The sequence below is a fragment of the Equus caballus genome, chromosome 5 (genome assembly GCF_041296265.1).
Source record: "Equus caballus isolate H_3958 breed thoroughbred chromosome 5, TB-T2T, whole genome shotgun sequence".
NCBI lineage: Eukaryota > Metazoa > Chordata > Mammalia > Perissodactyla > Equidae > Equus > Equus caballus.
This window is the reverse complement of record NC_091688.1, coordinates 93728604-93872782: the sequence shown is the minus strand read 5'-3', so window position 1 is coordinate 93872782 and position 144179 is coordinate 93728604.

The window sequence follows — 144179 nt, the reverse complement described above, 5'->3', positions numbered from 1 at the left end:
AGTAAATACATAATAAATATTAGCTATTATTATTGGTTCTGGTCAAAATTAAAAAAAATAAATAAAAGGGGTTGTAGTACTCTGACAGGAAAACTCAAAGTTCTCAAATTTCATATACAGGAGAACATGGAAGAGCCACACTTCGAATAAGTAAATGAAAATCACTTTACTATTAAGGTTTCAGCACTCTATTCTACAACTAAGCTAACTATGGAAACCAAGGAGACTAAATATGGTTATATGCTGCTAATCAACCTCTCTTCACATTTCCCAGCCTTGAAGCCATAATATTCCTCCCGAGCTTGCTTTGTTGCCTCCTGCTTAAAGGGAAATTCAAAATTCAAAATTATCCTGGATCCAACTCTGGAACAGAAAAGGACATTAATGGAAGAATTGATGAAATCTAAATAAAGTCTCAAGCTTAGTTCATAGTAATATACCAATGTTGGGTTCTTAGTTTTGACAAATATATCACAGAAATGTCAGCTGAAACTGGGTTCAAGGTATACAGAAATTCTTTGTATAATCTTTGCAACTTTTCTGTGAATTAAACATTATTGTAAAATTTAAAGTTTATTTAAAAAAAATGACAAATCATTTAATGCCAGCACGCTTTTAACTGAAGCAGTTCAGGATGAGTTACAGGGGAAGCCTGACAGAGATGCCATCAGGCTAACACTGAAAGCATTCTGGCTGCCTTTCCCAGTCCCCTTTTCAACTCAGTCTGAAAACGAATTGAGAAAATGTGTACAGTCAGCAAATATTTATTGAGTACCTGCTCTGTACTGTGAGCTGGAAGATAGACTCATGAACTAAATATGCATAGATCATTCATTAGCAGGAGCTACAAATATGTACATAAATAATTATGACTCAGAGTTATGCTTACCACTGTCACTAGAATTTATAGGTGAGAAAATATCTTCTCAAATAAAAGATCAAGGAAAGTTGTAAGAAGGAATTGTCATTTGAGTGGACCTTGAGTGATCACTTGTTTTTGGACACATACTTATTAGGGAAAGGATATAAGGAAAGAATATACTACATAAAGTCACCAGTATATACAGAGTTTAGGGGATATAAAATGTAATAGTGGCTATTTTTCAAGTTCTGCATGTAAGGAGTTTGGAGGTTGCCACTCCATCCTAACGAATAAAGAGCTGAACAGACAGAAAGATCAACAACTCTTCTTGGATTCGTACGAGGAGGAGGACTCAGTGGGAAATACTGACCCCAAGAATAGAGAGAGACAGACGGTTGAACAAAGAGAATCACAGTTCACCACAGCAGAGACTCAGGAGCAGAAACCACCGTGGCGACCAGTGCCGAGCTAGGAAAACCTGAACCGAAATTAACAAGTTACTGGAGGTTTGGCATAGACAACTCTGAGAATCAAAAATCCAGGGAGATCCAGTCATAAAGAAGACCCACAGTTTTGGGAGATTTACTCCTGGAGCTCAACCAGGTTCCCATGGTAGATATCTGAGAAAACTCCCCTCCTGCTTCAGGCAGAAGTCGCGGAGGAGAAAATGGGAAGGAATCACTTTAAAATGCGCCAGAGCTAACCACATTCTACTTAACAAAACCTGCCCTCCAGGGAACTTAGTTAACCAGAGCCTAACTTGCTGGGTTATAAGAACCTAATTTACTGAGAGGGAGGGAAAATATCAGACTCTAGCCAGCTCTAACCTTCCACATGGGACAAAGAAAAAACTCAACTCCAGCCCACTCTAGCCATCCTGTTGCACCCCAGGGGGGAGAAAAAAATGGGAAAAACTGTCTTGAAGTTCACATTCCAGAGGCATAGGCTGACTTAAAGACTCAGATCTATTCATAGGACTATAGAATGCATGTGGATATTTATAGCAGCTGTATTCATAATTGCCAATACTTGGGGCAATCGACATCTTTCAGTAGGTGAATGGATAAACTGTGGTACATCCAGACAATAGAATATTATTCAATGGTGAAAATAAATGAATTATCAAGCTATGAAAGACATGGAGGAAACAAGTGCATATTACTAAGTGAAAGAAGCCCATCTGAAGAGGCTACATACTGTATGATTCCAACTATATGGCATTCTGGAATGGCATAACTGTGGAGACAGTGAAAAAACATCAGTGATTGCCAGAGGATGGGAAAGGGGACGTTAATAGCAGGAGCACAGAAAAATTTAGGGCTAGGAAAATACTCTGTATGATACCATAATGATGGATACGTGTCATTTTACATTTGTCCAAACTCAGAAAATGTACAACAGCGAGAGTGAACCCTAATGCAAATTATGGACTTTAGGTGATAACAATGTATCTATGAAGGTTTATCAACGTTAACAACTGAACCACTGTGGTACTTGATGCAGGCTCAGTGAGCTGAGGAGTCGAAAGAAAGATTTCTTGGACTCTCAAGGTCTGGCAGTAGTGCTCTTTTATTTAGAGAATAGTATGGAATAGCATGGGGACAGGACCCATGGGCAGGAAGAGTTGCTGCAAACATGGGTTGAGGGTAGGGCTAAATTTAAGGCATAGGTATGTGAGTTATCTCTTTACAAGACAAAGGAAAGAATATGTAAAAAAAGTTGTTAAAATGGTGTCAGTGCAGGTGGGGTCTGGTTATTGGGTGGTCCTATAACTTTTAGATAAGAATCAAACAGGATTAAGTAAATGGCTGAAGCCACCACCTTAAATACTACCTTCAGCTAAAGACAAAGGCAGATGTGGCCTGGGGGGTGGGGGTGGGGGGGTCAGTTACATGAGGTTACCAGACAGTAAACAACTGAAGTCCTTGCCTTCCCCATTAAGAGTTTCTAGAGATAAGGTCATCCCCTCTTCCTCCAGGTGCAGAGAGGGAGACACCCCTACAGATGGAGATCTCCCTTTCAAATGCAAATGTTTCCCGACAAAGGGCAAGCAAATTCCACTCCTCAAAGCCTACTTCCTGTCTGGAGTTTTTAAAAGTAACCAGCCCAAAATAATCCTCATCAGTACTGGATGTTGATACTGGGGGAAGCCATGCACATGTGTGGCAAGGGCCATATAGGAAATCTCTGTACATTCCCCTCAATTTTGTTGTGAACCTTAAACTGCTCTGAAAAAATAAAGTCTAGATAACAAAGAACTTTTAAAAAATAAATGGAAACTAAAGATAGGTTAGTTTCCAGCATTTTGCAGAGCACATTAATGATTAGGTTGTTGTGTTTTACTCAATTCTGCAGGGTTTTGACTTAGGAAGTAATTTGTCAAGACGTTAATTACAAAATATTGCATTCTTCTAGAAGTAGTGTCTTATTTTAATACAGATTCAGAGAAGGTTTTAATAAATTTCTCACTTGGTAGGCTGAATTAGAACCCTCCAGGAGACAGATCCTGGGGAACAGAGCAAGCCAGCAGCTGGGAAAGTTCAGTGTGAAAGCAGAACATTTCATCAAAAGTAAGTGTTGACATATAACACATAGTGACATGGGAAAGTAGTTATTCCAAAGGACAGAAAGTAGCAGATTTCCCTACAGGACAACAGCGTGAGGATGTAGAAATCAGGACAGGAAAATTGTGTAGAAAACCATATGGTCAGCATAAGGAAAACCCTTATCTAAATCCAAGCTACTGTGGTTGTATTTAGGACAGGACTCCAAATTCACAAAGAAAAGGGATTGATAGGACCATTGTCTGGAGAGGATGAAGTTGAAAGTTGATTGTTATAATCGGATTCCTAGCCCCTTCCACATCTATAGACCACCTTATTTGCCCTGCCAATATTAAAGGTGCCTTTACTCCACCCACGACTGTAAGAAATCCACAGGATGACAGGAAACACTTATGCTATTGAAAAGGGCTGTTGAAGAATGAGCCATCCTCAGCTGAAGACAGAGATTCAATAGGAATTACATATAGATCACCAAGGAGGAGGGCCAGGGCCTTGTACTAAGAGATGTTGGATAGTACCAAAAGGTAACAACAAGACCCCAAGGATGGCCAAAAATAGACATGTTCAGTCTGCTTAAACCAGACCACACAATGATGCCCACACGCCTCAGAAAGCATACTAGATGCAGGAGAGTTAGGTGATCAGATTCTGTTATTTCTGCTTCTGTTCTCCTCAACTTGGACAAATTAAACATTTTGCCAGGTATGTGCAAGCTGGGTTAAATGCACCTTCTTCCACCCATCAACTGCTGGTTCAAATGGAAAGGCCGTCACAAATCCCTGAACACCAGCCCGTCTGGTTCTGAGTCATTTTAAATCCTGTGACCCACGGGGCGGCCACAGATGCAGGAGCCACTGCTGCTGCAACAGTTAACAATACAGAGACAGGCGCATTAGGAATATCTCAGGTTCTGCTTACCAAAACCAAGTTATCAGTTGGACACTGAGCTCTAGAACAAGTTTTCCATTTCCATGTTTCTATTTTTCACACTTTTTCAGGTCTAATATGACAAAATAATGCCTAAACAGTCTAACATAGGAAATAAAATGTGCGATAGTTTATTTAGCATGACTGACCATATCGATAGTATTTCCATACCTTATAATCTGAGGCAGAATCGGTCATATGTGAAAGCCTTTATAGGTAACATCTGTGCTCATACAATTGCACATTCTCTGTAAAGCTAATTGAGCTCAGATCTATTGAACCCCAAAGGAAAGGAAACTAAGAAATGTTAACTGGCAATGATGTAACAAATAATATTCTTGCTGTTTTACACACATTAATTATGCTGTGGAAACAGTAGCAAAATTATATATACCTTATATCATGTATGTGAATGCTAGCATATTTTAATTTACATTATCTATTAGATCAAGATGAACAAATAAGCTTATTGGTAAGTTATATTTATTTTCTAAGATAATATTTTCTAGAAATAAATCCATATAAATAAGAAAAAGAGGGACTTTGATGATTAGACAAGCTATATTTTAAATGCATATATTATAATATAATATATAATATGTATGTAGTCTGTAATATATAATATAAAATACACATTAGTTTTTTAAGCAGGATGTGATTTATTCACCTCTTTAAAAATCACCTTTTGTCTTCATATAAACTGAATACTCTCTCCTGACACTTTAATACACTCATATCTCCAGCCTCCTTGAACATTCTGCATACACTTCTAGGTCAGATGTTTTCATCTTCAAAGCATTTATTCTGCCATCATTTAATATGAAAGTAAAAGAGTTTTTAGTTACTTATCTTCAATAATATTCATACTGATCATTTACAGTGAAATACAGCTTAAAATTAATGAACAAGTGAGTAAGTTAGAAAGAATGACAAGACAAAACTGAGATGAACATTTCTGCTTTAATTTTCCAGAAATCAACAAAACTATTTTGACAAGGCTATAAATAACTTGAAGCACTGGATGCAATGTAAAATTATAAAAATAATGTAAATATTAGTTTTTCTTGGGAAAAAACCTTTATTTTTCTGAATGGGCTATCATAAGGAAAAGGTGGTATTTTTCATTTGATGCAGCAAAGGACATTTTAGCTGGAGTGTACACATTTTTCCAGCTTGATTTTTGTGGCAGACTCTTAAATGGCCTGGAAATTTGTGTGGGCCCTTTAACATTATCTTATTAGGAAAGTTTTCTGAGAAGAAGCCAAGAAAACGTTCTTCATTTAGAGAAAATAAATGGCTTATGTTATTATAATGCCATTCTTAATTATCTCAATGTGCAATACAAAAATAAAATATTTGAGGTTAAAAAAAGTAATACTTTAGTTATTGTTTGTTTTACATGCTAAGAGATATAGGTATTTTCAATGCTGGTGTTTCAAATTAAAATTATATCAGATAAAAAAGAAATCCCTTCAGAAGAATAAATGTAGGGCAGAGACTATAAGGGCTGTGAACTGGGAGACTCACACAGAACTAGGAATAGGCTGTAATAGGTTTAATTTAGAAAGTATCCATTCTGCTTTCCTATTTCTCCATTATTTTATAGTCCAACTTTTTCCCTACCAAAGAAAAAAATACAACCATTGAATTTCAATTTTTAATTTTTTAGAGCTGATTCTCATTAGTTATGGGGCTTGAAGCTATGATTTCAAATGTGAGGATAAGGGTACCTGCCCTGAAGAGATTACAGACTAACAAAAGAACCTGAGACTCAAAATTAATTACAAGTCACTGTCATTTACATCGAACAGTATAAAATTCCCACTGCAGACGGTCCCCACCTTGCAATGCTTTGACTTAGGATTTTTCTGCTTTACAATGGTGTGAAAGCAATATGCATTCAGTGGAAATCGTACTTTGAATTTTGATCTTTCCCCGGGCTGGTGGTATGCAGTACCATACTCTCGTGATGCGGGGAGAACAGGTGGCAACAGCTTCCAGGCAGCCCATGATCACGAGGTTAAACAACCCACACACTTACAGCCACTCTGTCCCCATACAGCCATTCTGTTTTTCAATTTCAGTACAATATTTAATAAATTACATGAGATATTTAACACTTTATTATAAAATAGGCTTTGTGTTAGATGATTTTGTCCACCTACATGGAATGTAATAATGACATATTGGAGTTTCAATAAATATCTGGCCATGTGTTTACTCTTTATCTCATCTGTTCATAGTTCTTTTCTTTTTTCAAATTTATTGAAGACTATTTCTATAATCTTTTCCTTTTCTTCTAGTAGGTCTTTTCATGATTGCTACAGAAGTTAAAACGCATCCTTTACTTATAAAAATTTGGAGTTGATTGGTAATTTTTTTCTCCTCTCTGACTATGCAAGCAAGGAACTTATATCTCTGACTCCACTTACTTCCTTTCTACCTTATGCTCTTGCATTATGTAGTTTATTTCTCTACGTACATTAAACCCTGCGAGACATTATGGCTATCGTTGTGCACAGTCAATAGTCATTCAGTTTAACCTGCATACTTACCGCTTTTATTCTTCTCTTTTTTTCTTTCATGTTTCTTAGACTTTTCATCTGGGGTAGGTCATTTTCCTTCTGACTGAAAGCCATTTAAGAGTTTTCTGTTTTGGGAGTCTGCTGGCAGTAAACTCTCAGTTTTGTTATTCTAAAAAATGTCTTCATTTTATGTTCATGTTGAGGGATGTCTGTGCTGATTGTGGACTTTTAAGTTTATATTTATTTTCTTTCCATGTGTAAAGGATAATTTTCCTCTAGCTTCTGGTTTCCTTTTTGACGTTGAATAACCAGTCAGTTGCTCGTTTTTTTCTAACTGCATTTTAGATTTTTCTCTTTGTTTTGGGTATTCTGAACTTTCACCATTATTTGGATGGATGTGAATTTCATTGTACTTTCTCTGCTAGGAATTTCTTGGGCTTCCTAAGTCTACAATCAATCCTGGAAATTTCTTAGCCATTGTTTCCTTCATTATGGCTTCTTCATTTTTCCTCTCTTCTCAGCTGGAACTTCAATCAAACCTATGCTAGATTTGGTGTGAGATCTTCTTCTTTGTATAATTCCATCTTTATCTGTGTCTGTGGTTCATTTAGATAGACTCCCCCCCCCCCCCCCCGATCTATCTTTTTGGTCAGCTTAGTCCAATAGAACTATCCTCACTGATTGAAATGCTCTATATTTGCGTTGTGTCATACAGTAGCTGCTAAACACGTATGGCTTTGGAGCACTTGAAATGTTGCTAATGCAACAGAAGAACTGAAATTTTTGTTTTAGATAGTTTTACAAATTTTTCATTTTGAAATAATTTTAGATTTGCAGAAGACTTTCAAAGACAGTACAGAGAATTCCTATGTACCTTTCAGCCAATTTCCGCTAATGTTAACCATGATACATTTATCAACACTAAGAGGTTAAATAGTGGTAAAGTGCTATCAACTAAACTGCAGTCTTTACTTGGATTTCACCAGTTTTTCCACTAATGCCCTTTTTTCATTCCAGGATTCATCTAGGATACCTGTTGTATTTAGTCATAATGTCTCCAGTCTGTGAGTTTCTTGCATTTCTTTGTCTTTCATGACCTTGACACTTTTAAAGAGAACTGGTGAGGTATCTTGTGAAATGTTCCTCAATTTTGATTTATATGGTGATGTTTTTCATAATTGGACTGTGGGTATGGATTTTGGGGAAAAATATCACAAAGGAGATGCACCCTTCACACCCCATCATATAAAGGAGTGTACGTCATTACTGATCTCATAGCTAAGATGGTATTTGCCATGTTTCTCCACAGCAACGTTACTACATTTTCCTTACCATACTCTATGCGTTAGAATCCAGCCAAATGCAAGGGGAAGAGAATCAAGTCCTACTTCTTGGAGGAAGGACTGTCAAAGAATTTATGGACATTTGTTAAAATCAACACAGTAATTAATAAATTTGGGGAGGAGGTAGCTACTTTGAGGGTATGCAACGATCCTATTTCTCCTTCAAGTTTCAACCACTAACTTTAGTATTCATCAATGGTTCTTGCCTGCTTTAATTATTACTACAGTGTAATTTAAATTTCCTTCTTTTAAATTTCCTTCTTCCTTCTACATTTATTAACCGAAATTCTTCTGTAAGAAAGATTTGTCCCTTTCCCCTATTTAATCATTCATTCGCTCATTCATTCAATCATCTATCTGTAACAGAATGTACTCATGGATATATACTTTATTTCTTTTTCTGCTACATCATTATTTATTTTGTTGTGTAAATTTTTCTAGCTTTGATCATTAAGAACTTTTACAGATTAGCTCCTATGTCCTTTTGCTGTGTCTCATCTTTGTGTATGTATGTTTGCGTGTGTGTTTGTGTGTTTGTGTGTGTATGTGAGTGAGAGAGACAGAGACAGAGACACAGAGAGAGAAGACGTCTTCTTACTTTTCAGCACCACAGTATACTCTTGACTCATCTTGTTTTGTTTGATTTTCCTGCCTCAGCCCTAGGATCAGCCATTTCTTTAAGGATCCCTAATTCCTTTTAATAGAGAATAGTATTTAGGGACAAGATCTGGGCAGTAGGTATAATTTTATCTAATTATAATAAACAAAATTTTTATTTGAAATAGCCACATGTCATTAGTGGCTACCATATTAGACAATGTAGTGCAAAATCATTAATTCTTTCCACAGTTTTCCTTAGTTAAAAACAATGATCATTCCCAACTCCTATCATTACCAAGTAACTGCAGCTCTCCATATGTCAATGTTTTGTATCATATTCTGACCATCATTTTTGTTTCCCCATGTCATTCCTTCTAGTACCATGACTCCAACTACCCTTTATCCGCTTGAATCTATTAATCCTAATACTTATTCATCATCTTATATTTCATGGTCAGTCAGTGATCATAATTACTGCCTTGGGTCCCTTATTCCTCTCTCCATCGTACTATGAACGTGTGTCCAGCTCTCTGCCTTCCTAGCATCCCTTCCCTGAATTTAAATGTAGAAGTGGAAAAGATATCACCACAGTGACCAGTCTCTCTTTGAATACATAGCCACAAACCACAGTGATGCCAGGAAAACATTCTATATACTGCTAGTCCATTTACTCTTTCATTCTTTTAAATGACTGTTTACAGCCTTTTTTTCTCTTCTCCAATATTTCCTCTCCCATTTTCACTCAGATAAGGATTTTGCTTCCAATTTCACTAGGAAGTTTGAGCAATGAGAAAAGAAGTTCTTCAGATGCACGCTACCACGTAAATCACCTACCAGCATCCTCACCCATTTACTCTGCCTCCTCACCTGAGACCACAAATAGGACCAGACTCCTGGGAAAGAGATTTCCTTCATTTTTGCACCATATCCTATCATCTTTCATCTCATCTTCTCTTGTTTCTGAATGAGAAAGAAGATAGAAAGGGAGCTAATTAGCAAAATAGAGGCAGAGGCTATTGATCCTTAGAAAATAAAGATTCCCTAAGACTAGAAAGAAAATATATTTTGAGAGTTAGAATTCCTACATAGTGATTACCAGCATAAGTCCTTAGAGAACTTTAAAGAAGTAATGTAACTTCAGGGAGAAATTTCTGCGTAGTGGTTGTACCAAGGCTCCAAATTACTCAAGAATATCCATATTCAAGATTGGCATGTACATTTTGAGGTTTTCTCCTTCAAATGTATTGTATGGGCTTAGAAAATAAGCATCTCAAAAACAGCTATGAGGAACTGAAAACTAGTGGGTTTTCTCTCATTTTCTGGTTATCTTCTACGCTTTTTTGATTCTTATACAACCCTGGGTAAAGGAAGGACCACTCCAAATTCACATTTGAAATTCTCACCTCCCTAACAGGAAGAATTTGACAGTCAGATTTAATCTGATTTAGAAAAAAATTAAACCAATGCGACATTTCTTGAACTCAGATGTGGTTACTGAAATTTTATACCTGGTACAGATATGGAACAATTTCCAGGATTGTTGAACATTTTCATGCACCACATAATGACATCTCATACAGAATAAGAACCTTAGAATTGGAGCTAACTGATTTAAAATGACAACCATGATCTGACATCTACTGCATAAAGGTTAGTTGAACTCTCAAAAGTCACTGGTGATTTGATGAATGTAGTAGATTGTAACCAGCCCTGGTGGTCTAGTGGTTAATACTCAGCCATATCACTGCAGCAGACCCAATTCGTTTTCAGTCAGAGAACCACATCACTTATCTGTATGTTGTCATACTGTAGCAGCTGAGTGTTGCTGTGATGCTGAAAGCTGTCCCACCAGTTTCAAATACAGCAGGGTCACTATGGTGGACAGGTTTTGGTGGAGCTTCCAGACTAAGACAGACTAGGAAGAAGGACCTGGCCATAGAAACCCTATGAATAGCAGTGGAGCCTTGTCCAATATAGCACCAGAAGATGAGAGGATGGAGCAAAAAGACTGGGCAGGTTTCCTCTGCTGTACACAGAGTTACTAGGAGTCAGAGTTGACTCTACAGCACTAACAACAAAGTATACTGTAACGAGTGTGAGTTTGCAAAAATATGCCAAAATGCTTTTAGATCCTTGAGAAGACACACGATGACAGTTTCAAAAAGGAAAAGAGTGTGAATGGTTTCTTGTTACAGCTATTTGGCAACATTAATTTCGGTGCAATTCTCTGTAAAGCAAGGAGCTTAAAAGTGATCTTTTTCCCTACTGTTTCGCACTATGGATCTAAACAACTTGAATCTTCCCCCAGCTTTATTAGAGGAGCACACAGCACTTAGTCTCAACTCATTTTAATGAAAAGATCACCCTTGTTTCCATAAGTCTGGACTTAACACCAAGTTTTGGATAGGTGGTTGGGAAAGTTGTTTTGCCTATCAAAAAACGTCACTAATTACCTAAAACAAAGATATATTTTAAGAATGAAATAACTGCCATAGAAGAAGAGAAATTAAACATTAATGCAATGGCTTTGCTGTAGCATTAGTGACTCTCTGGGGCTAGGAAATGATGACAACTGATAGAAAGTCTAATTTTCCCAGACTTTGTGGCCATTTGTAGTCACAGAACTAACAATACTTCATTGATTCTGGCTGAACAGCAGAGTATATTGGAATAGGTTCCTGGAATTGGGAAAAAGTATCTCAGTTATATAGCAAGTCAAATGTTCAATGCAATGGTGTTTCCCTGAAGAACTTCAGACTCAAAGAGTACGTACCTTTGCTGCATTAAGATCAATAGGTGGGCAGGGCAAGCGGAATGCCATGCTCTGCTCTCAGCTCATTCAGACTACACTCCATCTTGCTCCCAACTACTAAAACTGTTAAAAAAAAAAAACAGGAGGAAGAAGGAGAGGAGAAGTGATGGATTGCCTCCACAATGAGGCCAATCATACATACATAGATCACTTTCAGTGGAACCAGCCCAAGCTTTGCCACCTGAACTCTTATTATAACAGTTCAAAGTCTTAATTACTTGTCAGGCTTTCGAGAAACCAGGTGAGAGCATATTTCTACGTACCTCCTAAAACGCTGCTGCTCAAAGTGTCGCCCATTGATCAGGAGCATTAACGTTGCTGGGAGATTGCTAGAAATTCAGAATTTATAAGAGTACTCTACATATATTGAATTGGAATCTGAATATTAACAAGCTCTCCAGTTAATTCATATGCACATTAAAGTTTGAGAAGCAATGCCCTAAAATCTGCCTTCCAGAGTAAGAGAACCTTCATCTCATCCTAAATATTAAAGTCTTGCAATAATCTATGGATTTGCCTGTCTGGTGCTCAAGTGACTTGGAGTGAGAGAATAAACTACGTAATAACACTGCCGAATGCAAAGAGAGAATGCCAGCACTTGCCAGGGTAGCACAAGACTATGTCATGGTAATAGACGAAATCAGAAATCTCACTGGTTTAATGTAATAGTAGTTTTGTTTTTGGATTATTTTTTTCTCACACGTTGTGGCTCAATATATATCTGGCAATCTTCCTCCACTTTATAGCGTTGCCATCTGGAATAAGTGGTCTCCAAGGTCACTGTGGCAAGAAAAGACCAAGATGAAAGTGACTCACCACCTCTTCATTGCCTTAGCCTAGAAATGACAAATATATTCCTGTTTATAATCCATTGGCCAGCACTGGTTGAATAGTAGAGCACTACATGAATATTTAGTGAGTTCTGCCTCAATTTCCCTATGTGCACTCATAACCATCATTTCTTAAATTTGATGCATATTTTTATATTTCTTCTATACTATCTCAGATTTATTAGAGGCCACCTGTTTTGAATTTTATGCTGATTCATCCTCTCTCTGGCTCCTGGATTCCTACCAGAATGTGTATTTTCCTTTATCTGCTTATTGGAGCTCAAGTCCAGCATCTGGGGTACCTTAAGTAAGGGGTCTCCAATGAATTATGGAAGTGCAAATGTCTCTACTCTTGTCAGATGGCAAGTATAAGGCATCAAGATACCAGTCTCCAGTCACCACCAAGAAGAAGGCTTTCTGTTCCTCCCAGGCCCCCTGACTCAGAAGAAAATTGAACTCAGCCCATCTTTTCAACCTCTCCTTAATTCTTCAGGAACGAAAGGACCATAATCACAAACACATTAATGTCAACCACTCATCACTACCCCCAGATAATCTGAGATCTCTGTAGACCAGAATATCTGCACAGAATCTTCCATGTATCGATGCTCACTGCTAGGATTCATGGATGCTACCCTCCCAGGCTCTTCTTCCATGGGGAAATAAACCTCTCGCTAGGTCTTTTGATCCACAGTGAGACAGATACTGGTTTCACTAGCATTACCTGCCCACAATCCTCACTGCCAGATGCTCAGCAACATGAAGGTACCTAGGAATACAGTGGATCTAGGAAGCATCTACCATTTATCCAGAATTTTTGCTCCACTCACTTGACAGAAGAGAAAATTCAGCTTAAGATATTTTATATTCTTTCCGCTAAGTCAATTAGGCAGTAAAACGCAGAGCAGGGATCAGAATCAAAGTTAGCTGGCTCCAGCTTCCAAACAACTTGTGTTTAACAGCCTTTGTTGACTCATATAAGCTTCAGTATCATGGACAGGAAGGTGGAGGAGGGTAGATGTTGAGATCTTTTGTGATCTTTTGTCAAAAAAGGATCACACCTGTAGATATGGTTGCCATAGGGTCAAAGATAGAGGAGGAAGATTTGTGAAGAGTGAAGGGAGGTCCTACCACACAGATAACCTGAGACCTGGCTGTGGTTTCACCTTTGCCTTGACCTGTTTCCTGTCCCCAACCTTAACTGGAGGGGTTAGATGAGAGGGGGTCAGAATTTCTCCTCCTGCATTGCTGGAAGGGCTAATTGAAAGCATCAAGCGGCCCTGCAGGAGTGTAGATCCAGAAGATCTGGAGAACAGAAGACTTGATCTAACTCTAAGCCTGCCTGGGTCTCCTCTTATACACAAACACCTCTATCCAGGCCATGATTATCCTAAAGCTTCATTCTAACCATAAGAACAGGATTTCAGCCAGATATCAAGAGGAATGTAAAAGAAACTTTGATATGGTCAATAATTGAATCAGTCCAGAAAGACTGACCAGGCTAATAATCTCTACAGATAGACTCAGAAATCCATTCATACTGTGGCTTCAGACACACAGTTTAGCAAGGACACACTGACAATCTCAGACTTATTCAAGTCCAAAAGAGACCAACCGTTCTGGTTACCATGATGGCATAGATACTCAGGATGTTCCAGAACACCGACCAGCTCAACAAATCTTAATGCACACACATAGGACAGTTTGGAGTCACTAATCACCCCAGCTATCCTGCCATCTAAGAGCAGGGCCCCAAGACATACTGACAAAATAAACTGCCTTATACCACCATCTGGGACCTGCTGACCCCCGCTTGTTTTCTCAATCCCTCCTCTAGCACCCAGGAAACCATCTGTTCATACTGCCGTGGCTGCCTTTGTGGGTTAGTAGAGCCCAGAGAAGGCTGGGATTATTCAGAGATCTTCGTTCAGGGCCAACCTTTCCCTAAATTTCAGTTTGGTGTGGTTTTTCTATAAACACGTATTTTCCAAACAAAAACAAATGCATCTTTGAAAATTATTCTAAATCTTGAGAAGGAAACGTGGTAAGAAAGTTGTAACTATTTTTGAGATTTTATGCACTATTTAGGGTTGTACATACCTCTGAGACTCCCACAGGGACGGATTTTAGACCAAATCTTCGTAGACATTCTCTGACTTGTTTTCATCTACATCAAATATATGCTGTTCTCTCAAGAATGTTATGATACTCATTCAGTGTTAGAACTTAAAATTTTTAAAAACCATAGAAAATGAACAAAATGTGCTAATATTTTAGCTATAACTATTACATATGCTCAATTTGCATATATTATACTGTGTAAAGATCATTCAAGCTACAACCTGAAGGATGAGAGGCTAAGAGAAAAGTAAGAAAGAAATCTTGGAAGCAGCTTAAGCGAACAAATGAAGATGCATTTTTGAGGGCTAAATGCCCTTGCAGAAAGCAGTGAGGCTAACAGTTGAGCATTTCATTCATTAACTTCTTCATTCATAAATTTTCTCATCCTATATTAAATAACTACTTATAAATTTCCTTTTGTTCGCTCATGCTAAGTTAAGCCTGGGGAAGGTAATGATGAATACCGTAGTAAGATGACCTATTTTGAGAAGAATATAAAACAGGGTGAGTCAGAAAGATACAGCAGTGCTGCAGAGCTTGGTGAACGCTAGGTTGAAGAGCTGAACTGCTGTTTTGAGCTCTTAAATGGTGTTTAATAGATAATATCCATTTGATTATCTGCCTAGAAAACTAACAGTGGAGGATTATGGGAGGACATTAATAAGGAAGGATATGAGGAGAACAAAACGAAAAAGTAAAAGCCTCTATTTTGTCAGCGTTTTAATTACAGAGGATATTACAAAAATGAGAGAATAAAATTCTAAACATGGGAGAATATGAATAAATTCTTAATAGTGTTTCAGATAAAAATATATTCCTAAAGTTGCATCTCTTTAGAACTGTTATAAACAGGCAACTAAATAAATCATCTCATGTTTAACAAATAAGCATCTTTCAAAATACAGATTTTATTTTTAACTTGGCAAAGCAGTTTTGCAGCTGTCAATGAATAACTCAGGAAAGTCTCACCAATAAAAGAGCCACTACATGGAAAAGAGAAATTCCAGAGGAATAATGGAAGGCTTACTCAGGGAAAAAATGATAATTTTCACTACATTTAAGTCCATGCTTTGATTTCTCAGCTGCACTTCTTCTCTGTGTAAATGAAATGACTGGTTTAAAGATTCCTAAAGAGTTTCTATAGACTCTTAATATTAAATAAGTAAAATGTAAACACCTTTGCTGCTGTTCTCAATGAGCAAAGGAAGCCAAGACAACCAATTGGCAATCTCTTCCAATCTACTCTAACATACGAGAAGTGACATTTTCCAAGACTGTGCTTACGTCTGATCATCATAATTTACTAAATTGTAAGATCTTTGGGAAGAGTAACCATATTTTTTTTTCCTTATTCTATGAAAGACTCCATAGCTTAGTTGTTATTACCAGACTCTGCAGCAGTTTGCTTGGGTTCAAATTCTAGTGCTGCCACTTACTGGCTTTATGACCTAGTTTTCTTTGCCTCAGTTTCTCATCCTTAAAATGGGAAGGCTAACCATAGTACCCATGTTGTATAGTTTTGGGAAGGAGTAAATGTCAATATTCCTAGCATGGTGCCCAGCAGTGTTAGAGGTTACTACAGATGACCAACTTATACATGGCCCCACTCTTGGGAGGGCATTGATGATCATTAAAATAACAATAATAACTGAAGAAGTGGAAATTCAAACATAAAGGAGACAAAGAAGAGGGGAGCAGATGAGGGAAAGGGAGAAAATGTAGAAAGGAAAAAAGAAAATAATGAAGGTGGACTTTATGTTTAAGTATCTGAAGTAAGGAAAAGAGAGAAAAAAAGATAATGTCCTTTCTAGGGAAGAAAAAAATGATGGCAACATCAATGACATATCACAGTCATCCTGTTCTCCAGTGCTTTCCGTTATAATTTATATGGGCAGATCATGACTAGCTAGCATTTTAAATACAAAGTTCTAATTAAGCCAAAATTCAGTATAGTTATTGAACTAAAGGCATAGTGCAATGAATTGTGTAACTGACCACTAATACTCAAAGTGTGCGATAAATCATTCCTTTCCTCAGCAGTCGGGGGGATATTTAATGGTAATTGCTAGACATAAGATTTGCCAACAATCAATATAAAGGACAGCTATTGTTTCTGAACTCTTTCACACATTTTGAAGAATTGCTCATTTATTTTCTTCTTTCATCCTGCTCAAGTAGTGGTTAGAAATCAATTCATGCCATAAAAGTCCACAGTGGGAAAAAGCCAGCTCGTGGGGGTCTATAGCCAGAGGTCATGAGTGACAGCTGAAGCACCCAAAGAAAAATCATAAGGTAGAGATACTACTGAAATTGGAAGCAAAAATTAGGGCCGATTGGGCTATGTCATTTTCAAGTTCCACGGTGTGATAAGTCTGCTCTCGATATTTGTGCTTTTACTAGTACTGAGATTTATCAGACGTGGTGAAGGATGACTAGAAGCTTCAGTTCATGATCTGTTAATTCTTTTGACAAATTTCAAGCATCAATCGATAATTCCAGGTAATTCCAAATTAAGTCCTGAGTGCCTTTTCATTGTGTAAAGTGGAGTACTGTCTATTTATTACCTCGGTCTCTATGGTTTCTAGTCCAAAGAAGGAAAAGCATTCAAGCATCCATCCTTCTTAACATTAGCACAAACCCGGTTCTTCAGATAACATCATCTTCTGGATCATTGTAAAAAATGAAAAATATCTAAGTACAAAACACAAATATATGCAAACTTTCAAATACTGCAAAAAGAACAAACTTTTATAACAATCGTGTAAGTGATCTTGTAGCAACTGCTGGAATCAGAGGCAGAGCCACAGACATATGAAGATCAGGCTGATTTAAACCAGGAAACAATTGAAGAAGAGAAAATCAACAAGGTGCTTCAAACGATGATGCTTTGAATTTTAAAGCCTAAAAGGTGGCTCTTGGAAAAAATGGTGGCACTCTTATATTTTGTAAAATTGATCCTTTTTATGATGTTGCCACAAAATTCAATTTTAAAATATCATGTGGTGCTATCATACTATTGTTTCATCTGAATGTAAAAAAAAAATAATGCTTAGGCAATTCTCTATTTAAGCATTCATTAATTTAAATTTTTGCCCAGATTATGCCAAATGTAGATACAATTATCTGTATTGCTAGTTTTATTTTTCAGGATAAAGCCTCAATCACATCCCTGCCCCCAGCACTATTATGAAATTTTGGCCCTATTTTAGGAGATTCACTTCTGTCTATTATTTTGTGCAAAGTTTTCTTGTTTAAAAAGGACCACATATATATATGTATTATGCTAAGAATTCTGGTTATGGTCCTGACTTTGGCTCCCTGAAAACTTGTTACATTTAATTCTGAATGCAAGAGGATTTTTCTGCAAGATGCTAGAAGGATTCAGAAATTCAGCCAACTAGAGATTATCTAGGATTCACCATTCCATAGAAGACAGTAATGATTTAAAAGAGGAAAACACAAAGAAAGCTTATGCATCTCATATCAGAACAAAGAGCTGTTCTGTATTAAAGAAATGTGTGTTTCTAAAGCATGATCTTACTGACCTAAGCCGCCTAATGTGTGATGAGTGTCAAGAAACAAATAAAAGCAAGTAGTGTCACTAGCTTTATTACCCAATTTGCCAACGATAAGGTGAATTTTGGAGTTAGTGGAGAAGAGACGGCAATTCCTGAGACTTAGAGTACTAACATTAGTCTGTTTAAATAATAACTAGTCAAGCATACTCACGGAAATCACGCATATATATGGTTGCCTAAATCCTTGTTATTCATGCTCAAGTGTGAATCCAAGACTACTGAGGCGTTCTGAGTGAGCGACTGTTGCTAAAAGGAAAGCGTTTTAATAATAATTTTTTCTATACCCTTTCCACTTATGTTCTAGGATTCCGTTTGCAATTGGAAGCTCTTTTGATCTCTGATGTAATGATATATTCTGATTTTTTTTTAAGAAGATCCGCTATTTTTCAAATTATTTAAAGTTGCTCCTCAGTGCATCAGCATCTCACTTTTTGGGAGTAGAGTCTCCTCATTTCAGTGTACCATGTTTGGACAGTCTGTTCAGAGGCTTGCTACCATTTTGAGCCCATCTTTTCATGTAATACTATTTGTCCAATGGCAACAAGAATAAAATGGGCTCAAAGTATCTAACAGTTTAAGGTCACACAGTCAACTCTGCCGCCTCTTTAGAGAACTCCTTGTTGTCTTTAGGCTCGGCTTAAATACTTTAATAATTTATCAGAACTCACAAAGTGATGGAGGGTTAATAAACATTTAGGATGGCTCAAGGAGTTCTGTGCTAAGCACTTCGCAGCCTATATAGTTACAAGAGAGAAACAAATAGACAATCAGCCTGGATGAATTGTATGGCAAGATGATTAATAGAAAATAAATTGTATCTATTCTTTCTATCCAGTGTAAGAATTAGTTTCAACACAAACCCCAAAAAAATTTGATATACTCTTCTTTCCAAAAATAGCAGTAGGGTCAGAACAAAAAGAGAACACAGAGACAAGGACAGATAAACATAAAAATAGAAAGAGAACTTTGTTGGGTACATTTGTGACCTACGTAATTGTAGGTAAAATGTGGGGGAATAATTAAATTGTCTTCTTATATCAGTTAGAAGCTTTAACAGGCAACTGAAACCAGTGCTGGTTAAAGACGTTTGGAGGATGGATATGGGATACAACATAGAGGTAAAGGAATGATTTTTTAAAACCAACTCAAACAGTTTAGGAAAAGCAGCTACAGGAATCTGGCATCAAGAACTAATGAAAAGTTTCTTTGGGGCACCACCAACAGGATCACTCAGCTCCAACCATGTTTATTTTTTTGGTTCTCAGTTTAGGAATCAAATTCTAAGGAAAGAAAATCTAGCTGACTTGGATCATGGGCCCTTTGCCTGGAGAAGGGCAGGCCCCTTGATTAATAGTACCATTGAATCATACCCAATAGGATAAGTCCCCCAAAGCAAAATCACTGTCCTCTTATCAGTAGGAAGAAAATGGATGTTGAAAATGCAAATCAACAAGTGTCCACAACATACTTCTGTAGAAATTGAGACAGGCAGAAAAAAATAAGCAAAATTTGGATAATTTAAGAAATCTGGTATAAACTGGAGCAGAATAATCCTCTTGGTCAAGGCAGGGGAGAATAACTTCACTAATTCTTTAGATTGAAAAAATTAGAAATTCATTCTCAAACAATTCTTACTAACTCTGCAAAAGAGGATGGTAAAGGATCTTCTCCAGGCATGTTTATACTTCTGGACTTGGTATATATCATCGATTATTGCAATAAAAATGCTGATACCCAACGCTGATAAACCAGATAAATAAGATCACTTATAGTGTCTTTCTATGTGTCAACTTCTTTCTGCCTGGCTTGGTTTTCTCTAGTTCGTTCAACTGTGATCATAGCAGCACTGTGACCTAAAAAAGATGAAAAGATGCTCCCATTACTCAGCACCTATGGGGAGAACTAGTGCATGGACCCTTATGTTTTCTGTTTCCAAGTTCAATTGTCACACTCAAAGAAAAAGGCCTCCTCCATCACTCAGGTAGAAGAAAGTTACATGACCATAGAATAAACACCAATGGAGGAATTCCGTTGGAAACTTCCACTGGCAAAGGGAAAAAGCAAGCAGAGGATGTGCTTGACAACCAGAAGAGGAAATCCAAAGGAGAGCCCCAGCACAACCACTCTGATGTTTGCTATTTGAATCCTAGCAACAACATTCTGTTAACTACATGTTAATTATACAATTTGTGAGACCGCCAAAGAAGACATGTCTTAGAGAGTATTGTTGAAAGGGTAGGTTGATCATATTAAATTGCTTTTCAAATATAACCCTAATTTCAGTTTTCTATAAAACTTGCTATTTTCCCTCTTACATTTAAAATTTCAAGATTTTGACTACATTAAACAACATTCTAGGTTTTACCATTCCCAGAAACCAACAATCTACTCCTAGCAGAGTTTTCTCAGTGCTGAACCCTATTTCCATCTTCACGCTAACAAGAGAACACTGGCCAGGAGCCAAGGAGGTACAAGGAAATAGCACATTGTTCCCAATCGAACACATAGCTCTAAAAATTAGAACTCAAAAGGGGTTTGTGTTACTGTTAAAAGAAATGTCAAGTTTCTTTTCACCAAAGGGTTTATTAAGGTTTTTTTATGAAGACCATATTTTAAAATTAATATAGGGCACAGATTCACAAAAAGTGTTTGTTTGAGTCACAGGGGCCTGGCTTACTGACCATCAGGAAACACTCTCTCTGGGAGAGCGTGGTCTCTGGGCCCAGATGAATGGGCTTGCAACCCAGCCATACCCATTCCTACTCACTGTGACTCTGAGCACGCCACTTGATTTCCCTCAGCCTCAGTTTCCTCTTAAATAATATGGGAACAATAGGGGGATGTATATGATAAAATATTTTATGCTTATAAAATGCTTAGAGCAGTGTCTGAAACATATTGAGCATTCACAGAATATTAGTTATTATTTTGTGCATTGCTGAACCTATCTCAGGGGTGATTATTTGATTGATAAATCAGATAAAACAGGAATAATAAATGGTAAAAAAAATAACGGGAAAAAGAGAAAAGAATGAAAACATAGGAAAATATCCTAACAGTTATGCTCTACTCTTATAGGCACATGTGGTAGACCAGATAGCCCTAGGGCGACCCACCCACCCCCCCCCCCGCCCCCACCACCACCCACGATCCATGCCTTTATCTAATCCTCCCCCTTTGAGTGTAGATAGGCTGTGAGTCATTTCTAACCAATAAAATATGGCAAAGGTGATGTCACTCCTATCATTATATTATGCTTCTATATATACGTATATATTATAACATCTATAAGTATAAAATTATAAAAAGAAATATAATATAAATTATATAAAATTGTATGTTAAATTATAAATATTTATTTGTTGTACTACAGAAACTGTGAAATAACAATTCTGTCTTGATTTAAGCTACTAATTTGGTGGTAATTTATCACACAGCAATAGAAAACTATTACAGCTCTGGTCTATTGCAGCTTAGCCTAGTAACCCTCATAAATTTTCCCTGAAGTGCCAGGACAGAGCCAGATACTTCCACAATAAAAGCCTAGGTCCATCAGTATTAACTATTCAATTTGGGGCAAGTTTCTTAATCTTTCTGAGCCTCAGTTTTCTCATATGTAAAGATGGCAATGATAACAACTACCTTGCAGGTTTGGTGAGAAGATTAGAAATAATAAATATAAGATGCATGACACAAAATAGGCATTCAAGAAATGGTATGTCAAAAATTAGTGGAAACCTGACCTGTTACTTTGGGCCGTGAGAGCCAGAACATATTTTACTCCACAGATTTACTTTCAAAGAGGATGCCATTGTCCTCTACACCTGATGGTGAACACTGAGAGCCACTGTCAGCATTCTCTCACTCAGGCCAGTGACTTTACTGACTACATGGGCAAGAGGCAGCTTGAGTTGGGAAGTAAAATTTGGGCCATGGAACAGAGACATTCTTTGTAGACTGCAAAGATTCAAACGTATATTCTGTGTTTAATCTGATCCTGCCCTAACCCACAGAGTAACTGTCACATACAGAAAAAAGAAATTGAGTAGCCAGCCAGTAAATATCTTTTTCCACAAGTATGACAAAAATTACAATCACTCGAAGGCTTAAAGTTCTTAGTTTAGTCAAGTAAAGTCACTTAGCATATTTCAGTACTAATTGTAAGTAATTTAGTCTCTCCAATATTAGTAAGTTTCTGGGAAACTTTAACCAAATGAGAGTAAGCCTATACAAATATTTCAGTTTTACTGTTTGTATCTTTCTTCAGTTCATTGTATATATTTCCATTTGGTTTAGTTCAAGAATAGCTGGGTTTTAGCCACTAGAGTGAGCACTCATTTTTGGTAAAAGTCGAAAGAGGATTACTCTACAATAATAAATGTCATAAAGAACAGGCTATTCCCTGGAGAAAATTTCTCCATGTGGAACTAATAAAATCACAATTCGTCATCAGCTGGAATTGTACAGTAATAAGGGCAGGATGGTACAAATATCAAAGTTCCAATTCAGAGGGGAAAAAATCATTTCTTAATACCCACATAAGAGAATAGAAGTAGAAGTTTAATACACTGTAATTTCAGCCAATGTTTTATATATATGTTTGATTTGCTTGGATTGATACCATACAGTAACACACCACAGCATATTACTAGAGGACAGAACCTTCTATTCTATCTCACTAGTTCGAGTTTTCTGCTCTAAATACACGACGAACACTTTCACCAGTAGAAACAGTCTCTTCGGGCCGAAGAAGTTATGAGCTCTATGTGCTATTCCCTTCGTGGACACTTAGTAATTCTGAAAACTACATGGCAGCTAGGATAACCGGAGAGAACTTGAAACACATATTTAGTTTTACATCAGAAAGTGAAAATATTATTGGGCTGCGAAGAATTGTTTATCAACTGATACCAATGTAAATATTAACATTCCGAATTTTTAAGACCTCAGTCCCACTATGAAAACAATGAAAATGTTCTTGGTTGCTCTTCTTCCTGAGATTTATTGCGGGTCAAGTGCTTTGTATATTTTCAATGAAAACTTATTTTGCAAATGTTCTGAAAGTTAATGAGATTAAGTGAGTATGAGGAATTTAAAATATATGTCAATGGAGTCACTGGTATATGTATTTTATTGGCTAAACCTGGAGTTCACATTTCTAGCTATCCTCCCATAATTATAAATGACAGAGCCACACATTTCAATGTACCTCATAATTAAAACCGTAGTAACCCACCAAACAAAAAATTGTAAGTATAAGCGTGATAAATATCAATATACACATGAAGAGCTTTAGAATAAAGTCAGGAATTCTGTTCATCTTTCATAGCTTAGAAAAATATTAAATATATTAAAATATTAGCTACTTTAGACAGATGATAAAGATTTCTGAAATTAATATTTTGACATATATATTCAAGTTAATTTATATCATTCATGTTTACAAAAAAAATTTCAAAGTCTACTTCGCTTCACCATAGCAAATTCATAAGGACTTCAATGAATATTGGAAAACAATTGATAATGGTTTCTGAAAGCTATCTATATTTTTAGCAGGCATCTTGGATTTCTCTCAAACATTTCTCACAACATTCTCCAAAAGTATCAATCAAGACTAGAATGTAGTGAGAGGTTTATACCTAAAAAAGACATTCTGCTACTATTACACTCACCTTTATGTCAAAACAAGGATTTCTAAAGTCAGAGACTCAAAATGCCCAGAGTACCTGTTCATTAAGAAAAGAATATTATCACATTCCTTCAATGTAACCTGCACTTATCTGCCTCTGGCTTTCATCCCTGCCCTTCCTCAGCCTAGAATATTTCTCAAATACACTATTTTCTTGCATCCCTATCTGGCCTTTGTAAATGCAGCTCATTCTTCAAAACATAGCAAAAACGATATTTCCCCTCTGAAGTCCTCAGACACCACAAGCAAGAATTCATCACGCCTTCCTTGGGGCTCCCTAGCCTTGTGTTTATACTTAACTTTTGACACCTGTCACTTCATGCGTTTAGTTATGGTAATTTTGGAACACGTTTTTCTTCCCCACTAGATTGTAAAATCATTTAGGTCAGGGATAACACCGTAGTAAACTTTGGCTGAATTTAATTTAATTCTAATGTTCTGCATGAAATGCACAGGAAAAAATTAAAATACTTGGACTTTTATTATTAAAATATATTCCTCCCCAACTTCACAATTATTCCCAGCAATCAATGAACTCTGAGGTACTGTTCATGAACATGAGTGCTTAATAAACATTTGCTGATGAGCTTTCCTTTAATTTGAGATTGCCTACAAGGGACACAAAAACTCTGCAGCAAATTCTTTTTCTTTTTTTTCCTGGAGTCCACATATAAAGTCACAGTAAATTGTTTCCTTTGCTACCCCTCAATTAAATTGTTAAGCAGATTAAAGTTTTTATAACCAAGTCCAGACCAGTGGTTATCAACTTTCTGGCAAATAGGGACCTCCTTTCAAACCAAAAATTTCAAGAATCTCCACATCATCGTTCTGTCTGCTGCTGTATTCCCAGCACTTAGAACGATGCCCAGCTCATTGCTGTTATTCTAGCTCATTCTCTCTAGTCCCCTATTCCCACATTTCATAGACCCCAGGGTAATCTTTAATTCATTGACACACCACGTTTTCACTGTCCTTCCCCTCCACACCTCCATGCTCTCATTTCCCTCCTCATTCAGCTTTGATTCGATGATTCATCATTATATTTCTCCCTTCTATACATCCTCAATTCACTCCATCTTACAAGCCGGGCTATATCTCAACCCTGATTAAACCCAGCTCTCCTCATATGCTGTACCCTGCCTCTGAGCAGGTCAAAGTGGCTGCAGAAAAACACTCGTCTGTTCTGAATTCCTTCATTTTAAACCATTTGTTAGGATGAATCGTTAGTGGTGCCGTAGAGCCTCAGTACATCATCCGGCTCTGTTATTCTCAATGGATGAGCTGGTTTCATATTTCTCTGAAATTTTGCACTTGCCCACCCTAAATTTACCAAATAACCTTCATCTTTAATCTTATCCTGATGTTCCCCGATACACTGAGTGAACTCTTTGTACCCCTAACTATGGCCTGTAACATAAGAAAAATCAGACTTAGAAAGGTGTAGGAACTTGTCCATGTGAAGGGGCTAGCTATTTGAATTTAGGCATTCTGATGCTCATAAACTCCCAAAATAGATGCTGATTTGCTTGGATGGCAGAACGATACATGGCATTAGGAGAAAAACTAGTTAGACGAGCTTGGGTTCAAATTATGATGATACCATTTACTAGTTGCCTGACCTTTGTCATATTGTCTAAGTTCTTAAGGTCTACATTTTCTCCTCTGTAAAATGGGCATAATAATACCCAAGCTAGAAATAATTGTTAGGACATTATTGAACATTTGGTCGGTACCCACAAATGTCACTGTCTTCCTCTTCCACTTATGTAAAGGTTGAGTCTTAGTTTCATACTGCTTTATATTTGCCACAGAATAAAACGTATGGCAGAACTTCCATAACTATACGCTGTGCATCAGAAAACAAAAAATAGAGAAATGATGACTAAGACATGCATATTTGTGTTCACTTCATTGCATTTTAAATTTTAAGTTAATTTTATTGAGAATTACGATCTTATCCCCAAACTGAGATATGAGCATCAACCGTAAACCAGTTAATTTTATGGAACAAGATAGGTCAGGAATAGTGCTCCAACTACCCCATTATAGGGATCCTGGAGTTTCTTCTCATCATTGCCTGTCGTTGCTCCAAATGCCAAGACCAGCTTACAGGAGTGTGTGCCTGCTGTTTATCTCACTGTTCTTACTTAACTGAGTAGTCATATTGTTTGCAAAGCAGCCTATGCCTCCCTTCCCAGACAGTAATTGCTATGGATGGCTCCTTCAAGTCGTGGCAAAGATAAAAGATAGGCACAAAGACCCCCCACAGTGACACTTGAAAAGTTCGCCACTTAGAAATGTTGTCAATGAGGGGATTTTGAAACCATCTTTCAAATCCTGATGCCGAGTGTTACCATATTGTGACAGGCAACTTTAAAAGAGAGAATAAATCTTCCAAGCTACTATTCTTTCTGCAAGTTGCGGATTTATTTCCTTCTCAAATTATAGCCTTCACTCTTGCTTAATTTTCATTGTCCTAATAATTCATCACAGTAGACTTCATCTCAATGTGACAGCAAAAAATGGAACCTTTGCTCGTGCTCAACAAATTCATATTTGAGGGAAGAATTTATTCAGAATAAATGTTAATAAAATGCAAGCCTAGATTGCCAGATAATATTAACATACAGCTATATATAGATAATCAAAGAAGTCTGGTTCGGATAAAATCCTATATTGTCTATGATTAGTATTTAATTTTTCAATTCCAGATAATTTACCATTACTAAAATGGCTTTGATTGAAACTGACTTCAGTGTCCCTCTTACTTCACTAAGAGCACAAATAAATATATAATTGAAAATACCAAATATCTTAGTGATAGAAGTTGAAAGTTAAAGGTTAAACAACAGTGAGTGATACTACCCTTTTATAAATTTAGCATATCTAGTTTGTACTCTTCTGATAAATAAGGGAGTGAAGGCTAGGAACTATGAAAGAAAATTTGGAATACTAATTTCAGTTCAGCTTTCATTGATACATCTTCTTCTTCCAGCCCAAAGAAATAAATTTTGCATACACAGACAAATGAAAATAAAACTGTTAAAGAAGTCAAGGAGGAGAAGTACAAGACCAAAAACCCGTGTTCACTTCCTCTGGCATCTGTCAGACCTTCTAAGTGCCTTTGTAAACAACTCTTAAGTGTAGACATGTCCCCGAAATAATCTTTGCTGTATCAGGGTGGAGAAACCTTGAAAGCTGTGCATTTATTATTTTAATTGATGATCATTATAAACAACATATAAGCTTTGGTTTCCATTTGTCTACTGAATGGGTAACAAACTCAAATAACTTCAGGTGCCAAACAGAAAATGTAAATTTAGGATTCAGAACAATGGACACTGTTAGGAAAAGAAGTGGGCATGACCTTTGAAAAGTATTCAAATTAAAAAATATATTAAACATTCTAATAGATAAATCTCCTTTAGTCAACAGTTTCTGACCTCTGGTCTACATTATTGTAGTTTTATTCTCTGCCATGAAATTACAGACTGAGTATAACATTCAGGAACAATTACAACTGGCAAAGAAAGTGAAAGGTCAACGATAGCTGTTGGGATTTTCTACTGGTCATTTCCTAAGGTTGAGCAAGCATTATGATGCATAAGCAAAGGCAGAGTTGCCAAATGGTAATGAAAACACAGATCAGTAAAGACATGAGGTACTTAAATGGAATGATGGCATTCTCACACCAGCCTCTGAATAATAGGTGTGGCAGTCATATTTTCCTAATTCTCACTGAGTTCCAGCGGATTACTTCTGTGGCCTTGGGAGATCCTGGAGTTTATAGCTTCACTAAGATGGGTGCTCCAGGAATACCTGAGAGTCCACCAGAACTAATAAACAAATCCTAGCTAAACTCACTTTGGATAAACATGGTATACCACACCTGGGCATTCAAATAGAAAACTTGCTTGCACAATTCACAATTGTTGAGGCAGGCTGCTTTAACATTTCCAGCAGCACGTAAAATTCATGACTTTCATAGTTGTAAAGTGATCTCTCAGTGTAAGTCAATTCCTATACTTCCAAGTTCTTTTCCAAGAGGTTGAAATCTGCCTAGCTTGTCCCTTGATTTGTGCAAGTTTCCTTATTGTTCTTGTTCATAAATTATCCAACAGCTGGGAAGAGGCTGTAGAACTTGGCACAGCAAGTTAAGTTCTCATAACTGGTTAGGTAAGATTAAAGAAGTAATTTCTTCTCAAGGCTTCCAATAGGATAAATTGAATTTTAACAGAATAATTCTTGTTTAGGATTTCATTTCAACTCTGTGCTTTCTTAACATGTAAACAGGTGCTTGCTTTACCCATATGAGCTTGCCATGCTCAATTGTGACACACAGAGTTTTGACTAATTTAGGATTTCTTCATAGCTCTAAAGATGGGCAAATCCCACCCAAAACAGTCCTTTCGTAAAGCACAAACTTTGGAAATAAAAAATAAGAACCAATCTCTGTGTTTACTGTGAACATGACCAAAAATAAACATCCATGTGTTTACAGGCTGCTTCTTCATTTTTGGCCAGCTCAACTCAAGATAAAATGAAGTGGCATAGAATCAATTTTTGAAAAAAATGTATGCTCCAGGAGTTTAAATAAGAATTAAGAATTTCTCCCTAAAAGGAGAAAAATAGTAAGAAAACATTATATATTCAATATGAAAACAAGACAGAGTGATAGACTTTTGGTATTATCCCAAATGATTCAATTAAAATTGTCTAAACCCATCTGTGGCATCATAGGAAGATATTTGGTTTTTGTCCCTCACTCCTGACACAGAGTTCCTAAAACTCTTGGAATTTCATGAGTGACAAAAATGAAAAGAGTGCCTTTGTTCTCTTTTGTTCAAACGAGATGACTTTTGGCAGGGTCTCTAAATAGCTTCAGGATGAAGCATGTTCTCCAGAAAGAACAACCCTTGGTTAGAAGTTTAGAACTTTCAGCCCCACTCCTTAACCTCCAGGTTGGTGAAGTGGGGCTGAAGGGCGCACCCATAGAAGTGCTGGGAGGATGGTTCTCCTGGAAGGGGCATGAAAGCTCTGTGTCTCGACATCCTCCATACATTGGCTATGTATCTCTTCTGTTTGGCTGTTCCTGACAGAGGTGTGGGAACCCCCAACCTATAGTCTGTCAGTCAGAAGTACAGGACTTGTAATTGGGCATTTGAGTGGGGGCAATCTTGTAACACTGAGCTCTCCATGTTTGTGCCAATTTGGGGTATATATTATCAGAATTGAATTGAATTGTTTGACACCCAGTTGGTGTCAGAGAGTTGGAGAAGTGGTGTTGGAAAAGACACATGTATTTGGTGTCAGGAGGAGAAAGAAAATCTCTCATTTGGTATATCAGGCATGGTGTGAGTAGAAACAGATGAGCCTAGCAAAGTGTTTCAATTTGTAGTGCTCTGTCCCTTTTCACCAAAGATAGTAAAAGAAGACTATAAGTTCCAGAAACCTTACTGTTTCCCTTTCACTTCCATAAAGTATGTTCACATAAAATAAACCCCTTTCTTCTTATTGAAAGCAAAGCCCATCACCACCATCCCATATCTCTCTGCTACATTGGCTCTACCACCAAGATAGCTGGCATATTTATTAAGCTAATTCTGTGGTAAAAATATATTTATAGAATTATGTATTCTAACAGTCTTATAATAAACTTGGAAAAAATAAACAAGGATGATCTTTCTTATCCTATTGTATGGAAGTTTTATTTGTTTCTTAACCCTGGTCTCTTTTTAAGGCCCCCTTTTGATGTTATTTTTACATTTATTGTAGTTCTTTTTGGTATCATTGTTCAAATTCTTATTGTTTTTAATAATTAAGATATTCGATTGTTTAAATGGTGTTTGTCAGGGATAAATGAAAGTGATTTTAAAGGAAGTAATCAAATGGAAAGGGAAAGCCATTTAAAATTTGTCTAGAGTTGAACTGAGTCAGGGGTGAAGTACTTTACACACATTGCAGAATGCCACCAAAATTCGAGGTGGAGACTTACCATTTTTTAAGCTAATTTTTATTGAGATTATAGTTTACAACCTTGTGAGATTTCAGTTGTACATTATTATTTGTCAGTCGTGTTATAGGTGCACTCCTTCATCCTTTGTGCCCACCACCACACCCCCTTTCCCCTGGTAGTCACTAATCTGTTCTGTGAGTCTACATGTTTAGATTCCTCATATGAGTGGAGTCATATGGAGATTGTCCTTCTCTATCTGGTTTATTTCACTTAACTAATTCCCTCAAGGTCCATCCATGTTTTTGTGAATGGGACGATTTTATTCTTTTTTATGGCTGATCAGTATTCCATTGTATATGTATACCATATCTTCTTTATCCAGTCATCAGTTGATGGGCACTTAGGTTGCTTCCACGTCTTGGCTATTGTAAATAATGCTGCAATGAACACAGGGTGCATGGGACTTTTGGAATTGCTGACTTCAAGCTCTTTGGATAGATACCCAGTAGTGGGATGGCTGGGTCATATGGTATTTCTATTTTTAATTTTTTGAGAAATATCCATACTGTTTTCCAGAGTGGCTGCACCAGTTTGCATTCCCACCAGTGGCGTATGAGGGTTCCTTTTTCTCCACAACCTCTCCAACATTTGTTACTTTCTGTTTTGGTTATTTTTGCCATTCTAATGGGTGTAAGGTGATATCTTAGTGTAGTTTTGATTTGCATTTCCCTGATGATCAGTGATGATGAACATTTTTTCATGTGCCTATTGGCCATCTGTATATCTTCTTTGGAGAAATGTCTGTTCATGTCTCCTGCCCATGTTTTGATTGGGTTGTTTGATATTTTTGTTGTTGAGTTGTGTGAGTTCTTTATATATTATGGAGATTAACCCTTTGTCGGATACATGACTTTCAAATAATTTTTCCCATTTAGTGGGTTGTTTTTTGGTTTCAATCTGTTTTCCTTTGCCTTGAAGAAGCTCTTTAGTCTGATGAAGTCCCATTTGTTTATCCTTTCTATTGTTTCCCTTGTCTGAGAAGACATGATGTCTGAAAAGATTCTTTTAATACTGATGCCAAAGAGTGTACAGCCTACATTTTCTTCTAGAAGCCTTATGGTTTCAGGTCTTACCTTTAGGTCTTTAATCCATTTTGGGTTTATTTTTGTGAATGGTGAAAAAGAATGGCCAATTTTCATTCTTTTACATGTGGCTTTCCAGTTTTACCAGCATCATTTGTTGAAAAGACTTTCTTTTCTCCACTGTATGCCCTCAGCTCCTTTGTTGAAGATTAGCTGTCCATAGATGTGTGGTTTTATTTCTGGGCTTTCAATTCTGTTCCATTGATCTTTGCACCTGTTTTTGTAACAGTACCATGCTATTTTGATTACTGTAGCTTTGTAGTATGTTTTGAAGTCAGGGATTGTGATGCTTCCAGCTTTTTTCTTTTTTCTCAGGATTGCTTTAACAATTCGGGGTCTTTTGTTGCCCCATATGAATTTTAGGATTCTTTGTTCTATTTCTGTAAATAATGTCATTGGGATTGTTTGGAATCTGTAGATTGCTTTAGTTAGAATGGACATTTTAGCTATGTTTATTCTTCCAATCCATGTACATGGGATGTCTTTCTTTCCATCTCTTTGTGTCATCATCCATTTCTTTCAGGAAAGCCTTGTAGTTTTCATTGTATAGGTCTTTCACTTCCTTAGTTAAATTTTCCCCAAGGTATTTTATTCTTTCTGTTGTGATTGTCAATGGTATTGTGTTCTTGAGTTCTTTTTCTGTTACTTCATTATTAGAGTATAGAAATGCTACTGATTTATGTAAGTTGATTTTATACCCTGCAACTTTGCTGTAGTTGTTGATTATTTCTAAAAATTTTCCAATGGATTCCTTGGTGTTTTCTATATATAAGATCATGTCATCTGCAAACAGTGAGAGTTTCACTTCTTCCCTCCCTATTTGGATTCCTTTTTCTTGCCTAATTGCTCTGGCCAAAACCTCCAGTACCATGTTGAATAAGAATGGTGATAGAGGGCATCCTTGTCTCATTCCTGTTTTCAGGGGGATGATGCTCAGTTTTTTACCATTGAGGATGATGTTGGCTGTGGGTTTGTCATATATGGCCTTTATTATGTTGAGGTAATTTTCTTCTATCCCCATTTTGTTCAGAGTTTTTATCATAAATGGCTGTTGGATCTTGTCAAATGCTTTCTCTGCATCTATTGAGATGATCATGTGGTTTTTATTCCTCAGTTTGTCGATGTGGTGTATCACGTTGATTGATTTGTGGATGTTGAACCATCCCTGTGTCCATGGTATGAATCCCACTTGATCATGATGTATGATCCTTTGATGAATTGCTGAATTAGGGTTGCCAAAATTTTGTTGAGAATTTTTGCATCTATGTTCATCAGTGATGTTGGCCTGTAGTTCTCCTTTTTCATGATGTCCTTGTCGAGCTTTGGTATCAGTGTGATGTTGGACTCATAGAATGTGTTAGGAAGTGTTCTATCCTCCCTAATTTTTTGAAATAGCTTGAAAAGTATAAGTATTAAATCCTCTCTGAAAGTTTGGTAGAATTCCCCAGGAAAGCCATCTGGTCCTGGGGTTTTATTCTTAGGGATGATTTTGATTGCTGTTTCAATCTCTTTCCTTGTGATTGATCTGTTCAGATTGTCTGCTTCTTCTTGACTTAGCTTTGGGAGATTGTAAGAGTCTAAGAATTTATCCATTTCCTCTAGGTTATCCATTTTGTTGGCATAGAGTTTTTTACAGTATTCTCATATAATCCGTTGTATTTCTGTGGAGTCTGTTGTTATTTCTCCTCTTTCATTTCTGATTTTGTTTATTTGAGCTTTCTCTCTTTTTTTCTTTGTCAGTCTTGCTAGGGGCTTATCAATTTTATTTACCTTCTCAAAGAACCAGCTCTTTTTTTCATTGATCCTTTCTACTGCCTTTTTTCTTTCAATAGCATTTATTTCTGCTCTGATTTTTTATTATTTCTCTCCTTCAGCTGACTTTGGGCTTTGTTTGTTCTTCTTTCTCTAATTCAGTTGGGTGTAGTTTGACATTGCTTATTTGGGATTTTTCTGGTTTCTTAAGCTGTGCCTGTATTGTGATGAATTTCCCTCAGTACAGCTTTTGCTGTATCCCATATGAGTTGGTACGGCATGCTATCATTTTCATTTGTCTCCAGATATTTTTTGATTTCCTCTTTAATTTCTTCAATGATCCATTGCTTGTTTAATATCATATTGTCTAGTCTCCACATCTTTGTCCCTTTCTCAGCTTTTTCCTTGTGATTAATTTCTAGCATTATAGTATGATGATCAGAGAAGATGCTTGTTATTATTTCATTTTGTTAAAATTTATAGAGGCTTGCTTTGTTTCCCAACATATGGTCTATCCTTGAGAATGATCCATGTGTACTTGAGAAGAATGTGTATTCTGCTGTTTTGGGATGAAGTGTTCCATATATGTCTATTAAGTCCATCTGTTTTAGCTTTTTGTTTAATTCCACTGTTTCCTTGTTAATTTTCTGTCTGGATGATCTGTCCAGTGATGTGAGTGGGATGTTTAAGTCCCCTACTATTATTGTGTTATTTTTGATACCTTCTTTTAGGTTTGTTAATGGCTGCTTTATGAACTTTGGTGCTCCTGTGTTGGGTGCATATACATGTATAAGTGGTATTTATTCTTGTTGTAATGTCCCTTTGATCATTATATCTTGACCCTCTATGTCTCTCTTTACCTGCCTTATCTTGAAATCTACTTTGTGTGATATAAGTATTGTGACACCTGCTTTCTTATGTTTGCCATTAGCTTGGAGTATCATCTTCTACCCCTTCACTCTGAGCCTGTGTTTTTCATTGGAGCTGAGGTGTGTTTCCTGGAGGCAACAAATTGTTGGATCTTGTTCTTTAATCCATCTTGCCACCATGTGTCTTTTTATTGGAGAGTTCAATCCATTTACATTAAGGGTGACTATTGATGCATGAGGGCTTAATGCTGTCATTCTGTCACTCTTTTTCTGGTTTTCTCGTCCTGTGTGTTTGGCCTACCCATTAACTTACACAGTTTCTTATGCTTGGTTTCTTAGCTTTTTCCTATTTATTTTTTGTGTCTCTGTTCTATTTTTTAGTTTAGTGGCTACCCTGAAGTTTATATTCAGAATCTCGTGCATAACATAGCCCATTTTCTGATGGCCTCTTATTTCCTTAACCTAAACTGATTCAGTCCCTTTCCTCCTATTATTTTCATCTCTTGTTCTAACTTGTGTTGTGAGTCTATGGTTAAAGAGATGATTGTCTTTGTTTTTGGTGTTTTCCTTTCCTTTATCGTAATGCTACAGTTGAATATTTGGTATCCTATTCTGCTTCTATCTATTTGTCTCCTTACTCTGTGTTTTGTGACCCTATACCTTTTTGTCTTTTTTCAGGTATGAGGGCCTTCTTGAGGATTTCTTGTAGGAGAGGTCTTGTGGCTACGAAGTCCCTTAGCTTTTGTTTGTCTGGGAAAGATTCAATGTCTCCCTCATATCTGAAGGATATTTTTGCTGGGTAGAGAATTCTTGGCTCAAGATTTTTATCTTTTAAATTTTGAATGCATCATTCCAATCTCTTCTAGTTTATAAGCTTTCTGCAGAGAAATCCACTGGAAGTCTGATAGGGATTCTTTTGTAGGTTATTTTCTTCTGCCTTACTGTCCTGAGTATACTTTCTTTGTCATTCATTTTTGCCAGTTTTACTAGTATATGACTTGCAGTAGGTTTTTTTACATTGACATATCTAGAAGATCTGAAAGTTTCCTCCACACACATTTCTCTCTCATTCCCTAGATTTGGGATGTTCTCTGCTATTATTTCTTTGAGCATACTTTCTGCTCCGTTCTCCTTTTCTTTGCTTTTGGGTATACCTATAATTCTTATGTGGCATTTCCTCATTGAGTGGGCTATTTCTAGGAGATTTTCTTCATTTCTTTTTAGTCTTAGTGCTCTCTCTTCCTCTGTCTGGAGACATTCAATCTCTCTTCGATTATGCTAATTTGCTCCTCTATGGTGTCCACATGAGCATTCAAGGAATCCATATTCTGTTTTATGTGATCCATTGTATTTTTCATCTCTAGCGTTTCTGATTGATTCTTCTTTATAGTTTCAATTTCTTTTGTGAAGTAACTCCAGAACTCATTGACTTGTTTTCCGAGATTTTCCTTTACCTCATTGATCTTTTTGACAATAGCTATTCTGAATTCATTGTTGTTTACTTATTTCCAAGTCCTCAGGACATAATTCTATGTTTCTATTGTTTTCCTTCTGGTCTGGAGCTTTTATGAATTGTTTGATGCTATAACTATTTTTCCCATAGTGATATTATTCGGTTGCAGTTACAGTCTGTCACCACTAGATGGGGGTCGAAAGCTGCATATTCTGAGCCCTCTGCCTTCAGCTGAGATGGCGTGGTTTGGGGGGGGGCACTTTCTCTTGCTTGCAGACCCGGGTTTCCTGATCAGTTCTGGTTATCTGGTCTCCTGGGATCTTGGCTTGATGAGGTCACCCCACGCGAAAGCTTTCACACTGTTAGAGGGCCTCCCTCTAGGTTACAAGGGCCCTAGGGAGTCTTGGGTGATCCTGCAGAGGTGCGACCCCTCCCCCACTCCTTCCCTGATGGAGCCTCCTGTAGCAACAACCACAGTCTTTAGGGGAGGGAGTGAAGTTCTCTCTTACGCCTTCCAGCTCCTCTGAGGGGGGCTCCAGCCTCTCCGCCCTCTGTCATTTGACTGCTGTCGGTCTCCGAGGATTCCTGTGCTATTAGGATATTTTTTTGTTGGAATATTGTTGCTCCTTTTTGTTGTACGTTGGAGGGGAGTGAGTCCTGGGCAAGCTCACTCTGCCATGATGCTGACGTCACTTGAGACTTACCATTTTGACAATGACAACCTGAAGATGATCCACTTTAACTCATCTCCCCACTCTCCATTCCAAACCTCTCTCACAGGCCTCTCTATTTGCCCTGTTGGCTTCATCTCTAAAACCCTTTAAGAATAACGATGAGCTAATTCAAACTCCTAGGGTTCTCTACTTCCACCTCGACCCACAACAATGTAGGTCTGTGTAGTCCAAGAGTATAACTTGGGCAATGCTCCTTTTTTATTTACAACACTTCTCCAAAAAGGCCTGGTAATTAATAACCTCATAAATTATTCAGAAATAATTTTTAATTGGCCCCTAATTTAAAAACACTACCCATAGCTACATAGTAAGGCAAGAACTAACAAAGTGTTAGATTTCTGCTGAAATTTTATTTTAAAAATTTTGGAAAGGAAGGTATGCTCTTAAAACCATAACTACAAGTGATTTTTGTATAAAAACAAAAGGAAAACATATATTTTCAAGCTTTATCCACAGATTATGTCCTAATGGCTTCTTGAATCCATTGAATCCTGAATCTGTCAACCAAGTAGAAGTAGCTGAAGAAACAAGATAGAAAGAAGAACCATAGAGTGTTTCAACTGCATATAACTTTATTGAGGTCCTAGATTCTATGTCAGGATATAAAAGGCATAAATATTGAAAAATACATGAAATAAGTATCCACAAATCCACACATAAATGATTGCATAAATAAATAAATGAGAGCTATGGGAAAAAAATCTCCCATGCAAAATTCCAAATTATTTATGTATATCTTCTGCCCTCAAGGGAGTGGAACATAACTCCTCACACCTTTAGCATGAAGTACACACAGTGACTTCTCTCCAAAGAGTGCAGTACGGAAAGGGGAAAAAGAGAATAAATGTACAGTGGAGAAACCTGGCAGGCATTGTCTCAGCCTGCTGATCAAGGTCAATATCAATGGCAAAAAGTCATGTTGACAGTATATGCTTTTAATATTTTGAAATGAAAATGGTACTTTACCTCTGTGGTCTTCTTCCCAAGAATGCACAACAGTCTAATTATGAGAAAAACATAAGACAAATCCCAGTGAGGGACATCCTACAATATACCTGACCTGTATTCCTCAAATCTGTCAAAGGCATCAAAAATGAGGAAAGTCTGAGAAACTGTCACACCTGTGACAGCTTTAATCAATAACCACGTATCAATATTTTTTCACCAATTGTTACAAATGTACCACACTAATGTTAGATGTTAAGGTAAACTAGTGTGGGATATATGGAAACTCTGTACCATCCTCACAATTTTTCTGCAAATCTAAAATTATTCTAAAGTAAAAAAAACTTTATTTAAAAAATAATACTTGACCTTTGCTTCCAAGTATATAATGAGAAGGAATGGAGACATTGGAAAGAAATATTTCTTGGTTGTCCAGAGAAAGCTAGTTCCATCATGGTTATAATTATGAAGGACATAATCTTATAGTGCAGCCAACAGATATTTAAAAACTTAACAAAGCTGCTCATCTGATTTGGTACCATGTGAGGCCTCTGCTTATCCCAGTGGTAGACATTGATTTAAATTCTGAATTGTTCTTATGTCACTTACTGAAGACTTACTCTTTAAAAGATTAATTGTAACTCCTCCTCTTCCCAAGATTTGATCTCAATTAAGACAATGGAAACTTAATACACCATAATTTATTTTGGGTGGTTGCATCATATCTTGAAGTTTGCTCTTGGGATTTTCTGGTCATGAACATTGAAAAAGATGACTCTCCATATATATCCATTCACTTGAGCTGTCATAAACAAAGAACAGCCTCAGATACAAAATGAGAAGAGAAAAATAAGGCATTTGGAAACCTATCGCTCTCCTCTCCATTCATTTTCCTAAATTGGATTTAAGTATCAACAAATTCAGTGACATAATGTTTCTTATAAAAGGAATAGGAGATTTCTACAATTAAAAAAGGCTTTTATTGCAGTCTGGGTGACTTGTCAATGATGCTGAAATTTTATTCTTTAAATTCATTCCTGCAACTTTTCTCTTTAATCGTTTACATGTTTCCTATTTCATTTTTAGTTCTGAGTCACACTAGAATTTATTCTTGGTCTTTGTAATGGTAAATCGGATGTGAGCTACATGAAATGCATTGATTTGTGTTATCTGTTGCTATCTGACAAATTACCCTAAAATTTAGCAACTTAAATCAAGGAACATTTATTATGTCGTAGTTCCTGTGGGTCAGCAATTCAGTAACAGTGCAGCTGCATAGTTCTGGCTCGGAGTCTCTCGTAAGGCTATGATCAAGTATTCACCCAGGGCTGCATTCTGTCTTAAGGCCTGACTGGGGAAGGATCTGCCTCCAAGCTCACTCACATGGCTATTGGCAGGACTCAGGAGTCCATTTCCAAGCCCCCTCATGTGGGACTCTTCACAGTGCTACTTTACAAGAAGGCAAGCTGCCTTCCCAAATGTGAGTGACCAGAGTAAGAGAGAGAGAGATCTTGGAAGTGGAAATCCATCATTTCTGCAGTATTCTCTTTATTAGAAGCAAGACAGTAAGTCCAGCTCACACTGAAGTGGAGGGTATTATATAAGGGCATGAATACCAAGAGGAAGAGAGCATTAGGGACCACCTTAGAGCTGCCTACCACAACTGGCAACTAGCACCTTCCTTTTCTTCTGAAAATGTAATAGAAACAATAGATCACAAATAAAATAGAACCAGATAAAACAATATAACTTCCATTTTCTGTGAAACAGGGAGATAATAATGCATACATTACAAAGTAACCATCAGGGCTACCAAAATTAGCGGTGAGCCTCGAAAAACTACAAGGAGGTAGAGAGAAGTGAAGAAAGGCATAGGGAATGTAGAGATTGCAGCAATAATTAAGATGACCATATAATTTCTCTCTCAGACCAGAAAAAATTTGGTGTAAGTAAAAAATTACTTAGTGGGAAATTCATATTTAAAGTGAATGAGAGACCATTATTCATATTTTCCATATTGGCAAAATTATCTACATTTGATAACTAGCATTTTCATACATCATTGGTGAGAGTTCAAATGAACACAATTTCTATAAGTATAATATTTGAATATCTATCAAAATTCTAAATATGTGTACTCTCTAAATCATTAATTCCACATCTAGAAATTTACTTATGGTTATCCTACACACATATCATGTTATTTATTGCAGCATTATTTGTAAAACAAACTATATTAATATCCATCAATAGATAGCTAGTCAAATAAAGTAAGTTAGATACCAAAAATGAAATCCTATGAAGCTTAAATAAGAAAAAAATATATAGAATGAACATGCTGTCTATGTACTGATATGGGAAGATCTCCAAGATATATTTTTAAGTGAAAAAAGCAAGGTCTGGATCAATATTTATAGTATGTTATGTTTGTACTAGAAAAGGAGATGCATTAGTTTTCTATTGTTGCTATAAGAAATTAACACAAATGTAGCCTTTTAAAGCCACACAAATTTATTATCTTGTGGTGTTGTAGGTCACATCTGACACAGTTCTCACTAGAATAAAATCGAGGTGTCAGCAGGCTCGGTTCCTCTCTGGAGGACCCAGAGGAGAGGGTGCTTTCTTGCTCAACCAGGTTGTTGGCAGAATTTACTGCCTTGCATATATAGGACTGTTTCCTTGCCAGCTGTCCTCTGAAAGCCACTCTCAGATTTTAGAGGCTCTTGGGTTCCTTGGCTCATGATCTACTTCCTCCATAATCACAGCCAGCAATGGCAGGTCAAGTCCCTGTCACGCTTTGAATCTCCACTACCCCTTCTTCCTTGGTTGAATCTCTTTGATGGCTCTTCTGCCTTCCTCTTCTGTTTCTAAAGACTCATGTAGTTATACTGGGCCCATCAGGATAATCCAAGATGCTCTTCCTATTTTAAAGTGTGTAGCCTTAATTCTATCCTCAAAGTCCCTTTGGCCTGGCTGTATAAGACAATATTCTCATAGAGCCCAGGGCTTAGGGTGTGGACATCTTTGAGGGTCATAGGAAATATATAATCAAATTTGTTATCTGCACAACAAAACTGTGTAAAGATACTTAGGAAGCCAAGAACAGTGGTAACATGTGAGAAGCTGTTGGGAACAGGGCCAATGGGATAAAAAGAGAAAAGTGATGGGAGAATCTACATTTCTTTTCACGTATTTTTAGAACTATGTGACTATATTACCCCTTTAAAAATTAAAGAAAGAAAAATTAAATAAAGGTCTAATAAAATGGTGAAAACTCTAAACATACACTTAAAGTTAGAGTTTTCACCCGCTATTCCTGAGTCTCCGTGATCAAAATCTCATTCTAGGCCCACAATGCTGAGCATTCTGATTTCTAGTTTGCTTTAGAGATACTGGCAAGAATCTCAGTGTGATCTGCGTTCTTCCTTCCTGTGTTGTCACAAAGGGACAGCCTCCTCTTTTTACACAGTATATCTTATTTTCCTTTTACATTGATTTTTATTTTATTCAAACTGGTTATCTTTTTAAAAAATTCCACTGGTTTATTTTCTTTGGTTATCCGGAAAAATATTCTATCACTAAACTTTGTTAGTGAATTTAAGTTACCAACCTCTTAAATTCAGGTAAAATGTGAACAGTGTAAGGAATTAATACTCATCTTACAATTTGCCTTTGATCTGAACCTCTTTAAATTGATTTCCTTTGCAATGTGACATTGTGATTTAGATTCCTCTTGATTGCTATATCCATAACCATCTGGGTTCAAACATTTTAGTTGCTATAAAACTGTTAGTTACTGAAACACTCTTTTAAGCCTATCGTACAGCGTAATATTTTAAAATGCACTTTCTTCTTCAAAAAACCCAAATTTTCTCTAATGTGATTCTTACAGTCTTTCTGCTGACCAATTCCATCCTCCTTCAGTTTGATCCATTCCAGCAATGCTGTATGTAAAAATCTGAAAGTGCCGTGAGTCTGCCCTCCAATTCATCGAGTGAGTGTTCTGAATAGACTGGAGGCTGGGGTGGTCTTGAGAGTCACAAAACTGAAGCATTTACATACACAAATCACTTTACAATTCTCCCACTCAAGAGGAATGGATCATATATACTGTGAATTTGATGGTAATTTTATTACGCTATTGAATTGAGTGAGGATGGAATAGTTCTATCTCACTTTTATGCTGCCATTCCCACAACACCCTGACAAATGCTTTACTACACCTTAAGGATATAAACACCTAGCACAATACACAATAACTAAACAGCAACCAATGCAAACACACACACACAGCTTCAAGTAGAAATTGTGCCTAATGGGGCTTTTAGCAAAGTTATCAGTTTTGTATTTAAGCCACTAAAGACAAAACGCAGACAACGGTATGCATAAATTGAAAGGCTGTTACACAATGCACTTGAAATGTTATATTTACACAGCAACTAGCTTATTATATTTACATGAACATCTGGCACAGGTTCAGTAAAATCTTAAAAACAGATGGACATGAAGAAAGAACTAGTAATTAACAAAGCTATATGTTGATTAAGTCTGCATGTGGTTAATTTTAATGATTGCTGATCTTTATTAAGGATGGTGAGACTTTTCAAAAATCAAATCTCTTTAACTGACATGTCAGTTGACCAAGTAGGCAGTGGTAACTACTCTGGTCATTAACATGCTATTTCAGTATTATTACCACAAAACCCTGACTGCACGAGGCATAGTCATAGAAATAAAATTCAAAAACTAAGGTTCTATTTCCTCTGAAGTTTTCTGGTTCTGATTACATCGACAGAGGGGAGCCGAGCAGTAGCATTATTATCATTTGGGAATAATCACATACAGAGATGCATATTATTTGAATATTGTTTCCATGCTCTGAATCATTTCAGTCGACTCGGTGCCTCCTGCTGCCCTTCATCCATCCTGAAGTCACATTGTGTACTTCTCTGAGCTCTCCAAATAGGCATCCTCTGGTTGCCAAGCAACCACAGATTTTTCTACAAGTGCCTGTACCACGTATACTTAAACTACAACGGCCTTTTTTTCTTTAACTTTTCAAAATTTAGAAAAATAAATATACGACAGACAGGTAGGGTTATGTATATTTTGAAGGAGAGCACTGGGAAGTCAGAAACCACTAAAAAGAGCTGAACTCTTTTTGAGATGTTGTGTCCATCTATTTTGTTGTTGTTGTTGTTAGTCAATTCTGTCCTCTGTGGGCAGTAGAGCAGAACCCTGCCCAGTCTTTTGGTGCCATCCTCACCTTCCCAGCGCTCTATCAGACAATGCTCCACTACTATTTATAGGGATTTCATGGCCAATTTTTTGGAAGTGGGTGGCCAAGTCCTTCTTCCTAGTCTGTCTGAGTCTGGAAGCTCCGCTGGCACCTGTCCACCAGGGGTGACCTGGCTGGTATTTGAAATACTGGTGGCATAGCTTTCAGCATCACAGCAATGTGCAGCCCCCACAGTATTACAGCTGACAGACATGGGGGATAGTTCCCTGACTGGGAAAGTAGCCCAGGGTGCCAGGGTGAGAGTGTGGAATCTTAACCACTAGACCACCAAGACTGGCTTGGGCTGATATAGATCCCCTTTTTAAAAAGCCTGTACAAACATATTATGTTAACAAATTAACTGTTAATCAAATAAGTGAAAATAAAACTGCCCCTTTTTTTAAAATAGCAGATATCTGACACCAAGTGAGTGGATGGCTATTGCTGTGGTTTTCTCTCAAGCATTATACAGCTTCAATGTGGATATATAGGATGTCAGTTCTGATAGCTGACTTACAATCTATGAGCTCTAGCTATGGTCCTTTTCTCTAGATGCAGTTTTTCTAGGTTGAATGGCCTTGATTTCCAGGGACTGCTATTGAAAACTTACACACTAGTTGCTTTTAACACCAATTTGCGAAAAGAGCATGAATTTTAGAGAACAGATTAGTCATGGCTGTGTCAGAGAATGAGTCTTGTGGAAGGTTTTAAAGAAAAGACTGAGGACTTAATCAATATTCAAGACAGAATACATCTCACCATAAACTAGCTTTATTTCATTTAAAATCAAATTTATACATATATTTTCCCCTTTGTAAATTTTTATATTTTCGGGACAAAATAGGTGATTTTATTTTCACCTTATTATATGTCCCTGATGAGGTTCAGGACATACTCTCCTATACTGAATATTTTAAGCTGAAAGAGTTTGAGAAAACAGCAGAAGCAGGAAAGTGACTCAGAGTGACCTTTCTCTAGCCCTTCTCCCCGGAACAAGTCATAAAATCGTCACGTGAGAGGTGCCCTCACCCAGAGAAGAGGAGCATCCTTATCTCCAAAGACAATGGGACATGGGGAAGAGTCTGAATGAATAGGCCTTCCTAAGTCTCCCCAGTTTACTACAGTTACCTCATACTCCTTGACCTGTCATATATCTCCATGACTGTCTGCTTTTCATCAAACCTAGCATAAAAACACTCAGGTTTAACCATTTCCTTGAGTCTTCATTTCCTTTTGAACTCCTATGTCATGTAAAACTCATGTTAAATAAACGTGTATTCTTCTCTCCTTCCAACCTGTCTCTGTCAGTTGAATTTTCAGACCCACCCAGGGACCCTAAGAGAGTTGGGGAAACTTTTCCCTCCCCTGCATTGCTGAGTTAACAGTTTTCCCTAAGTGTGAGTAAAGACTGGTGTGACTGAAAGTTACCAATGAGAGATTGGGAGTCTTAAGTAGAATTTGTTTTTTCAGGAAGCTAAACCTAACCAGGTAAACTATGAATTTCAGAAGAGAAATGTGTCTTTATCAGTTATGCTATGAGTGGTTCTTATTGTGTAACCCAAGACCAGGAAGACTCTGGAGCCATATTGCCTATGTCAGAATCTTGACCCCATCACATATTAGCTGAGTGACCTTGAACAAACCCCTTTCTTTGCTAAGCCTCAGTTTTCTCATCTGTAAAATGGAGAAGATAATAGTATCTAGTTCATGGATGTTGTAAAGATTAAATGAGATAATAACTGTAAAGTACTTACTACTTGACATATTGTGAGTAATATCATATATCAACAATAATTATTCAACTCAGCTCCTTTGACTCTGTCCCTGAACTCGTTCAGCAGGTTCAAGTCTACATTATTAAGAATTTATTAGTGGAATTCTCTTTGGTCTGTCTTCTACTGGGAGCCTTACAAGGAATTGCCTCTCCGGGAAGTCCAAAGTTAGTATCTCTCTCATAAGGAGAGCTGATACATCTTGGTACTGTCAGCCCACTTATAACCCATGTTTTTGTGTCAAAGAGCAGCTTTTGCTTTATTTTTGGTATTGTTTACTAGAGAGTTGATGGGTTGGTTCATATTTCATTTGGTCATCTAAAGAATGCTGAAAAAGGAACAATTAGGAAAAGGTTAGGGTACAAGATTGTTGGGAAAAGTCCCAGGCTACTTAGCATTGAGCTCTTAGTGATGGTGTGACTGAAAATGGAGACAATGGCACCATTTCAGGTATAAGGTGGGCTTCTGCTATTTCCAATCCACTACTTGCCTCAGGGTCAGGGATGAACCCTATGTAAACCACTGCGGGAAAAAATACTCAATGAGAAACAAAAGAATCATTTGTTTAATCTTATGGAACTGCACCATATAAGTTAACTCACTAGGATGAAAAGCAACGGACAAAGAAGGAAGAGATGCCAATTGATGAGTAAATCTACCTCTTGGACTATCCTCATCATGCATTTCAGTTCTTTCTGCTTTTTATTAAAACTCATTGACAAGAAAGGTGTAATTAGAGTTCAACATTTTTGGTTATGGTACACAGGATATTTTTTGGGTTTTTTTTTTGAGGAAGATTAGCCCTGAGATAGCATCTGCCACCAATCCTCCTCTTTGTGCTGAGGAAGACTGGCCCTGAGTTAACATCCATGCCCATCTTCCTCTGCTTTATAGGTGGGATGCCTGCCACAGCATGGCTTGACAAGTAATGCGTAGGTCCGCACCTGGGATCAGAACCGGTGAACCCCGGACTGCCAAAGCAGAATGTGCGAACTTAACCTCTGTGCCGCTGGGCCGGCCTCTGTACATGTTTTTTTAAAGGTTTGAAATTTTTAACTTTTCTTTCAAGCTATGTTGTTTGCCTTGGCACCTAAAGCTGGAAACGTATTCTTCACCCTCCATAAACATCTCTTGTCGTTTAATATTAGCAAATGTTCTGTTCTCTGTCACTTACCTACAGATATTACCCTTCTCCTGAAAATTTTCCTGTTCTAATATTTATTTCAATGTTTAAAGGTAATATTTATTTCAATGTTTAAAGGTAAAGGATGAGACCGAATTAGCAATCTTGAGAAAGAATTACTAACCCTCAGTTCAAAATTACTGAGTTAATGTCCAGATTTAATTTTTAATTTTCTTTCATTTTTTCTATCACAAAAAGCATGTATCTCTAAATAATTTTTAGATAATAGAAAAATAACTGCTCCACTGAAAGAATTTTGATATCCTTGTATTATCGGTTAAGTTTGGATAGTGATTTCCAGAAATACTGTAATCTACAAGTTTAATAAATTCCTCCTGGTACAGAATGTCTGGAATACTACTACTACTACACACACACACACACACACACACACACACACAACACGTATCAAACCTTACATAAAGTTAAAACAAATTTTTCATACAGAACATTTCCTCTGACCACATGGAATTACCTTAAAAATTAATAACAAATAAACAAAATAGAATCTCAAGAAATTTAGGAAATAAATTTCAATGGCTTCTAAATCACAGAAGAAATGATAATAGAAATCAAAGATACCTAGAATCTAATAATAATAAAACATTAAAACTTGGACACACAATTAAGTATTCGTTTGAGAGAAATTTAAAATCTAACATGTTCATATTAGGAAAAAAAAGCATGAAAATAACGAGGTAAGATTTTAATTTAAGAAGTTGTAAAACAAAGGCAAAATAATTTCAAAGGAGTAGAAGAACAAAAATAATAAAGAAATAAACAGAAAATAATGAAATTGAAAGTAAAGCTACACAAAAGAGAATCAACAAAGCCAGATCACAATTTCTTAAAGTTTTGTAAAACAGTTGAATCTCTAGGAAGATTGGTAGAGGGGAGAAAAAGGGAGGAGAAAGAAACAAATAACAACAGATTGAGAAAAGATACTTGGTAATAAGAGGATAACATTGAATTAGCCAAATTGTAAGTTTTATTTCCAGGTCTGAACATTGATGAGAATGACAGTTGATAGCTATATTAAGTTGCCTTTATTTTATTATCAAATTAACAAACATAGAGTGCCAAAGAGAGAGAAAGATACAAGGAGACACAGCTCACGTATACTCTTTTCTCTGGAATATGACCAATGCACCTGCAATGAGCCAGAAATCCACCAAATGTAGGAAGCCCACTTCAGAAATCAGCTTCCTTTTGTGTCATTAGGTTGGAAGAATAGCCAGTCCATGCTTCAGGAGGGACATATCACCACGTGAGGGACTGACTGCTGTGCCTTGCCTACAAGCATCTGTCTTATACTTGGACTTCATTTCAAGTGTACAATAAGGGTGGCCATGTCCTATGACAAATAAAAACAAATTTAGGAGAGTAAAATTGAAACTTTAAAGAAATAGATGTAACCTAGAAGATTATAACTTACAAAAACTAATGCAAGAAGAAATTAAAGAAATTTATAACCATTAATAAATTTGATGTAGTCATTAAAAATGTATCATATCCAAGCAGTTTTACATGCAATTTTGACCAAACATTAAAGAAATTGACAATTCTGATAAATACAAATTGTTCCAAAGAACAGAAGAAAAACGCCCACCACATCTCCTTCATTTTATAAGGTTAGCATAATCTTATTACCATACCCAGAATGAGTATAAAAGGGAAAATTACAAACCAATTTCACTTATGAATATAGATACCAATTCTTAAATAAAATATTGTACTATACAAGAATAGAAAAAATAAAAAATAGAGCCATGTAAAGATGTCATTTATAACAGTTATAATAAATCACTGAGGAATAAATGTAATATAAGATATATAAGGTCATTATAGAGAAAAAATTCTAAATTAGATGACAATTTTAAAAGAAGATATAAATAGATGAATAACTATAACATCCTCATTGATAAAAAGACTCAAGATTATAGATATCTCACTTATTCCAAAATACAATGTGAACCAAACTAAAAATAATACCAATCAATATCCCAACAGCAGGTTTGAGGAACTTGGTATGTTGGTTTTAATATTTACATTGAAGAGCAAAGGATCAAGAACAGCAGTCACTGTTAACGAAGGACAGTGTGTCGGTGTCGCAATCCAATGTACACATCAGGATAGATGCGGAGAGGGCTGATGGCCACTCTGAGTTTATTATAACCAGTGTTTCAATATATACATAGCTTACAGATGTTAAACATACACAGGTGTTCTGGATGAAGTAATTAGCAAACGCCGAGAATTCTTAGTGATTTCTCAAGGAGCCCTCCCTCGGCCTCTGTTTTGATATTATCGTGTTATTGCTGTGCTCGTATATTTTATCTCGGAGCATGCAAGGCCTCCTAGGCAACGGCCCCTCCTGCTCCCGATATCGTGTCTCCATCTGAGCCCCCGGGTGACCGTGCCTGTCTTAGGTTGCCTCCCTCTGGAGGTCTTACCCGTCATGGGCTAACCGGCCTTCTCACCTCTGGGTCACAGTTTGTTGGCAAGCCTTTTCCAGTGATTATTAAGCCTTCCTGCGTCAGGGGCGGCTACACAGTGTGAAGGGTCTTTCTGTATAAGGTATGAAGATTTATTACAAAGCTGTTATAAATTGTGGTGTCAGCACAGTGATAGCAAATACACCACTAGATCAAAAGAGCAAACTCAGAAACAGACCCACACACGTATGGAAATTTGATAAATGCAGTGGAAAAGGACAAGAAAGACTGAAAGATAGTTTGTGATCAGAATTCCCAAAGTTCCTGTGAATGGTGAAAGAATGCATGAATAAACAACAAACAAAATAAGTATATGAAAGTTAACAAACAAGAAAAGTTGATCAAAATATGTAAAGTTAGGCTATGAATTATTTTTTTTTGGCTGTCTCACTATGGATTCAATAAACCAGATAAACAGAATCTCCACTTGACTTTTTGCTGTGTAAGCGTAGTTTGAAAGACATTTTAAAGAAAGGAGGACATTTTCAGTAATTGACCTTTTCTCTGGAAAGGAAGTAGTGATATTTTCAAGCACTACAGTAACATCAAGCAGGTCACACAAAAGGAAGGTCACTTTTTTATTGAAAAGGGGGAAAAATACCATGGAGAAATTCGTTTTCTTGTTTAAAGAATTGGAAGTTTTGTATAGAAAACAAAAGGCATGAAGCTTTTAAGGGGACAATTATGCTTGTTTCCCAAGCTTCAGTACTATATCACATCATATTAGCATAGCATTAGGTGGGAAAATGCATCTGTCATCACCGACATTTTAAGCTGTGAGCTTCTCCACCTTAACTACAAGGTCACCTGAGCTTCCAGGGGTGATTTCGTGGATCAAGCTCAGCTACACCCTGTCAGTTTCAAGTATTATGAGGCTCATCATCTGTTTTAAAAGGCAAAGCTGTATCCTGCAGCAGTCCATAATAACAAAGAAAGATTTTTTTCTGAATCTCTTAAACATAGTTTTGTCAAGGAGTGAACATGCAAGACTGACCTTATCAGAGAGGTGAAATACAGCTCCAATTAAAATGGAACTGGGGAGGGGCTCCTGGAGGGGCGATCTCAAAGCCAAAATGTAAGCCTCACAGATAGGGACTGCTGCCATATGCTACAGCATCTTTATTCTCATTCAGTGATTACAGGGATCAACAAAACATTGTTAGAAATCATTTCAGTTAGCATGGATGGTACTGTCAAGATTAGATTAATTAAACTGATAAATCCCAAGCATGGATCAAAATCAAAAATTGCTAGTAACATGAAAGAAGTCAAAATATGAGACAGGCAGTGCTGCCAAGAAGTTTTTCAAAGTTCTCGCTGGCCTAGTATGATTGGAAAATCTACAATTTTGATGAAAAGAAAAATAGACCAAATTCCAGGGAAGTATAAGCCTGTAGGTCTGGCATTTGCCAGAACTGAGGCATTGGAACCAAGAAGAGCTTATCCTGGCCAAAGCAGGATGCCCAGTATATCTAGGTGAAATTAGACAGTTTCACTTTGATTTCCAATTTAACAATAAATAACACTGTGTCTTATTGGCAAGTGCTTTGTGCCTTCTTAATTGAATGCTGTATGTCAGTAACTGACTATGTACTAGGAGCAATAACAAGGATCTTGAGACAAGAAGGATTTAAATTATATCTGTATCTAAGAAAGAATTCATTCTTTTTTGTAGTGAAGGATTATTTTTGAAACTATACTGTAAAATCCCAAGATATATTCTAAAAATATATTAATAAAAAAAAGAAAAAAAGAATGATAGCTGCTGATTGGAGTTAAAGAAAAGGAAGAAGGATGGAAGGAAGGAGGGGGGAAGGAGGGAAGAGCAATGCAGGACGGAGAGAAGGAACATTACTATTCCATCACTATTCCAGCTAGTGGAACAAGCTGCATGTCTCATGAAGCAGATACGCGAGCACAAAGGGAGTCTTCTATTCTATAAAAGTTAATACGGGCCCAAGAGGCTACTCATCCTGTTTCAAAATCCCAGTCACTTTTGCAAGATCTTACAGGATAGTCCTGCTCTCCAAATTTTCCTCTGAAAGATGTCCTGGTGTTTCTTGTGCGCTGTGAGAGCAAGCCACGGAATCAGTTTCCAAGAGCTGGGAGGAAGCTTCAAAACTATACATCTTCTACCCAACATCACAGACCATGGAAGAGCTGTTCATCTCCAGGCCAATGTGTAATATACATTTTAGTTACAGAGTTGTTTTCAAAGACTAGAGAACTATCAGAAGAGTGACAAAATGGTCTTCATATACGATATAGCCCTCTCTCCAGAAATCAGTTTTCTTATTATAACTGTTATTGATTCCAGCCTTGGGAAAGCCTTCCTATTATCCTTCAAGCCCTGCTAAAAATGAGATACTTGGGGTTAAGAAAAAAAATACCCACTAATAATGTTCAGACTTTGGGCATAAATGATCTCCAGGATGCAATTAGCACAATCCTGCACCTGGGACATGGAAAGAACTAAGAGAGAAGAAAAAAGTACCTAGGTTCAAATGATGACTTTTAGAATACTTTTCTTTTCCGGCCACATTTTACTCTAATGACCACGCTAATCCAGTCTTGATTAGCGTGACCATGAAAATAATTATCATTGATATGCAATTTTAAATCTTAAAAGCCTTTGTTAAAATGTTCCTTCCTGCTACAGGACATGCAATATTGACTAGAGTAATGAATTCATGATGGTGTTTCTAACTGTCTTTCCTGAAGTCTTTAAATGTATATCTTATATCCAAGCGCCAATATTAGCACATAGACTGTGTATTGAATATTTAACGTGTCTTTCTGGTAATTAACATCTTAAGATTTAAATTTATATGTAATTTTGCTGTGATACATGGGGAGATATTACCGTAATGCATACATATTGTAAACTTTTTACATAGAAAATTATATTCTTCCTGGTCTTCCTTATTTCTTCACTTATATCACTCTTTTGTTTTAAGAAAGCAAAAATCGCTTAGACTGAAGTACTCACTGGCTGTTTTGTCTTGAATACACAAAAGAAATGAGTTTGTCCTCACCAAATAATTGTGCTGAATAGACTTGCTTGTATTTTCTAAACAAATGGATATATTTATATCTTTAAATGCCTTAGAATTATACTCCTAAGAGATGCATTTGGAATATTAAAACTATGAGCAGATTTTAATGCCACAAAATATATACAATGAAAAAAAGGACAGTAATTCAAAGAGAGTAACTTGATATCATTTTTAAAGTGTTATATTCCAAAAGTTCTTCTTTGTGAAAACTTAAAATATGGCTGCATAGATTCTGGGGCGGAGGGGAGTCAACCGGCAAACATCTTCCAGGCTTAATGAAGAAGATTTAAGGTGACTTCCACATCTGCAAACAACGTTTCTCCTTGACTATAACAAAAATTTATAAGAGAGAATCTATTACCATGACAAGAATGTGTCTAAGGAAAGTGGTCATATGTTTTTGTCTAGATAACACAACTTTATGAAACTGTCTGAGAATTGATGCACAAAACAACTGAGCTCCTAGATGTTCTAAAAAAATTTTGTCAATTTATATTATTATTGTGTTAATCTATTTTTTTAAAGAGGAGCAAAATATCACTCTTTTGTACAATACTAGACTAAGGTACATAATGATTGAGATGCCAGGAATACCAGCTGTCTGTCCTATTGTGCTTTTATGACTCCTAGGGCACACAGGTTAAGCTGTGATTACCAAACTGGGGAGGACTCACTTGGGGACTGTTAGATGAAATACGGTTTCCAGTATTTCATCCAGGAGATTGTTTTAATAGTTCTGGGATGGAATCAGGGGATCTATTTGATCAAGCACTCCAAGTACTTTGGTGTGAGAGATCTACTGATCTGTATGTAGGATTCACATGGTAGTTGAAAAAGGATGAAATTCACAATAAGTTGACATGGGAAATGAGCCTTCATTCTGTTATCTCCTACTTACATTTGTAAAGGGATGTCAACTTCCTCATCTGTAATATGAGTACATTTTGAGAATCAAATGAAACAAAGATAATACAAAGGCACAGTAAGTAGAAAAGTACGATATAAATACTAGTTCTGATTATCTTCCTAACTTACAGTAGGTTAAAATTAGTGAATATGTTGATAGGGGAGATACTAAATTACATATATCAGCAAAACTATTGATAACTTCATTTATTTACTGATCTCTTATGCAAAGGGCATTGTGTGTTAATTAAAAGCTCATACTCTGGTGTCAAAAGCACTAGGTTATACCCCAGTCCTGCCACATCCTATTTTGTAGTAATGGAAGTATTAGTTAATCTCTCTATGCTTTAGTTTTCTCATCTATAAATTAGGATGCTAATAATATCCTACGCTATAAGATTATTCTGAAGATAAATTGTCAACTTATGTAAAATATATATTATATTGTCTGAAATATATGATAAGCAAACTATTGCTAATATTATTATTTTATTGTGTATCGAAGACTATGTTGAATGCTGGTAAGCAAAAATATTTATATTCCTGGACCTACAATCAAATACACATAAAAAGTTACAGTCAAATACACTTATAAAGTTACAACTTTGATAGGAAAGCTAGAGAGAGCTATGAGATTTCAAAAACCGGGATATCTGACCTAGTTAGAGGCCTGCAGGAGGCAGGAGAGTGGGGCTTTTCTTAGGTTCTGACATTTTAAAAAGGATGAGAAGGAGTTATCCACATGAAGGAGTCAGGTGAATCAAAGAGGTGTTGCAAGTGAGAGAAGACCGTAGATACAACCTTGGGCTGTGAGCAGCCATAGCAACTGGTGATTGTGCCGTGCTAAAGGAAAGTCACATGAGCAACTGCAGGAACAAAATGAAAATTGATGTAATATAAAACTGTAGTAGTCAGAAGAGAAAAAAGCATGCAAGCTCTTAAGGCCCCAGGGGTAGTGTGCAATAATATTTTAATAATGAAAAGAAGATATAGAAAGTGGTGGATTGATCAGATTAGAATTATAGTAAATTAAATATGGAGAATAGATGTGGGAAGAAGCACTAAAAAATGAGGACCAAACAAGTCTAAATCAGTCAACACCAAAAACCTTGTCCATAAAACAAATAAAAATTATTTTTTTTAAATCAAAAGAAGAAGCAGACAATCTGTAAATACAACGGGAGATGCTCACGCGCCTCTCTCACAAGCAGATAAGAAAATTAGGAGCACAGAAAAGATCTGAAAAAACAACTAGAAAAGTTGCTGCAATTGACACATGCAGGAAAATACACAGAAAATGAAAGAATGCAAATTACTTCAAGTATTTGTGAAACATTAACAAAATTTACCATATGTAGGGTAACTAAGAAGCCTTGGGCCACCCTGTGGCTGAGTGGTTAAGTTCTTGTGCTCCTCTTCAGTGGCCCAGGGTTCATGGGTTTGGATCCTGGGTGCAGACAGGGCACTGCTCATCAAGCCATGCTGAGGTGGCATCCCACATAGCACAACCAGAAGTACCTACAACTAGGATATACAGCTATGTACTGGGAGCCTTTGGGGAGAAGAAGAAGAAAAAAAAGAAAAAAATAACAACAGATATTAGCTCAGGTGCCAATCTTTAAAAAAAATAAAAATAAAGACAGACTTAATAAAGTTTAAAAGATTCTCTGGTTTTGTGGTGGTAAGCCAGAAGTCCATGACAAAAAGGTAATTAGAAAGTCCCTAACTATCTTCAAATTAAACAGAATGATTCTAAATAATATATGTCAAAGAAGTCATAAGGAAATTTAAAAATACTTTGATTAAAATATAAGAATAAAATATGACATACAAACATTTGAGGGAGATGATCAAGCTTTGTTGGTAAGAATATTTGTAGCCTAAAATGCATATATTTGAAAAGAAGGCTTAAAATCAGTTATCTAAGCAGCCATCTTAAGAAATTAGAAAAATAACAGTAAATTAAACCCAAATAAAATAAAGGAAATAAAAAGAAAAACATTAGAAATTGATAAAAAATAAATTACTATAAAATAGAGATCAGTCAAAAGTTGGTTGACTGAAGGATGATAAATCACAGATGCTCAGAAAGGCTAATCAAGAGAAAAGGGAGAAGAAACAAGTCGCCAATTCCATAAGTAAAAAGAATATCACTACAGATCCTGGAGACATTAAAAAGAGAAGAGGATATTATACCCAAACTTATAATTGTGAATAAGTGATAAAAATAATAATAAAATATGTGAATAAAATGAACACATTCCTTGAAAACTACAACTTATACAACTGAAATAAGAAATCCAAAAAATATGAATAATTGTATATTTATACATTATATGCCTATGTCTGTCTATGTATAGGTACTTTTCTTTAGGTAAATTGAAAGAAAGAAGGAGAAAAAGAGAAAGGAAGGAAGAAAGAAAAGTGATAAGAACTCTGTAATTGAGCAAGATCGTTACAGATACAGGCAGCTAAAGTCGCCAACTTTTCGTCTGTGAGCATGTGTCCAAGAGTAACCCAGACCAAGGAGATTAGGTAATAAGAGGACATGCTGTCTTTTAAAGAAAGTTCTTAAGTAAATTTATTAACTCAATTTATAAGTTTACTTCATCGTTGTGACAGTCAGGGTTCATCCAGGAAAACACGTAACTCGAGGTCTTTCAAGTAGAGAATCTAATACAAGAAACTGGTGACAAGTGACAGAAAAACTGAGCAGTAGATCAAGGACAGCAAGACGACACACAGATTGGCAATATCAGGAAATAGCTACCAGCCTTAGGGTGCAAAAAACAAAGGAACGAGACGTTATTAGGAGAGCCCAGAGCCAGGCTGTCCAGCTGGTGCCGGAGGTGTGCAGGAGACAAGCCTGCCGCCTAGATAAGCAGAGAGAGGAGGAGATCAGTATCTGATTTCTCCCCTCGTCACGCACCCCTACACCTTCTGCCACAGCTTCCCTCAAAATCAAAGGGAAATGAGACTGGGGAATGTCGGGTTTGGTAATCTAAAGGAAAGCCATGAAAGGGTGGAGCATGGATCTGAGACCAAACAGGGAGTTGACCAGCACAGTAACTTAATTAGACCCTACTGATCAAGGACCTAAAGCAACGCACGTGGGAAAGTCTGAGAGCTACCTGGCTCCACATATACCTACTATTGGTAGGTTTCCGGGTAGAAGGAGAACCAGGAATAGTCTTAAAACCGTCGGTGAATCTATGCAGAGGTAATGTAACCACAGCGCATGCTTTAGATTTCCACTTTGACTCTGCTACTCCCAAGCTTCAGGCCTTCTCCAAGCCTTAAACTGTTAATCTATAAAATGTGGGTAGTAATATTTGCCTTACTGAACAGGTACAAATAATAAAAGAGATGATGAATAGGAGAGATTAGCACAATGCCTCAACTGATAGCATACAATAATGTACACTTATAATATTGGATACTGGAAAAAATAATGAAAGTGGTAGCTTAAAAAATAACTTTAAAAAGAAATCTTGCTTTAATCTCTTTTTCCTATATTTGACAGTCTAATTTTATTACCATAATTCCTTAAATCTAGATGCCATCTAATGTAGGATATATCATTATTTTATATACCTCTAAGAAAGAAAAACATTCAACTGTCACACAATATTTCATTATCTTTCTCATTGAATCGCATGTCACTGGGGGTTAAGCAGCTTCTGTTCAAAGTCAGCAGGAAGTTTCTGACACAGTGATATATGATTCCATATCAACATAATCCTGTATAATGGATCACAGCACCCTCTTGCTGCTTTGAAATTCACCTGTCTGTTCCACGGGACTGTGGATCTCTCCCGCTTTCAATGACTTTGCTTACTATATGGTAAACAATCGTTTTGCATGTTTCTCACTAGCAAAATGTAACACAGCCTCATTTATTTACAAATCAACTAATACTAAAAAGCCTGTGCACAGCAAAGAAAACCATCAACAAAATAAAAAGGCAACCTAGGGAATGGGAGAAAATATTTTTAAATCATATATTTGATAAGGGGTTAAGATCCAAGACTTATCTCATACAATTCAATAGAAACAAAATCTGATTAAAAAATGGGCAGAGGCTCTGAAAAGACATTTTTCCAAAGAAGACATACAAATGGGCAACAGGTACATAAAAAGGTGTTCAGCATCATTAATCATCAGGAAAATGCAAATCAGAATCACAGTGAGATATCGCCTCATATCTATTATCAAAAAGACAAGAAATTACAAGTGTTAGTGAGGATGTAGGCAGAAGAGAACCCTTGTGCACTGTTAGTGGGAATATAAATTGATGCAGCTGCTAGGGAAAACAGTACAGAGGCTCCTCAAGAAATTAAAAACTAGAACTACAATATGATCCAGCAATTCAACTTCTGGGTATTTATCCGAAGGAAACAAAATCACTATCTTGAAAAGATATCTGTACCCCCATGTTCATTGTGGTATTGTTGCATTAGTTACAATAGCCAACACAGAGAAGCAGCCTAAGTTTCCATCAATGGATAAAGAAAATGTGATATATGTATATGCACATATGTGATATATATACACACACACGAATACACACACAGTGGAATATTATTCAGCCATCAAAAAGGATATCCTGCTATTTGTGATAACATGGATGGACCTTGAGGGCATTATGCTAAGTGAAGCTAGTCAGACAGAGAAAGACAAATATTGTAAGATCTTATTTACATGTGGAAACAAAACAAAACAACAAAAACAACAACTGCACTCATAGATACAGAGAACAAATTGGTGATTGCCAAAGGCAGGGGTTGGGAAATGGGCAAAATGGATGAAGAGGGTAAAAAGGTACAAACTTCCAGTTATAAGATATATAAGTCCTGGGGCTGTAATGCAGAACATGGCAACTATAGTTAACAATATTGTATTGTATATTTAAAAGTTGTTAAGAGAGTAGATCTTAAAAGCTCTCATCACAACAAAAAAAATTGTAACTATGTGTGGTGATGGATGTTAACTAAACTTGTGGTAATCGTATGGCAATACATAAATATATCAAATCATTATGTTGTAAAACTAATACAATGTTATATGTCAATTATGTCTCAATAAAAAAAGAAAAGGAAAATTAAAAGGAGGTGCCTTGGGACAGAAAAGATTCTTCTTTTATTGAGTATTGTAAAGCATTTGTGTGTTGCTTTACAAGAACATCTAGAATAGTGGTTATTTCTCTAAAGACAAATATTTCTTTCGATCATATCAAATTAATGTCACACTGCACTCTTCCTGGAACTTTCAGAATATAAAATAACTTTCTGCTAAAATACTGAGTCATAGTAGAAACTTCTCAAAGTTAGTTGAAATGTCAACTAAACTCCAAACCAGTTATTGCTAAAAATGTACAAACTCAACTTATGTAATGAGAGTATGAACAAATATGATCAAGTTAAACACACCATGTCACAGCTGTAGTCTGGTCAACAACAGTTGTAAAATCACAAAGATTGTAAGATGCATCTCAATTTCAAATGTGATTCTTTGAATCTGTAAAACATGATCATATTTACTCAGGTCCCAAGTCAACTTATGGGGAAGTGAAAAGGATGGAAATTTTAAAAAAATGCAGAGTCAAGTACACTATTTGCCATAGTAAAAGTCAATGTTTAATTCACAGAAAATAATAGTACCTATTTAAGGGTTTATCAAAACCCAGGATATAGTTTCAATATTTGACTGACCTTTGGATGTTTAATTTATACCTCACCAGAGAAATATAAAGTCTGTATTTATTTAAAAATAATTATAAGAATAAGTTTTATAGATTTTTTTCCTAAAATCAACTGCTCATTTTTGTCAAAAGTTTGATTGAAGGGCTGGCCCCGTGGCCGAGTGGTTAAGTTCCCGCGCTCCGCTGCAGGCGGCCCAGTGTTTTGTTGGTTCGAATCCTGGGTGAGGACATGGCACTGCTCATCAAACCACGCTGAGGCGGTGTCCCACATGCCACAGCTGGAAGGACCCACAATGAAGAATGTACAACTATGTACCAGGGGGCTTTGGGGAGAAAAAGGAAAAACATAAAATCTTTAAAAAAACAAAAGTTTGATTGAAAAACTAGATTTTACAGCATAGCTGGGATGAATAATTGTTAAAATGTTTTGTTTTAAAGGAATCATCTATATCATTATAAAATAAAGAAAAGGAAACATGACATATGATCACTCTTTTCCCAGGAATAGTGAACAGGCATGAGGATTCTAAAATTGAACCTAATGTGGGTGTGAAAAAATATGATTATCAAGACAAAGAATATCTAAGATGTGTGGAGGAATGTGATGACTCATGGAATTAGTAATATGTTGCGAACAGCACCTAATATAGCATGGAATTACATTTTTTCTACCCTTTATAGTCCTAGTTAAACCATTCAACACTCCTGAGAGATGAACCAATGCAGTTATCCTTAGCTTATACAGCAAGAAGATTCAATAATTAGCTATTTTCAGGGGATTAGAGATAGAGAATGGTGGAGAGAAAATTAACAAAGAAGCTTGTGGCTTCTGTCTGAGCTTGGTTCATCCCTACTCCAGGGTGACATTAGCCAGAAGTTGTTACAGCTCCACTGTAGCCACAGCCTGACAGACAGTAATGGAGGAAGATATATTAAACCAACCTGAAGCAAAGAATGAACTTTTGGTCTGTGATTCACAAAGCAAAGTCCAACTCCATGGGGGTTCCAGAAGGAACAAATGTTAGCAGAGGCCTTGGCCTTTGATGTGGATTGTTGCATCTAATGCCAGAAGCAAAACTTTCAGGAAACACCATAATATCTGGGAGCATCAGAGTCTAACGGGATGAAAATTTAATTCTTCCTGAATTTCCAGATGCAGCTAAGAAGCTGTTAAGTTTCTAATCACTAAGAAGTGAGGATTGAATAGGACTAATAAGGAAGCTTTTATAGAACACTGTTCTCACAGTGTTGAGATTGATTAGACCAGGAGGAAAATATACATTTCCTCTGCTTAGAATATATTAAAATATCTAGACGTGAGTCCCCTCTATTTTCCAAAATCTCCCTCAGTTGGCTTCATTCTGTCCACCTCTAACCTTCTACAATCATACAAGAGATCAAATATAAATTAAAGGTAGACCACGAATGGATTAGTGTATAAAACATATATGTTTATTTAACACAGAACCATTTGCATCTCAAATAATTACATGGTGGTTAACAGAGTAGTCTGTCGTAATCAAAGCCTTGTGAGAAAACAAAAGTGAACACAGAGAAGCTATGCATCTCTGGAGGACCATACAGACTAGTGGAGAAATTGCATCTATTAAAATCTGATCATAACAAAAGCAGAATAGAGTAAGTGCTAAGTTGAAGTTGAAATACAATCTGTAACAATCAGAGAGGGAATGATTAATTGCAATTGGAGGGATCTGTGTCAGTGACAGCTTTTCTAAAGAGATAGTATTTAAGTCTCTGTTGAAGGATTTCAATAAAAAATATAGGGAAGACAATCTCAAACAGAAAGACTGCATGAGCAAAGGCAAAAAATCTTGGAAAGTGCATGTTATTTTTGGAAAACTGAGAGGAGTAAGTTTCCCAAACAGAATGTAGGTCACAAAGGAGAATTATATGTGTCTGTTTGTCTGAGCTTCTGATGTGCTGGCTGGTTAATTGCAGTTGGCTTCGTGTTACATATTCTGCTTACTTGTCTTTAAATGTCGATTGTGGTTGAGTTTACTTGTCATTTGCCAAAATTTATTCCCTCTTGTGGCATTTGTTTTTTCTAACGATGGTCACAATATATTCCATTCCACATTCTCTTCTACAGTGTGACATTGCCACATCTCAAACAAGCGGTGGAGTCTTATTTTCCTCCCACTGACTCTGGGCTATCCTTATGACTTGCTTGTAACCACTAGAATCTGGTGGAAGAGATGCTGCATGACTTCTAACACAAAGTCAGAAAAGGCCATGCAGCTTCTGCTGGGTTCTCTTAGAACAATCACTCTCAGAATACTCCTTCCTGGAACCTGGCTGATATGCTGTGAGAAGCCCAAGTGATATGGACAGGCGACATGTATGTACTCCAGCTGACAGTGTCATGTGATCCCAGCCTGAGTCATCCTAGCCCAGTTGTCAGTCAATGTGACTGAAGAAGCCATGTGAGAAATACATCCTCTTGCTTCAGCTGGTTCAACATCCCTCTCAAGTCACCCCCAGACATTTGTCTCTACCTGCTGAAGTCCCAGACATCATGGAGCAGAGGATAGCTTTTCCTGCTGTAACCTTTTTGCTTTGATGACCTACAGAATCCATGAGCATAATAAAATGATATTTTATGCCATAAAGTGTGAAGTGAGTTATTATGAAGCAATAATAACTGGAATGCTCTTCCATCCTGAGTAAGTAAGTTACAGTTGGACATGGTTGTCCCAGTCTCTGTATTTCACAGCCTCTCTTGCAACTTAATGGGGACATGTGATTATGTTCTAGACAATGAAATACGAACAGAAATGATATGTGCACTTCTAGGCCGGTCCCATAACATGTTGCAATAAGTTGCTACATACTCGTGGACAGTGCTGTGACTCAATTTAAATCATCAAAAAAGAATAATGCCCTTTGAGACAACAAAGAAATAAGACAGTAGGAACCTGCAACTTTGAAGGGTGCTCTACTTAGACTATTATAAGAATGAAATAAATATTTAGTACTTGGAGAGCTCCTTGTTAGAGTATTCTAATCTTACACTAACTGTGACATATGCAATAAAAGATTCCTTCATTTTCTCTTCTAAAATAAAAACTGAAAGGCAATGCAAGATATAACATAGAGTTGTGAAATAATTGATTTCAGTCAGTTTGTTTTGGACAGTTTCTCATCCTATAGAGAAAGACGTTAATGGGTGCAAAAAGATAGGAGAACTTAAATTTACTTATTCTCTCAAGGGAAGCCTTGATCTGACCTCAAACAACGTTGAAAACAGGTTCAGTAAAAAGATGGAGCAAGGACTTTCTATTCCCAGTCGTATTAGGAACTTCCTGCCCACTTTCAATTTCAAGATAATAAAGATGATCCTCTTTACTTTTGCCACTTACGGGAAAGACAAACAGAAGCAAAAACTCTATTTTAATAAAACAAAGAGGCATTTATAAATCTGAAAAACTATATTTTAAGTTGAAAAAGAGGACTTTTAAATAGCCAACAAAGGAAAGGAAAGTTAAGCCTATGTAGAGTCTGGCTGGTAGTGCAGGAGGATTGGCTACTATGAGAAGCAGCAAGATCGTGAACGGTTTTGGGAATTGGAAGAAACAGTATCACAGAAAGGGGAATAAGATGAGGACTGGAAAAGGAAGAAAATTTGGAAATTTGCTTTAGGAAAATTAAATCCTTTGGTCTCCACCTTAGCCTCTAGAAATGAGGGGACTACCTACCCCCAATGCATACGAGACACATTGGAACAGGGACTGTCCAGCCTCCAGCTCCTGCAGCATCAGCCCTCGTCCCAGCATCTGCAGTGTGCTATCCTCCAGGTCAATATAATCTCCAGGTAGACTATTGGTATATAATCCTCAGGTAGAATATTAGCTTTTTGTCCTGAAAAAACTGAATGCCCAGAGCCAAGACATGATATATCTATCTATCTATCTAGAGATAGAGAGATATCCTTAAATGTGTATATATGTATATATAATATATATATAATATATATCAGTCAATGAGGGACCACATATATGAAAGTGATCACATAAGATTAGTACCATACAGCCTAGGGGTGTAGCAGCATTCAGCCATCTAGGTTTGTGTAAGAACACGCTATGATGCTCACACAAGGACAAAATCACCTAACCGCTCATTTCTAAGAATGTCTTCCCATCATTAAGTGACACATGATGGTACACATTTAAGGATTTCTATTCAAAATCCAAGTGGCTATCTTATATATAGTGACTTCCACCGAGCCACTATCCTCACCATGTACAGGGATTCCAATAAGCATTTTACTGTCTTGTTCTTAAGTGTGAAAGAATGAAACCAAAGATTATAACATATCTTATGTTTATATTTGAAGAAGTCTAGTCAACATGAAAGAAAGAAGCCAAAATATGACAAAAGGACTCAAAAGAAACAAAAAACTAAAACAATATTAAATTATTATTTATCGCATATATTGAAGATAATGTATTCATAAAAAACAGAATGCTATAAGGAAGAAACAGAAAAGAAGAAAGCGTTTGGAAATTAAAAATATAATAGCCAATTTTTGACTGAAAAAATAATTAGAAAACTGAGTACAATACAAGGCAAAAAGATGGACAAAGGAGAGAAAAAAATAGAGAGAGAAAGAACCAATCAGGGAGATTCAACATCTGACTAATATGAACTTCAGTGTGAGATGTTGTGAAAAACAATGGAGAGGAAATTTCCAAGAAGCAATATAAGAATATTTCCTAGAATGTTAAGATATGACAGTCCATGTAGAAAGGGCCCATCAATGCCAAAAACAATAAATTTTAAAAGACCTAAAAGAAAGGAAATTATCGTGAATTTCACAACACCAAAGAAAAGAGAAGAATCCACAACTTTCTAAGAGGAAAAAAAAGTTACATGTAAAAGATAGGGAAGCACAATGACTTCAGAATTCCCAACAGAAATGCTGAAAACTAGAAAATTTACTTTCAAAATAGTATTAAGTAACTATGCAGAAAAGTAATGAAATGAGAAGATAGAATAAAGATAATTTAGACCATTAAGGTTTACAAATGTATTTTTCGTGTAACCTTTATCAGGAAGCTACTAGATGATGAGGAAGCAAACCAGGAAAGAAGTGGATCAAGTTAACAGAAAAACCAACAGAGGAGAGATGAGAATTCCCAACACAACAGCAGAGGGAAGTCTCAGATAATAGCAGGGCCGAGGAACAAACCTTTCTCGTGGGAGCAAAAGGCCAGACACTCCAGCAGGGATGTTTCCATGGGAAAAAAGTAAACTGATAAATTATGTAACTGTTTTGAGCACATATTGGGGAATAATTTTTGGAACTGTGAATGAGTATGGGAAGCGTGGATGCGATGGTCAAAGAAAAATAAGTCAATTAAAAAGAAAAAAAGAAGCAATTATTAAACCTTGAAAAACAAAATTTCATGCTAAAACAAAATACAGTCAGAGTATACAACGTGGCTCTGTAGTGAACAACATATGCATAATTGTAACGAAAATGCTGACTATGCATTTGACAAAAATTTAGATGTAAACATATTAGGACAATGTGGAAAAAAATGAGAGAAACAGGGGTGAGGGGCACAAGAAAGTGGTTTTATTTTTTTGTTTTTGTTTTAAGCTTGTTAGAACAACTTTAGAAAAAGAGAGGACGCGGGCAGAGACACGGTCCCAACTGAGCTATGTTAGACCAGCCAGCCCCCAACTGACGAAGCAGATGACTCCAGATGCATGAGTAAGCCCAGCCAAGATCAGCCAAGCCTGCTACAGATCATAAGAACTCCGCCCTCCTGACTCTAGTCTTGAAATAAATAATAAATGGATGTTTTAAGCTGCACAGATTTGGGATGTTGTTTTACATATAAAATAGTAAGAAATCCCAACAGAGATGATAAACCTTTGACTGATACAGATAAAAGACATTGCACCAAAAACAGCTCCCCAGGAAAATGCTGAAATAACACTAAATTACAGGCAAATGGAACTGAAAGAGGGGATGGGATGTAGTTGGTTCAATGAGAAAAACAAACAAATAAATAAATAAAGGACAGTGGAATGTGTCATAGTCGGTTCAGGCTGCTACAACAGAATACCATGGACAGGGTGGCTTAAACAACAAACATTTATTTCTCACAGTTCTGGAGGCTGGAAGTCCCAGATCAAGATGCTGGCAGGTTCAATGTCTGGGGAGAACTCTCTTCCTGGTTTGCATATGGCCGCCGTCTTCCTATATTCTCACATGGTAGGGCTGGAGAGATGTTTGGTGTCTTCCTCTTCTAAAAGCACTCATTCCATCATGGGGGCTCCACCCTCTTGATCCCATCCAAACCTAATTGCCTCTCAACGGCCTCCTCTCCAAAAATCACCACACTGTGGATTAGTGCTTAAAAATATAAATTTGGGGAGATACAAATATTTAGTCCTTTGGTAAATGGTTGTGTTAATCCCAAGATTTCAGTGTTACTAACACCTGTATCTGCCTTCAAAACAGAGCTCAGTGAACAGCTGAGGAAAGAAGACCCAAGCAGTCATTGGATCACACGAGCCAGGGGAGTATAAGACTGCACAATGTTTTCGGAGGCCAATTTTATCTAACAATTCTACCTTTAAATTGTATCTAGCAGATGTACACACACGTATTCACAAGAATATCTTTACAAAAACATTCCCAGAAACATTATTAGTAATAGCAAAAAAAAACAAGACAGAAAAGGAAAAGGAAGTATGTCTGTTAATTAAAAATGTGTGAAGAAAGATGTGTAGTACATAAAAAGATGTCTATGATACACTTCTGAGTTTAAAAGAGCAAGTCACAAAACTGATAATATGCAGAATAAAATATATTCTGTAAAAATGTAATTCAATTAAAAATAACTTTAAATTTTATGTGCATGTAATTTCTCAACTTCCTGAAGTGAAGAATTTCCAGAAAGACTGATATTTAATAAAAACTGAAAAGAGGAGCAAAATAAAAAAAAAAAGAAAATGCCGCCTTAAAGATACAAAAATATTTCAGTAATTGAAATAGTGTAAATTTAACCATACAGTTAGGCATCATTTTTTTTCTCAGCATCATGATAAGGTTGAGTCTATGAATCTAATCCAGGTTCCACCAGTTCCTCTGAATCACCTTGGGGCATCAGAGATTACGCATAGAGCCATGTAAATTTTTTATAACCTCTGCTCAAAAAATTCACTTTTTAAAAACACTTGAAATTAATATTTTAATTTCAAGTCTATCATCAAGAAAAATTAGGGATTATTTAAAACAACATTTAGCTAATATTACAGTTGCAGGTTTTTTTAATTGCCTTTTATGTAGTGGGAATCTAAACCTCTTCTATTAAAATTTAGCACCTGTGTGTCTGCAAATAGAAAAGGGTTAGGAGGACTAGATGCTCAAGTATTAACAGCAGCTACCCTGGAAGAATGAGTGGAAAAGTTCTAAGCGTTGGCTAGATTTTCACTTTAGTAATACATTTTGTTAAATTTATACTATAATATAATTTTAATCTATATATTTGCATTGTTTAAGTACACTTTTTACAGTACAATTGGAATATTTTATACCTAATTTTTACATGAGCTTAAATAATCAAATAGAAGAAAATTATCCTCCGTGTACGGAAAGGAGTAAGGAGAATGCAATTTGGAACACCTGATGAGCACAGAGAGACTGGAAAGCACAAACATTCCTAAGAACTTTAAAATGGAAATAAAGGGGCCGGCCTGGTGGCATGGTGGTTGAGTTTGCATGGTCTAGTTCAGCAGCCTTGGGTTTGTGGGTTTGAATTTCCGGGCATGGATCTACACACTGGTCATCAAGCCATGCTGCAGTGGTATGGTAGCCCAGGGACAATCTTCCTCAAGCAAGAAAAAAAAAGAAGAAGATTGGCAACAGATGTTAGCTCAGGGCCAATCTTCCTCACCAAAGAAAAGGTGGGGGGATAAAAAATGGACTAAACAATTTGTGATGTGGAGACTCTTAAGACCCTTACCAAATGAGCTGCTTTCTCTTTTATGCTATTAAAAAAGTAAAAAAGAGAACATAATCCATATCTAAAGATGCATTATAAGAAACTTGAGGAAGAACATAAATGAAAAAAAAAGGCCATATCTATCTGCCCTCATAGGGTCATGTAATAGTGGAGTCAACATGCCAAAAAGTTTCTGAATTTCCCATATCTGGGAAGAATATTTTCACAATTCTTTTACACTGCTTCTCCCCAAACTCCTTTGACTAGGAAAATTGAAGCAAATGAATGTTTCCCCTAAAGTCTCCTTCCACTCTGTGGTTTGCTCCCCTCAGGTCCTCAGAATTCTGTCCATTCCACCAACCCAGGAAGAGAGACAGGAGGGATGCACCATGAGCTGTGTATGGAAATGGCTCCCATGTAATTGGCTATGCCTCTGTTATACGCCACACCTGCTACAAGTGGGTGGGAGGATACTGTCTAGTTCCAACCCAGGAAGAAGAGAACACAGCTGTCAGTGAGCACAGAGAGGCTTCACCACCAGGACCATGTAGAATGACTCAGAGGTCCTGATAAATGAGCTATCAGGAGAGCCAGAATCTGCCCCCCTAGATTTCCAACTCCTTCTGTGCTATGACTGGGATGGAAATTAGAGAAAATATCAAACTATATGATAACTTCTACTCATTTTACCTTCAAGAGGGTCATCCACCATAAAGTTTTTAATGTTTGGGGATTTGCAAATTACAAGTAACACAGAAATATAGTCATAAGACTTTCTATAAAGAGTTTCTTTAATGACAGATATGATTATCCTGCAGATCACAGACTGTCTCCTGCATATACAGTGATTTGTAAAGTACCACTCTCATTATAAAGAAAGACAGAGCTTGGATGTTCTCATCCTTAGGTACCAACATTACAAAAGTCTTTCATAGTGAATAGACACTGGCTCTATACTAGTTACACTACTATTAGTATAATATTCAGCCACTATATTAGTAATAGAGGACTAGGAATAAAAGTCCTAGAATGTATCATTTAATACACTATTTTTATCAAAAGTGTTTTGGTTTAAAACAAGGTTGTAAGATAAAAGGAGAGCAATAATAATAAGAAGGAGTATTCTTACTTGGGCTAGAATAGGTGGACATTTTTTTCTTGGAAGCTTTTGAATATCATTTTTCCCATTGTAGCAAAAGAAAAAGAAAAAGCTGAGAATTAGTGTGTCTTCTCCTGCCTGGGATGATGGAATACCCACGTGGAAATGGGAGCTCTGTTGCCCAGCCGGCACCACTATTTTAAAACACATGAACAATGGCTGGCTGTCAAAGCAGAAATGTAAAAAGAGTCTTGAGGCTTATATCTGACTCCAAAATAATTTAACAATAAGCTTGAAAACCAATCTTTGTGGAAAAATAAAGGATTTTCTTAATTACTGTGTGCCTTAGTTTGTTTGGGCTGCTGTAAGAAAACTCCATAGACTGGGTGGCTTAGAAACAACGGAAATTTATCTCTCACAGTTCCAGGCACTGAAAAGTCCAAGACCAAGATGCTAGCAGATTTGATGTCTGATGAAACCCTGTTTCTTGGTTCACAAACCTCTATCTGCCATTTTTTCACTGTGTCCTCACATGGTGGGAGCGGGGAGGGAGCTCTCAGGGGTCTCTTTTATAAGGGCACTACTCCCATTCATGGAGGCTCTGCCCTCATGACCTAGCCACCTACCAAAGCCTCTAACTGCGAATACCATCACGTTAGGGGAATAGGTTTCAACATATGAATTTGAGGGTCTTAGGAAAATTCAGCCTATAGCAATTTGCCACCTCCTTTAGTACACTAAGATGCAGGCCCAATTGATGATAGAATTTTACTTAAGGGTGATTGCATCATCCAGATGAAACAGGGCGATTGGAGACAGATAAAGAAGACAGAGAAAGGGAAGCAGATTGCTAAGTCATTGTCCCAACATACGTGTTTGAGACGTTTTGGGGGAAATGCTGAGAGATGACTTTGGTAGTGCTTCCCATTGGGAATTCCAGGAGGACAGTTCCTTACCCGAGCCTGGAAGAGGGTGCCTACGCAGACAGAGCAGTGCACCATAGTCAGGCAGACGGAGGGTCTGAACTCAGTCCTCCCGGTTCCTGTGTGGAATAAGCAGAACACAGCCTTCACGCCTAGTCCCAAAGTTCAGCATGAAAATTTACCGAATAGCTGACTAGGGAGCTCACGGAAGGAGTGACCGTGCCAGGGGCAGAGGCAAAAGCCCCAGCAGACTGTCTGCCTCAGGATCTTCTGTGAATTACAGCCAGAATTTTAGAAGGATCCAAACACCAAGCACCAGTCAAAGCCGTGGGAGAGTGTTGGGGTTTTTAAATCTCCCCAGGAGATTCTAATGTGCAGCCATGGTTGAGAACAACTGCTTTTGGGAAAACTTTCTAGCCGTCTTCAAAATCCTCAACTTCAAGAAAACATTGTGTAATGTACTGTTATGTATAATATGTTTAATATTCTTGCTAATCCCTAGAGTAGAAAGTATTAATCTTATTTTACTGATGGTAACTCTGAATCAAAAGTAAATGACTTGTCCAGTTCACTGGAGATGGGATTCAAACTGACTCCTTATTCAAAATTGCACTTTTTCTCATTTTAATGTGACCTGCAATGCATATTGTTTTATGTGCTGTCTTTCTATCCTTGTATAGGCTACATAATTTATGAAATACTTCTTTTGGATATTCTCTCTGAAAAGGGCATTACATAATGCCTTCTGTCCATTCTGGTAATACCTCTGCTGTCAGAATTATAAGCGGATATGTAGTTGAGAACAAAACCTCCATTGCTCTGAAAAAGGATTATAACACCTCCTACTTTAATATCACTTCTTAGAGAGCTTCCAAGTTAAGGAATTTCCGTGAGTTAAAAGGAGATTCTTCCTCTGACAGATTAGTTTAAGCAATAAAACATTTTACCACCCTTTTTACCTAAAAGATATTGAGATCTAGTAGGACTGAGACATAATTAAGTTAAGCCAAGATTTATAGAGATACTACCTATGCAAGGTGCCATTCCTGACATCAAGAAGTGCACAGTCTTGTAGAAGAGCCAAACACAACAGCGATCATCAATCACTGTGTCAGATACTGGGCGCCAGATACTGTGCCAGGCACTTGACATGCAAAGTTCAATTAACCCTCAGAGCAGAGTTACAAGTTAGGGGTCATTAGTTCCCTTTTACAAATAAGGAAACTGAGGAAAGAGAAGTTGTCCATAATCACACAACTAATAGGTTATAAAGCCTAAATACAATGAGATATATGTCAAGATAGTAACAATAGAGTGGAATATGTTTCTCTCTTATTTAAAGCAAGGGTAGGGGCAGCTTCAAAAACAAAAAGGGTGACACCTGAGCAGGTCTCATTTGAAGTTTAAATGAGAGTTTGGCAGACAAATCAAAGAGCACACACTGGGAGCTGCCAGGTGACAAAGCAGTTAAATGCACATGTTCCGCTTCTCAGGGCAGCCCGGGGTTCGCCGGGTTGGATCCTGAATGCAGACATGGCACCGCTTGGCTGGCCATGCTGTGGTAGCCATCCCATGTATAAAGTAGAGGAAGATGGGCACGGATGTTATCTCAGGGCCAGGCTTCCTCAGCAAAAGGAGGAGGACTGGCAGTAGTTAGCTCAGGGCTAATCTTCCTCAAAAGAAAAAGAGCACACACAAAATATGACATAATACCTAATGTGTGTTGTATATCACACACAATTCTTTTCTGTGCATTAATCTTAATGATTCATCCTTAAGATCAATTGTTTAACCATTAAGATGCCAAGGTAAAATCAAATATATACTGGCACATCACGATAACTTCTTTAAAAAGGCACTTTCATTTTGAGTGAGTAGGGAAAGGAGGCAATAGCAGGAGTGGGCACTTCCATACCCTTGATAAACTTTCCCTAGGAAGAGAGCCTGGATGCCCATGATGGGATTGAGAGCCACTGAAAGCCCACAGAGGGCAGTGTTCTGGGTAGCAGCACAGATCTCTGGGCCTCATTCCTGGCAGAGAAGTAGCACAGAGTCCAACCTCGGTGCTCCTCTGATACTCAGACGCACACTCCTTCCAGCTTACACTATCCATGTCATAGATAGCATTTCCCACATGATATGGCAATTCTTTGGTTATATAACTGCTTTGCCCACTACACTACAAGTTTCTACGTGTAGGGGATTGCATTCCAGAGCACCCGCACATAGTTTTTGATACCTAATAGTCACCCTCTATTTGAAGCTTGAACTAAATGGAAACAATTCCACTTCCTAATAGCAAACATCATCCAAAACTAAAATGACAGCTTATTAACCTAGCTTGAAGCACCAAATCACTGCCTCACTCCAGAGGATCTACTCACATTTCTCCAATGACTCAAACCAGAATGTGGTGGTAGATGCCAAAAGGGCCAGATGTACTTCTCTATCCATTTTCCTTAGGCTTTTTAGGCCATATGGCTCTCACTATTCCTATAATGAGACTTCAAGTTTAAGATTCAGAAGTCCATCATTTTCAGAATGCATAGCCCAGACACAGAGCCCAGGCTATTTTTTCCCAAGCTGACTTGGCGCCGGATCATGGTGTGATGAATTTATTATGTACAGCAGCAGGCATGGCGTTTTTTAAAAGCAAAGTGCCAGAAACAGAAGCCCATTGATGGAAAAAAAAAAAAAAGTCAAAACTTTGCCAATTTTCTCCAAATACCATCAGAGTAAACTATCATCAAATACAAGTCGTTTTCCCCATAAATAACAGCATGGAGCAAATTTGTTGCATTCTCAACTCCTTTGAAAAGACTAAAAATAACCTCAGAAACCTGATCTAGTTATCCTGCATATAATATATACAGCAACATGCGAACATTAGAGTATGGCATTGACTAATTGAACAGCTAAGACGACTGGAGAACTTTAAACAGAAGATGCCAAGAGTACAGGAGCTAATAATGTTGGCATTAAAACAATGTACTGAGTTTTTCAGTGTAGTTTGAAGCTCATAAAGCATTGCAAATGACAACAACTGCATTTTGATGTAGATAAAGGTCTACCATAAAGGAACTTTGCCTTCAAGCTTTTAATAATAATGTACCATGAACGCAAGGGATTCTCTTCCATTTTTCTGTGGAAACACAGACTTGCTTAATTTCCTGACACTGCACCTTTGATTACTACAGAAATGTCTCTATTCCTATCGCACTCTAGTAAACCCAATTATACCAGCATTTTCCAATCTACGCTGGATGCACTACCATTAAAAGTCTAGTTTTAGTTATAGCATGGCTCTGCATGAAAATAAAGGTAGTAAATATGTTCAGTACCATCAAATGTGAATGCTAGACATGAAGCAAAATAAAGTAGCATTGTAGCTAACCAGTGACTTCCTTTAAAAGACACTATTAAAATTAGGTATTAAAGTGGCCAGCCCGGTGGCACAGAGGTTAAGTTTGCACATTTCAGCTTTGGCAACCTAGGGTTTGCGAGTTCAGATCCCAGGTGTGGACCTATGCGCCTCTTGGCAAGCCATGCTGTGGCAGGTGTCCCACATATAAAGTAGAGGAAGATAGGCACAGATATTAGCTCAGGGCCAGTCTTCCTCAGCAAAATGAGGAGCATTGGTGCAGATGTTAGCTCAGGGCTAATCTTCCTGAAAAAAAAAATTAGGTAATAAAGCACTAAATACCGATATTGCTGAAGTTGGGACACTGGTCAACACTGTCCAGGAAATTAAACATTGAAACCAAAGCACTGATTTTAATGTAGATCATTGAGGGTAAACACACAGTGTCTATCCAGGTATGAAATCCAAACCTCTGACTTGTCATTGGATTTCCTGCTGTTAGAGTTTTTCTTTCCTCAGCTGGTCAAAGACATTTAACTATTTTTTTGAATGGAAAGTATTCTTTACTTTGTGTCAGAGAAGGAAGCTAAGGCATAAATGGCAAAAGTACTTCACTACACTTGATCTGTACTTATCTCTGTCCAACTTTCCTAAAAACAATACCTTGTTTTTGTTTTTTAAGAAAAACTGATTTCTCTACCAATGTCTCAAATACTAGAACTAAGAGCTGGCATTTAATTCTACTCATAGAGAAGAATGTTCAAAATTCATGAGCAAGATGGGATTGATGCGAAAAAGAAGGCTAGTCTGGAAATAGAGAAAGTCATCCACAGAATGGAGGAAATCTGGAGGGGATCAGATTGAGTGAAAATCTAGCACAAAAACCACACTAATAAATTAGATTCTCTGGTAATTGCAGCAGGCAAGGATTTGAAAAGTGAAATCAAATTGCCTAAAATCAGAGATAAGTTCTCAGATGAAAAATGTTTTCAAACTAGAAAACTGTCTTGAACACAAACATATAAAAATATATTGGAAAAATTAAGGTCTTGACAAAGTTTAGTAGGAGACAAAGGTCATGATCAATTAACAATATAAGGTGATGTGGTTACTGGGCATCTGGCACCTCCAGTTTACTTCAGATCTTGTGACTGGGTGATTGTCTTCTGGTAGTATCACAGGAAATAATAATAAAAGGGAAAATAAATATGGATACATAAAGATTATGTTATTATTCAGTATAGAGAAAAATAGAAACAATCTAAGAACCTAACAGACTGAGAACAAATAAAAATATTTTAAGATTATTTAATAATGTGAAAATATACAAGTAATAATGTTAAGAGGAAAAAGTATGATACAGTTTTTTAAAAAATCATGTAGAGGAAAGATAAAGATGTACCTCAAATTATAAATTATGATTGAAAAATGAGAATATACATAATTTTAATTTTGTTCTTTGTAGCTTCCATACATTCCAAATTCTCTAAAGTTATTTTTGTAATAAAAAATACATTTTAAAAATTTTGAAATCTTCATAAGTCTAAAAGAAACCCTACAGAAATTTCTTTCTTCCCTTACAGAGACACCATTTTATCTAAATCTTCTCTAATTTAGGTATATCCATACCATTTCTTAGATATCCTTCTCTATGGAGAGGAATTTCAGATTTCCTATGTTTTCCAATTCTTTCTGAAAGAATCAATTCACTTTCTATTAATTAAAAAAAATAAATTACCTCACGGGCAGTGTGAGATTAAGGATGTCACCCTGGTCTCGAAGAGTGAACTCCCAACTCTAAAGAGATGAGAGATAGAAGAAAGGACTGGAAAATTCTTTATTCATCAGAAATTTACTCTTTTAAGAAACGTATCAGCTACAGAACAGGGACAAAAAGTCAACTAGTTTCAATATGATTAAAAACTAATAATTGCTGAGTCTTTTTATGTGACAGAAACTGTGCCAGGCTCTATTTAAAACAGAGGAACCATGGGGAGGACTGGGATGCACTTACACCCTTCAGATCCAAACAAGTCAAGATATATCTACTGAACCCCTATAATGTGCCTGACATGGGCACAGGAGGAGAACATCTTTCATTTGCTTAAAATTATTAGAAATAACAATGTTGTAATTTTAATTATGTAAATGCAACTGTGAGAATTAAGGACCAAGGGAACAATTCCCAAACGTAAACCTGAATAAACAATTTTCTGAATCCCCTTTAGTCTGACAACAAACAGCTCAGTGGAATACAAACTGTGGACATCATCTTGTCCCCAGGGTGGTTTCCTATCATAACCAAAAGATCCAAAGCTTATGAATCTGTTTTGGTTTGATCCAATTTTAAGTTGGCTAGCCTAGCACTGTTACTAATCCAATTGTGTGTGTGACCTGGCTAAAGTGGACAGTATAATAGAGCTATAGCTATTTTGACAATGTCATTTCTCTGATAGGTTCCAGTTATGTGCTTCCATCTATGATTGAGCTACTGAGTTCTCCATGGTTTAGTAATAATTCACCTGTTTCTATGATGCTAGGGGAATAAAAGATGCCTTGGGACCTATGCTCTGTTTTAGATACTTTTTATCACTCTCAGAAATGCTATATTCCACTTCATACAAGTCCTGACTAAGAATGTTTCTTAAAGAATAGAGAAAGCTCAATTCAAATAAAACCAAAGGGTGACCCACAGGAGAGAGGTTTTTAAAAATGTACTGCAATCCAACTCTTCTCATAACTGAGGCATAATGCTACTTTTCTGTTAACTGAGACTGCTAAGCCTGACAAAAATTGTTTTCATGGTCTAGCCCTTCCTAAATCTGCAATCAAATGTCCTGCTACATTTCATCTCCCAGCTTATGCTCCAGCCACACCAAACTTCTTGCAATTCCTCAAGTCCGTATGCTCTCTTAGGCATACTGTTTCTCCTTCTGCTTTCTCTTTTGTTAATCATGATCTCTTGTTCCTCCTCCTGTCCCCTACACAACCCAAGATTTTCTCTGAGTAATTCCTACTCACCCACCAATACTCAATGTAGGTTGCAGAATGAATAAATGAATAAATACTTCCATTTAAGGAAAATTTGGATAAGTTCTGAGATCCATCAGTCTCATGGTCTCTTAGACAATTTAGTTGATTAAATTACCTTTCCTTATAACTGTTAATAATGCAGTAAATTTGTCATCCAGTATTGACCAGCGACAAAACACCCTGGCATGGGCACTGATAGAGCCATAATAGATAGGCAATTGGGCACATGCTAAAATTATAGAACCATATGTACTAAAGAAAGAACTTTCTGACTTCTATTTTCTATGGCTGTCTGGTTGAATATAAATTCTTCAGGGAAATTTAAAATCACTGTTATTAATCATGTCCAGAGTGGTAGCATGGGGTCCTCCATGGACCAGCTCTACAGTGAAACAACCACAATTGGTGAAAACTATATTAAAAAAAAATAAGTTCTCCAAAAATTACCCCAACGGCACACAGCAAATTAAGAAACATGTATTCAAGAAAATATACTAAATCTCAGTGGGGACAGTAAGAATCTACTGCACTTGAGTCATTACCTGCTCCCCCATGACTCAGAGATTTTGCCCAGGGAGAGAGGCAGGCCATAAGAACCGAGAGCTCTGAAGCTCTCCCCAAAGGAACAGATTTTATTCAGAACAGAGTGTGGGAAAGTTAAAGCCTAAAAGTGCTCCCAGAACAGTGGAGATTTTGGTGGTGAGCAATTAAAAGGAGTCTGGCAGCCCTTGGTAAACCATAGGCCAGCTAGTTTACCAGAGAAACCCAGAGAAAGAGACAGCTAAGAAGAGTCTTTCTGGAGGCATAACTGATCTCAGAGGCTGGCCTTAAAAGCTAAACCTGCAAAGAAACCTGAATTTAATTGGATCACACTGTGGAGCAATTTATGCCCCAGGGTACTGTCAAAACAATACTGCCATCAGACAGGGATTAGCAGAGCCTAACAAGTGAGTACCATACCAATAGAGGCAGCTGGCTTAATAGAGTGATAGGGACAAGAGACAGTCAAAGAGAAGCCTATTAAAGAATCACTCCCCCAGTGTGACTGTGCATGGGTAAGTTTTCCCTCTCTGAGGAGTGATGTCACAGGCTTCACCCTGTGGGGGAATAGACTTCATGAAAATAGTCAAGCAAAGTCTCTAAACAAATAGATAAGCAAACAACAAAAACAATCTTTGGAGGGAAGAAGAGAATTCATACAATTTACTCTCTCGTATTCTATTCAAAATGATAAGCAAGGGTGGGGCCAGCCCTATGGCATAGTGATTAAGTTTGGCATGCTCCGCTTCAGTGGCCTGAAGCTAAAGAACTCCAAAGAGAGTAATTACAAAGTGATTCACAAACAAAGACATCATATTAAAAACATAAAAAGCCACAGACAAGGAGAATATCTTGAAAGCAGCAAGAGAAAGAGCACTTGTCATATACAAGAGAACTTGAATAAGATTAACAGCTAATTTTTCATCAGAAACAATGGAGGCCAGAATGCAGTGGGATGGCATATTCAAAGTGCTGAAAAAGAAAATAAACCAAGAATCTCATATTCTGCAAAGATATGTTTCAGGATAAAGGCAAAATAAAGATTTTCTGAAATAAACCAAAACTGAGAGAATTCGTCTCTAGCAGACATGCCTTATAATAAAACACTAAGGACGTCTTTAAGGCTGAAAGCAAGAACCCCAGATAGTAATTAGAACACACACACACACACACACAAAGGCATAGGTAAAGATAATCACGGAATTAAGTATAATATAAGCATGTATTTCTTCACCATTCTTCTCTTAAGTAATTTGAAAAGTAATTTTGTAAAACAATATGAATATAATTGTATTGCTGGGATTATGGCATATAGAATTATATTTGATAATAACACAAAGGAGGTGGAAGAGAGCACAGCTGTACTGGAATAAGAAAATCACATCAGATAGTAACTTGAATCCAAAGGAACAAATAAAGAGAACCAGAAATGGTAAGTAAATAGGTTAATATAACTAACTCTATAAATACATACTTGTTCTGCTTTTTCTCTCAACTTCTTTAAAAACATTAAAGTATACAAAGTAATTATATAACAAAATATTGTAGGTTTGGGTATAGATGTAAAATGTACAATGATAATAACACAAAAATGGAGAAGAAGGAATAGAGCAATTCAGAAGTAATTTTCTCTGTCTCGTTGGGATTAGAATAAATCAAAAGTATGTTCTGATAAGGAAGCTGCATATGGTAAGTCCTAGAGCAATCACTGAGAAAATAACTCAAGAAGTATGGAGAAAAACATATCACTAGAAATGTTATACACTAGAAAATATTCACTTAATACAAAGGAAGAATAGAGGAATAAAGGAGCAATAGAAGAATAAACAAGACAAGATTTATTGAAAACAAAGGTAAAATGTCACACAAAAATCTATATCAATAATAGTATTAAATGTAACTGGATTAAAATCCAGTCAAAAGACAGAGATTGTCAGATTGGATAAAAATCTTGATACACCTATATGCTGTCCAGTGGAGACACACTTTAGATTCAGATTCAGATTTAGATTTAGATTCAAAGATAGAAATAGATTGAAAGTAAATAGATGGAAAAAGGTATAGCATGCAAACAGTAACCATAAGAAAATTGGTTTGGCTATACTAACAGCAGACAAAATAGACTTAAAATTTTACTAGAGATAAAGAGGAACATATCACAATGATAATGTCATAATCTATCAGGATGAAATAATGATTATAAACATATATGCACCTAACAACAGAGCCTCAAAATACATGGAAAAGAAACCTGACAGAATAGAAAGGAAAATAGATCATTCATAATAATAAGTGGAGACTACCATGGCCAATTTCAGTAAAGGATAGAACTAGGTGGAAGATCAAAAACGAAATAAAAGACTTAAACAGCTTTATAAACCATTTAGATCTGACCAACACTTATAGAACATTCCAACCAAAAGAAACAGAATACAAATTATTCTCAAGTATGGATATTCTCCAGTAAAGACTATACGCTGGCCATAAAAGAAATCCCAATACAATTTAAAGGCTTAAAATCACATAAAACATGATCTCTGACTACAATGGAATGAAATTAGTAACGAATAACAGAAAGAAATTTTGGAAATTTACAAATATGTGGAAATTAAGCAACACTCTTCTAAATAACCAATGGTCCAGAGAAGAAATCACAAGAAACATTTAAAAATACCTTAGGAAGAATGAAAACAAAGACACATGCAAACATTATGGACTGCAGCAAAAATTATGCATAGAAGAGAAAATTATAGTTAAAATACGTATTAAAAGAGAAGAAAAATGTCAAATCAATAACATAGTCTTCCTTAAAACACTGAGGGAAAAAAAGAGTAAAGTGAACTTACAGCAAGCAGAAGGAAGGAGATAATAAAATTATAGCAGAAATCAATGAAAAGGTTATAAAAACAATAGAGGAAATAAACAAATCCAAACGTTAGGTTAAAAAGATCAATAAAATTGAAAACTTTTAGTTAAACTGTAAGAGAAAAGCAGAGAGAGAAAAGACTCACGTTATTAAAATCAGGAATAAAAATGGAGATATAACCAATGACAGTTGTATGGCAACAACTCTGATAACATAAATGAAATGGACAAATTCCTAGAAAGACACAAAGTTCAAAAAGAACTAAAAGAAAACCTGAATAGATCTGTAACAAGCAAAGAGATTGAATTAGTGATTTTAAAACTTCTCACAAAGAAAGTCTTGGGTCACGATAGCCTCACTGGTAAATCTACCGCACATTAAAAGAAGAATTAATACCAGTTCTTCAAAAACTCTTACAAAAAATACAAGAGTGAGAGAGACCTTCCAACTCATTCCATGAGGCCAGTATAACCCTGATACCAAAACCAGACATAGACATCACAAGAAAAGAAAACCACAGAGCAATATCTATCATGAATAAAGTAACAGAAACCCGCAATAAAATACTAGCAAATAGAGTCCAGCAATATATACAAATGATTATACACCATGGCCAAGTGTGATTTATCCCAAGAATATAATGTTGATTTAACACCCAAAATTCAATTAATATAGCACACCATATCAATATAAAAAGGAAAAAGAAAAACCCACGATCATCTCAATAGTCACAGAAAAAGCTTTTGACAACCTCCAATATCTCATCATGAAAAAAATATTCAACAAACTAGTAATAAAAGAAAACATCCTCAACCTGAAAAAGAGCATCTGTAGAAATCCCACAGCTAATTTCATACTTAACGAAAAATGACTGAATGTGTTCCCCCTAATGCTAGGAGCAAGAGAAGAATATCCACGCCTTCCACACTTCTACTCAACTCACACTTACTGATTTTAAATTTACTGCAAAGCTATAGTAATCAAGACAGAATGGAACTGGAATAAGATAAACATAAGCATCAAAGGAATAGAATCAAAAGTCCAGATATAAACCTTTGCTGTAATCCTCACTTAAAATAGATCAAAGGCCTAAATGTAAGAGATACACTGTAAAACTCATAGAAGAAAACATAGATGTGAAATTTGGTATCCTTGGATTAGGCATGATTCTTAGTTATAACACCAAAAGAATAAATCAGCAAAGAAAAAATGGACAAATTGGACATCATCAAAATTATTTTTTTGCCTCAAAGGATACTGTCAAGAAAGCTAAAAGACAATCCACATAGTGGGAAAAAAATATTTGCAAGTTATATATATATGATAAGGGACTGTATATAGAATATATATAACTGTCACAAGTCAATAATAAAAATAAAAAAATTGACAAATCTAAATTTAAAAAGATGTTTCTCCAAAGAAGATAAACAAATGGCCAATAAACATACAAAGAGATCCTAAACATAACTAAACATCACAGAAATGTGGATCAAACCACAATAAAATGCCACTTTACATCCACTAGCATGGCTACAATAAAAAAGACAGACGACAGACAATAACAACTGTCAGTGAGGATGTGGAGAAGTTGGAACCCTCATATTTTGTCAGTGAGAATGTAAAGTGATGCTGCTTCTTTGGAAAGGTCTGGCAGTTCCTCAAAAATTTAAACTTGGAGTTATCATATGAGACAATTCCACTCCTATGTATCTACCCAAGAGAAATAAAACACTTATCTACACAAAACGTTTTACACTAATATTCATAGCAGCATTATTCATAATAGACAAAAAGTAGAAATAACCCAATTGTCCATTAACTGATGAATGGATAAATGTTACCTATACAATGAAATATTATTTAGCAATAAAAAAGGAATGAAGTACTGACACATGCTACAAAATGAATGAACCTTGAAAACATCATGCACTGTAAAAGAACCCAGTCACAAAAGTCCATATACTTGTTGGCTCGCAAACTGGTCCCCATATACAGAGTGCAGGGAGAGACGGAGGAAAGAGGCAGGCCACTCCAGATTGGCAGGAGGCAGGTTTAACAAGCAATAGAACTGACTTACAGGCTTGTCTTGGGTGGCAGCAAGATGAGTAGATCTCCACATCTGCCTGACAGAATCTTAAAATTTTATATAGAGGCCTCAACTAGGTTCAGCGATGCATACCACCAAAATAGTCTCAACAAAACCTTCCTCTCTCAAGGCCACATCCTTGGAACAGTTCCACTGTGGGGACAGCGGGCAGAACATACATTCTAAGAACAGAGGAGGAGGTGAAGAGTCTCTGATTGCCCAGGTCCACCTCATGAGTCACGTCCTCTCAGTTACATCCTCCAACAATATTGTATGATTACATTTATGTGAAATGCCCAGAATAGGCATTTCTATCTAGACAGAAAGTAGTGTTTGCTTAAGGAAAGAAGTAGGGAACTGGAGAAATGGTGAGCGCCTGCGAAGGGATACTGGGTTTCTTCTGGGGGTGATGAAAACATCCTAAATTTGATCATGGTGATGGTTGCACAATATGTGACTATTTACTAAAAACCATTGAATTGTACATTTTAAATGGGTGAGTTGTGAAATATGTGAATTATGGCTCAATAAAGCTGTAATAGTTTTTTAAATCACTGTTATTTCCTCAGGGCCATATGTGCAATAGCAAAATTATCTTCCAGCACCTTAGCAGTCAAAACTGCAGAAATAACTGAGACTATGGAGGCCTTTGAACCTGGGATTTAACATTATTGTCAATGTGTGCAGAACAGTATCACTACAGGAGACTCTTCCAGCGGCAATTTGGTCTGTTTTAAATTTATAATAAAAATTTGGCAAAATGTCTAAGAATCAATGTTTGAATTACAGAATGCCTTATGAGTAGAGTGCTTTTGCTTTGAGCTTATCTTCATTACTAGTTATTAGCTAGAGGTCTGGGGGATTACCTCCAGGAGCTTGCATGGATGTTCTTTCGTATAATGTTTTATAGTCATTGAATTACCTTTTGTTTACCTACTGATCGCCCTAGCAGAAAACGTATTCATAAAATTAGTTGAACAGTATTTGGAGAGAAAAAGAGATGCATAAAATTTTCAAGTAAAACAGAACTTAAATAGAATTCATAAACTATCGAGAAACTGTTTACTCAGGAGTATAGTTTCTGAGTGTAAACTCAGTTAATTTATTTAATTAACCATTGGAAACAGTTTATTTTTTGTGAATGTAACAAAAACATATTGAGAAATAAAAATATAATAAAACATAACCTATATGAAAGTTGATATTATTTTTAAATGTAAGAAAAGCTCTTTATTAAAAAGATATATATCATTTTTAATTACATAAATAACATATTCAGGTTAAATAATCTCCCTTTCAAACAACTAAAACCACTTGGAAATAATTGTTCTTTTATCTCATACCTCCTTGTGCAATTTAGCAGATTCTTAAAAAAAAAAGTATCAAAATGAGTTTTTTGTTTGGTGTCTTTGAGTGTAGCTTTTGTATAAAGTAAATATTCAATATTTACATAGTTAATATTTTACTAAATTTACAATTTTAAAATCCTAATCTTTCCCTATGCTTTTAATTTAAGAATACAGATCTCATTCTATTTATAAACCTTGCAAATTTTAACAATTACTTTTAAGAGGGATTTTATTTATTTAAAAGTCCTTGAATATTTTATTCTGCATTTATAAATTTCAAGTGTTATATTTTATTTATTCATTTATTTATTTTTTGATGAAGATTAGCCCTGAGCTAATTGCTGCCAGTCCTCCTCTTTTTGCTGAGAAAGCTTGGCCCTGAGCTAACATCCGTGCCCATCTTCCTCTACTTTATATGTGCGGTGCCTACCACAGCATGGCTTGCCAAGCGGTGCCATGTCCGACCCAGGATCTGAACCAGTGAACCCCAGGCCACTGAAGCGGAGTGTGTGAACTTAACTGCTGTCCCCCGGGCCCGCTCCTGGATTTTACTTTTAAGTACACTGATTATCCAATAAATGAACTTTCTCAAGTACTAATATAGTTCTTATAAATATAAACATTTAAATTTATAATATTGCCAATCTTAATTTCTCATTAAAATATCAGTTTTACAAATTTAGGAAAATCCTGTAATTTTGTTATAAAAAATTCACAAATACTCAGTGACAAATTTTTAATTGAAATCACAAGTCTAATCTGTTAGGAAATTTAAATTTCCAAATTGTACTCTTAAAATGCAAAATTCTCTTAAATTTTACAAGTACTCAAAGTACCAAACATGCACAGATTATTTCCAAATATAACACAAAACTATGAATAATATGGGTGTGATTTATTTCATCTTCTTAAAATTTAATGGTACATCGTCCCGAGATTAAGTATGATCATTCACAAAAGACACAATTATGTGTTTTCAAGTGTTTATCATCCAATTCTGGTTTCCTTCCCTAGTAAGTTTGGGGTTTGCTCCTCAACTAGCAGAACCTACATGTCAACCATAAATTTGGACTGAATGTATTGGTGCAGACATGCAGGGCTACTTTTCTTACTTCAGTAAAAGACAAGTTGGTCTCTCTCTTAGTCTCACTAAACCAGCGTGCCCTTTAAATGGAGTAGTCTCACAATTCGCATTCCTGGAAAAAAATGTACATATTATCTAATTCTCAAGAGCGATTATGTTCTTAACCCACTACAGTTTCCATTCCTTAATTGGATTCAACCAATCTTCTTGCTGCAGATCCATGTCTGAATTATTTTTATAAACTTCTTGTCTGGAAAAGCTAGAACTCTTTATAGATATCTATAGATATTTAAATAACACACAAGTGATTATGAATGTCTCTCATGGCCTTCTCCATCTCTAAAGTTACAGCAGTAAAATCATGTTAACAGCAAGAAGGATTCCCCCCCTCTTTTCCCACATTATTATAACTCTGCATTATTCCTTCATTTAACAAATCCTTAAAAAGCACCAGCAAGAAGGATTCCCCCCCTCTTTTCCCACATTATTATAACTCTGCATTATTCATTCATTTAACAAATCCTTAAAAAGCACTACTAAGCCCTAGGCAATTATCACATTATGCTCTAAGTATGTGTTTACGTGTCACTTTTTAGCATAGCCACCAGGTTTCAGCCAATTTGCAAGCAGCACAATGCCTGGCAGGCAGTAGGTACTAAATGCGTAGAGGAATTAAGAATTGCATGATATATATGGCAGGTATTTTGCTTCTCTTACTCCTTCACCCTCTTATCTCAACATCAAACAGAAACAGCAACCTCAATAACAATAAAAAACTTTAATCATTTTATTAATACATACTAATCATTTTGAAACACCAAATTTTGAGCATTAAAAGTCCAGGGCATAACAGTTCCTGTCTCATAAAGTCATACCTATAAAGTGCTTAAAATAGTGCTTTGTGCATATGAGGTGTTTAAAAAGTATTTCCTACTCTGATAGCACAAAGAAAAACAATGTAACAGAATAGCCCCTGTTTTTGAGTAGTTTACAGTCTTAAGTGAATAATGCAAAATTTTGAAAAGTCATTCAATAACATCCATTGAAGCTCTAGCGCTGTCCGTGGTACTAGAGACTCAAAGATGAAAAACAGTTTTTGCCTTCAAGAGGTTCTTAGTCACCCCTGCTCAGACATCCTCACCATCTCCCCACAGCCCGTGGTGTACTTGGAATGCAAGGTAAGCAAATTGGAGAGAACACTTGTTTGCAAGCTTATGTTGCACGTCTCATGTATAAAACTACTGCTGCGTAAATCTACCCCAGGACTATTAACTTCTTTCTGGGCATTGCTCATGCTGTCCTCTCCGCCTTGAATACCACTCTATCTCCACCAATTTAAATTTGTAATGCCTGAATAAAATGCAACTTGAAATTTTATCTCCTCATTTAACATACTCTCTCATTTCACTGAACCCCATATAGCACTGCACATCTCTCTGGTAGCACTTAATTTATCCCGACTTACATTATGGCTATTTTTTCCTTTGTGGTGTCTCTCTACTTGACCTTATTTCTTTGTGTTTTATTTATTCCTGTAACCTCCAGGAACCCCCCATGATGCTTTGAAGTCTGTATTACTCTATAAATATTTTTAAATAAATAAGTTGAATTTTATCTTTGGAGCAAGTTTTTTGACAAGTCAACTTAATGAAACCTACCAGTCAACTTAATGAAAACTAGTTGTAGCAAAATCAATTAATTTAATACTATACTATCATTTAACTTCTTAGTAGAGGTTGAATCCTATCAATGTATAACTACCAAAGTGATGAGAGATGAGGGAAAATGATGGAGAACTAAGCTTATTTAAACAACTGCTGTATTCCAGACATATTTGTCTACCGTTTACTCTGAATAACCTATGTTTTACAGATAAAAAAATATACAAGATAAAGAGGTTAAGTGACCTGCCCAAATCACATAGCTAGTAGGTAGATAAGGCAGCAAATGACAACCAGGTCTATGTGACTCAAATCCAATGCATTTTCTTTTTTTGTCTCCTCCTCCTTCTCCTTCAACACAAGGCCTGCTGTTAAAAATGTTGATGTGGATACTTGAACCAAATGAAATAGAAAAAATGATCAGATTATCTAGGAATCACTCCAAAAGATAAAAATTAGTGAACATTGTTGAAGATTCTCCACTTCAAATCTGTTTTATTTTAATTAAAGTGGAACCATCATTTTCACTCTATTTCTTTTGACATGATACACTTATAAATGGGAAATATATGGATGTGGAAAGCAAATATTTTTGCTGGGGCCGTTGTTGATTTACCTAATGTTAGCCCATGAATATCTCTTCTTCTGTTGTCCTAATCAAAATAAATTTTACCAAAGTAAAGAAGAAAGAGGAAGTAATAAACCACTGAACATAACCTGATTTACCAGCATGAAAAAGCCAGTAGAAAGTACACTTACAGCTGTGTTATACTCTGAAATATAAAATGCACATATATCTTCTGTTCTACAAAATATCTAAATGGTACAGAAAGTGTACTGCACCAATAACAGAAAAAGGAAAGCACTTAGTCCATTTTCTTTTCTTAGGTGGTATGGTTTTTAGCAATTCCTTTCTGTAGTTCCTTCAGAAATATTTATTTCATGGAAAAGCATTATATGCTCATTTGATGATTACAGAATATTAATAAAAGATAACTTTGAGATGAAGGAAGTGCAAAGAATATCTACACAGAAAAAACGCATGTAAAATGCTAACACCTTTGGGAAAATGCATTATTTTGGAGCAAGTGATGCACAGTTAGGACTCAAAAAATCTCTAACGCCAATACACTCCCTAACCCCTCCAAGCCCAGGATTTAAGAATGTAGTAGTAAGCATCCTTCAGGCACAGCTTGGACATCAGAGACAAAATTGTTTTCTGTGTCTTCATCTGAGATTAGTGTATACCTCTTGATGCAAAAGCAGGAGGCTAGCTTCCTAATGTGAAGTGAGAACCATTTGAATTTTTTTTATTAAGGTTATGAAAGTTAACATCCTTGTGAAATTACAGTTGTACATCATTATTAGTCATGTTGTAGGTACACTACTTCACCCCTAGTGCCCTCCCCCCACTCCCTTTCCCCTGGCAACCACTGATCAGTTCTCTTTGTCCATATGTTAACTACCACCTATGAGTGGAGTCATACAGAGTTTGTCTTTCTCTGTCTGGCTTATTTCACTCAATATAATACCCTCAAGTTCTATCCATGTTGTTGTGAATGGGACGACTTTGTCCTTTTTTATGGCTGAGTAGTATTCCATTGTATATATATATACCGCATCTTCTTTATCCAATCATCAGTTGCTGGGCACTTAGGTTGGTTCCATGACTTGGCTATTGTGAATAATGCTGCGATGAACTTAGGGGTGCATGGAACTTTTGGAATTGCTGATTTCAGGTTCTTAGGATAGATACCCAGTAGTGGGATGGCCGGGTCATAAGGTATTTCTATTCTTAACTTTTTGAGGAATCTCCATACTGTTTTCCATAGTGGCTGCACCAGTTTGCATTCCCACCAACAGTGTATGAGGGTTCCCTTTTCTCCACAGCCTCTCCAACATTTGTCACTCTTGGTTTTGGATATTTTTGCCATTCTAACAGGTGTAAGGTGATATCTTAGTGTAGTTTTGATTTGCATTTCCCTGATGATTAGTGATGATGAGCATCTTTTCATGTGTCTATTGACCATCCGTATATCTTCTTTAGAGAAATGTCTGTTCATGTCCCCTGCCCATTTTGTAATTGGATTGTTTGATTTTTTTATTGTTGAGTTATGTGAGTTCTTTGTATATTATGGAGATTAACCCTTTGTCAGATAAATAACTTGTGAATATTTTTTCCCAATTAGTGGGCTGTTTTTTTGTTTCAATCCTGTTTTCCCTTGCCTTGAAGAAGCTCTTTAGTCTGATGAAGTCCCATTTGTTTATTCTTTCTATTGTTTCCCTCATGTGAGGGGTTACGGTGTCCGAAAAGATTCTTTTGAAGCTGATGTCAAAGAGTGCACTGCCGATATTCTCTTCTAGAAGACTTATTGTTTCAGGCCTAATCTTTAGGTCTTTGGTCCATTTTGAGTTTATTTTAGTAAATGGTGAAAAAGAATGGTTGATTTTCATTCTTTTGCATGTGGCTGTCCAGTTTTCCCAGCACCGTTTGTTGAAGAGACTTTCTTTCCTCCATTGTAGGCCCTCAGCTCCTTTGTCAAAGATTAGCTGTCCATAGATGTGTGGTTTTATTTGTGGGCTTTCAATTCTGTTCCATTGATCTGTGCATCTGTTTTTGTTCCAGTACCATGAAGTTTTAACTGTAGCTTTGTAGTATGTTTTGAAGTCAGGGATTGTGATGCCTCCAGCTTTGTTCTTCTTTCTCAGGATTGCTTTAGCAATTCGGGGTCTTTTGTTGCCCCATATGAATTTTAGGATTCTTTGTTCAATTTCTGTAAAGAATGGCATTGGAATTCTGATTGGGATAGCGTTGAATCTGTACATTGATTTAGGAAGTATGGACATTTTAACTATGTTTATTCTTCCAATCCATGAGCATGGAATGTCTTTCCATCTCTTTATGTCGTCGTCGATTTCTTTCAAGAAGGTCTTGTAGTTTTTGTTGTATAGATCTTTCACTTCCTTGGTTAAATTTATCCCAAGGTATTTTATTCTTCTTGTTGTGATTGTGAATGGGATTGAGTTCTTGAGATCTTTTTCTGTTAGTTCATTGTTAGCATATAGAAATGCTACTGATTTATGTATGTTGATTTTATACCCTGCAACTTTGCTGTCATTGTTGATTGTTTCTAATAGTTTTTCTATGGATTCTTTGGGGTTTTCTGTATATAAGATCATGTCGTCTGCAAACAGCGAGAGTTTTACTTCTTCGTTGCCTATTTGGATTCCTTTTATTTCTTTTTCCTGCCGAATTGCTCTGGCAAAAACCTCCAGTTCTATGTTGAATAAGAGTGGTGAAAGTGGGCACCCTTGTCTTGTTCCTGTTCTGAGAGGGATGGGTTTCCGTTTTTGTCCATTGAGTATGATGTTGGCTGTGGGTTTGTCATATATGGCCTTTATTATGTTGAGGTACTTTCCTTCTATACCTATTTTATTGAGGGTTTTTTACCATAAATCGGTGTTGGATCTTGTCGAATGATTTCTCTGCATCTATTGAGATGATCATGTGGTTTTTGTTTCTCATTTTATTAACGTAGTGAATCACGTTGATTGACTTGCGGATGTTGAACCATCCCTGTGTCCCTGGTATAAATCCCACTTGATCATGGTGTGTAATCTTTTTGATGTATTGCTGTATTCGGTTTGCCAAAATTTTGTTGAGGATTTTTGCATCTATGTTTATCAGTGATAATGGCCTGTAGTTTTCCTTCTTTGCGTTGTCCTTGTCAGGTTTGGGGATCAGGGTGATGTTGGCTTCATAGAATGTATTAGGGAGTGCTCCATCTTCCTCTATTTTCTGGAATAGTTTGAGAAGGATAGGTATTAAATCTTCTTTGAATGTTTGGTAGAATTCTCCAGAGAAGCCGTCTGGTCCTGGACTCTTATTTTTGGGGAGGTTTTTGATTACTGTTTCTATTTCTTTACTTGTGATTGGTCTATTCAGATTCTCTATTTCTTCCTGATTCAGTTTGGGTAGGTTTTATGAGTCTAGGAATTTATCCATTTCTTCTAGGTTGTTCAATTTGTTGGCATATAGTTTTTCATAGTATTCTCTTATGATCCTTTGTATTTCTTTGGTATCTTTTGTGATTTCTCCTCTCTCATTTCTAATTTTATTTATTTGAGACTTCTCTCTTTTTATTCTCACTTCTCACTAAAAAATGAGTCTGGCTAAGGGTTTGTCAATTTTGTTAACTTTTCCGAAGAACCAACTCTTTGTTTCATTGATCCTTTCTACTGTCTTTTTTGTTTCAATATAATTTATTTCTGCTCTAATTTTTATTATTTCCCTCCTTCTACTTACTTTGGGCTTTGTTTGTTCCTCTTTTTCTAATTCTGTTAGGTGTCATTTGAGGTTGTTTATGTAAGATTTTTCTTGCTTATTGAGGTGAGCCTGTATTGCAATGAATTTCCCTCTTAGAACTGCCTTCTCTGCATCCCAAATCATTTGGTACAGTGTGTTTTCATTTTCATTTGTCTCCAGATAATATTTGATTTCTTCTTTTATTTCTTCAATAATCCATTGTTTGTTCAGTAGCAGGTTGTTTAGTCTACACATTTTTGGCCCTTCCCCAGCTTTATTCTTGTAGTTGATTTCTAGTTTCATAGCATTATGATAAAAAAAGATGCTTGATATTATTTCAACCCTCTTGAACTTATTGATGCTTGCTTTGTTTCCCAAGATATGGTCTTTCCTTGAGAATGTTCCATGTGTGCTTGAGAATAATGTGTAACCTGCTGTTTTCGGATGAAGTGTCCTATATATATCTATTAGGTCCATCTGATCTAATTTTTCATTTAATTCTATAATTTCCTTGTTGATTTCTGTCTGGATGATCTGTCCATTGGTGTTAATGGGGTGTTGAGGTCCCCTACTATTATTGTATTGCTGTTGATGTCTCCTTTTAGTTTTGTTAATAGTTTCTTTACGAATTTTGGTGCTCCTGTGTTAGGTGCGTATATATTTATGTGTTATGTCATCTTGGTGGAGCGTCATTTTTATCATTATACACTGCCCCTCTTTGTCTTTCTTTATCTGTTTTGCTTTGAAGACTACTTTGTCTGATATAAGTATGGCAACACCTGCTTGCTTTTCTTCATTATTAGCTTGGAGTATTGTCTTCCATCCGTTCACTTTGAGTCTGTGTTTGTCTTTGGGGCTGAGGTGTGTTTCCTGGAGGCTGCATATTATTGGATCTTGTTCTTTGATCCACCCTGCCACTCTGTGCCTTTTGATTGGAGAGTTCAATCCATTCACGTTTAGAGTGATTATTGAAATGTGGGGGCCTACTGTTGCCATTTTATCACTTGTTTTCCAGTTCTTTTGCATTTTGTCCTGATGGAGAGCTGTTACTTTGTGTTAATGTCCTTCTGCTTATCTCCTTTGTTCTTGATTTTGTAACCCCTTTCCTTCTTTTGATTTTTCAGGAATGAGGTTCTTCCTGAGCATTTCTTGAAGAGGAGGTTTTGTGGCAATGAACTCCCTTAACTTTTGTTTTTCTGGGAAAGTTTTTATTTCTCCATCGTATTTGAAGGACATTTTCGCTGAGTAGAGTATTCTTGGCTGCAGGTTTTTGTCCTTCAGAGTTTTGAATATTTCATTCCAATCTCTTCTAGCCCGTCAGGTCTCTCCTGAGAAATCTGCTGATAGCCTTATGGGGTTTCCTTTGTAAGTTATTTTCTTCTGTCTGGCTGCCCTTAGTATTTTCTCTTTGTCGTTGACTTTTTAGCTGGTTTCACTACTATATGCCTTGGGGTTGGTCTTCTTGCGTTAATAAAGTTTGGAGATCTATTGGCTTCTGTCACATGAAGTTCCATCTCTCTTCCCAAGTTTGCAAAGTTCTCAGCTACTATTTCTTTGAACAGGCCTTCTGCCCCCTTCTCCTTCTCTTCTCCCTCTGATATACCTATAATCCTTATGTTGCATCTCTTAATTGAGTCGGATAATTCTCGGAGAGTTTCTTCATTTCTTTTTAGTCTTAGTTCTCTCTCCTCCTCTGTCTGCAGCATTTCTATATTCCTATCCTCCAAATTCCTAATTCTGTCCTCCATATTATCGACCCTACTGTTCAGAGAGTCCAGATTTTTCTTGATCTCCTCCATTGTGTTCTTCATCTCGAGTATTTCTAATTGGTTCTTCTTTATAGTGTCAAGCTCTTCTGTGACATAGCTCCTGAACTCATTGAGTTGTCTATCTGAATTCTCTTTTAACTCATTGAGTTTTTTAATAATGGCAGTTTTGAAATCATCGTCATTTAGGTTATAGATTTCATTGTCTTCAGGATTATTTTCTGGGTGCTTATCATTTTCCTTCAGTTCTGGAGATTTAATATATTTTTTCATACTGCTTGATGGAGTGGATTTGTGCCTCTGCATAGGGATAGAGTTTAGTTGCTGCTTCCACTTGTTGCAACTGGTGTGTGGGGGGTAGCAGCAGCTGTTTATACTGCACCAACCATGAACCCTGTCAGCTGTTACTGATTGGACCTGGACCCCTCCTTGTCATCACAGTGGTCCTGTGGGGTCCCTCGTCCATTGTGGGGCAATCGCAAGGAGGTCTCAGGCTGCTGGTGCCTACTGTTGCAGCCCACTTAGACGCGCTCCCTCCTTGTGGTCTGCAGTGGTGTTGTGGGCTTTCCCAGCAGCCAGGAGCAGGATCACCTATAATCTCAGCTTTGTCCCTAACAGAGCCCACAAGATCACACTTGTCCACTATAGGTCCCAGCAGAGCTATGGGTATCTTCTGCAGTCTGTCGTTAGCTCACCTAGCTGTGCTACTTTTGCCCCAGGGCCTTCCCACCTTGTGATTGCCAGTCGGGACCTCTCCAATAGTGCTGTGCAGAGGCTTTCACTGAGGCTGCTGTAGGAACCTGGCGTTCCCTCCTGGGCTACGTAGCTGTTTCACCGGAGCTCCACTCTGCCCTACTCCACTCTCACGGGATCTCTGGGAGCCCCTTGCCTCGTCTGGGACATGGCCAGAGTCCGTGGGCCTGGCAGTGGCTTGTAAGCTGCTGCCTTGTGGGGAATTCTGCTCTAGGGAGCTTCCTGGTGTTCCGAATGCTGGGCAGGGCCTCTCTGCCAATGGTGAGCAGAGGCCCTCCCTGCTGGGGGGGTGTGGGACCCTGGAGCATCCCCCTGGGCCACAGAGCCAGGTGTTGGAGCTCCACCCAGTCCCAAGCACGTCCACGGGAAGTCTGGGCACCCCCTGTACTGACCCGTGTGCCAGAGACCATGGGCCCAGCAGCAGCTGGTGGTCTGGTGCAGTGCCAGGGAATCCTCCTGCAGGAGCTTCCCTTTGTTCTGGATTCTGGGTAGGGCCTCCCAGCTAATGGTGAGCAGAGGCCTTCCCTGCCGGTGGGTGCGGGACGCTGGGGGCTCCCCCGGGGTGCTTGAGTAGGGCTGTTGTCACCTGTTTCCACCGTCACTCTGCTGGTGAGTGCACACTCCCGCCCTTGGTGTGTGGTGATGCTATGGGGGAGTCCGCTGGAAGAGAGCCTCCTGCAGGAACTAAGCTGTACGGGGGTCAGGGGTCAGGGGTTAGAGAGTTTTCACCTATTTCCACCTCCTCCTGGGGGGAAGTCCGTCTCCCTTCCAATGTATAGTAGTATGCGAGACTCTTAGGCATCTTGAGATGCTATCTGGATATCCTTTGTTAATCAGTGAATGTCCAATTAGTTGTAGATTCAATGGGGGAGAGACAAAGAAGACCACTCACTCCGCCATCTTGGTCCTGTCTATTAGCACACTCTTATTGCAATTGTCCTCTTAATTGGGTTGGTATCCAGTGTAGCTGGTTGCTAGGCTCAGGGGCTTACAGTTGTGATAGGCCTGAGGCCAACAAGGCTGATGTCAGTTCTCTTAGGAGTGCAGCTGAGTGGGGCTAGCCCTCAGCATGGAGGCACTCAGTTGTTTCAAGCTTTGGAAGGTGGGGCTGATCCTTTTTATGGCTATTTGTGAAACACAGGTCTTCTGCCTCTGATAAGCCTCACCCGCCTCTGGACCACATACACTGTCAGCACAGTCCTGGTCTGTGCACACTTCTCAACCCCCTGGAGCATAGCCCACCTCCACACTGCAGAGGCCTACACCTCTGCCCCACTGCCCCCCACAGTTCACCTGATCCTCACACAAGCCCTGCCCCACAGAGGCAGACCCCTTTCCCTGCCTGTAGAGGATCAAGGCACTCAGTCAATGCAGGCTGAAAAGTAGCCTGAGGGCTTGCTGTTAGGTGGGGCCAGTCCCTAGGGCGGGTTGCCTGCCCTGGCTGAACTGGATTAAATCTGTGCTCTAGTGGGTGTGGCAGAACCCTGGGCTAACAGCCCAAGGGATGCACCTCAATGGCCCCCACCTGTGTCTGTATCAGCATGCCTGGACCAGCTCAGAGCAACGGCCCCCACCAATGTCTCAGTCTCCGGAGAGGATCCTCCTCTCACCAAGATGCCCCCAGAGCCCACTAGGTGAGTCTCGTTTCACCAAAGGACAGTCAGCCTTCTCTCTGGTGATTTTAGGTTGCTGCAATGAGTGAGTTTGTGCATGGGCCCTTTAAGACCCGGATCTTTTCGGCTTTTGGCCAATAGCTTTTCTGGGGTGTCCTCGCTGCAGTTAATAGCCAGCAAAGCCAGACAGTAAGACCCCCCTCTCAGTTGGGATGAGTCCGAAGGATGGTTATAGCAGTATTGCCCCCGCTCCGGACCTCACTCCTCCAGGGAGGGCTGTGTACCTTAGGTTGGCTCCCGCCTGGCCGCTGAGAAGCTCTGCTGCTCCCAAAGGTGGCTTTTTTCCTCTCTGCCCGGACTTACTGCCTCTTATGCTTTCGTCAGGACTGTCCCTTGTTGTGGGGGTTCTTTTTATCCAGTTTTCAGTTTTCAATCCAGGGTAATTCTTCCTAAAATTGTTGTAACCTGGTTGTGTTTGAGGGAGGAGGCAAGTTCAACGTCTTGTCACAGCGCCATCTTGATGAGAACCATTTGAATTTTGATGAAAGCAATATTTCTAATTCTGCTTCAAACTTACTCCAGAAATCCCTTGGAACTCAATGTGTTTCTAATGTAATATAGGCTAAACAGACAGCTATTATATACTGTTCAACCCATGACTCAAACTTTCTGTGGCTTCCAGTGAGATAGCCGTTCTCTGACTCCTTCACAGGTCTAAAATAAATTGAAGGAAAAGTAAGGCCTCCATGATCATCACGTGTAATGAACATGCGAAGCAATAAAGCTATTAATGGAAGAAGTGTGGAGAATAGAGAAAGTATCCTCAAGATTTTCGGCCTTGGGGCAGAAGAACAATATCTAACACGACAAAAATATATAGTAAATGTGGTTTTGTTATGTGTTTATAGGGGCATGTCTATCATGTTCACTGTTTTTTGCTCAACTCCTAGCGTGATGCCTGGAATATAATGGTTACTCAACAAAGATGTTTTTAATGAATGAGTGTGTGTTCCACAAATCAGAATTCTGGGCGTTATTTCTGGACTGTTCTCAAGTTTTTATACCTAGTTATATAAACACAATTCAAGCCAACGTATTTTCATGTCTTTCAAATGAGATTTGGGAGCATAACTTATTTGGAATCTATGTGACAAGAGAATCATAGCTTAAAAGATTTTCTTATTTTATGGACTGATCCTAACAGGAGTGTTCTTCCAAAGACCTATTTCTGTATGGAGGGAAACATAACTATGACTTATTCTGTATCATGTATTTTGTATGTATTATGTCATTTAAGCCAAATAATCTTTCAATAAGCTTAGTATTCTTATTATTTTTAGCTATTTCATAGAGGAGGAAATTGAAGGTTATGGAAGTTAAATAACTTGTCCAAGGTAAAAAGCTAACAAATGTTTAGCTTTAAAACTCATTGTGTATGGCTCTAAAACGTATGCTCCTTAACCATTATACCATAGACTATAGAGATGGCATCTTGTGAGACAAAACAAAGCAACAAGTCAAGAGAAATTTCCCCTTAGTAGACAAGTCTTAAATGAAGATTACTTTTCCTTGATGTCTTCATTATTTTAAAGCAGCAATACTTCTAGAGTATTTATAAAATGTTGCTAAAATTGGTGAGTATGTTAAAAAATTTACATTGTACTCTGCAGCAAGTGAAAATCAGATGTTATCCCATTTTCCAATTGTTTTTCATTTGAGGATACGTGACAGAAGGTCTTTTCCAAAGACAGCCATACAAAGATAGATAATGAGATAGATGAAACAGAGAGAGAGTTCATTCAACCTGTTCTTCCTATAATGCAGTGTTGACACATCTCCATCAAAAGGCAAGATCTATTTTTCTCCTCTTGAACCTTAAATATGGGTGTAATTTTCTAACTGCATTGACCAATAGACTGTGGCAGAAATAATGCTATGCAACTTCAAAGAGTAGGTAAAAAATGGCAATATGGCTTCCATTTCACTCTCTTGGGATGCTTGCCCTGGAAACTAACCACCTGTTGTGGGGAAACTCAGGCCACATAGTCAGCCCCATGGAGTGTGCTGAGCAATGCTTTCATCCAAGACTTCAGCCAACAGCCAACATCAACAATCAGGGCAGGGAGAGTATGTCCCTTAAGGTGATTCCAGCTGCCAGCCTTTGATTCTTCCAGATGATACTCTAGATATCATAGATGACAGAGAAGCTATCCCTACTGTGCCCTGCCTGAATTTCTGACACACAGAAACAACAAGAGATAATAAACAGTTATTATTGTTCTAAGCCACTAATATTTGGGGTTAATTTTTAATGTAATGATACAGAAAATATACCAAGTTTATCATAAAGTATAATTTTCCACAAATAAAATATGATCATGGAAATATTAGGTGTTCAGATACTCCTAAAAAGTCTCTAGATATGTTAACCAAACCTACCTTTGAACCTGGATGATCAAAGCTTGTTATCTAACAAAACTATGCTATGGAAATGTGGATAACATATTACAATGGAAAATATACTGGCTATTTTGTTAGACTATCTAGATTCAAATCCTAGCTCCACCATTAACCGGCCATGTGACCTTGAGAAATTTTCTTCACTTCTATTCACCTCATTTCTTCATCTATAAAGTGGGAATAACTATAGTAACTACAGTTCTTACAATAGTTGACGCCCTCTATCACAGCCATAAATCACTTCATTTCTCTTTTATATTTGTTTTTTGACATTACTCCTAAAATTATCATTAAGATTGTAAATCACCCTTAGTAACTTCAATATTTCAATGTGAAATGTGTGGGGACCTGGAATTGGCCACCCCAAGATATGTCTCTTTGGCATCAGGATTATTTGAGACTGATTGCTTTTGATAAACTGGAACAGGGAAGGAGGCTCTGAGGAATGGAACTTGCCCTTTGTTAGGACACATTTACATTTGTAAGGTAAATCTCTATCTGTAAAAGGTGCCTCCCTCTCTGTACCAGGAAGAAGAAAGGAGATGACCTTCTCTCTAGAAACTCTTAATCAATACCAAAGGCAAAGACTTAAAATCTGCATTTTATTGTGCTTCTCTGGTAACCTCCTATAACTGACTTCCCTCCCCCTCCCAACTTTGGCATTTCCTTCAGGATTAAGCATCTTTCCTTAGGCTAGGAACTGATTGCTGCGCTCACCTGTGACCGCCCAGCTCCAGACAATTGACTTGCCTCCTGCTACGCCCACCGAGATAGCAGACCATTACCTGCTGTGTCCATCAAGCACTGTGCTGACAGGGCAATCTTGTGACTATTGTGGGAGGGACATTTCAATCACATGTGAAACACCCTGTTTGGGGATATATAACCACTATGTGCACCCCACTTCTTCGGTGCCCTTTCTTCCTTCGGGAAGAAAGGCCCCGGGCCATGGTTCCTCATAAAGCTTTGTTTAATTTTCTCTTGCTTTTCTGTCTCATGTGAATTTAATTCATTCTCTGGCCAGACGAACCCACATTTGGGAAGAGGAAATGTCTTCCTCCCCTACAAATGTATCTTGGGATAAGGTCTTTCAACCAAATACTGTCTGACTTTCTCCACAATTATGTGGGCAAGACTGACATTCAATTTCCACAAAAATACTCCCACAAAAGCTCAGGTAGAAAGAGGATTGTTCATTGTGTCTACCTTTCATGCAAACATCAAAAACTGCAAAAAGAGGGAAAACAAATCAATTTTTAAGCTATTTAGTGATTTTAATATTAAGCTGTCTTGTTAGAGAAAGAAGACGTTAGTTTTGCAGTCTCTACTTCCAGAAATGTGGCTTCTGGCTCAAATGGCTGGATCATTTATTTTTTCTTTTGAGTGGATCCCACTCTTTGGAAACATAATTTGTAGGCACTGCATTTATGAGTATACAACCAAAGCTGCTGTTTCTGAAATAACAGGCATTAAAGAGCTGCACAAACCTTCTGCCAGTTCAGAACCAGTTCCAGATCATCTCATGTGCCAGTGGGCAATGTGACTTAGTGACCTGAAAATACAGGATCCCAGCTCTCTATGATTGGAGAACTAATCTTGCTAATCTTGGATACAAAACAAGGTCCCACCAGACCTTTTGATAAAATTGATTAGCATTGCTCTCTGCCTCATCTTGTTAATTGAGATTTTACAGGCTATCATGTTGGCTCTTGTTATTGAAAGCAGGACAGAGCCCTTAGCTCTTCGTCCCTTTTTCCTCCCCCCTAAATTACTATATTTACAGAAACAGAACACGCTGCAGTAAGTAGGACACTTCCCTCTTCACACACTTCTTACTGAGCTAAGTGTGTTTTATGTTCCTTGAGGCAGGTACTATTTTTCTAATTATAATTTTATACTAATTAACGATGTTTTGTGTATAGTGAGAAAGAGGAGGGAAGAAAAGAGGTTTGGGGAAATTCAAGGAGCAGCTCTGGGTAGACCATATTGAATAAGGCAAGTACGCAGCCCAGGAGTTGAAACTCCAGAGCTGTGGCCTCCTCAGGCATTGTCTAGCCATGTGACTTCGAGGAAAGCACTTATCGCTGGGTCTCGCTTTCTTTAATGGAAAATATGCAGTGACTGAGGTTGGGTTCCGTGGGATGATTTCTTTCTTTTCTTTTATTTAAGAGATGCTGTACCAACAGCCTTATTTGCGTTCCTTCAGATCCTTGACTATGAAATGCTCCTTCCAACCTCAGAAGCTTCAGAGATGCTGCTTCATCTAACTGATGTTCCCCTAAAATTCTTCTCTTCCCTGGTGCCCCGACACAGCTCATCCACCAGAACTCAGTCCAAAACCACTTCCTAAAGAAAAATTTCCCTCCTCGCCCTCAGCTCCACGTTCCCACAGCGCGCACTCTTCACTTTCATTGCACTTATTCCGCTTGAAGTTAAACAATCATTTGCTTCGTGTTGACCTCCTCAGCTAGAAATTGAGCTGAGGGCAGTGGCCACATCTATATTTACTTTCGTGCTTTACACATAATATTCGTGCAATAAATGTTTACAGAGTAAAGTAGTACATGTACACACACTAAAGAATTTTATACAAAATTACAGAATGTTTACAGAATTTTTAATAACTACATACTTTTAAATAAGTATCTCTGGTGATCATGAAATTCCTCTTCAGCTCAAAGATAAATATCATGTTTTGCACTAGAAACCAAAAAAAAAAAAAATCAAAGAATAGGCAAGTGTAAAAGAGAAAGAGAAATTTTAAAAAAATTGAAAGGAGGCCCTTGGAGAATTGCTAAAAGTTGTGTGCTTATGCCAACAAAAATTTCAACTGCTTTCTGCAAAGAGAAGATACTAATTAGTGGAATAATCTTTGTTTCCCAGTTTGAAAGATTACTGTGATTGCTTTCCTCCAGTGCCATGCTAGGCCTTAATGGTTTTAAAGATTAATTGACAGCATGTGAAAGCCAACTAGACAATTAATGGCTGCATGTTACCTAAGTGCCCTGAAAAATATGTGTTCACATTGCTCAGGTAGTCAGGTCTGATGCACTAGTTTGTACTTGTATTGTTCATTGCCACGTATATCTTCTGCATCTTTTCCTCTTATACAGACTACTACCCATGTGTCAGTAGCTTCTCATAGTGAATTTGTAAGTTAACATTTATTTTTTTGTGTTTTAAAGATTTCAGTTTTTTTCCTTTTTCTCCCCAAAGCCCCCCGGTACATAGTTGTATATTCTTCATTGTGGGTCCTTCTAGTTGTGGCATGTGGGATGCTGCCTCAGCGTGGTTTGATGAGCAGTGCCATGTCCACGCCCAGGATCCAAACCAATGAAACACTGGGCCGTCTGTAGCGTAGCGTGAGAACTTAACCACTTGGCCACGGGGCCAGCCCCTATTTTTTTTTATGTTTTAATAATTGAAGTCTTATCTAGACCAATCAAAGCTCCTAGCAATTCAAAAATTATTATATCATCCTCATATATGATGTTCATTCTGTACATCAATTTCATGTCTGAATTTTATTTTATAGTGAATTTAAAATGAAGATGAATTCTGTGAAACCTGCCTATTCAGACAGTTGCATGACACATGACAAAACACTTGATTTCAAAGTACTTCCTTCATAGGAAAAAATTACAGAATATTCTAGTCACAGGATCAGGTAAAGCTGTTTTGGGTTTAGAGCATCTTGTTTGCAACAGACACCATACCCTCTTACTGATCGTATATTTGTTTTTTCATGGTCACAAGGAGCTGAAAAACACATTTACATCTCAATTTTATTAAATGTACAATATTTTATAGTAAACATTTTGGGAATTCCTCCATCCCTGCCTTATTATACTTTGCCACCTTCATTTTTCTTTATGACCTCAATTACCTAATTATTTTATTTATCTTCTAAGGAGTTTAGCCATGGAAACTACCTAAAATCCTTTGGTGAAAAATTGTGAAATAAATTGAATAAGTGAATTAATTAATTAATTAATAGTAAATGCAAAATGATTTCTGGAAGTAAATTCTCTCATTCTATCCTAAAAAGCACTAATGCACAGGGACACACTCATCTACTTCCCAAATTCTGTTTCCTCTGATTTCCAATTTTCCTCAGAAAATATTTTGAGCTTTTAAAAAAGGTCCCAGGACATGAAATAATCATATGCAAATAACCACTGAATAACTATTGTAGCTGTTAATTCCAATATGTCAAAATATTAGATTTGCATCTCTCTATGGATATCAGCACTTGAGAAAGAGGAATGACATCCCTGATTTCACTCTATTAAGGCGTTTTAAGTAAGCAGTCCCACACTGCTTTCTAATCACTCAGCAGAGAAGAGGGTTTAGCTACACAGGCGCAGACTGAAATCCCTTGTTTCTGTCACTGAATGGTGCCACAAAGATAAACACTGGGCAGGCCAAGCATTGCCAACCACCGCAAGCCTCTGAGAGATTTGCTATTTCTTCATGCAGTGAAGGGAGCTCTGTATTGAGCTCCATATCCGCGGCAGTTTTACTTGGCTACGGGCCCTGGTTGCCTTAAATCTCTCTGTTGCATACAGGTTGCATTTGCTACTTATTCCCTCTGGACCAATGCATCTTGGCTGAATGGAATGGCAAAATCCTCTCTTCTGTTTCAAAAAATTAAGCTGTCTCTATATTGTCGTCCCAGTCGGTGCCCTGTACAATGACTTCTGACACAGGCCCATGGAAGCCAATAGGGGTAAAAGACACAGCCACCGGAGTGCTAATGGGTGTGAAGCAAATAACATCTGGGTTCTAGCTGGTTCTGCTTCTAGCACTAACTGGCCATGACCTTCAGGCTGTTATTTAACTTCTCTAGGTCTCAGTTTCCTTAACTGTAAAATAAGAGGGGTTGGTCTACAGTAACAGTCAGCAAACTTTAATGTACATATAAATCTCCAACAGATCGTATTTAAAATGCAGTTTCTGATTCAATTGATCTCAGATGGGGTCCAAGATTCTGTATTTCTAACAATCTTCTAGGGCGATGCTGACATTACTGATCTGACATCCGTTTGAAGAGTTAGGGAAAGAATGACAAAAATTGATTTCATTAGAGCATCTAATTTAAAGATGATTTATGTTAATAAATAAGGGAGCTTCTTCCAATATAACTATTGACATTCACTTTTTCATATATTGTGTTTTTTGTGATATTTAATTGAACTTAGTTTTAAACTATTCCTTCCTCTCTCTAAAACTCCTTTGCCCTCAAGAGAGAATAAAAGTTATGTGCATTGAACATCATGTATTATGTGTTTACTTCTAGCGTATTCTATGAATGATGAAGCTGATATCAGAGCTGTCATATGACAAACCTGGATTCAAACCCAAGTCTTCTAACAGTGATATCTCTTAGGACCTCTGCCCAAAAAAGTCAACCAGAAGGGACTCCAACAAAGCTGCTTTCATCCAAACTCTAGTTGTGTCATTGCTATATCCTGAAGAGCAAGATTAGCCATTTTATTCAGAAACAAAGGGTTTAAAAACACATCCAGAGGAAAACATAGGCAGGCAGAAATACTCTGGTGGACTATTGACATTTAGAACTTAGAAGAAATGCCCTCCCAGGAGTAATGCTGGTAATTAAAGACACAGGCCCACCCTGGGCACATTCCAGACTCCTGCAGGCACTAGAAGATACTCCAGAGGGGATTCCAGGGGCAGACTCAAGGCCAAGTCTCCATGTCACCTACACATTTAACTCTGACCCATTTTAAGTGACCACACAACTGTTTCTTCTATGTGCCAAGAAGAACTTACTTACATAAATGTTATTTGGAAAAAAATAATGGAACTCCTTATTCATACTTCTCTGGATGAATCAACAGACCCCTATTTAAAATTCTATATGTGTGTAAGGATTCTTAAGTTCCTTTTAGCTATGAGGTACAACTATAAAAGCATGTCATAGATTAACTATAAAAGTTTGTTTCGACAGTGAAGGGCTCCCCAAGATGTGCCACTTTGGCAAGAGAAATATTTTGAGCTGAAGGCCATCAAGACCCTCTGGGCTCAAGAGAAACTTTACCTCTCCCTCAAAGAATTCAAATTGGGGACCTTGCCCGTAATAAGAATTATTACCAGAAATAGCTTTTTATGACCTCTCTGTGGCAGAGCAAAGCTCTAATTAGTGAGCATCTGCTTTTCTCAGCACCCCGTGAATTACCCTCCTCCCCTCTGAAGCCTCAGGCCTCTATCCCATTCCTTAGCTCAAGATGGCATACATACCTCATTTTCCCTTTTTGTCTCTGAACCTGTCATGTATGTGGAGTCTCTGATTCTCTCACATATGTGGGGTTCTTGTATGTATGAAATTAATTAAATTTGATTTTCTCTTATTAATCTGTATTATGTCAATTTAATTCTTAGACTGGCCAGAAAATCCTAGAAGAGTAGAGGAAAATTTCTTCCTCACCACAATAGAAAAGCTGCCACAACCCCAGGACTATTCCTGTGCTATTCCTGAAGTAACTCCTACCTGCTATCTCCGTTACTCTCAGCCTGATTCTCTAAACTGGCATCTCAGAAACCTTCTGAGGCCACAGTGTCCTGTGTGCATTTATGTAAAGCACAGGAGGAGAAAACTCCTCCTTTATCTGTCCTTTCAATTATTCATTCATTTAACAAGTACTTAACAACACTGATTATACACCAGGCAATGCGTTAGGTACTCGAAAGGTATATGTCTTGCTTTTTCTTGTTCACCAACTACTGTGACATAAATCTCATTTAATCCTCATAATGTCCTCGTGGAATGGATGTTAACATCCTCACTTGGCAGGTAAGATACAGGTTTATCAAGAAAAGTGATTTTCTCAAGATCAATTTCTCTGTAGTGGCAGAATATGAATTCTTACCTATATCTGCTAAGCCAGACCTTTATTCTTAAACCCCATATTCTTTCTACTTCATGCATTCAATTTCCTGGGAGAATTGTAGCATCCATGACAACCTCTGCAAAAACATTTTTTTCTTTTTCTTCTAGAGGTACACAGGAAAGTGTCTGAGAACCCCAAGCTGCATGTGCTATTAGCAGTCTGAGGGAGCCTCCATGGACGTGACAGTCTCTCTGTTCTGCATGAAACATATAGGGACACTTTTCAGATAAGACAGCATCTACTCTGTGGAGAATATCAATGTCTTTTCTAGGGAATCGACTCAAGCCTGTGATCCTCTCCTCTCTCCCATGAGTGTTCTGTTTTACAGGACTGTGGAGTAGAGCAAACCAACACACGTTGCCCCTTCCATTTATGAGAATTTTCTGCAAATGTAAATTATGTGGATTTCTGGAGAGATAATTTGTATAGCTTTAAAAATATGGTGCTAGCTTTATCTATCAAGTTCTTTCCCTTTTGCTCTCCACAGAAGAGCGGTGCACAGAACCCCATGACCTTAACTGTTTGCATTATCCTGGCACAGTCAGCTGCAAAGAGGGTGGACTGTACTCTCTTCAGATAAAGCTGACTTTCTCCATTGAGCATGAAGTGCCAGTTAAGTTGACTTAATATCATGGAGTGTGAACATAGCTGTAGGGGAGCAGAATTTGCCATCCCAAATGTGTCTCTTCAGCTTGATTATTTCTAAGAACAAAAGACTCAGAAAGAAACTTTGACCTTCCCCCTAAGTGCCCAAAAGAACTTAAGATAGAAGGCCTGTTTCAGGAAGGAGCTACCACCATAAGTACCTATAGTATGATATGAACTAGGTATGGTAGACAGGGAAGAACCTAACAGGGCCTATTTGAGCAAAGTCCTCTCCATGTCCCATTGTCTCTATAGATCATGGTAAACACCTGTTTACTAAACTTTTGCATTCCATCTCCATAAGAATTGTCTTCTTCCCCTTTGAAGTCCCAAATCAGTATCCACAAAGTCCTTTTCTGTCTTTAGTTTAAGAGGGTATTTAAGGCCATGTCCTCAGCCATTTTGGCCAGTTATTCAGTTTTCCTAGGTTTCTCCCTTCTATCCACATTATTAAACTTTGTTTGATTTTCTCCTATTCTTCTATCTCACGTCAATTTAATTCTTAGATGAGCCAGAAGAACCTGGAAGGGAAGAGGAAAATTTCTTCCTCCCCTACACAGTCAATATTTAACTGAATTTTTACTCTTCAAGACATTATCTTGGCATAATACCTGCTCTAACTCTCAGTAATTCAAAACTCCAGTAAATATCTACTGAATGCCTACTATGTGTAAAAAAATTTGCTATGGTCAATATGAACAAAGGAGGCAATAAAACCTTAAAAGAAAACAGAAAAATGACTAAATGAAATAGCATATTGAAAACACTTTGTAAAAGAGAAAGGTTGAAACATAAGAAGTTATTTTTGCAAAAGCTTTATTTTCTTAAACCTGAAAGGAAGTATAATTTTAGATATGTTAACATATACCTATTTGAAGAAAAAAAAGTTTCAGGTCTTAAGAACCAAAGGCATGTTTCTTACACTTGTGACCTACCTGGAGTCTCTATTGTTTTAAATATTGTCTTAAAGAAAAACCCATCTGGTGTGCACTATAATATTTTGTAGAATCTAATCTCTTACCTACAGAGAGAAATAGTCTTTGAATGTAAGCTACTCTCCAGCAACAGCATTCAATATGACAAAGCAAATGCAAACTGGGTCTAACAGCTAAAGACTTTTTGACTTTTTAAGATGTTCCATTGAACATTTAAAAGGTTGAGTCTCATATCAGTTCTAGAAAGCCCCCCTGGGGCAGGCTTAAGTAACTATGCCATTAGGCACTCAGCTGCAAATTGCCTATTAAGTTTGACTGAAACTGTAAAATTGCTTTTCACAATGCAAATTAATGTAAATAAGAACAATTGGTTACACATATCACAGGCTATCAAACTGTCGAGAGATGAGGCATACTTCCCTCCCCCCTCCTGAATTAGCATTACTTTAAAGTTATATTTAGTAGGTCTTAACAGGCTTGGGTGTCCCTGTGATAAATTCCACAAATTTATTGTAAGCAGTACATGTGTCCTATGTATGTTATCTATTATATGAAATATAAACCTCTTTTTATCTAAGTCTGAGGGCACTCATGTTCAGGTTTAGTGGATATACCACAGAATAATCCATTTAGCCTCAGCTCTTAGGTTACAGTAGCATCAGTTACTTAACATTATTAAAAACTTTTATCTTTTTTTAACAAATGCGTTATAGGAAAGAAAAAAATAAGATTATAAAAATGGCGTGTCTTCTTTGAATAGTACTATGTGCAGAGGAACCTTATTGCTATCATATGTATGATTATTATTTGGGAAATGTGCAAGTTATTTAACCTTTTAAACCCTTAGTATCCATATCTGTCAAATGAAAGTAATAACCTGCCACTAATGAGAAGTGATTTCATACTGTAATTGCAAGCAGACTGAGTGAGATTTGTAAGATATCACCAGAGAAGGCACATTCTTAACCCTACTCCCTTTCAAGTACAATGTGTGGCACCTTAGGCCTTTTGACCATTTCCTAATGCAACTTCTGAAAAGATAGTCTTGTACCTCACTAAACAATGTGAAAATACTTGCCCTTATTTTTTTTGTCATCAAATATTCAAGGTCTCAGCCAAAAAAGGAGACAAAATATTTTAATTTTAATATCCTATAATAATATCTCTGAACCTGTCAATCAATCAACAGTTATGTTAAGCACCTCCTTTTATATCATTATTTCCATTCTCAAGATAAATGTGAGACCAGTGTCAACTCCATTTCAAAAGAGCAAGTATGAAAACAAGTAACACAGTAATATAAGCAAGTGTCCAGCCTCTTAAAAGAAGCTGTAAGCAACGTTTCCCCAATTACAGAAGTTTGAGGTAACTCTTCCATCACATAGTGTAAATATCCATGTGCAAACAATCGACTGAATCTTATTTATAAGACCACTGCAATATTATTTTGCAGAAATTATCAAGATGTTCTTTTAGGAAAATACAGAAATGCATAGTAATAATTAAAAGTTTACATAATTCTGAGAAAATGATATAATTCAACTGGGAAAAGGGTTACACAACTGCGGTGGTTTTATTTTCATTACTTCATTGACATCCAGACTGAAGTAGCAACCTTTCAGCTAGTATAAACATGTAAAGTGTTAAACTTATTAACAAAAAGAGATGTCCTACTGCATTTCAAAAGATGTCACCTATACATTTTTCTGTAATTCCTTTGCATTTGTAGATAACATAATATATGAAGCATAGTTTACATTTTTATATTTCTCTTTTAGACATCCTCAGGTTTTAATTATTAAGACTAAAACCAGTTACTAAATAATTTATTTTGGAGCAAAATAAAATACTAACCCAAGTCCAAGTAATTATGTAGACTTCAATTCCATAGAGCTAGTAATCAATACATTAGCAAAAGTGATATTCATGCATTAAAAAATAAATAAAAGAAGAATATGGGAAGGCTAAGCCATACTGTTCCCTTTGCACATGATTAAGATAAATCTGGAAATATTGCCTTGATAATTAAATTATTATTAATGATAATTTTTGTGTATTTTTGGCTTTGAAAATCTACCATCAAATGTATTTTACATACTTTTATTAACCATCAGTAGTAAATGCTGTGGAAACACATCAACAGCATCCTGTTACAAGCAACTGTTACTCTTATTCATTCACAGGGCATGCTGGGGGTGCTATGGAGTTAACGTCTCTAGGAGCAGGACTAAAGCAATGGAAGATGGGCATCAACGTCCTCTACCCGTTGAATTTCACCTCACTGTAGAGTATTTTAGATTGTCTCCCTCCCAGACTTCTCCAGCAAAACTGAGCATCAATTATCCACAGTAGTGACCTGCTTGATGGCACCCTTTACTGAATTTCTTCCCTTTCCTATCTCAGTTCCTTATTCCCCTACCAGTATTTCCTGGATGACCTCACAAATAAATTACTCATGGTGCTCTAATCTTTTAAAGTAATCCAATCCTTGTTAGCACCTTTATATGCTGCATGGTTTGAATATGCTATCTTCAAAGTAGAATACAATTAAAATATTTAAAATTTACTTTCTTCTATAATTCACTTAGTCTTCATAATAACCCTTCAAGAAAAATACTGGGTTCTTTTTTATAGAGAAATTTAGGCTCAGAGGAGTCAATAACTTGATGCAAACTCATATACATATTTAGTAAGTGACAAGACAGAGAATCGAACCTTTTTATTTGAGGCCAAGTCTACACGACTAAGATGGAGGATTTGTGTTTGAATGTGTTTAACCAAAATTAGGATGACTTGTCATCAGTGATATTGTGGAAATATTTTGAAATATATTCAGATGTCAACTGAGGTCACTGGTAGTTTTTACAACATTTTACATCAATTTGTATAAGATATAAGCTCTTGTCATGGGTATGAGAGTAGGTTTTTTCTTTGTCTTTGGAGGAAGCTCTGAAAGTACCTTATTATTGTCATTGAGGTGATCAAAGTCACCATGTTTTCTGTAGTAAAAGAGTGGAGATTAGATAGATAGATAGATAGATCCCTATATAATAATATAGTCCCTTATCTAGCCTTGTATAGGTTTTTCAGAGGATTCGGGTAAGTTGACTTGCACTGAGAAGAAAAATAAAGATAAAATTTGGGGTTAGTGATCTTTATTAACCTGAAAAAAAGATTTGAAAGCTCAGAACTGGGTTGAAGGTAAAAATGTACCTATTGGTAGAGGATAGGAAAAACTATACTTTGGAGTTTCATATTTGAGCATCATCATTCTATCTTCTCACTCTTGTTTGATGAAGAGGATGATCTCTGAGGACTAGAGATCCTTGTTAAGAATCTATAGTAGGGTGAGTCCCTCAATCTTATCTCTTAAAAGGTGAATCTTTAACTTGTCTCACCTTCCTTAACTGTGACACTTCCTCTAGTCAGGAATCAATTCACAGTACTTAGAGGAGAATTAGGATTGTTAAAGAAGAAACACACCCACACAAAAAGAGTCAACTTATGTATACATATGTATTTTTAGCTTCCAAGTGAGGCTATGGGAAATCAATAGGGATGGCCTAATAACAAGTCAAAAATGGAGTTTATGTCATAGCAAAATGTTAGATTAGACTGGGAATGAAACTAAGTTTCACATTCAAATTTCAAGTCCTCACATCACTCCTATGTTTAGTCAAAGGGTTGTCCTTGCTCTTGTCTGAGAGCCCAACATCAACATACATCTGGTATTGTCTGTGAATCATTCAGAAGAGATGACAGTGAGAGTGCCTGAGATTTGCTGTGCCCCAAGTGATGAACTGAGCCCCAAGCAAATACTGCCCAGTATGGTCCAAAACATCCCTAAGTACCCCAAAATGGAGGGTGGGAAAATTGAGAACCACAGGCAAGGCAGGTTGAGACAGAAAGGGCCCAGGACGTTGGGTGAGACAGCCCAGTGGTATTCCCCTTGCCACCATTCTCACCCTTCTAACCGTACTACATTTTTACTATTGTGATTTTCAAGGTAACATAGCAGTCCATACATTGAGTCAGATCTTTTGGACACCATATCCAAAAACAGAACTATATTGTTTGAATCTTCACTCAAAAGCCCTCCCTAGTGCCAAATAACTCGTTTGAATGCTTTGCAATTCTAAGCCAAACATTTTGTCATATGCCATAGTTACAGTGACTTTAAATGCTTCTGATTATTGTTTAAGGTAATCCTCATTACATACTTAATCTAATTTTGCTTCACCCTGACATTTCAATATGAAAGATATAGTCTATTAGTTACTATACTGTTTTCTGGGAATGGTTTCTTCTCAATTTTAAAGAATTTCCATTAGTTTCCTTTTACTAAAAGAGGTTTTATTCTCTCCTGATAAATTTGGCTTTATAAGAACATAAAATTTACTGATATAATAAAGGCAATTTCAAATAACTTCTTTTACCCGTGTCCATCCTTAAAAGAACATAGAGACCTGAATTTAACGCAAAGAGTAAACATTATGATTGATTTCAGCAAATCAGAAGTCAATATCAAAGCCTGTGGCAATTTGAAAATAGATCAGCATAAGGATTATTTTTAAAATAAAAAGTAATGTCTGAAAAATGATTTATATCCATTTCTAATATAAGAATTGAAAATGATACTATATTTTTTGATATTTATTTTATAGGAAATTCCCCATTGCTGTTTCTTATTCTGAAAATTAATTAAATGCCATTCTCACCTGTTATTAACTAATTAGTGGCCTGGAGTATTTAACATGTGGCTGTATCTTATTTTGTAAGATCTGATCTCCTTCTCTTTGTTGACATGGTTTTCTTGTGTTTATCTAATAGCCATTATTAATAAGACTTATTTTGCTCTAGGTATTTAATTATCCTTTTTATCTAAATTTTTTTAACAGAACTAATACTTTTTGTAGAAAGTAGATAGTATAAAAATAAAAAATGTATAAATCATTGATAATACTAACACGGAGAGAAAAAACGCTGTTAATTAATATTATATAAATGCATTCCATATATGTGTATATATCTGCAAATGTGTAAGTGTGTGTAGCTTAATAAATATACATTAATACGTATATATGGTAAAGTGAGATTAAACTCTACACTCTATTATTTTCTCTCCTCTGAAAAACTTCATTTCTATAAACTCCAATGAGCCAATTAGGCAAACGCATGGCTCTTCCCTTACAATATTTGGTGCTTATGATGAAATCCCAAAAGAATTCATCTACTATTACACTGTAACACAATATTGTGCTTTACTTAATTTAAAGATTTTCATGCAATAATATATATACATAATATATAAATGCAAGTGATACAACAATAATGAACAGTTTCCAAACATACAAAGCTATTAATTAGATATTTCCAGATATTTAATTTTATTTTTAAATGTTTACCAAACAAATAGCCAGTTATTTCTCCAGCAAAAATGGGTTTATTTGGGATCAGCAAAGAATTGCATATCAGGGGTCTGCAACAATGGAGCCATGTGCAAGCCCTGAGCAGCAAGGGGAGAAGAAATTCTTTTATAGAAGAGAAGAGGAAGTTAGAGACCACTGTAAAAGAGGCTATTGAAGGAAACCAGGAGTTTGAAATGTAGTGGCTTTTCATTGGCTGAGTTGTTACAGTTTCTCATTGGCTAAGCTTCTTGCCAGTCAAGAAGAAGAAGTCTTTCTTCTTCTTGTAGAGTTCTGCTACTGACATAGGGCATAAGTGTTCCCCCTTTTGGTCTCTTGACTCCATTTTAATGAGGTTTCTGTTTATTAATTTCTACATAAGGAAAGGTTATTGAGAAATTCTGTGTTGCGATGCATTGGTTTGTCTTGTCTAGTAGAGATTTCACTGACTTCCTCATCCTTCCTCTATCCTTGGAAAGACAATTTGGGTAACTATCTCCAAATTGTTAATCTCCACTAAACTTTCAATTCTTTCAGTTTTCTTCAATACCTGGCAACAACTCTCCAAACTAACTTTTCCAATTTTTCTGCTTCCCACTTGAGTTGATGTCACTGAAAACTAAAACCTCATGACTTAGATCCCATTGGGACTCTGTGTTGTCTTCCAACTGGTCCTTTTCCACAGGATTTCGAGGAATCTTGCAAGCTGAAGCCCCATGATCTTAAAGGCCTCACTACTGCAGCAGACTGTACATGGACTGGAGTTCTTCCTGGACAAATCACTATCTGGAACACTAAGAAATTTCAATGAAGTGCTCAGATCATGTATGTTCTTAAATAAGAGCTAACAAAGACTGTGGACAACTTCAACAAAAGCATTGACAACCTAGATTGAGAGCTTGAAGAAACTTAATCCATGATGCGTAGGATTTTCCTCTACCAATGTCTTGGAGTTCACTGTACTGGTTATCCTCAGGATTCAATTTCTGACTCTTTAGTTTAACATTATTTTTAATGTTAATGTTTCTCTTTTTTCTTTTTTAGGTATCCCTCTTCTAAGATATCTCAACTCCTTGAGATAGCTGATCTTTGCTACCACCTCTCAACAAATTGTTCAACTGGTTTTACAAGAGCATCAGCAAGAGTCCTCCAGACACTATTTTTTTAGACCCGTTTTGACTCCTCAGGATGTTTCTGATCACCTCTGAATTGTTCAGGAACCAATGATATTTACCTTGAATAAAAGAAGAGACTGACTATTTGAACTTTATCAGAACCCACTACTACAAAAACACAGGGAGTTTTGAGACCTCTTCCCAACCCCCTTCACCACACACATATTTTTGTGTTCCAGGAAATTCCTACAGGCTCATCAACTAACCAGCTAACTGCAAGGATTATCCTGCCCTGGAATATTACCAGGAAGGTCCACCTCCACCCTTCCTCAATAATTCAGAGAAGACCTGTCTCCAGGTTTCCTCAAGATTCCTTTGTATATTTGTCTCTATAAATCCTCAGTCCCCTTTCCTTTTCTTTGAGTTGCTTCTTATTAATGAACATTATCCTCATTGTGACAGCCTGAATAAAATCATCTCCTTAAATTTCCAGTTCATTGTGTATAATTTATGGTCAGAAGGCCAAAGTGAAAATCTAGTTCTATATTCTGTTAACGTGATCTGAGATTGCATCAAGTACCAGAGCCAAAAATGTCACCTCAAATGAATTGTTTTGTTCTAGAACTCACTTGTTATATAATCCCACCAGGAAAATGTTCTCTTCTTCAAATATAACATTTTATAATACTGACAAAGGAGTGTCCGTTTGTTCAATGTACCTCTGACAGTTATCAGATCCTCTTCAGCAGTTTAGTCCTTAATACTTGTTGTTGGCACCACACATGTAAACAATAATCTTTACTAAATCAGGGTATATGGCATTGCTCCAGTCTCTGAAACACATCTTGTAAAACAAGAGATTATCAGGAACTAAGACCAGATGCCTCCCCCACCTGGAGACCAGCCCCAAATATAACTGGCTTATAGTCTTTGTTCTGCAAGATGGTTCTTTCAGACATTAGTCAGCCATCTTCCCCCTTGTTGGCAAGCTGTAATAAAACCCGTTCTCTCCTACCACCTTGTCTCTTGAATATTGGAATGCCTGGTGATGGGTAGACAACCCTCCCTTGGGCAGTAATAAATTTGGAACCCCAGATGGGACATTAAGTCCTGCTCATGGCCAGTCAGCCTTGGATGGGTAAACTGTCAGGTAAGTCCCTGGCAGCTGCTAAGCCTCTCTTTGTCTCAGGATCTTCCCTTTCTGATTTCCCATACTGATGCTGTCTGCCTCCTAATGCTGACTGTAGTAGGAAGAGAAATGGCTATGCCTGGCGAGTCCACAGACGCAATCTGGAATAGGGCAAGTCACCTCAGGGACATCCACGGGCTCCCTTCCACTCCACCTTGGACCCTTCTGTTTATGATAGGGCCATCTAGGGTCCAGCAGGACCATCTGGGCATGTATCTGGAGTGGGAACAGTTGTAGGGTTTTTTACCCTAAACCTGGGAACTAGTTCACTGGTGCCTGGTTCTTCTGTGTCTGTGTCAGTAAACAGCTTAAAATTGGCTGTTTGGGGACTTTCTCAGTGATCATAACAAATTCTGTTTAGAAATTACCTTGTTTGTTGTGGCCACCTTGGGAAAAGCCACCTAAAATGGGGATAATTGTAAACAGTTGGCAACATAACCCAGGATTATTAGAATTCCAGTCTCATCTTTGGGATCTTTTGAATGGAAAAGCAAATCTTTAAAGAGTCAAAGATCTCACTATTTGACCTAAGGTTTCCAGGAGCTGTAATTATTTTCAGAGAACTGCAGAATCATACTAAGCTTGTTTTGTGTCCTGAGGGCTTGGCTTGATAATCATCATGTTGGGGGGGTGGTCCTAAAACTACAGTGGGAAAGAAAATATGGCTGCACTCCATTTTGCAGTCAGAGATTGTTGAACAGAAATGCAGGTTGCACTCCTGTTTGTGGCTAAGGGTCCTACCAAATTGCTGTCAGCCTCAGGGAAATTTCATTGGCCATTAGAAGAAAGCCTTGACTTGGCCTTTATTGTGAGGGGCTTCGTTTGAGGGATGCCTGAAAATTTTCGTGATCTGCTTCTAGTTGCAGCGTAAATATACCTTTGACCAGCCACGTCTGAAACAATGAGAAGTGCTAATTCAAAGGCCGCCTATAGCCCCTTAGGCTGCATTTTCCCAAATTGGGTGATTTTGACAGTAAGTACATAGAATGAACTACTGAGTACTCATTGACTTAATGATCCTTCTCCTCCCAGAGATCGTCACTCTGCCTTTTTTGTCATTTGTCATAAAAAGGAATAACCACAGGGCAAGACGCAGGCATCTCTACAACCCTGTTGTCTGGGAGTGTGCACAGGAGGTGAAAGCTGTTGCTAAGGGCATCTTGGAAGCCAAAAACACTACAAATTTGGTGGGCATGAGTTGAGCAGTTAAGAGCCATTAGAGTGCTCAACACCTCAAGAAGACTCTCATGATAGGATAAGTTGGTCACGGACAGCAGTTCCCCCACCAACCTCAAGAAAATATCCTTACGATGAGGTACTCTGTAAAACACATGCAATCCCCAACCCCACGGCACCTCCTTCCTGGGTATTAATCTGGCTCCAAGAGATCCAAGACTTAGCTAAAGCCGTTAATGTGCATATAAGATGAGGTTATTCTTTTTGTCTTGTTCTAAGTCTTGAGAGCTTGGCTTTGTGCTCTTTCTGGTCTCTGCCATTTGGAGGATTCAAGTACCATCATGCATCTTGGTGGCCAGTTGAATAGATTGGTGTTCCAGACACATTTTCTTTGTCCAGCTGTGTCAGCTTTCAGGCGAGTTTGTCATAAGGGATCCCAATTGCTTTCATAAGGGGCCTTTTTCATCTCAACCTTCATTGCTTGTTAGTGCACTCTGCCTGTACAATGAAGCCCTTTGCTTTCTTAGACTATTTTTGAGAATGAACTCTCTGGATCTGGTGAGGGCTGCTTCTTTTGCACTCTCTTTTTGGGATGCCTCTTGTGTTCATGGTTAAGCCATAAAAGAGGCTCATTGGCTGAGCCACTATTAAGATCCTATTCATCAATGTGGCCACATGATGGATAATTTAAACTGGAAAAACTACTAAATTGAAAAAAAAATCTAGAGAGCTCTCATTATAATTGTTTTATTGGTACCTAGGAAAAGACAAAATTAAAAAAGAAATACAAAAAAAATGACTAGCCTTAAGACTCTGACTCTGGCTATGATTAAATTGAGAAAATGTAGCTGGAAGGGTGAGTGAACCCCTTTTGTCGTTCAGACTATAATCCAGTTCTTTGGGAAACTGGAAGCAACCATCTTTGTCTTGCAAATGTCTGCAGTGCCAAAAGTAGGGCTCTAGAAAGCAGTTCAAATTTCACTTGTCCTTTTGCCAATCCCACATTCTCCCTTTTCATCTCAAAATGTTCCTAGATACTGAGACAGTAGAAACTGATATGGCAAATATGCCCCAGAAACTCCTCCTAGAAGAAAAACTTGACTGCTTCTTCTGTGCCTTTATGATGTAAATTTTCTGTTCCCATCTTCTCTAGGACTGAGAACCATTCTTTGAAACGCAAATATTTCTCATAAACTAGTAAGTTTTGTATTGCACCTGATTCATAAAAATTTAACAGAAGCTATAAGGTCTCTGTCTGTGTCTACCTGTGTGCTGATGTGTGTCTTTACTATGTTATTTATGTGTGATATTTTACCTCCAGATGGTATGGCCAAAATTAAAAGCTTTAATCAATTGGCTTAAAGCAAGTGTTTACATAAAACATATCTAAATAAAATAGAAACTAATCAAAATGTCTTTCAAGTTAATGTGATATGAAATAATCTCTGGTAAATGAAAACTTGTTTAAGTTTGTTGATTTGATTGAAATAGGTATGCCCTCTGAGTTATCAGTATTTGGATATGATGCAGACATGCAGCTTAGGTTTACTAGTCAAATAAACTCATGTTATCCCTGTTATAAATTTATCATCAGCAGGAGATCTCATCAAGGTGGTGGTGTAGGTGGACTCTGAACTCACCTCCTCCTATGAACACAACCAGGTTACAACTATTCTTGGAAAAATTGTCCCAGAGAGAGAACTTAACACTGGATAAAGGGAATACCCACAACAAGGGACAGTCCTGACTGAGGTGGAAGAGGTAGAAATTCTTTCTCTAGAGAAAAAAATTCACCTTCATGAGTTGTGGAGATTCACAGCTGGCTGGGCAGGAGCCACCCTAAGGTGCACAACCCTCGCTGGAGGAGTGGGAACCTGAGTGTGGGCACATTGCCACTATAAGCATCCTTCAGGCTCAGCACAACTGAAACAAGTGTCCTACCATTTGGCTTCACTGGCTATTAAGTGCAATGAGGAATACCCACAGAAAAGTTATTGGACAAGAGCAAAAAAACCTGGCTCTTAAAGGGCCCATGCACAAATTCATCCATCTCAGAGACCAACTTAAAATCATCAGAAAGCAAGCTACACAGTCCTTTGGTGAAAAGAGACTCACCTGGTAGGCTCTGGGTGCATCTCGGTAAGAGGTGAAACCTCTCCAGAGATGGAGACATTGGTGGTGGCCATGGTTGTGACCTAGTACAGCTGTGCTGACACAGACACTGGTAGTTGCCATTGAAGTTCTTCCCCTGGCCTGTTAGCCCAGGGGGCCACCACACCCACTAAAGTGCACATTATATACGTTCAGCCAGGGCAGGAAGCATGCCCTAGGGACTGACCCCACCCAACAGCAAGCTCTCAGGCTACTTGCCAGCCTGCATAGGCTGGGTGCCTTGATCCTCTACAGGAAGGCAAGTGTGTCTGCCTCTGAGGGGCAGAGCTTGTGTGAGGATAAGGTGAACTGTGAGGGACATTGGTGGAGAGGTGGGGGCCTCTGTAGTGGGGTGACTAGGTTTGCTCCAGGGACTCAGGAAGTGTGCACAGGCCAGGACTATGTTGACAGTGCATGTGGACCTGTAGGGGTTGGAACCTATCAATGAGAAAAGACCTGTGCTTCACAGAGAGCCAGAAAGAGGATTGGCCCCACCTTCCAAAGCCTGAAATAATTGGGTGCTCCCATGCCTTGAGCCAGGCCCATTCACCTGCAATCCTAAGGGAGCTGACAACAGCCATGTAGGTCTGAAGCCTACCAAAATGGTAAGACCCTGAGGCTAGCAACCAGCTATACTGGGTGCCTACCCAATTAACAGGAAAATTGCAACAGGAGTGTGCTATTAGACCTTGTAGTCAATGGCACTGGGGCTCCCCAAACACAATTTACAAACACCCGGATGGGGAGGGAAAGTCTAGGCTCCCTGGGTCCTGAGGTAAGAGCAACCCTGCCACACCAGAAGGACAAAAGTAGCCCACACAGGGTCACTCCTAGAACATTTGGACTGGTGACAAGAAGGAAGAACACTGTCAGGCCTCAAAAAGCATCTCTTATATAGCTCTTATATAAGGTCACTTCTCCAAGTTCAGAATACGTAGCTGACTAACCTAATACATAGATATAAGCACAGAGAAAGAGGCATAATGAGGAGACAAAGGAATACATTTCAAGAAAGAGAACAGGACAAAACCCCAGAAAAAGAACTAAATGAAACAGAAATAACCAATCTACCTGACAAAGAGTTCAAACAAAAACTCATAAGGATGCTCACTGACATTAGGAGAAGACTGGATGAACACAATGAGAATGACAAAAAAGAATTGGAATATATAAAATAAGAACCAATCAGAAATGAAGAATACCTACTGGAAATGAAAAATTCACTACAGGGACTCAATACCAGAGTAGACAATACAGAAGAACACATCAGCGACCTGGAAAAATAATAGAGGAAATCACCCCAGCTGAACAAAAAAAGAAAAAAGAACTAAAAAGAATGAGAACACTCTAATGGAACTCTGGGACAATATCAAGTACACTAACATTTGAATTACAGGTGTCCCAGAAGGAGAAGAGAAGGACAAAGGGGCAGAGAATCTATTTGAAGGAATAATAGCTGAAAATGTTTCTAACCTAAGGAAGGAAACAGACATCCAAGTACAGGAAGCACAGAGAGCATCAAGCAAGATAAACCCAAGCCCACACCAAGACAAAACATGATTAAAATATCCAAAATTAAAGATAAGCAAAGAATTCTAAAAGCAGCACAAGAAAGGCCACAAAGACATACAAAGGAAAGCCCATAATGCTATTGGCAGACTTCTCAGCCAAAACCCTACTGGCTAGAAGAGAGTGGCATGACATATTTAAAGTGCTGAAAGGAAAAAAAAACCTACAGCCAAGAATACTCTATCCAGAAAGGTTATCATTCAGATTGGAAGGAGAGATAAAGAGTTTCCCAGACAAGAAAAAATTAAAGGAGTTTATCATCAAGAAACCAGTTCTACAAGAAATGCTTAAGGGAATTGTTTAAGTGGGAAAGAGAAGAGCACAAATATGGATAATAAAGTGTCAAAGAAAAAACCCAAATCGGTCAATAAAACCACTGGTAAAGGCAAGAATACAGTAAAGGTGGCAGATCAACCACCTGTGAAGATAATATGAAGGTTAAAAGACAAAAGTACTAAAATTACTTATTTCAATGGTAAGAGGGTAGTGTGTAGACACATACAAAATAAGACATTAGATATGATTTCAAAAACATAAAAGATGGGAGGAGAGGAGTAAAAGAGTAGAGCTTTCATAAAGAGGTCTAGCTACAGAGACTAGCAACTCAATATAGATTGCTATGTATGTAGAATATTATATAGGAACCTCACAGTAATCACAAACCAGAAACTTATAATAAATAAACAAACAAGTAAGAGGAAAGAAACCAAATATATTACTAAAGACAGCCATCAAAACCACAAGGGAAGAGAGCAAGAGAAGAAGAAAGGAACAGAGAAGAACTACTAAAATACCAAGAAAAGAAAGTAACAAAATGGCAATAAACACATATTTCTCAATAGCTACTTTAAATGTCAATGGACTAAAGGCTCCAATCAAAAGGCGTTGGGTGGCCGATTGGATAAAAAAACAAGACCCATATGTATGCTGCATACAAGAGACACACTTCAGACCTATAAAGACACTCACACACTGAAAGTGAAAGGATGGAAAAAGATACTCCATGCAAATGCCAAAGAAAAGAAAGTGGAGGTAGGAATACTTATATCAGACAAAATAGACTTTAAAACAAATCTGTAACAAGAGACAGAGAATGGCACTACGTATTGATAAAGGGAACACTCCAACAAGAGGATATAACATTTGTAAATACCCATGCATCCAACATAGGAGCACCTAAGTATATAAAGCAATTATTAATAGACATAAAAGGAGAAATAGACAGTAACACAATAATAGTAGTGGACTTTAGCACTCCACTTACACCAATGGATAGATAATCTAAACAGATGATTAATAAAGAAACATTCATTTTAAATGACACATTAGACAAGATGGACTTAGTAGATATTTATAGAACATTCCATCCAAAACTCACAGAATGCACACTCTTTTCAAATGCATATGGAAAATTCTCCAGGATTGATCACATATTATGCCACAAAACAAGTCTTAGTAAATTTAAGAAGATAAAAATAATACCAGGAATCTTTTCTGACCACAAAGATATGAAACTAGAAACTAACCACAGGAAGAAAATCAGAAAAGCCACAAAAATGTGGAGATTAAACAAAATGCTGCTGAACAATTAATGGGTCAATGAAGAAATCAAAAAATACCTGGAGACAAATGAAAATGAAAATACAACATGCCAAAATCTATGGGATACAGCAAAAAAGCTTCTAAGAGGGAAGTTTATACCTTAACAAACAAAAACAATCTCAGATAAACAATCTAATGGCACTTAAAGGAACTGGAAAAAGAAGAAAAAACAAAGCCTGAAGTCAACAGAATGAAGGAAATAATAAAAATCACATAAACAAAATTGACAAACCTTTAGCCAGACTCACCAAGAAAAAAAGAGAGAAGGATCAAATAGATAAAATCAAAAACGAAAGAGGAGAACTTACAATGTACATTTCAGAAATACAAAAGATTGCAAGAGAATACTATGAAAAGCTATATGCCAACAAATTGGATAATCTAGAAGAAATGAATAAATTCTTAGAATCATACAACCTTCCAGAACTGAATCAGGATGAAATAGGGAATTTAAATAGACCAATCACCAGTAAGGAGATCAAAACAGTAATCAAAAATCTCTCCAAAAATAAAAGTCCAGGACCAGATGGCTTCCCTGGTGAATTCTAGCAAACATTCAAAGAAGGCCTAATATCTATCCTCAAAAGTGAAGAGGAGAGGAAGCCCCCTCACTCACTCTATGAAGCAAATATTATCATGATACCAAAATCAGACAAGGACAACACAAAAAAAGAAAATTACAGGCCAATGTCACTGATGAACATTGATGCAGAAATCCTCAATAAAATACCTAAAATACTAGCAAATTGAATACAATACATTAAAAAGATCATACATAATGATCAAGTGGTATTTATTCCAAGGATGCAGGGATGGTTCAACATCTGGGAATCAATCAATGTGATACACCACATTAACAAAATGAAGAATAAAAATCACATGATCATCTCAATAGATGCAGAGAAAGCATTTGACAAGATACAGTGTCTATTTATGATAAAAACTCTAAACAAATGTGTATAGAAGGAAAACACCTCAACATAATAAAGGCCATATATGATAAACCCACAGCTAATATCATTAGCAATGGAGAAAAACTGAAAGCTGTCTCTCTAAGAACAGGAACCAGATGAGAATGCCCACTTTCATCACACTTATTTGACATAGTATTGGAAGTCCTAGCCAGAGCAATCAGGGAAGAAAAAGAAAACAAAGGAATCAAAATTGGAAAAGAAGTGAGACTGTCACTATTTGAAGCTGACACAATTTTATATAGAGAAAACCCTAAAGCATCCGCCACAAAACCTTTAGAAATAATAAATGAATGCAGTCAAGTCACAGGGTATAATATCAACATACAGAAATCAGTTGTATTTCTATGCACTAACAACAAAGTAGCAGAAAGAGAAATGAAGAATACAAATCCATTTGCAATTGCAACTAAAAGAATAAAATACCTAGGAATAAACTTAACCAAAGAGGTGAAATTCTGTACACCGAAAACTATAAAACGTTGTTGAAAAGAAACTGAAGAAGAAACGGGAAGATATTCTGTGCTCTTGGATTGGAAGAATTAACATAGCTAAAATGTCCATACCTCCTAAAGCAATCTATACATTCAATGCAATCCCTATCAAAGTTCCAACAACATTTTTCACAGAAATAGAACAAAGAATCATAAAATTTATGTTGAACAATAAAAGATCTTGAATAGCCAAAGCAATGCCGAGGAAAAGAAGAAAGCTGGAGGTATCACAGTCCCTGATTTCAAAATATACTTCAAAGCTATAGTAACAAAAACAGCATGGTACTGGCACAAAAATAGACACATAGATCGATGGAAAATAATCAAGAGCCCAGAAATAAGCCTACGTATCTATGGACTGCTAATTTTCAACAAGGGAGCCAAAAGCATACAATGGAGAAAGGAGAGTCTCTTCAATAAATGGTGTTGGTAAAACTGGACAGCTACATGCAAAAGAATGAAAGTAGACCATTGTCTTACACTATGCACAAAAATCAACTCAAAATAGATTAAAGACTTGATATGAGACCTAAAACCATAAAACTTCTATAAGAAAACATAGGCAGTATGTTATTTGACATCGATCTTAGCACCATTCTTTCAAATACCATATCTGACAGGGCAAAGGAAACAGAAAAAATAAGCAAATGGGACTACATCAAACTAAAAAGCTTCTGCATGGCAAAGGAAACCATCAACAAAGTGAAAAGTCAACCTACCAATTGGCAGAAGATATTTGCAAACCATACATCAGATAAGGGGTTAATATCCAAAATATACAAAGAACTCACAGATCTCAACAACAAAAAAACCCAATTAAAAAATGGTTAAAATATCTGAACAGAGATTTCTCCAAAGAAAACAGATGGATGGCCAACAGGCACATGAAAGTATGTTCAACATCACTAATTACCATGGAAATGCAAATGAAAACTACAATGAGATATCACCTCCCTCCAGTCAGAATGGCTATCATTAACAAGACAGGAAACAACAAGTGTTGGAGATGATGTGGAAAGAAGGGAATCCTCATACACTGCTGGTGGCAGTGCAAACTGGTGCAGCTGCTATGGAAAGCAGTATAGAGTTTCCTCAGAAAATTAAGAATAAATCTACCATGTGATCCAGCTATTCCACTGCTGGGTATTTATCCAAAGAACTTGAAAACATAAATGCATAAATATATATGCACCCATATATTCATCACAGCATTATTGACAATAACCAAGACTTTAAAGCAACCTAGGTGCCCATTAAGGGATGAATGGATAAAGAAGATATGATATATATACACAATGGAATACTACTCAGCCATAAGAAATGATGAAATCTGGCTGTTTGTGACAACATGGATGGACCCTGAGGGTATTATGCTAAGTGAAATAATTCAGAGAGAAAAAGCCAAATATCATATGATCTCACTCATAAGTAGAAGACAAACACAATGACAAACACATAGCAACAGAGATTGGATTGGTGCTTAACAGAAGGGAAGAGGGGAGGGAAGAGGATGAAAGGGATGATTAGGTATGCATGTGTGGTGAAGGATTGTGCTTAGTCTTGGGGTGGTGAACATGATGCAATCTGCACAGAATTCAAAATATATTGCTATGTACACCTGAATATTACACAAAGTTATAATCCAATGCTACTGCAATAAAAACAAATTATGAGAAAAATAGTAGCTTTAAATGATAGCTAATTTTTTCTAATGTCTTGTGTGTAATTGAAACATATTTGTTGGAAACAAATGATTTAGAGAAATGAAAATGAGAGTTTTTGGGTACAATAATATGTTTTATTGTCTATACACTTGAAAATATATCTTCCAAATACTCCTTGGTAACTTAAAACTTTGGAGTTTTGCTAATTGAAGTTAAATCATAAAATTTCTTGAGTATCTATGTCATTTGCACAAAAGATAAAATATTAGTTTTTGATTATTAAGCATAGATTTGTTTGCCTTTGGTTTCTTATTTCAGAGAAAGTAAAAAATGCTTGGGATTTTTGATAGACATTTTTTGTACATGTAGAGAAATTCTTTATGAGAAAACATATTTCTGGAATGTCTATAAACAAGGAAAGTAAAATATTTTCGGTAAAGAAGGTATAAAGAATAGAGATATTTTTGTTTTGTTAAGAAGGATAAATTTGTCTCAAATTACTTCAAGGGAAAAGGGAAGGCATAGTATAAATTCTGAATTTAAACAGAAAGTTATAGAAGGTTTCTGGTAGAGGACCCCCCGCAAATATTTTATGCATGATCAAGTTGGCTAAGATTGAGTTAAATTTAATTAAGTAAATGAGTTTTAATAGCAAAAGTAAGCAGGTGCATAATTAGAATTTGGTTTTCTCTCTGTTAAAAGAATAATTTTCTTAAACTTTTTGTCTGCTCTTGGCAAAGAGATTATGAAAGGTTTTTATGTTTTATCAAAATAAATTTCCTGTATTTTTGTCATGTCTTTAATCACAGGTGCTAAAGTTTTTCTTACAGCTATTTAGTTTTCTGCATTCACTTGAAAATCTTTGTCACCACCATCATATGGATGACTAAGCATTACTTCATAAGGACCTATGATACTATGTTGGTAAATGTTACTGATATGTTTTAACACTACATAACATTCTAAAAGTGCTGATCTGTCTTGGTTATCAGTTATAATTGTATTTATTATCTTGATGTGTTGTATGTCATAGAAATTGCCAGGCTTCTTTGTCAATTGCCATTTTTGAGTCTTCTGTCATTTGCAGGGAGATGTGGTTTTACTCTGATGCTTTTGCAAATATGTTTCATCTTCAGAGAGATCCATGAAAAGGACTCTGACTGTTCCTGTAGAATATAGGTTTCTGATAAACTTTTAGGTCATAAAACTAAACTCGGTGAGAAATTACAGAACTTTAACAAAGAAACTCTTAGTGAGTGAATGAGTATTATCTTCATGGCAATAGTTATTTGCATGAGTTCAATAAGATTCTGATCTCCTTAAAGCAGGACCCAATTGGAACATTGGTTATTTTACCAAAGCTTTGACTGGGATGTCATATGTGAGAGAAAAATGCATAGACTCAGATATGACTAGATGCATTTGAGGAATAAATGTTGACTCTATGAAAGTAAGCCACTTGGAAATATTGGCCTGGTACCTTACTTACAGGATCCACAGAACAGTACCACGTGAGTAAAGAAGGTTACTTCTCCAACATGTGCAAGGAACCTCAAGGATATTTTGGGGAAGCTCAAAAGAGAGGAATTCAACCAAATCTATACATATTGCAGGCAGAGTTTGATGACAAATGCTTGGCGTTTCTTGGCCTGACCTCTAGAAGACTTTAAAGTTCAATCTGATATTTCTTATCAAAAGTTCTAGCAAAGCAGATTTAATGCAGCCTTATAATCAATTGTTATTCTTGCTGTACTCATGTAAACAATCAGGCCAATTTTATTGAAACTGGACTTATTTTTCAAATCAGTTAGTCTTAATTTGGCTATCTTTTGTAAAAAACTGAGGATGACTTTAGAGAGAAAAGTTATATTTCAATAGAAATTATGATACGTTTTCAGGAATATTAGGTTCTAGTTCTGTCAATTTTTCTTTGAGGTTTTGCTTTCTATCTGTAAACTGGACTGCATCCTGAATTCTTCTAGTTTCCTGAAACAGCTGGCTACAAATTTCCAAACTAAAATTTTTAATTTTTTTCATCATTTTCATTTAGAATCATTGAGAACTGAACCTGCCCTTTTTCTTGAAGCCTTGTAGACTGAAGCTGGACAACTTGGTATAAACTTAAGACTCATGACTGTTTCTGTGTAAGCCACTCAGAAAGATACCCGAACACCCAATGACACCATCAGTGACATTTCAAACTGCAAAAGATGCTTTGACTTTTACGTCTAGAAATTTTTTTGACTGGATGCCCCTTAGGTTCAGAAACTGATTTATATTTGGCTCACATCGTTAACTTTGTTTTTCTTTTTGTATCTCTTGAAATTCTTCTGATTAGATACATGATTACTTGCTTACATAATATAGGCCTAAATTTGGGAGCCTATCTGCATCACTGTCTTACTAAGAGACTGGTTCAATGAGATGGAACAAGCTATGCCATCATCAGTAGGATATCCCTCAAGATTGAGGAATTAAAAACAAAAGGAGGGATTTGATACTATCTCAGCAATAAAATTTATGTTTATACTAAACTGCAGTCTATTAAATGTGCAATAGCATTATGTTTAACATAACAATATACATATCTTAATTAAAAATACTTTATTGCTAAAAAATGCTAACCATTATCTGAGCTTTCAGCAAGTCATAATCTTTTTGCTGGTCTTTTTCAAGGTTTGCCCTGAAGTTGATGACTGCTAACTGACCAGTGTGGCGGTTGCTAAAGCCTAGGGTGACGATTTCTTAATATAAGACAACAATGAAGTTTGCTGCATCGGTTGACTCTTCATTTCACATATGATTTCTCTGTAACATATGATGCTTTTTACAGAAAAAAAACATTGATGCCTGAGTCAACATCTGTTGCAAATTTTTTTCTTCTTCTTCTCCCCAAAGCCCCCCAGTACATAGTTGTATATTCTAGTTATGAGAGCCTCTGGCTCTGCTGTGTGGGACACCACCTTAGCATGGCCTGATGAGCAGTGTCATCACCCAGGATCCGAACCGATGAAACCCTGAGTTGCTGAAGTAGAGTGTGTGATCTTAACCACTTGGCCACAGGGCTGGCCTCTATGATGCTGTTTGATAGCATTTTATCCACAGTAGAACCTCTTTTGAAATTGGAGTCAATCCTCTCAAACTTTGCTGCTGCTTTAGCAGCTACGTTTATGCAATTCCAAATCCTGTGTTGTCATTTCAACAATTTTCACAGGAGTAGATTCCATCTCAAGAAATCACTTTCTTTGTTCATCCTTAGAACCAACTCCTCATCCATTACAGTTTTATATGAGTTTGAAGCAATTCAGTCACATCTTCAGGCTTCATTTCTAATTGTCTTTCTCTTGCTATTTCCACCACATCTGCAGTTACTTCCTTGTCTGAAGTCTTGAATGCCACAAAGCCAGCCATGAGGGTTGGAATCACTTCGTCCAAACTCCCATTAATGTTAGTATTTTGACATCTTCCCACAAATCATAAATGTTCTTAATGGCACCTAGAAAGGTTAATACTTTACAGAAGGTTTTCAATTTACTTTTCCCTGATCCATCAGAGGAATCACTATCTATGGCAGCTACAGCCTTACAAAATGTATTCTTTTTCTGCTTTTTCTCCCCAAGTCCCCCAAGTACCTAGTTGTATATTTTACTTGTGGGATCTTCTAGTTGTGGCATGTGGGACACCACCTCAACGTGGCCTGATGGGTAGTGCCATGTCCACGTCCAAGATCCAAACCAGCCAAACCCTGGGCCACCAAAGCAGAGCATGTGAACTTAACCACTTGGCCAAGGGGCTGGCTGCTCAAAATGTATTTTTTAAATAACATTTGAAAGTCGAAATTACTCCTTGATCCTTGGACTACAGAATGGATGTTGTGTGAGCAGGCATGAAAACAACATTAATCTCATTATATATCTCCATCAAGGTTCTTGTGTGACCAGGTGCATTGTCAATGAGCAGTAATATTTTGAAAAGAATCTTTTTTTCTGAGTAGCAGGTCTCAACAGTGGGCTTAAAATATTCAGTAAACCATGTTGTAAACAGATGTGCTGTCATCTAGTCTTTATGGCTTCAGTTATAGAGCACAAGCAGAGTAGATTAAGCATAATTTTTAAGGGACCTAGGAGTTTCAGAATGGTGAATTAGTACCAGCTTCAACTTAAAGCCACCAGCTACATTAACTCCTAACAAGAGAGTCAGCCTGTCCTTTGAAGCTTTGAAGCTAGGCATTGACTTCTCCTCTCTAGCTGTGAAAGTCCTAGATGGCATCTTCTTCCAGTATAAGGCTTTTTTGTCTACATTAAAAATGTGTTGTTTAGTGTAGCCACCTTTGTTGATTATCTGAGTTAGATCTTCTGGATAACATGCTGCAACTTGTACATCAGCACTTGCTGTTTCCCCTTGACCTTTCATGTTATGTTATGGAGATGACTTCTTTCCTTAAACCTCATGAACCAACCTCTGCTAGCTTCAGACTTTTCTTCTGCAGCTTACTCACCTCTCTCAGCCTTGAACTGAAGAGAGTTAGGGCCTTGCTCTGGATTAGGTTTTGGCTTAAGGGAATGTTGTGGCTGGTTTAATCTTCTATCTAGACCACTAAAACTTTCTCCATATCAGCAATAAGGCTGTTTCATTTCTTATTCATGTGTGTAGCATTTTTAATTTCCTTTAAGAACTTTTCCTTTGCATTCACAACTTGGCTAACTGGCTCAAAATGTCTAGCTTTCAGCCTGTCTTGGCTTTTGACATGCCTTCCTCATTAAGCTTAATCATTTCTAGCTTTTGATCTAAAGTGAGAGACATGCAACTCTTCCTTTTACCTGAACACTTAGAGGTCATTGTAGGGTTACTAATTGGCCTAATTTCAATATTTCTATATCTCAGGGAATAGCGAGGCTGGAGGAGAGGGAAAGAGATGGGAGAATGGCCTGTTGATGGAACAGTCAGAAAACACAAAATATTTATTGATTAAGTTTGCTGTCTTATATAGGTGAGGTTTGGGGCACCCCAAAACAGTTACAATAGTAACATCAAAGATTACTGATCATAGATCATCATGACAAATGTAATAATAGGGAAAAAGTTTCAAATATTCTGAGAATTACCAAAATGTGATGAAATGAAGTAAACAAATGTTACTGGAAAAATGGCGCTGACAGACTTGCTTGAATCAGGGTTACCACAAACCTTCAATTTGTAAAAAATGTGTTATCTGCAAAGTGCAATTGAGGTATGCCTGTTAGTCACGATTTATTAAATATCCACTAAATTCAAAGCATTTTTAGAGCACTTTCTACTTTATCTTTATTTTTGTAAAAAAAATAGGCATGAATATGTACTTTTGATAAAATTGAAAGAAACTAGCAATTTTTTTTGGTCCCCACTCTTCTGAAAACCTGATATGGACATATTTCGTCTTAATAACATCTTTACAACAGAGTCAAGATGAACAAGGAGGCAGTCGGCACTAAGAGTCAAGGTAGGGGAAGAGACCAAGTCACCTTTAGTACAATAATCAAAGACTTTTAGCATAATAGTGCACAGGCAGTGGGCTAAAGGATGATGCATCTCAGCAAATTATCTTGCAAATGAGTTATCCATAACAACTGAAAGTGTTCTAAGTCATCTCATCTTTATCCTCAATTTAAGGCCCAAATAGATTGGAAGTAGCTGGAAATGAACTGGAGCTAGAGTCTGAGGCAAATAACAGAGGTACTCTAAAGGAGCAGAGCAGAGGAATTAAAGAGTGAGAGGAGGTCAAGTGGATTGAGCCGCTCTGCAGGAACAGGGTTGGTACCGAGCTTGGTATTGAATAAAATAGAAAAGCCATTTCAGAAGTTCCATAAGGACTCATGAATAGAAAGACACACCCCAAACCAGAGAAAGCACTACTCTGTACCTTCTTCTGGATACCTTGTGTGTGCTTTGCCAGCTAACTATAAGAATGTTGAATGGTAAACAGTATCATTAGTCCTTTCCACCAGCAAGAGCATTAGTAGAAGATTTTCAGTCTACGTGTGTCTGCCTGTAGAACACAATCCTTTCTCCCTTTTTCTCTCACCCTGTCTCTTTCCTTCTCTTCTTTCTTACTTCTTTCCTTGGTTCTTCCTTTATTCTATATTTTTCTCTTCATCACTGGTTATACTGTCTTCTGTCTCAAGAAGTCAAGAGTTACCAAATAACCTGGTTTTAGTTAAAAATAAGGAATTCAGTGTTCTTATAAGTAAATCTAGCAGGTTACATTCTATTAGTTCTCTTATGAAAAGAGTCCTGCAGTCCTTGAGATGCACATTTCACAGAGCAGTTTTCTGCACAAAGCTTGTGATGTGTCAGCGTCAGCTTATTTATTTACAATCGTATTTCCTTGCTAAGGTGAAAGGTAAGCAAGGAATGAAAGCAATTATTGCAGTTTTTCCACTGGAGCTGTCAACTCAAAGTGCCCCTGTGACACAGCCTGACACTTTTAATGAATTCCCAGGGTTATGCGACAATGTTACTAACACCCACATCTGTCACTTGAAGATAGGGATTTTCCTTCCATTCTTGAGCTTGGATGCTAACATTCTTTGTCCCAGCTAATGAGGATCTGACTTTTTATTCTGGAACAGGGCACTTTAATAATGTGCCTCCACAGATCACATTGAACAAACCCTTAAAGTGTGATTTGGTCAAAGCTAATTCCAAAGACGATGTTTAATAATACTTCAGTGGGACAGGCTGGGAAGCTATTTTTGTTTACAGATATAGCTGACTATATTGAGGAGTGGAAAGGCCCATAGTTAAATTTACCACTTTCTTTTTACAACTGCACTGCTTTGCCTTAGTCCATGTCTATTTGTGTGCTTATTCACCTCTGTACTGACAGGGGTTTCTGAGAAACTGTTTTGTTAAACTCTGGTAGAAATGCCTGACTGCCCAGCACCATCTCAGTCTATGCTGGGAGAGGAGAGCTGGCCTCCAGGAGTCATAGGCTCTTGGCTCCCTACTCAAATCTGATTTTAGATTCTCTATTCAACTTGTTTTCTTTTAAGACCAAAAATAGAGATGACCAGGATAGAAGATATGAGCAAACATAGGAAAACAGGGTTTCCAGGGACGAAACTCACAGTATGAGCAATGGATGTGGGCTCAAGCAAGAGATATAGCAGAACTTTGGCATCTGAGGAAGAAGGGGTGCATTCTGAAGAAGGGATCTGCCTACAAGACTGTCCCTGGAGGGGAACTAGAAGCCTAGGGTTCTTGGTGTAGGCATAGGAGAGGTAGTGAATGCAGTCTTAGTTTGGAAAAGTGCAATTCAGAAGATTCATTGCTGTAGGTGAGCTGGGTCAGGAGGAGTCCAAGTAGTGGGTAATGTTACTGTGTAATATTGACATAGATGTATAGCCCTGGCCAAATTTCAAGTTCTCAGTGTATCCAAAGCAGAGCAGCAGCCAAGAGCTGGAGGGATCACAGCAGACAGGATGGAGCTAGAAAATGCTGTGGAGGGTGTGCATCCCCAGAAAGTGAACTGAGGGCCAGAAAGGGGCTTCAATATCAATGGAAACCTTAGATACCACATTCCAGAACCAAGTTAGAAGCCCAGTGATGATGCCTTGATGAAGAGGGGGCACAAGACAGAAAAGTGCAAGAGAGAATTGGCAAAGTGGGTTAAATTCTAAATAAGCCTCTTATTAAGTAAGTTAACCAGTAAGCAAACAGGTGAGAGGTGAAATGACTTTGGGAAAGTGGACTTTTCCCAGGTGCAGAGAGAGAAAAGGGCAGGCTGCAATTTGTAGAGCCCACAGCTTCCTGGGACAAAAATCAGATCAAAGGCAGCAAAATAGTTCCCTATACACTCGCTGAGGTGCTGCTGATGATTATTGTCGGACAGCAGCTGAGCGAAGCTCAATGTACAGATGGAACACATTGGTGATACCAGCAGAGAATGGCTGGAAGAAGGCAGGCCCCGACTGGGAAGTGAATTCTTCATAAGAAGTCTAGAAAGAAACTCTAGTATGTCAGTTCAGCATAAGATGGACATCTTAAAGATACAGGTGTTGCCACCATTGCCTTTAGGACAACAAAGACAAGGACCCTAACATACACATATATATATATATGCATATTTAATAATCCAACACTCATGCCATGTTTATTACCTTTACTTTACTTGAGAAAATCCAAGGGCAGAACATCTTTCTGAAGATCCCACAGCAAAGCCATGATTTAACAAGAGGTATCCTAGCTTCTCAAAGGGAGCCTACAGACTGCTACTTCTTCTTCTTCTTCTTCTTTTTTTTTTTTTTTTGAGGAAGATTAGCTCTGAGCTAACATCTGCTGCCAATCCTCCTCTTTTTCCTGAGGAAGACTCACGCTGAGCTAACATCCGTGCCCATCTTCCTCCACTTTACATGTGGGATGCCTACTACATCACAGCTTGCCAAGCAGTGCCATGTCTGCACCCAGGATCTGAACCAGTGGACCCTGGGCCGCCAAAGTGGAATGTGCACACTTACCCGCTGTGCCATCGGGCGGCCCCAGACTCCTACTTCTTAAACAAATAAACAAAAGAGAAAAAAGGAGACATAACGTTAAGACCACACATCCAACACAGTGAAAGAAGCTACAGTTTGGCTTCTATGACAATTGCAGACAATTTTCTACATCCAAATTGCTGGCCTATGTAACTGGAATGTTCTGTGGACCCCACCACTTTGTGAGTCCTGATTAAGGACGCTTCCCCACAGCAGATCCCTAGAGATCATAGTGGTAGTGAGTAAAAGCAGGAAAAGATGGGCTTATTAGTTAATGAAAGATCTGGCTATCAGTAAAAAGGTGACAATTTGTACTTTCTAGGGGGTGAAGCACAGGTATATAATTCACACTTGTACAGAGCTGTTCCTTCTCAGCCTTCCTGCACAAACACCGTTATAAGAATGCAAGTGTGGTGGCAGAATTTCATCATTGAAAGTCTCTAGCCTTGGAATGAATGACCTTGTGCTTGTATCCTGCATCCACCACTTGCTGGCTGGGAACGTCATTTGTACTCTCAAACCTTAGTTCCCTTAGCCTTGTAACACCTATAATTAGTCTAACTCAGAACATCAGTGGGAAGATTAAAGGAGACATTAAAAAGTGTCTAGTGCTATATCTAGTAGGTAGTAGGTAGATAGTCAACAAATGTTAGTTCCTTTTCCTTGCTTCATCTCTCTTTCATGAAAATTACCTGAGGTTTGAGCAGTCTATACAAAGCTAGAAAGTTATAAGAGACCTGAAGCTTGGTACAGACTTCTGGGTTAGGATTCCTTTCTGTAGGGTGAATTTTCTGAGAAAAGTTTTCTTCCACTCAAGGCTGCCCCACATGGTTGTTCAGTTTTGGCCCTGCAGACGATGCCACATATGAAAGGGAACCATTCACATGATAGACCGCATCCATTTGTTTATTTCTGACAGCAATTTACTGGCAGATGGCAGTGTTTTGTTCCAGCAAAATCAGTATATCACAACACTTCTCCAACAGATGGAAGTAAAATGTCTTGAGGAATGGGTATTTTTGATGTCCAAAGGTGCTTTATGTGCTAGTCGAGGCCTCGAACCCTGCTCTGCTTTTTTATTTCTTTTCCATATAGCCTAAAATTCCACCAACTAGATTCATTGGTTTAATATATGTTCCTTAAAATGCATATGTATTAAAAATTATCAACTCCAGGTCGTTCATGCCTGCTGCTTCTAGGCTTGATGTTTACCACCCTGGGATACCTTTGGAGAGATATATCTCTACGTCTCCATGGAGGGAAATATTATCTCTAGCTTCCAGGTTTGTTTGCTACTCAAACAGCTCTGAAGGCCTGGACTGTGAAGAAACATGAGAGATACGTGTGTAATTGTCTCAGCACCATCCACCATGAAGTCATGCGGTGTAATAATACTATTACAGGAAAAAGAAATAACTGAGACCAATAATTCAATATTCAAACTCTGCCTCATACTTCTATTAGGTTTAAATCAGTATGGTTAAGCCATAGCATAAAAATATCTGAGGGAGTCTGTGCCATACTAATTTTAGGGCCCAAGTATAAAATATGTTCAAAATTGCCACTTATCAAAGTTGTAATTAAATATAAGGTATCTGAACTACCCATGAAGCAGTATAGTGTTATTTTAAAGTAGGCTTAGATTAGCTGTAAATATATATAGCAAACTTTAGGGAAAGCAGTAAAAATATTTTTAAAAGCAGTATAATGGATATGCTAAGAGAGGAGAGAAAATGTAATCATAGAAAAAACTGTTAAAACCAGAGAAGGCAGAAAAAACATGGAAGAAAAAAGAAAGAAAGAAAAGGAGAAAAAGTAAAAAATTATTACAAATATGATAGATATTAAATTGACTATATCAATAATTAATTTAAATGTGAATGATTGAAATATACCAACAAAAGCCTCGGCTCCCAGGCATGGACTGAGGCCACCTATTGGTGGCCATGCATTAGTGGTGACCCACATACAAAATAGAGAAAGTTTGGCAACAGATGTTAGCCCATAGTGAATCTTCCTCAGCCAAAAAAAAAAAAAAAAAATTACCTGAGTATTTACCCAAGTGTATATTGTCTATAAGAAACTCATTTTGCAAAAACATATTTGGTAAAAGACTTGTATCCAAACTGTACACAGTACTCTTAAAACTCAAGAATGAGAAAACAAACAACTCAATAAACAACAGAAAAAAGATATAAACAAATATTTCACCAAAAAAGATATATAGATGACAAATAAGGATATGATTGACACTCAACCTCATATGTTTTTAGGAAATTGCAAATTAAAAAACAACAATGAGACAGCACTACACACCTATTTGAATGGCCAAAATCTGGAAAACTGACAACATCAGATGCTAAGGAGGATGTGGAGCAACAGGAATTCAAATCATTGCTGGTGAGAACACAAAATGATAAAGCCAGTTTGGAAGTTTCTTACAAAGCTGAACATATGCTTATAAGATCTAGCAATAGTGCTTCTAGGTATATAGCCAAATAAGTTGAAAATTTATGATGACATGAAAACCTACACATGAACGTTTATAGCAGCTTTATTCATAATTTCCAAAAATTGGGAGCAACCAAGATGTCCTTTAATAGGTGACTGGATAAACTGTGGTACGTCTATACAATGGAATATTATTAGGTGATAAAAAGAAATGAGCTATCAAGTCACAAAATGACAGGGAGGAACCGGAAGTCCATATTGCTAAGTGAAAGAAGCCAATCTGAAAAGGCTACATACTATATGATTCCAACTATATGACATTCTGGAAAAAGAAAAACTGTAGAGAAAATAAAAAGATCAGTGGTTGCCAGAGTTTGGGGGATGGGAGGTAAATGATAAATAGGTGAAGCACAGGGAGTTTTTAGAGCAGTGAAGTTATTCTATTTGACACCGTATGTTGGAAACGACATAAATTTGTCAAAATCCATAGAACTGTACAATACAAAGAATGAACTCTGAACCTTAGCTAATGGTAATGTATCAATATTGGTTCATTATTGTAACAAGTGTCCCACATTAATGCAAGATGTTAATAACAGGGAAAGCTGGTGGGAAGGAGAGGGCATATGAGAACTCTGCACTTTCTGCACAATTTTTCTGTAAACCTAAAATTACTCTAAAATTTAAAAGCTATTTAAAAATTATATTAAATATATTTTTTAAAATTTACTTAATGTATCTCTTCTCTTCTAGACTGTAAACTCCATAAGGATCAGAACTCAATAGTTGCTGATAAGTGTCTGCTGAATAAATTAATAAAAATCCAAATGTAACATTAATATCACTTATCCTATCCAGGAAACCCCAAGTAAGAGTTCATAAAGTGTTGCCTTCATTTGGATGCTCACCCTTACCATTTTTGAGTCCTCTTCAGAATATCTGATACACAGAAAGATACTCTGGCCAGACTACTTGCTAAGTCTCACTTCAAGATAATCAGTAAAGATGCTTAACAAAAATTATATATAATGACCATTAAGTCAGTATATGGCATGTGAAAGGTGAAAATTTCATAAATTACTAAGCTCCCATTTTCTTCATCTCATTTTCAAGGACTGAAGAGATGGGGAGCCTTCTTAACCCAGCTTCCCTGCTGAGCTCTGTTAAGAGGCTTCTAACATGGTTCTCTCACTGAGCCCAGAACTATAACTATTAAAATTTCTTCTAAATCTTTGTTTCATACCATCTTGATCCAATCATCAGCTCTGTGCTCAGCTATGAATAATATCCCAACCCTCTCATTCACAAACACATAGCCTCCGACAAAGAGAAATTGAAAAACTGCACATTCTTTGTCCCTCTGCTACTTTCTCTTCACTTCCATGAACTTCTTTGTCTCTTAATTTTTAAAAATTATTTGTACTAGTTTTACCTCTGGTTTTTGTCCTTTGGGAGGACTTTCTACCTCATCAATCAAGAGCTTGTCCCCCTCTGTCTCCACTGCAACCTGCATCTAGTAAGAACATCCTACCCTCAGGGTGTGGCATGGGTCAAGTTAAAATAACCTCCAATTGTTTTATATCTACTTCTATATGTGTTACATCCACACGTTTCATGTGCATGGATGCGTGAATCTACATGAAAATGAAGAAAATTCTGATTTTCTACTGGAGTGAACTTCAGACACAAACTGATACAACGTTTTCCAAAACTAAAGCTCAGACTAAAGTCGCAAGAACAGGGAATGAGAGACCCAGGATTATAATCATGGATTTCAGTTCACCAGTTCAATGCTCTTTCTATAGAGCACTCAAATTAAACACTACAGTCTCTATGGAGTGTAAGCATTACCTAGCTGCATGGAAATAAAGATTATTTTCATTGCCATTTTGCCTGAAGAATTTCAAGCAAAACTAAGAGTCCCTTGAATCTTCCAATTTCTTGTACTCAAGCTTAGTAACAATTGGAAATTGTGCTCTGGCATGATGCCATATCCTAGGCAGGGGGATGCTAAATCCCACTCTGGTGCAGTTTGCATTTTAGTGTATTTTGTAAATAAATTCTTAACAGATGGACAGAGCAGCAGGAAGCCAACACCAGGGAGTCAGCAGGTGGACAGGAAAGCCAGAAATGGACTGGCACTGATCAGATTAACAAAACTGAAATATCTTGGGATTCACACATGCTGCCCACAGAATAAGTTGGCACTGACCAGATAGGCAAACTCAAATCACCCCGAGCATGGAAAATTTCCGTTACCCTGTTCCTATGGGGTACCAAGGTCCTTCCCAGATGGTGATGACAAAGCTATAAATCCTTCAGAAAATCAGTCTGTCTTCTTTTTCTTCCCTTGAAGTTGACATGCAGCAGGAAGGTGAGATACAAATTATAATTATTAGGAGTATCAAACTTCTCTTTATTTAACTGTATTAGCCACAAAAGTAATTGGGGAGAGAGGAATATACTATCACCAAACCCCATAAATCATTGATATAATCTCCAAAAGGACTTGAAAGATTTCATAGCCATTATAAGCACACCCCGTTCTATTCTCCACCAACAGCATTGTTCCCATAATGTACAACTCTAATAGCCTCATTTTAATCTCTGCTGCCTTGCCTACACAAAGATGTGACTCTTGCATTAAGAGCTTCCTTCTCACACTAAAACCTGTCTCCCCAAGGATCTCTGCCTTTTGCCTTGCATCATAGGTGTTATGTGGTGAGATAACAGCTGGCAACACAGGCCTAATAAGGCCTAATGATGGTAGGACCAGGGTGCTAGGCACTTGTCCTGGTCAGGCCCAGGGGTTTCTAAATAAGTGTCAAGGTTTCCTAAATCTCATGAACTCCTACTCTTCATTTGGAAACTTTGAAATGCTTAATCACATCCCTTAAAATTTATGAGTCTTATAATAGATGTAGCAAATCCTTGAGGTCAAGATAGACTCAGATTTAAATTCTGACTTTGCCATTAACTTGATATCCAGTCATGGAAAACTTACTCAAGATCACTGAGTCTAACTGTCCTCACTTCTGAAATCAGGATTGTGAAAATTAATTGATAACATGTACACAAAGAATTCAGCAAATAATGAATAAATGAATAATAAATAATGAATAAATAATAGTATCTTTCATCATCATCATCCTTATCATCTTCATTTTTATTAGAAATTGAGGGGCTGGCCCCCATGACGGAGTAATTTAGTTTACGCACTCTGCTTCAGTAGCCAAGGGTTTCACCAGTTTGGGTCCTGGGCACAGACCTAGCAACACTCACCAAGCCATTTTGAGGCAGTGTCCCACATAACACAACCAGAAGGACCTACAACTAGAATACACAATTATGTACATGGGGAGCTTCGGGGAGAAGAAGAAAAAAAGAAGAAGAAGGAGATTTGAAACAGATGTTAGCTCAGGTGACAATCTTTAAAAAAAAAAAAATCGAAGTAGGGTTCGTATGAAGACTCATTTTAAAATCAGTTTTAGAGATCATTGATACACGTGGCATAGGAGATTTCAAAACCAGTCATGATGTACCGTAAGGCTTCAGAAGGACAGAAATATGCAGGAATAAGATGGAGAAAATTAGATTTGGAGGCTCAACCTGCCTGGGAAAGAATTATGATATCCACAAGGTTACAAGAAATATGGTGAACCCAAGTAGAGTCCAAACTGGTGATCATCATCATCATCATCGTCATCATCAACTAAACTAAACTAATATTCTAAGTTTAGTCCAAACTGAGTGGATTTGAAACAGATAGAAAGCTTTCCAGGTAACAAGGATAATCCTATCAAGAACCCCAGACAGTGAACAGGGACAACACTTAACTGGTCCCCAATCCCCAGATAAAAAACTAACCTACTGCATTGTAAGGCCAAATATTTCATGTGCTGCCTTGACATCTTTGAACCTCACAGGGTCCCCAAAGCTCACCGTGAGCTCCCCTGCTCTCACCAGACATGCTCTCACAGAGTGGGAAACACTCCCACCTGGCTAATTCCCCTATCAGACAGACTAGCTACACCCCTGGTCTTCAACCTAAAGGGTTTCACTTCCCTACCAGTCCAATATTACCTTCCCGCAGGAACCAAGGGTCACCATACCTTCTTGTTACTACAAAGCCTGTCTCTCACAGCCCTTGCTTGTTTACTCTTCTCTCAAGTACAAGCTCTGTGTGGCCCTGCATTGCATTCAACGTCCTCCTCCCCTGAGTTGTAAGTATGTGTGATTAACAAACTTCTGTCCATGTCATGTTTCCAGGATTAGATGTTGTGTGTTTGGCCATCCCCATAATTTCAAGATGAGAACACCCGTTTCACCAATGGGGTGGAGAAGAGGTGGATAAAACAGCTACCATAGTCAGGCAGATTGAATAAAGAACAGGTTTTCTTTCCCACTACAGGAGAACACTTTCAGAAAACTAAGTCCAATTGACTTGTAATTCACAGTGAGGGTTTGAAAGGAAGGCTGCATTATACAGTAAGTTTAAGACAGCAAGGAAAACAAGATAAATGCCAAACCCAGTTATCAGTAGACCAAAAGCCTAGAAAAGAACCAGAGAGAGTAGCCTTCAAGGGCTTGCTTTGTCCTTACAAAACCCAAACAGAACTGGGTTGTCAGAGCTGAGGGCTCTTCTCAAGTCGGTGGTATATCTAGGAACATCTTACCACTCAAAAGGGAGGGAAAAAAGGAGAGAAAAATGCAATTTTGTTACCCATTCACTATTCCCGTAAAATGATGAAAAGGAAAAGGCGATTAAAGGGGAAAAAGTTAGAGTTTTATTATTTTTATATGCCTGTGCCAAAGATTTACTCTCCTGTTCTCAGGAAGTTGGTGACAGAATATTATTTACGGTGACTCATTGGATGGCCTCCATCTAGCCTTTAACATTTTCTACATAACCCTTGAAGTACAGGGTGGAGAGCGGGTGGAGGCCGAGTATGTTTCGCCCCCAGGTACTCTATGTGTTCAACCTGTTCTATTTCTAGGTGACATTTTGAGCTATGGATAGCACTCCATCTATGTTATTTCTAATCAGCTAAGCTAAAAACCTGACTTTTTAGACCTCTGTACACTTTACTTAAAATACAGCTCTAACAGATTTAGCTGAGATTATTTTTTCCAACCCATATTTATCTACATCTGTGAAAAATAAGAGTAGCATGAGACTCCCAGCTCTTTTTTAATTGAAATACCAAAATATTCCCTTAAAGCTTTTCAACGTCCTAGAAATATTATGAGGTTCAGATTCTAGCTATTCCTGGATAAAATGGCTGCATTGTGGATGATAGTTAAAATGTATAATTATTGATTTGGATGCCTCTGTTATCATTTTTAAAGTCAAAAAATAAGCAGATCAGGATTTAGAAACAGCATAAGCAATACAAAAAAGCTATTTTGTGTAAAAGATGTTTTGTTAGTAACAACGCACAAATCAGAAGATTCTATTTGGGTTAACATTTGTGTAATCAATCTAATGTTTTCTTTATTTGATTGATGATTTCTGTCCTCATTAAGCCTATAATCAGAGCGTCTTAATTGAGTTTCCCTAAAGTGGACCCTGAGGTGAGAGTTTGAGTGCAAGTAGTTTACGTGGAAGCTGATCCCAGGCAACATCAGCAGGGGTGTGGGGAATGAGACAAGGAAGAGAAGAAAGCCAATAAAAGGTGCATGACCAAGTAACTTACTACCGTGGGTAACTGGAGCTCAGAGACTGTGGATCCTTTGCTTTAAAAATGTCAAAGAAAAGGGTAGAGAATTACTTTCCATGATGATTTCAGTGCAGCCCAAACTAGGATGGGAGGGTGAATCGTATGCCCTCTCAAGGTCTCTTCCAATCTTATGACTATATGATTGCTCATTATCGAAAATTGGCTGGTAATTGGTTTGACTCAGAGAGGTCAGGATGTGAAGGGGACTGCACAACCTTTGGATTTTATAGTAAAGGACAATGTAGTTGTCCCCATCACATTTAAGAAGGACATTTTTAAAAAATTTCATAAATGCGCCATGACAATCTTCACGACTGCTAATTAAGAAAGATCACTTAGGATTTGGCTCCAATGTTGACAGGTGGGATGGGGGTTTGGTCGTGATGGGAATGGGACGGACCCCTGACACACCCTAAGTACCATACTGTAGCGTATACCACCACTTCTGTTGTCTGTTTGCCTTTAAACTGCCGCCATTGCTGGTATAGAATCAGAAACTGGTGTTAGAAATGGCTTAAGTGAGAAGAAAAAATCTTATGCTTCATTTTGCTTGCTTTTAATTGGAAAAAAAATCATCCTTTTACAAACAAATGGGGATCTGATTATAATTATGTGACTTTTTGTACATAATTTTACGTAAAATTAGTCACTCAGAATGCATATTTTAAATGCACTGGCTACAGCTAATTGGCCAACGGTGACTTTTCAAAGTGATCAGTCCAATTACTGTCTGCCACGATGCAAAGATCAAACGGAGCTTTCTCTTTTTTATAGTCCTGAGGTTTGTAGGAACAGAACATTTATATTCAGGATACATTTTTTTTAAATGCAGCACACTTAATGAAGTTAAGATACTATTTTATCTAGGATGAAGGAAAGAACATAAAAGAAATTATCTGAATAAATAAAATCATCTTTATATTAATTAATTATTTTTTGTTTGCACAAGCTCCTAAATTAAACCTGCAGCAATATACATTTTAGAGCTAAACGGATCTTAACATTACACTAGTTCAGTCTTTTTGTTTCGTAGATGAAATAACCGAGGCTGAGAGAGGGGCCGTTCCATCACCTGGTTGGTGGAGCTAAGCACTCTGAGGCAAAACTTGAATTCAGATGCCCTATTTGTTCAGTTAATGTTTTTTCCACAACACTAATGATGGAAACAAAACCGTTTGCTAAACTATTTCAGAAACATGTCTTAAACCTATCTCAATTTGAAAAGCAAGAGCCTGTAGTAAGATCTGGTGGAATATACCATTTTCATATTATGTCCAATCTCTGTCTTTTACCTATAAACAGCATCCTGTGAACGTACTGCAGTGCGCTTCAGGGAAGAAAACGTTAAGATCAGGATGCTCGTTGCTAACCTAATGGCTGTCCTTTGAGTTTGATGCTAAAGCAACATTTTATGATTCTGAGATTCCTTAGAATCTGACTCCAGATTACCCTAGAAATAAATTAAAATAGCTTATTCATTTGTACCAAAGGAAGTAAAACATTTGCAATACCAAAGAGGTTAACAGGTTTTCAATGATCCGGGATTTTCATTTGGCATCCTTTCTGGGTGAGGAAAGGCCTATAACTACTAACATTTTCTTCAAAAAGAGATGATTGAGGAAGGGAGAAAAGGGAGCTTTCTACTATTTCACAGAAATCTGAAGAACAAGCAAGAAAAGCACTAGCTTGGCCTGGGGCAAAAATGATTTCCTCCCACCACCTCTAGGAAAGAGTAAAGCACCGAAAGCTATGATTTTGTTTTTATTTACTTGGTTGTAATTGTTTAAGTACTTCAACTACACTTTTATTAGGCTGTGAGCTTCTTGAGAGTGTTGGCTGTATCTTATTAATCTTTATATCTTTAGCATCCAGCCTAATTCTTACTATGTAATGGACAATTGATGTCTCCCAAGTGAGTGAGAAAGAATCTGGTGTAGCTAGCAGTTACAATAAAACTTATAACCTCAGAAATAAAAGTAAAAAAGAACAGGCCAGGGGCTAAAGCAGAGGAAGAGAATCCTTACATCAGAAGCAGAGGCCAAGAGAAGGTATTGCAAATGAGCAGAAAACGGCTCAGAACTCCCTGGGAGTCAAAGTGAAAAGAGAAGCTCAAATAGATCATGTGGTCTCAACATTTAAACAAACAGAGAACTAACATCTATTGAAAGAATATATATATCTATATATATAATTTTTTCTTTTTGGTGAGGAAGATTGGCCCTGAGTAACATTTGTTGCCAATCTTCCTCTATTTTATGTGGGATGCTGCCACAGCATGGCTTGATGAGCAATGCTAGGTCCGCACACAGGATCTGAACCTCAAACCCCAGGCCACCAAATCAGAGCATGCAAACTTACTCACTTTGCCACTGGGCTGGCCCCTAAAAGAGTGTTTTCTAATATTCTTATCATAAGAAACTTTAAAAACTAAAATTCAATACATGTCCATTAAACACCTACTACTTTTAAGACACTCCATTAGGTAATTTGAGGCTTTCCAGAGATAAAGAAAAAAGCGTTATCGGATTTAAAAACCTTATCTAATGGATGACCCAGAACAAACAGAAACATGCACATAATATAGGACCAGATGTAACATACTGGAGTGCAATACTACGTGATTCGGAGGAGGAAGGAATCACATATGATTGCAGGGAGCATGGAACTGTTCTTAAAGGAAGTTTTGTCTCACATGGGCCTTCACGTTTAGGTAGGTTTTTTCAGCGTTGGACAAATGAAAGCTAAGGAAAGTTTTTTCATACATAAAGACAGCGTGTGCAAAAGCACTGAGTTAAGAGTATGTTTCATTCTCCTAAGGAAGTGAACAGTCCTTGTAATACAAGTTTAGCTCTCACAAAGGCTTTGTGTAGGGAAGCAATGAGAGACAAAGCTGAATTAGTACTTATAAGACTAGTAGAAATCTAGTACCTCCTGAAGAGAAGCAATTTTGTGTGAATCAAATTCAGCATTCTTATCTTGATTCAAAGCCCATCTTTAATTTGCACTCAGGTTTGAAACCTTTGGCATAGCAAATTTTAATAATTAAAGGACTGTTCGGACTACACAGCATCTAGCGTTCTTTTATAATTCATGAACTTGGAAAAGTTTTAATATTGTATGGATATGAACGAGCTTACAACACCAGGCTAACAAGCCATCTGCTTCATGACACACACTTCCATAAATGTTATCAAACTTTATGTTACCATAAAATGTGGCAACAAGGAAGCACCTTTCTGTGGAACGAAAGTTCTCTAAGAAGCATTTGCAAGTTATTCTGGTCTTTGCTTGATCTGGCACATCACAGCTATAACAATAAATGCCTTTAATAGAAACAGAAGAAAAACTGGCTGTAAACTTCCATAGGAGAAAGCCTGATGCTTTGACCACGGTTGCTAGATTTTTGTTCCAACTAAAAAGGCCACTACTATCCAAGCACCTATGCTGTTTAGAAGATCCCACAGGTCTTAAATCCTCTTGTTCAGAAGACTAAGATACTAAGCCAGGGAAGAGAGTTCATCTACTTTGTTAGTAATGTATAAACAGTGGATCTTTACTACTCCCTGCTCAGGGCGAAAGTAACTTTCTTATATCTTTCCATAAACCCTGCTGCTATGCTCTACTGCCTCCTGAAAGAGTTAATCCAGTTCTCAAGAAGGAGGGATTTTATTTCTTGCTTATAGGAAGGAGCTGCCAGTGAACTCTGTTATAAAATATCCATGTATTCATCAAAACCAGAAAATGGGGCTGCAGTCTGCTTTAGTTCTTTCTATCAGCCATGTCTCTAGAATGAATTACAATTCTGTAGTTGCCAAGGGCTTGCCACAGCCAGTTCTCTGTTATATGTGGCTTATACAGATGCATCAACAAATGTACAAGCTCCATAAGTCTATGGATTCGTTCCCATGTGGTTTCGATGTCTTCCTTGCTTACACAGGCACACAAGAGAGAAGTAACCAGTAAACAACAAATACGCCATAGAAAAGCAATTCTGCAAGCGTTCAGGTTTTGTGTTTTACTATTGCTCAAATCCCAGCTTCCGGGATTCAGTGTAGTGTATCAGCAATAATGAGTAAAACTACTGAAACTCTTTGAAGAACTCACTAATGCGTACGTTAATTGAGGCTATCTGCTTCCTATTATACAGAGACAAATTAAGCAGGTTACAATGGTTCCCAGAAAACATCTGTGGAAACGTGTCAAAATTAATGACAAATAAAATCGAACTCCCTTTGTGGTTGATTTTTTAACCAGCTGCATCTAAAAAAGTGCTTTCAAAGAAAACTATTCATTATTTGTCAAATCAGAATAAAATCCCCAAACCATTAACAGCAGTTTTCTGATGACCTTTTAATTGGAGATGAACAGACCTTAAAATAGCCACTTACTATACCACATAGTGTGAGTTAAAAAAAAATCAGTCCGGTGAAAAGAAATCCACCAAATCTATACAAAATATATAGAAGTAGAAGATAACTTTCAGAATAGTGTATTTAATAGTGTAAATCAAAACTATCTTTCTAAGAATGGGCTGACCAGGTTATTAGGAACATTCCTTTCATCAAGGGTCTGCTCCTTGGTGGCTTTGACTTGCTATATCAGCTTCATCTTCCCCTAGTCTCTCCTTTCTCTTCATACTTTCTGGATACTTATTTTTCTGTTCTTTAACTGTGCCTTGATTCTCTTAGACTCCAAGTTCTTTTTACGTGTTCCTTGCTCCTAACAGGCTCTCCATCTCATCGACACTTTCACTCTCCATACCTGGATGACTCTCAGTCACTCTTTAGTTACCAATTTAAATGTCATTTCTCTTTTTGAACTCTAGAATATAAAGAAGATTTTGCAATAGTAAATTCTTATTGAACCCTGTCTCTTTTCTAAACTTTTTACAAAACTGTGGACTAATTTAATGGATAAATGTTTAGTAGTAAAATTGGTTAGATTAATAGTTCACTCTGTGTGAAGAATGATGGAGGGCTAAGATGACGCCCAAGTTTATAGATTGGACAAGTGGATGAAGGATGCCGCCATTCACAAGGAAAGGGAAGAGTAGGATGAGAACAGGATTAAGGAGAAGGGAGGTAATGAGTTCAGTTTTGATCATGTTTAGATTTGTGTCTCAAGGACCTCCAAATAGAGATGTCTAGCTCAGAATGGCATATAAAGTATAGAGCAAACGTGTAAGACGTAGATTGAATACAGATTTGGGGAATTTTCACCCTATTGTGATAAATCAATCATGGAAGTGACTGTGTAGAGAAATAAAAACAGAGAGGACAGGGTGTAACACTAAAGGTAGCGTTTAAAGGCTAGGTATAGGAAAAGGAGTGAAATGCAGAAGCAGCCGTCACAATACTAAGAGAAAACCCAAGAGAGTTGATGTCAAAAAAGCAAAAGAAATATTCTCCAAGAACAGGGAGGTCAACAGTGCCAAATGTGGCTAAAAGGTTCAAAAAGATAAGACTGAAACTTTTTGATATTTATCGACAATGATAACCTTGACAACGGCAGTAAGAGTAAAGTGCTGGGAAAAGAATGAAAGACAAAGAAGCAGAAAAAGCACAGTAGTTTATATCAAGAACTTTGTGAATGAAAGGCGAAACTACAGCATCTTGAGAGACTATGATAAGGAGAAGTTTTGCTTTTATTTTTGGATGTTTTGGTGTGTGTGTTTTATTTATTTGTGCAGTGCTAAAAACATATTCAATTGCTTATGGAAAGAAACCAGCAGGGGAGCAGGGTTGAGGCTATGTGAGAGAGGAAAAAATTAGTACACCAGGTGTTCTGAGAGGTAGAAAGTAAGAGAGAAACATGGTTAGAAAAACATGGAAAGATTGAGAAGCAGTTTTAAATGCACAGTGAAAGCTGAAGACATGAATTTATGTTGAACCAAACTGCACTATTCTGCGAATTCTTCAGTTGTGTTAAGCACCTCAGATGCAAAGGCAACATTATAGGTTAAGCAAGATCTTTTTCCTGTGCAAGGTCAAAGCAGAATAGGTAACATAGTTGAAAATATTCCTAAGAGAGTCATGAAAGTAGCCCTAATTTGAGTCCAATATGAATAAGAAATGAAATAAAGTAGGAGAGAGGTGAGGAGGCTGATAGAGAAAAAGTAGGTAGACAAAAGGATTGAATAACTAAATGAGGAGGAAGATCAACAGTAATTGTTTAGACAACTTGAAGGTTGGGAAATTAAGTCAGAGGGTGTGATGTTTGAATCTAGGATTTTAAAAGAGTGATGTTTCCAGATGATGAGAAGGCTCAGAACGTGATCACATGAATGAGTGGATAAAATGACATGGAAGTAATTATGCCTAAAGATGAGGAAGTCAGGGGCCTGACAGAACAGTGTTCAAAAGCTGGCTTCTCAACATGTTTGTTAAAGTCACCCAAAGTCTATAGGACTTTGAACAGGAAGTAAACACATGAACTGGGTGTCAAAGTCTTCCGTGAATGGAGAGGAATAATCAGGCAGTCAATATTTGACAGTGAAGCGGGTAGGTGGATTGTGGATGAACCAAATGCCATGGGCTTCAAGGATATGTAGATCCAATAGTCTAAATTCACCATTAACAAAGGAAAGGGCAGACAACGACACCTCTAACCCTTAGGTGAAATGACTAAGCAGCCAGAGTTCCAACCCATCCATCTTTCTCTAAGCCAAAGTCACACACCACTCACTGAATCTATGAAAGGCGTAAATAAGCCCCCAAAGAGTGTTGAGATCAGTGGATGAAACTGGTAGCTCATAGTCCAAATATGGTTCAAAATTCATTTTGTTCTGTTTGCACAATTTTTACACAAATAGAATTTGCTAGTCTTTAGTCAGAGTGTCCACTTTCTGTTTTACTGTAGCACTGACCACCCCCTATTTTCTTATAACTGACTTCTTAATGCCCATCTGCACATGACATGCTTCTCCCCATAGGCACTTGAGTATTCAACGTCTTCTCTAGATTATTTTTTTTTCCCTTCAGGAAGAAGAAAGGGGAAATTTTTCTGTTTGTATTCATTCTCAGTGCTTCAGATAATTCCAAATATGGTCTTCAATGACCAAGAAAGCTTGAGCACAGTAGTAGGATGGTCACTGACTTCTAATTGTGTTAGTGAGAAATAAAACTAAGGTCAAATAATACTCCAAGTTTAAGTTAAATTTGATATCAATTGATGTGGAAGCTCTAAGCTGGGGGTCAATCAGAAGCAAAATAAGGACTGAGCTAAATAATTGTATAGTTAAATATAGGACTTCTACATTAAAATGTAGAGGTATGGCTTTCCTGTGTAAAGTAACTTGTAAACTATTAGTCCCAGGACACATTATAGATTAAGAAGGACGGGGAGGGGCCAGCTCGGTGGTGCAGCACTTAAGTTCACACATTCCACTTCGGTGGCCTGGGGTTCACCTGCTGGGATCCTGGGTAGGGACATGGCACCACTTGGCACACCATGCTGTGGTAGGGGTCCCACATATAGAGTAGAGGAAGATGGGCATGGATGTTAGCTCAGGGCCAGTCTTCCTCAGCAAAAAGAGGAGGATTGGCAGCAGTTAGCTCAGGGCTAATCTTCCTTAAAAAAAAAAAAAAAAAAAGATGAGGAAAAGCATCACGATACATAGACATTCCTAGAAAAAACAGGAAAGGACACTAAGTTGGCATTGCCTAATAACTTACCAGACCAGATGTCAATATTAATC